The sequence below is a fragment of the Balaenoptera borealis genome, assembly GCF_965194805.1.
Source record: "Balaenoptera borealis genome assembly, chromosome: 6".
Lineage (NCBI taxonomy): Eukaryota > Metazoa > Chordata > Mammalia > Artiodactyla > Balaenopteridae > Balaenoptera > Balaenoptera borealis.
Window position 1 is genome coordinate 53,006,668 of NC_138863.1, and position 134,122 is coordinate 53,140,789.

Sequence of the window (134,122 nt, forward strand, 5' to 3'; positions counted from 1 at the left end):
TGTGGCCAGAATATGGGATGAGGGAATGGGGAGCAGAGGCTATACTTGATAACACTGAAGACTATTAAAGGCGTTTGGGTTTTATTCTAATACTGAGATCAAAACAGATGACTTGATTTAGCTGTCACACAGATTTGTAGAAAATTGAATTGGATGTAAATATTCAAAATTTATGAAATGTTGCATAAAATCCCAATATATTATGCATGTACCTATATGCACTATACATGAATTATTAAAAAACAGTTGTGCTCATTCACAATTTTCTTATCCCCTCTAGTTGAACATGAATATCCTGGGTGATGATTAGAATAAGAAAAGCAGTTTCCTTTGATACCATACTAAGCAGAAGCACCAGGAGAGTAAACTTTTGCCTTTTCCATACCAAAAATCTCCTCTACATAATGGTGTTGACCAGATGATAAACATGAAACATAGATTTCTGAGCCTGGAGCACCACGGAGATGTCAGGGCTGGTATTCTAGATTTGGGCATCATCATGCTATAGATGCTTGCAAATCAAGGGAATGAAATCATTTAAGGAGACAGTATACATGGAATAGGGCCCCAAAGGGAGCCCTGGGTCATTCCGACATTTAAAAGTAAGTTTAGGTAAAGGAACAGATATCATCAAAAGAGACTAATTAGGATCAGCAAGTAGCATAAAAAAATCAGAAGAGAAAAAACTATTTAAAGAAGGAGGACATGATAAACTGTGAGATGGAGTATAATGAAAACGGAAGCACTGTTGCTGGATTTGGCAACATGAAGGCAGTTGGAGACCTTGACAAGAACCATTTTGACAGAAAGGTGTAGATAAGTAAGTTAGAGTGGGCGAAGGAACGTGTGAGAAGCGAGGAGGTGGAGATGAGGGATGTAGTCAACCTGGAGAAATTTTTCTGTGAAGTTGGCTGTGAGGCAGCATAGAAAAATAGGTTGGTGGCTAGAAAAAGATAAGGGATTCAAGGATTGTTTAAAAGTTAATCATTAATGGATTAGTTATACATATTTGTTAAAAGTTTTGTATCTGTTTTCTCATCTGCCAAGGACGCAAAAGTAACAATAAAACTTCCAACGGTTGCTATGAGAATTAAGAGGTTTTCCAGGTGAAGGACTAGTACCATACTTGGTGCTTCATATAGTCTCAGTAAATGGTCACACTTATTATCACGTAGAATTCCCTTTACTTAGCACATTTACTCAAATCACTTTTCCTTTTCACTGTTCACTGCCCTGTGTTTAAGTAGTTATCTTTATATGATGTGCTATGGAAGTGAAGTTTAAGGAAGAGATTAGACAATAAATTGCTACTAGAATTAAATAATTCAACGATGTGTACTAAACTCTGTTAGTTGCTATGGTTATGTATGTGTATACATATGACACAGTCCAGTCCTGTCCCTTTACTAGCATATCCAGAGTCCCCATGACTATCCTTACTTCTCACACTAGTGGGAAGTTCAGGGTCCCCAAGACCACTCTCAAGTTGGATAATTTACTAGCAGAATTCACTGAACTCAGGTAGCAGTTAAACTCATGATTACAGTTTATTACTGCAATAAAACCAAACGATATAGATTAAAATCAGCAGAGGGAAGAGGTGCGTAGGGCTGAGCCCAGGAGACACCAAGGCTGTGGGACGTCTAGTTGTCTTCCCCCATAGAGTCACGTACCTATTTGTCCCAGCAGCAGCATGTGAAAATACACGTGGAATATTGCCAACCAGGGAAGCCTTGGTGTCTGCAGTTTTTACTGAGGTCTGGTCATCACCCACGTAGCTGAACTTAGTTTCCAGTCCCTCCAGAGGTTGAGCTGAAACCATGTGGCCCTAGGCCCCTCACCATACATCACACTATTAGCATAGATTATCAGGTTTAGCCCAAGGTCCCAGGTAAACGAAAACACTCTAATCAAGCAGGATATTCCAAAGGTTTAGAGGTTACCTCCCAGGAGCCAAGGGCAAAGGCCAAACTTCTCTTTGGCAAGGTTAATCTCTACTGCACAATTTATAAACTAATTGAGGAGATAATATTATAAAGGCATAACATCTAAATAACGATATTATGATTTAACTCATAGTTCAAGTCAACGAAGAGTGTCATAATGCTAAGACATGTTTACATAATTAATAGTTTGTTCAAATAGTGCTTACTATAGATATTCAGAGAAAATACCTGAAAAATCTGACTTTGAGCTGAGTGATGAGGCGGTTTTATAGAAAAAGTCCTATTTAAACTGGACCTTGAGGGATGACTTGGATGTGAACTGGCTGAAAGAAAGGGGAAGGCACTTCCAAGAGGGTGAACAGAGGAAGGCAAAATGTGGAGGCTGCTTCCTGAGGAGACAGTAAGGATAAGGGAGTAAAGTGAGGTAAGACTGGAAAGGTAGTATACTATTTTTCTAGGGCTACTGTAACAAGTTACCACAAACTAGGTAGCTTAAAACAACAGAAATTTATTCTTTCACAGTTCTAGAAGCCAGAAGTCCAAAGTCAAGGAGTCAGCATGGTTAGTTCCTGGTAGAGACTATGAGGGAGGATCCATCTCATGTCTCTTCCTAGCTTCAAAGGATGCCAGCAATTCTTAGTATTCCTTGTCTTGTAGATGCATCACGATATATCTACTTCCATCATCACACGGCTTTCTCCCTTTGTGTGTGCATCTCATCTCTATGCTTCGATTTTCTCTTCTTATAAGGACATTAGTCATTGGATTGGAGCCCACTCTGATATGGTAAGACCTGTGACCTCATTTTAACTAATTAAATCTGTAAATACCTTACTTCCAAATAAAGTCTCATTCTGAGGTTCTACGTAGACAGGAATTTGGGGGGAAACCATTCTATCCAGGTAGACTGGGGGAAATATTGATTAAGGCAGATTATAGCTTTCAAAAATCGTTACAAAGGCATGAACAATACCTCTCAGACACAATTCACTAAACAAGGTCTTTCACACCTTTTCAATTGTTTTTTTCCAAACACTAGAATACCTGCTTTCACTGCCAGATACAGTAGCCCTCAAGAGTAGAATATGCGTAAGTGGAGTAAGGGGGTCCTCCATCTGATTTCAAAGAGACTTAAAGAACAATTTGGTTAAAGCAAGGACAGCTAAAATTCACGGGGCAGAGTCCTTGGCTAGGAAGCTTTGGTGCCAAATCTTCAGAAGAAGGAGAACAGGGGTGAGGTGGAGAGGGCATGTGAGAAGACTTCTTCGTCTATTCTATCTGAATGTCTTATTTTATTTTATTTTCCTTCTACTGTCATTGATAAAAAGCGTTTTTCTCAACGTTTACTCTGCTGAACTACTACATCATGAGTATCTGTAGTCTGTGTTGAAAAGGTGAACTCTTGGACCCTCCTTCAGACCTACTGAATCACAATGTCTGTGGGGGAACCCTGGGAATCTGATTCTGGACAATTTCTCCAAGTGATTCTTAAACATAGTAACATTTAAGAACCAATACATTAGAGTTTGGTTTGGACTTAAGGTGCATATATTTTTTTAGGAAGATTAAAGGGATATTATGCCACAGATCAGTTTTATTAGAAGAATGAAGATTATGATTTTGGAGTGTGTGGCTACCTGAGCCCCAAATCACTGGGGTCCAAGACAAGTCCTGGCAGGATCCCATGTGAGGCAGAGTGTGGGCATAGAGTCTCTAGGTGTCTGGACAGAGGAGAACTAGGATGTAGTTAAGGCAATGAGAAAAAAAGAACTAGCAATGTCAAAGGAAATCTCTGCCTAAACAACAACTTTATATAAAGGTAGGTTTGTGCCTAAGAAGGAATCACTTGTCCTCTTCTCCCTCCTTCCAGCTTCTAGCATTTGCACACTGGATATTAATGACTAGGCTTCTGTAGGCTAGTAATCTTGCCTTTTAGAGGAATTCGGAAAATGTATATATATATATGTTTTATGTTGGGTACATACTCCTCAAAATCTGAGATTGAGCTGTGAAGAAAGAGCATAGCATTCACGTTGTTTGTACCATCCTATAATACCTTTGCTAAAATCTTGGAACTAATTTTTAGTCATTTTGAGAATGTGTAACTTACATCTAGCTACTCAACATTTTAAAATAATGGAAACATTTTTTGAATCAATATTTGAAATCCATTATTTGAAAAAGATGTTGATGTTGCTTTCAAGTACTTGGTGACAGTGGCTTCTATAGGTTGGAAAGAGAATTATTGTAATTTTCAGAGTATTGATGGCCAATGGAGAGAAGGAATAGAGCATCTGAACTTTAGGAAGTTTTAGAAAAACCCAAAGAATTCTCTTACTGAGTCTCAGAAAGAATAATGATAACTGACTTGGAAAGATAAAATGGATTGCATTAGATAATATATTCAGTTTCATAATATTGTTAGATAATTGATCAAGTTCTGGAACTGCAGTGAATTTTTTTCCTACTCAGTTGAATTTTTATGCCATTGTACTAAAGGAATTGAATGTAAAACAAATAAGAAAAGCAACTTTACAAAGTCCTATCTTCATCATAAATTTATTACACTTACCTAATAAGAACCTCCTCTAACTCAACTGAGGATTTCAAAAGATTTTTTTCTTCTCAGGGAAAAGAAAAGAGAAAAACTTGATATGTATGCAAAACCATGGTGTTTTCTTTATTAGAGAACATATTTACATTAGCATTTGACTAGTTTCAACTTCTAATTTCTACCCTAGAGTAAAAAAAGGTAAGCTAAGACTGTATTTAAAAGATGGTATGTTTATTATTGTCATAATCAATACGTCTCCAGTACTGTAAAACTCATCAGTAAAACTGTCAGTGTTCCTTCTTCACATTTGATGATTCCTTTCCATTCTGCTTTTGAGCATTAATATGCCAAGAAAACTGAAGTTTTCACTAATAAAGTCTACTCAAGTAGAGTCAGCACCAGATGAATAGTTTACATCCATGATGAGGGCTTCACTTTCACAGGGAAGTAACACATGCAGAAAAGCCCACAGGTTATGGAGTCACTAGGATGAGGTGTGGGTTCAAATTCTGACTCCCCCACTTGCCTGGGGGAGTGACCCTGGGCAAATAACTTCTCCAAGCTTCAGTGTCCTCATCTACACAATGTAGCATTGTTGTTAAAACTTAGCAAGGTAGTTCAACATCTGCAAATCAATCAATGTGATATACCTACCACACTAACGTGATGAAGGACAAAAATCATATGATCATCTCAATAGATGCAGAAAAGGCATTTGACAAAATTCAATATCTATTTATGACAAAAACTCTCAACAAAGTGGGTATAGAGGGAACATATCTCAACATAATAAAGGCCATATATAACAAGCTCACAGCTAACATCATACTCAATGGTTATAAGATCAGGAACAAGACAAGAATGCCCACTCTCACCACTTTTATTCAACATAGTATTGGAAGTCCGGGACACAGTAATCAGGCAAGAAAAAGAAATAAAAGGAGTCCAAATCAGAAAGGAAGAAGTAAGACTGTCACTATTTGCAGATGACATGATATTATATATACAAAACCCTAAAGATGCCACCAGAAAACTATTAGAACTAATCAATGAAATCAGTAAAGTTGCAGTATACAAAGCCAAAATACAAAAATCTGTTGCATTTCTGTACACTAAAAATGAACTATCAGAAAGAGAAATTAAGAAAATAATCCTATTTACAACTGCATAACAAAGGCATAAAATACCTAGGAATAAATTTAATCAAGGAGGTAAAAGACCTGTACACTGAAAACTATGACACTGATGAAAGAAACTGAAGAAAACACAAATAAATGGAAAGATATTTCATGTTTGCAGATGAGAAGAATATTATTAAAATGCCCATACTACCCAAAGCAATCTACAGATTCAGTGCAATCCCTATCAAAATTCCAAAGGTACTTTTCACAGAAACAGAACAAACAATCATAAAATTTGTATGGAACCACAAAATACCTCAGATAGCCAAAGCAATCTTGAGAAAGAAGAACAATGCTGGAAGCATCATGTGCCCTTATTTCAAACTATGGTACAAAGCTATACTAATTAAAACAGTATGGTATCAGCATAAAAACAGACATAGATGAATGGAACAGAATAGAAAACCCAGGGAAAAAACCCCACACATATATGGTCAATTTATGACAAAGGAGCCAAGAATATACAATGGGGGAAGGGACAGTCTGTTCAATAAACAAGTGTTGGGAAAACTGGATATCCACATGCAAAAGAATGAAACTGAACCACTATCTTACAACATACACAAAAATTAACTCAAAATGGATTAAAGAGTTAAACATAACACCTGAAACCATAAAACTCCTAAGAGAAAACATAGGTGGTAAACTCCTTGATATTGGTATTGGTAATGATTTTTTGGATTTGACACCAAAAGCAAAAATAAACAAGTGGGATTACATGAAACTAAACAGCTTCTGCACAGCAAAGGAAACCTCAACACAGTGAGAAGGTAACCTATAGAAATAGCTGTAGAAAATATTTGCAAATCATATATCTGAGGAAGATATCTGCAAATCATATATCTGATGAGGGGTTAATATCCAAAATATATAAAGAATTCACACAACTCAGTAGCAGAAAGCAAACAATCCCATTAAGAAATGGGCAGAGGATCTGCATAGAATTTTTTCAGAGAAGATATTCAAATGGCCAACAGGTACTGAAAAGGTACTCAACATCACTAATCATCAAGGAAGTGCAAATCAAAACCACAATGAGATATCACCTCATACCTGTTAGAATGGCTATTATCAAAAAGACAAGAGATGACAAGTGTTGGCAAGGATGTGGAGAAAAGGGAACATTTGTGCACTGTTAGTGGGAATGTTAATTGGTGCAGCCACTATGGAAAACAGCATGGAGGTTCCTCAAAACATTAAAAATTGACTACCATATGATCCAGCAATTCCATCTCTGGGTATTTGTCTGAAAAAAATGAAAACACTAACTGGAAAAGATTTATGTGCCCACATGTTCATTGCAGCATTAGTTACAATAGCCAAGATATGGAAACAACCTAAGTGTCCATCAGTGGATAAATGGATAAAAACAATGTGTGCGTGCGTGTGTGTGTGTGTGTGTGTGTGTGTGAATACTATTTAACCATAAAAAAGAAGAAAATCTTGCCATTTGCTACAGCATATATGGATCCTAACGGCATTATGCTAAGTGAAATAAGTCATATAGAGAAAGACAAATACTATGCGGTATTACATGGTATCACTTATATATGGATTCTAAAACAAAAACCAAAACCAAGTTCACAGACACAGAAAAAAGATTGGTGGTTGCCAGAGGGGGCGGGTAAAATGGGTGAAGGTGGTCAAATGGTACAAACTTCCAGTTATAAGATAAATGAGTCCTGGGGATGTAAGGTACAGCATGGTGACTACAGTTAATAGTACTGTATTGCATATTTGCAAGTTGCTAAGAGAGTAGATCTTAAAAGTTCTTATCACAAGAAAAAAATTCGTAACTATTTATGGTGACAGACATTAACGAGTCTTACTGTGGTGATCATTTTGAAAAATATACAAATATCAAATCATTATATTGCCCACCTGAAATTAACACAATGTTATATGTCAGTTATACCTCAACAATAATATAAAAACTTAACAAACTATTTTCTGAAATATGCCTGCTATATAATAGGCACTTAATAATTATTTGTTCCTTCCTCTCTTTCCAATCCCTGAGCACCTCTCTCAAACTGACATACCAGCTGCCATGGGCATCACAAACATCTGAAGATTACAAATTGGCCAGAATTGGTTGGCGTCTATGCTAAGGGTAATGAGGAGCCTACAGTGAAAGTTCTCAATGAATCAGCAGCCAAAACAAAGTGATAGGAAAAGAAATTATCATCTGGTCATTTGTGATTAAACCCACAGATGGAAAAAAAATACCCAGTATTTACTGAGGATAGGTATGGTCTTGGCACTTTTACTTATTCATTTAATTCCTATGTCAACCTTATGAAATGATATCAATAATCCTTTATAGAAAGGGAAACTGAGGTTCAGAAAGCGGACGTAACTTTCCTAAGGCCACATACAGTATACTGCAGTGTAGGAACAACACACTGATGTTTGATATAACTTTGTCTAACTCAGTGACTCACTCTGGTGACTGTCAGTAAGTTGTTCTTCATGTCAAAGAATGGCAAGATCAGACACTCTTGACTCATGAATCATCCTTCAATCTATGGCAAGCACAGATATCTAAAGGAATATAGATATTATAACAAAGTAGTAACAACATTAACTTTACAGTCAGGTAGCTGTGGGTTTGAATCCTGGCTCTGTCACTTATTATTATCTAGGCGTCATCTGGAAAATTATGAAACTTCTTAAGCTTCACTTCCTCATCCAAAAATGAAGATAATAATGGTCCTACTTCATAGAGTTGTTTAAGGATTATCTGAAATAATGGCTGTAAAATACTTAATACGGTTCCTGGCATGTAATTATGAATTTATTTTTAGTTTTAATAAGACACTGCAGTCTCAAAGTGTTTCTCAAAGTTTGAATTAATAACTTCTTGCATCAGAATCCCTCGGGATCTTATTAAAGAAGAAGGTTTCTGGGCCTCATGAATCAGAATACCTGAGCAGTGGGAATTTGTTTTTTAACAAGTGGCCCAGACATAGTTGAAATCAGCTACTGATGCTATCCATCATTCATTCATTTCTCTCCTGGTAACCACAGATGGATTTCCATTTGGGGGATTATACCTGCCCCCCATGCCACTTTTGCTTCTCTGGTGGAGCACCTGACCTGTCCCTGGTGCCTGACTGACATTCATTCCCCTGGCTACAGAGACTGGGACCAATCTGTCCCAATCGGAATTGATGTGAAGTATTTAGGCTTTTCCTGGAATGCGAGGACAAAGATCTCTCCTGTTAGATATGGACCTGTAAGGATGTAGCTCTGGCAATGCTGGCAGCCATTTAGTGATGGTGATGCAAGTTGGCTGTCTGAGAGGGGAGCCAGGGGAAGCAGAGCCAAAAGATGGAGACAGAAGTCTCATGCCCATGGTGTCATTTGAGCCTCTGGTCTAGCTACACCAGATAGCTAGCTAAAGCCAGACTCACTCCTATACTTTTCAGTTATGGAACCAACAGAACCTCTTTTTGGTTAGACCATTTTGGATTATGTGTGTTTTTGTTACATGCCACTAAAGGCTATAACAAATCAGATAATACATGTGCAATTCTTTTGTCAAATGCACACTAGCTAGGTCTTAATTCCACCCCTTTCATTTGACACATTGGATTAGACCACATGTGGCTCTTCAGGATTCTTTTTGTCCAAGGTTGAGGCAAGGTAAGCAGCCTCCTAGATTTCTTTCCTCTAAACTGATACCTGGATCTTGGCCTTCTAGGGCATGCAAAATATGTCCAAGAATACCCTATCTAACTTTGATGATGCTTTGACTAAAACTTGATTCTACTAGCCAGAGGCTACAAATTAAAATATCTAAAGCGGCCAGGCAGGAAAAAATGATTAAGTAAAACAGGCTGGGAGTCCAAGGAAAACATCAAGGCTAACCTGATATTAAATGCCCGGCCTCATTGTTAACAAGACAATGGGGAGGAGAGAGACTAGAGAATTCTTATGCTCTTGCCTCCTTTAAAGGGAGCAGCTGCTACTCAGCTCCAGCCAAAAGTTGCCATGGGGGAAACGCAGACCCAGGATTACCAGAGCAGTCAGGCATCCTGAATTCTATATGAAGTCTCCTGAATTTTAAACATTAGCAACCGATTCAAATTTTTGAAACAGGCTGCGCAGGCTGACACGCTGAGGACCAAACTATGTGTACACTTGAGACACCTTGTCATCTCCATGGTAGACCTCCCAAGAGGTGGCAGAGGGGAGAGTTATTGGGGAGACTTGCACAAACAGGAGATTGCCCCAGGCCCATCTACAGACACATGGAAGAGAAGAAAGAGAAAAGATCCATAACCAAAAATGACAAGCAGAAGAGAAATATCTTCACTTTATCCATAGACTAGCTTGGTGACTGGCATTTGGGCTCCTTATGAGTGCGTTATGATCTTTTTTTTTTTTTTTTTAAAGATCGATTGATTGATTGATTGATTGCTATATTGGGTCTTCGTTTCTGTGCTAGGGCTTTCTCCAGTTGTGGCAAGCGGGGGCCACTCTTCATCGCGGTGCGCGGGCCTCTCACTATCACGGCCTCTCTTGTTGCGGAGCACAGGCTCCAGACGTGCAGGCTCAGTAGTTGTGGCTCACGGGCCCAGTTGCTCCGCGGCATGTGGGATCTTCCCAGACCAGGGCTCGAACCCGTGTCCCCTGCATTAGCAGGCAGACTCTCAACCACTGCGCCACCACGGAAGCCCTATGATCTTAACTCACATGAGATCTTCCTCCTCTCAGGGGACAGGAAGCCTTTATTTTGTTTTGTTTTGGTATTTATTTATTTTTCTCTCTCTCTTTTTTTGGTGAAACAGAAATATTTATTCTTATTAGTCCCTCAATTCTAAAGCACCATTGCTAGTAAAAAATGATTAATAAAACTTTTAGAGAATGCATTTATTATAATATGGTTCCCAATTAGAGAAAAAAATTTAAATATGAAAATAAAGTGCTGCTTCGAGTTGAGGAGATGAATTATTGATTTTGTCTTGTTTTGTTGTGTTTTTCTTCCAGTTTTTATTGAGATATAATTGACACAGAGCAGTATATAAGTTTAAAGTGTATAGCATAATAATTTGACTTACATATATCATGAAATGATTATCACAATAAGTTTAGTGAACATGAATCATCTCATAGAGACAGAAAATAAAAGAGTAAGAAAAAAATATTCTTTCCTTGTGATGAGAACTCTTAGGATTTCCTCTCTTAACAACTTTCATACGTAACATACAGCAGTGTTCATTATATTAATCATGTTGTACACTACATCCCTAGTACTTATTTACCTTATAACTGGAAGTTTACCTTTTGACCAAAGGAAGCCTTTATTTTTTTTTTCCAGAAATTAGGTTGTGTTGCTAACAGTCTCCACGCACCCATTTCCTTACATTTCTCTTTTTAAAGCTGGTAGGGTCTTCTGGTTTCTTTCTCTTCAGGAGACGTGATTAGCCAGACATCTGGCCTCAAGCAAGTACTGAATTAACCTTAAAATCCCAAGAAGGGATGACTAAGAGTGACTAAGTCACTAAGACAATAACTAAGAGTCCATTTGATTCGCGAATTATGTTTATATATGCTTGCAACATGGGCTCATCTGAACTGTATTAATCTCTTATCCAACACATATTCATTCTTCTTTAGATTTTTCAGATATCTGAACAGGGTACAGAGGATCATTGATACGTGGCCTTCTTCTCAACATTTGCGGGTAGGAGCTTGCTAAAATGAATCTCCGAGGCAGCCGAGAAAGGAAAAGGAAGACTCTAAGATGGTTTAACATAAAACCTTCGGGCTGTGAATTGGTGGTTCCCTCTTTTGTGTTCATAGTAGTCAGGAAGGCTAGCGATCTAGCTCATGTATGCCTGGCCCCCAATAATCCATTCCCACCCTATCTCCTACCCCAGTCTTGTATATATGGTGAAGACTATCTCAGTCTTCACCATATACACAAAGTATTCAGGGTCTGAGCTATTGCCCAGATTTCTAATTTGTGGACTATTGTTCTGGTTCCATTCATCCTAGGGAAATCAGGAGAATTGGGGAACTATTAGAGAGCTATTGTTTGGATGATCAGAGAAGGTACTTATTCCAGGAGTAAATATTCTGCTCTATTTTCTTGACTGGCTAATGAGGTACTGAGGGGGAAAAAAAAAAATCTCCGTATAAACTGAAGATGTAAGGAAGATGGGATGGAACCATAACCGGAGTTCTCTGGATTGCTGGCCAAATGTGTATGACATCAATAATCCCTGAGAAGGACACCTTCCAAACTAAATAAACAGAAGTTCGAATTCTGTGCTACAAAGTGGATAGTTTTGTCTTACTAAAGATAACTAGTTCATCTGAAAGGGTGTGGTAGACCTTTCTAGTGTTCCACTATCTGATTCTTCTTTCATTCCTACTACAAGAGAGACTGTACCTGCCTTGCAGTTAGGTAGGGTCATGTGACTAGCTCTGAGCAATGGAATGAAGATAGAAGGTCTTTATGTACTTTCTTCTCTTAAAAGAAGATCACATATCCCAAATTATACAGTTCTGGTCAATGGAGCTGCCGTCAGCCAGGGATCCTGAGTGACCACGTGGAGGAGAGCCCATGTTCTCATATGGGCTTAAAAATGAAAATGTAACATAAGCAAAGAATAAGCTTTAGCTATGTTAAGGCCATGGGATTTCAGAGTGAGTTTTTATTGCAGCATAGCATTGTCTACCCCGACTAATAAAAAAGGATGCTGAGAAGGCAAGGAGATTGCCTTCTTTCTGGAGCTAGGGGAAAGAAGTTAGAAGCAGGGAAGCAGCTAATGGTAAGCTCTTCTATCTTCCTTCTGTTTTCCTGCCTTCCTCCAATCCTTATTCTCCACACATACACAATGCACCCATTCTGTCAATTTTCAGTTCTATATTCACACATATGCCCACTTTATAAAACAAAAATAACTGGAAAAACATGTAAAGTACACATCTTAGTGTTGTGCATAATTTAAACATTTAAAAATTTTATATATTCAAATGCATTCACGAAAGGAAACATTAGCATGAAAGGCAGATGAGAAGTTGGTTTTTTCAGTTCTCCTAGTTTTACTATTTTTTTGCCAAACGTTCTCTTGGTGGCACATACCTATCCTCTTCTCTTCCAAAGATACCCAGAACCCTAGGAACTTTTTCTACACTCAAAAAACACTGAATTAAACTCATTCATTCACTTAGTCTTTGACACACATCTTCTTCATGGCAGATGTTATATCCGTATCTACCCTGACGGGAGCTCCTAGCTTAAAGGGAAAGCAAATCTGCAAATAAATGCTTGATGTGAAGTGTGTTGCATGGACATCTGAACAAATGCAGGGAAGTAAAAGCAAGCTGTAATATGTACGTTGTAGTGGTGGTGGGATGTCAAGAAAAGATTTACTGAGAAGGACATGGTGATTTCTATTCTTTAAAAGATTATTCAGGTGACATTATAGTGGATGATTGGAAAAGGGTGAGATTGGAGGCAGAGAACCACATTAGCCAAGAGGCAATGGAGTCATAATCTAGGACAGTTAGCAAGGGGAATGGAGAAAGAGCACTTGTGGCAGAGATATTAGGGGGCAGACACTAAATTAGATTTGAGGAATGAAGAAGAGAGAGGAGTCTAGGAATATTCTAGACCAGGGGTCAGTGAGTTTTTTCTATAATGGGCTAGCTAGTAAATATTTTAGACTCTGTGAGTCACATACAGTCTCTGTTGTATAGTCTTTGCTTTTTATAATCTTTTAAAAATGTAAAAGCCATTCTTAGTTAGAGGCATGGATTTGGCTCACAGGCCACCGTTTGTGCCAAGCCATGTTCTAGATTAAGACACCTCCCTTGGGTTAGATAAGAGGAGAGAAGCTTCAGCCTGCAAAGAAAACTGAAAAGTCCTGGCTGATGCTATTAATCAGTTCACTGTTTTATCACAAACAGAAAAGCTCTATTTCAATAAGATTGAAATTTTGGCACATTGATCAAATTGCCCTTTATTGTAAAATCTGTTTTTATAGCATGCTGTTTTAGAAAATAAACCTTTGATTCATTACCCGGCATTGTTTTTATCCTAAATGCTACAAGCCTAGTATGTTTTGTGTTGCACTTGTCAGTTTTTGGTTATAATGTCCTAAATACTTGGCATTAAGAATATAGATTTCTTATTGCAAAGCCATAACCCATTATATAGTAGATGGTTTTTGGCTTGATGTATAACAGGCGCTAAATACATGTTATTTGAGTCAATTAACGATAATGATAAAATACCCATTGAAAAGTAAATTTTTGCTCACTTAGAAAATAATCACCAGGTTCAGAAGGCTTAAAAATGTCAACTTTGGGAGTATAGAAAGCAGTTAGTAGGGATACTTTTCAATACACTTTGTATTTTCACATGTGGATTAAAAGATGAGGATCAAGAAATGTTTCTGTTATATCCTAAATAGAATTTCTGGGCCTTCAAGTGTGGAAAATTGCTCCTTTTGTTTCTAATTATGATGCATTAAAATGCACACACACGTGCATATACAATTAATTCCTGATTATCTGAGGGTGGATAAACTGGTCTATGGAGGAATGGGTTTGTGGATTAGCACGTTTTCAGATGGAGGTGTTTAAGGTGCAGCAGAGATTTGGGATTAGGTCACTTTGCTCACAGGGCATGTAATCAAGCCCTGGGGCATAAACCCTGATTATCAGCTGTGCAGTGGCGGGGGACAGGATTCCAGGTCTGGAGTCCTGAAGTCTGGCACACTTGATCCACTCTATTAACAGCCCTACCCAGAGTCTGGCTCCTCAGTTCCTGCATCTGGGAGAGCTGCCCTTCAACTCCAATTTCGTCATTACCTAATTGTTCAGCCTCGCTAAGAAATGAAATCTTCCTAGATCCCGACTCTAGTTTATTCAGTGTTTGATCGATCTGCAAACTGGGTTACCTGCTTTGAGGTCATGAAGCATTGATTGGTTTTATTTGAACTGTGTGTGGTTTTGGGTTACCTGTAACCTACTTTATTTCCACCCATTCTCCAAAATTATTTCTGATAATCAAGTATGGACTGTAATTCTGTATTATTCCCCAAATTTCTCTAAAAATTTAAATTTCATAGCATTCTAACAAATGCGTTTACCTAGTTAGTTGTCACAGGTATCAGTTTGCATGTACCGTGTTATATCTGGTACCATGTTACTAAATCTAAATCAGATGTCTCAGTGAGTCTAGTTTACCTCTGGGATACCTCTAGCTCCTTGTTCACTGCTAACATTTTGTTTTCCTCCTCAATCCCTTAAATTTAAATGTTTAAACAATATAATGAAATGAAAATGACTGAAACAGGGTAGATAATCAATAACTGCAATTCTTCTTCCTCTGCTCCTTTATCCCCTTTTCCAGCACTTTTATCTTTCAGGCTTCATCTCGGATGCCCAGAGCTCCAAAGATGTTATTCTGTGGGACCTAGGATACTCGCCACACTGAAGGCCCCTACCTATCTTCCCCTCAACTTCAGAACTTGCATGTCCCTGGAAGTCATTAAAGCTCTTCAGATATTCCAGTTCTCTGCCTCCCAGCCGTGTCTGTCTCCTTGCACTTGAATAAGTTCCCATGACAAATTCTGATCATCAAGTTGGGGGTAGAAGAAACAATATCTCTTCTAGATCAAGGCATTAAATGAATAGTGTAAGACCCTCTAGAATGTTTTTTTCCCTGGGAGATAGTGGCTTCTCTATTAGCCTAATCCCAGAATGAAGAGATGTGGAGCAAAGCCCGGACTCACTTGCAAAGGGCATGAAGTGACAGAGAGATAAAGCGTTGTTTTCCGAAGCCAGTAAGTTTGGGGGATATATTTTTCCATAGCATACCTAGCCTATACCCTGGCTAATACACCATCTAATACTTCTCCCCCCTCATCAGTATACCTGAAAATACAGACTCATTAAGAGTAGAGACTTAATCCATGTTGTGATGTTCTCTTATGTACCTTCAGGGCCTTCACAGTGCCTAGCGCATGGGCAATAATCACTCAGTAAGTATTTGTTTATTCTAAAAATAAATGAAAAACTATACTTTTTGTTATGGTGACAATAGGTTGTACTCAGGGTAAACAAGTGCAGTTATTCATGCAAATGGATCGCAGCTCTACTGGATAAGTAAGTCATTGATTTTTATTCCCAACATTACTTAATGATGACTGTAGATACATTGTAAGGCTGGCATATGAGAGGATTTTAGTAAGACCTGGGCTTCTTCAGAAAATGTCAACTGGGCAGCTACCTGACCAGCTTCATGAATAGAAAGGCTCCAAACCTGCCTAAGATTAGATGTGAGTTATTGAGGAGGCTAATTGGCACAGCTGAGAGGAAGAAAAAAAAAAAGACTGAGTCTTGACAGTTGTGTTAAATAAGGCCTAGCTGATGAATTTATCATTCTATATACAGTTATCAGTCTTGTAACAACTTAATTGTAACCTAGTTAGTTGAATTTTAGGAGAGAGTCTAGCTGTAGAATTATTAAGGATATTTCAGTTTCTTTAACCAAAAAAGAAATCATTTTGCTTTATGAGTTTTAAGCAGATAGAAAAGGTTCATTTATTTTGTCATCTAGAATTTACTTCTTTAAAACACTTTCTGAAATGCCTGCAAATAGTAAGATTTTCTAGAACAGACATGCTACTGTGTGATTATACTCCCTGTACACTAAAAGCAATTACAATAAAAGTATAAACACCTTTTGCCAAGAGCCATGTTGGGCACTCCATGGCAGGCTGGTACCGAAAGAGGGAAGCTAGAAATACATGATAACATTTCTCAGAGACCTAATCAGGCTGTAAGAGCTAGACTTTGAGAGTCACCCAATTATAACATTCAAAGGTCATATCAAACGGGCTGTAGCCAGGCCACCTTCAGTGGGCGAGGGTAGCGTTAGTGTAAGGGGGTGATCATTAATGCTCAGGCGAGTGGGTGACAGTGTTGGGGTCCTAAGTGGTGTCTTGATTTGTATACAAACAGCAACTATCTAACAGTATCTAAATAGACTCTTGGTACAGAAAACAGAAATGGAGGCCATGAGGAGGAGTGGGGACCTTGGGCCCTATAAAGCGTTGGGTTTTGGAACCCATGTTCAAGTGGGGCACCAAGCAAAAAGCTCTGGTGATGACAGTAACACAATAAAAATAAATAGACATAGATAATCATCCTATGGGAAAGTTTCATTAAATGATTTTTAACATAATCATTTATTTTCTTACCACTGAAAAGATAAAAATGGCGGGATGTAGGATGGGGAAATTGGTGGCAGACAGTGGGCAGAAGAGGTTTCTTTCCAGACAGTGATAGTTTTGTGTGACCACTTAACACTATGGAAGTTATCAGGTCTTAAAATTGTCTTAAGTTTAAATTTTTAGTATTATTAGTTTCCTTTCTTCTTAAAATTTGGCTTCTTCATAAATTGGCAAAAACAAAGAGAACCTAGATAGTGTAAGTATTGAACCATTTGTTACAAACTAATATAAAATATTTAAAATCAAATTATTGTAATTAGTTATACCTTACTTCATAACTAAAAACTGTTAGAAGGGCAACATTTCATTTATAAAGTTATAATTTATTAACAATCTATTCTTTCAAGCTTTCAAACCAAACATGCTAAATTTGTAAGCAAATAAGTTATTTATCATATATTTAAATGTGAAAAGCAATGCACTTTCAAGTTTATTATAAGTGATAAAATGTTTAGTCCTTGACCCACTGATCTCTTTTCATCCTCATCTTGGGCGATATCATCGCCACTCATGAGTTTTAGCCTATGGTATTATGACTAGGATAAAATTTTGAGTACAATTGGAGGCTATGGGTTCAGACTGCCTGGAGTTTTAATCTTGGCTCCTGTGTGATCCAATTAACTTACTAACTGTGACACTTATGCCTGATCTTCTACATCTGTAAAATTGATCGTAATAATTTATGCCTCATAAGGTCACTGTGGCCATTAAATGGAGTTACAAATGTTAAGTCCTTGACCTCATTGAATGATCTGTAAATAGTAGGTATTATTTACTATCTACGTGAGTTAGCATCAGACCTGTATGTAACTGCCTATTGGTGAAGTCCATGGCGATGTTGCAGATGCACATTCAGGCTTTTCAAAAATAAAAGTAACCATCTTCACTTCTACGCTGACTTTCTTCCTGAAATCTCTGCCTAGTTGCTTTGAATCTTATCTCCTGGATCTAACCAATTACCCAGACCTACTGATTTTACTTCCTGTGTATCTACGATGGCCTTAGGCTGGTCCCTCGCCCTTGGTCAGTCACTGCACTTTTGTATCAGCCCCCTACTTTGTCTCCTTTCCTCTATTCTGCTCCTATGCCCCCTCTCCCACCCCTTGTATCCACCCTCCATAAAGTAGTCAGAGTAATCCATCTAAAACACAAACCTAACTTGGTAACTCCCTTAGAAAGTCCCAATGGCTTCCCATCACTTACAGAAAAAAAGTCAGCTCATAGCATGATGTACATGCTTTAGGTTTCAGGTGGTGCTCTACTTCTAGTTATTCTCATCTGGGGCATCCAAGCTTTCACTATTGTTATTCCCATTTCCTCCAAGAAGGTGTCTTTGTATCCCAGGTTAGGTTAAATACCACACAGTTTGCTCAAATAAAACTTGTGCTTACCTCTCATTAACCTTCTATAGCATATCAAATCATTCTTGGGACAGTCTTCTCCGCTAAACTACAATCTTCTCAATTGCTATAATTATGGCTTTTTTCATCTTTGTGCCATAAGGGCCTGGCTCATAGTGGATTCTTTTTTTTTTTTTTTTTTTTTTTTAAACATCTTTATTGAAGTATAATTGCCTTACAATAGTGTGTTAGCTTCTGCTTTATAACAAAGTGAATCAGTTATACATATACAATATGTTCCCATTTCTCTTCCCTCTTGCATCTCCCTCCCTCCCACCCTCCCCATCCCACCCCTCTAGGTGGTCACAAAGCACCGAGTTGATCTCCCTGTGCTATGCGGCTGCTTCCCACTAGCTATCTATTTTACATTTGGTAGTGTATATATGTCCATGACACTCTCTTACCCTGTCACATCTCACCCCACCCCCTCCCCATATCCTCAAGTCCATTCTCTAGTAGGTCTGTGTCTTTATTCCCGTCTTGCCACTAGGTTCTTCATGGCCTTTTTTTCTTTTTATTTTTTCCTTAGATTCCGTATATATGTGTTAGCATACTGTATTTGTTTTTCTCTTTCTGACTTACTTCACTCTGTATGACAGACTCTAACTCCATCCACCTCATTACAAATACCTCCATTTCATTTCTTTTTATGGCTGAGTAATATTCCATTGTATATATGTGCCACATCTTCTTTATCCATTCGTCTGTCGATGGACATTTAGGTTGCTTCCAGGTCCTGGCTATTGTAAATAGAGCTGCAATGAACATTGTGGTACATGACACTTTTTGACCTATGGTTTTCTCAGGGTATATGCCCAGTAGTGGGATTGCTGGGTCGTATGGTAGTTCTATTTGTAGTTTTTTAAGGAACCTCCATACTGTTCTCCATAGTGGCTGTATCAATTTACATTCCCACCAACAGTGCAAGAGTGTTCCCTTTCCTCCACACCCTCTCCAGCATTTATTGTTTCTAGATTTTTTGATGATGGCCATTCTGACCGGTGTGAGATGATATCTCATTGTAGTTTTGATTTGCATTTCTCTAATGATTAATGATGTTGAGCATTCTTTCATGTGTCTGTAGGCCATCTGTATATCTTCTTTGGAGAAATGTCTATTTAGGTCTTCTGCCCATTTTTGGATTGGGTTGTTCGTTTTTTTGTTATTGAGCTGCATGAGCTGCTTGTAAATCTTGGAGATTAATCCTTTGTCAGTTGCTTCATTTGCAAATATTTTCTCCCATTCTAAGGGTTGTCTTTTGGTCTTGTTTATGGTTTCCTTTGCTGTGCAAAAGCTTTTAAGTTTCATTAGGTCCCATTTGTTTATTTGTGTTCTTATTTCCATTTCTCTGGGAGCTGGGTCAAAAAGAATCTTGCTGTGATGTATGTCATAGAGTGTTCTGCCTATGTTTTCCTCTAAGAGTTTGATAGTGTCTGGTCTTACACTTAGGTCTTTAATCCATTTGGAGTTTATTTTTGTGCATGGTGTCAGGGAGTGTTCTAATTTCATACTTTTACATGTACCTGTCCAATTTTCCCAGCACCACTTATTGAAGAGGCTGTCTTTTCTCCACTGTATATGCTTGCCTCCTTTATCAAAGATAAGGTGACCATATGTGTGTGGGTTTATCTCTGGGCTTTCTATCCTGTTCCATTGATCTATATTTCTGTTTTTGTGCCAGTACCAAACTGTCTTGATTACTGAAGCTTTGTAGTATAGTCTGAAGTCAGGGAGCCTGATTCCCCCAGCTCCATTTTTCGTTCTCAAGATTGCTTTGGCTATTCGGGGTCTTTTGTGTTTCCATACAAATTGTGAAATTTTTTGTTCTAGTTCTGTGAAAAATGCCAGTGGTAGTTTGACAGGGATTGCATTGAATCTGTAGATTGCTTTGGGTAGTAGAGTCATTTTCACAATGTTGATTCTTCCAATCCAGGAACATGGTATATCTCTCCATCTATTTGTATCATCTTTAATTTCTTTCATCAGTGTCTTATAATTTTCTGCATACAGGTCTTTTGTCTCCTTAGGTAGGTTTATTCCTAGATATCTTATTCTTTTATAGTGGATTCTTAATGTTTCATGAAACTGTTGAACTCCATTTTAATTTTCCTAATATTTCTCACCTCCCCTCTATCTCAAGGAAAAAGAAGGAAAAACAGATTATTTTCCTCTTAGTTTCCACATGTCTGGAAATGCTATAGCTCTACTTTCATCATATTCCAGCCTGGCTTTTATGCCAGGAATTGAGATAAAAAGCATACAAGTGTCCCACAGTGCAAACATTTATGAAAACTGGTCAAGTCTGTAGAACATTCTGAAGATGCAGGACCAAACTTACAAAGAATTGAGCAAGCTCAGGTGATTTGGATTTTCCTGGCCAAAAAAAAAAAAAAAGAAACAGGTAGGGAAGAGAGCAAAATGTGGTCCTTTCCAAGACTATACCAATTCAGACCACCTTTAGAGCTGTGCTGCCAATATGGCAGCCATCACCACATGTGACTATGGACCACTTGAAAGGTGACTGGTACTGAAATGAGATGTGCTTTAACTATAAAATACACACCATATTTCAAGGACTTTGTACAAACAAAAGAATGGAAAATATCTCATTAATAATATGTATTTCATGTTGAAATGACAATATTGTGGGTATAAATAAAAGATATGATTAAAATTAATTTTACCTATTTATTTTCAATTTTCTTAATATAGTACTAGAAAATTTTAAATTATATATGTGGTTTACATTATATTTCTATTGAATAGTGCTAGAGGATGGAATAACACCCCATAATTACTTATTTTTTCCTTCAGTTGGAACCCCTGAGATGCTCCTTTGTGGAATATGATATCCTATCTGGGCAGGGCCATTGCAGAACCAATGTGTATACTCAGGAGTCCCGAGGGCTGGTTGTAAACAAAAACAGAGCCCTCCTCATCCCTCAGAAGTCAGATGTAAATCTAAATAGGTGTTCTTAGGCAGAACTACTTCTCACCTCTACACCTAGGGTGACCTGGGACTCAGTTGAACCAGTCACATGTTCTCCATGGTTGAGTCACTTCCAATGGGGCATAAACAATGGTTGGGTACCTACCTACTGAATGTCTGCTGAGCCAGCATGTGGCTAATTGGCCATATGCCTGGATTGTTACCGCTCCCTTTGGGTCAGTCACAGTCATGGTTCTTGAGTGAATAACTGCTCACCTATCCGAGGTGAATTAACTCTTTCAGGGCACCAGGGTACCATTTAGCACACTGAAAAAACTAATTTATTTGATGGCTCCCTAAGGATGTACTGGAGTGCAGAGAAGAAGCACAGAAATTCCAAGCTCACACAAAAAGCCTGCAAAGCCACTTAGGAGAGCAAGACAAATTAGATGGAAGTGTGCTCTGTCCAAATGAGATATAAAGACAGTTTATATGAACAGGATGTAATTGCCTAAGTGGGAATCTGGCTAAGAACATGGAAAGGATTTTGGAAGAAAAAAGTAAAGCTTGGCTAAGACTTCAGTTCTATACAAAAGCAGACTGTACGCTTGCGCACTGTAAAAATGATAGGACTATCTTGTTTTATTGTGCTTTGCATATATTGTGTTTTTTACACATTGAAGGTTTGTGACAAGCCTGTGTAGACCAAGTCTATCTGTGCCATTTTTCCAACAGAATTTCCTCGCTTCGTATCTCCATGTCACACGTTGGTAATTCTCCCAACTTCAAACTTTTTCATTATTATCATATTTGTTTTGGTGATCTGTGATCAGTGATCTTTGATGTTACTATTGTAAATGTTTTGGGGTACCACAAACAGTGCCCATGTAAGATGGCAAACTTCATTTATAAGTGTTGTTTGTATTCTGTCTGCTTCACCGAACAGCCATTCCCCTCTCTCTCTCCCTTTCCTCAGGGCTCCCTATTCTCTGAGACAAAACAAAAATGAAATTAAGCCAATTAATAACCCCACAATGGGCTCTGAGTGTTCAAGCGAAAGGAAGAGTCATACGTCTCTCACTTTAAATCAAAAGCAAGAAATGTTTAAGCTTTGAGAAATATCTGAGGAAGGCATATTGAAAACCTAGATAGGCTGAAAGTTAGGCCTCTTCAGCCAAACAGTTAGCAAAGTTGTGAATGCAAAGAAAAGGTTCTGGAAGGAAATTAAAAGTGCTACTCCAGTGAACACATGAATGATAAGAAAGTGAAACAGCCTTATAGCTGATATGGAGAAAGTTCTAGTAGTCTGGATAGAAGGTCAAACCAGCTGCAACATTCCCTTAAGCCAAAGCCTAAGCCAGGGCAAGGCCCCAACTCTCTTCAATTCTATTAAGACTAAGAGAGGTTAGGAAGGAGCAGAAGAAAAGTTTGAAGCTAGCAGAGATTGGTTCATGACATTTAAGAAAAGAAGCTGTCTCTATAACTTCAAAGTGCAAGGTGAAGCAGCAAGTGCTGATGTGTAAGCTGCAGCCAGTTATCCAGAAGATCTAGCTACGATAATCAATGAAGGTGGCTACAATAAGCAACAGGTTTTTGATGTCTATGAAACAGCCTTCCACTTGAAGAAGATGCCATCTAGGCCTTTCATAGCTAGAGAGGAGAAGTCAATGTCTGGCTGCAAAGGACAGGCTGGCTGTCTTTTTAGGGGTAACTTAAAGTTGAAGCCAATGCTCCTTTACCACTTGGAATATCCTAGGGCCCTTCAGAATGATGCTAAATCTACTCTGCCTTGCCCTATAAATAGAACAGCAAAGCCTGGATGATAGGACGTTTGTTTATAACATGGTTTACTGGATATTTTAAGCCCACTGTTGAGACCCACTGCTCAAAAAGATTTCTTTCAAAATATTACTGCTCACTGGCAATGCACCTGGTCACCCGAGAGCTCTGATGGAGATGTACAAGATTAATGTTATGTTCGTGCCTGCTAACACAACATCCAACCCACAACCCATGGATTAAAGAGTAATTCTGACTTTCAAGTTTTATTCTTTAAGAAATGCATTTTGTAAGGATATAGCTGCCAAAGATAGTGATTCCTCTAATGCACCTGGGCAAACTAAATTGAAAATCTTCTGGAAAGGATTCACCTTTCTAGATGTCATGTAGAACATTTATGATTCATGGGAAGAAGTCAAAAGATCAACATTAACAGGAGTTTTGAAGAAGGTGATTCCAAACCTTATGGATGACTGAGGGGTTGAAGGTTTCAGTGGAAGGAAGTAACTGCAGATGTGGTGGAAACAGCAAGAGAACTAGAATTAGAAGTGGAGCCTGAAGATGTGACTGAATTGTTGCAATCTCATGATAAAACTTGAACAAACAAGGAGTTTCTACTTACGGATGAGTAAAGAAAGTGGTTTCTTAAGATGGAATCTACTCCTGGTGAAGATGCTGTGAAGATTGTTAAAATGACAACAAAGGATTTAGAATACTGCATAACCTTAGTTGATAAAGCAGTGGCAGTGTCTGAGAAGATCTACTCCAGTTTTGAAGGAAGTTTTATTGTGGGTAAAATGCTATCAAAAAGCATTACTTGTTACAGAAAAGTTATCTGTAAAAGGAAGGGTCGATAGATGTGTCAAACTTCATTGCTGTCCCATTTTAAGAAATGGCCACAGCCAGTCCAACCCTCAGGAAACACCACCCTGAGCAGTCAGCAGGCATAAAACTCGAGGCAAAACCCTTCACCAGCAAAAAGATTACAACTCACTGAAGGCTCAGATGATGCTTACCATTTTGTAGTAATAAAGTATTTTGAATGAAGGGATGCACATTTGGCTTTTTACACATAATGCTATTATACACTTAACAGACTACAGCAGAGTGTAAGCATAACTTTTATATGTACTAGAAAACCGAAAATTTGTGTGAGTCCCTTTATTGCAATATTTGCTTTATTGCCATGGTCTGGAACTGAACTCACAATATCTCTGAACTCACAATATCTTTCAAGTTGTTGGAAGTTTTCTGTATTTTGTCCATCTTATTATAACTATTTAATCAAATTTTTGAACACTTAAATGGGAATCAGGAAACCTGACTTCAAGCCACAGGGCTACCACCAACTACCATGTAACCTTGGGCAGGTTACTTTTTCTCAATGGACCTATTTCTTAACATCATTAGGTGATGTTAGGGATTGTGTTGGGATTGGGGTGTTTTTAGATGGGATTTGTGAAAGGATTTAGGAGTGTCCAAATCCTACTCCAGACCACAACCAAATGGAAGATATAGCTACAAGCAAGGAATGATAGTCCAAGTAAGCAGATTATCACTTTACTGTTAGCTGGGCTCCTATCCTGAAGTCCAAGCAATGCTCTGGTAAACTGGACTGTAGCACATAGTCCAAGGGCCTTTATTCTCGCTATGCCTAAAGCCCTGAAGCAGGATTTCACCATACTTTGGTTGGCTGCAGAAAGGACAGAAGAATCTCTAGATCCATCCATGTTGCTGCAAATGGCGTCATTTCATTCTTTCTTATGGTTGAGTAATACTCCACTGTATATGTATACATATGATATATGTATATATCATATGTATATGGACCTAGAGATTATTATATGGACCTAGAGATTATCATACTAAGTGAAGTAAGTCAAAGACAAATATCATATGATATCACTTACATGTGGAATCTAAAAAATATTATACAAAAGAACTTATTTACAAAACAGAAACAGACTCACAGACATAGAAAACAGACTTATGGTTACCAAAGGGGAAAGGAGCAGGGGAGGGATAAATCTGGAATTTGGGATTAACAGATACTGACTACTATATATAAAATAGATAAACAACAAGGACCTACTGTATAGCACAGGGGACTATGTTCAATATCTTGTAATAACCAATAATGGAAAAGAATCTGAAAAAGAATAGTATATTAAAAAAATATATATATATATATCTGAATCACTTTGCTGTACGCCTGAAAGATTGTAAATCAACTATACTTCAAAAAACATAAAATAAAATAAAAATAAGCAGAAAAAAATGCAGGGACTGAAGAAGAGAATGCAAATGATGGTTTTGCTTCAAGAAAATAGGTTCTGGACCAGCCCCTTCCTCGTGCTACAAGAGGAAGCCAATGAGCAGTGGTCCCATTTCCCTTTCCCCCACTGGTAAAGATGGCCTCAGTAAATTCCTCAACTCTGAGCCCTTAGATTTCTTTCTAGAAGAGGAGTGAGGAAGGGGTGGAAGACTTCCTCAGGGAGGAGAGGGATGAAGAGCTTTCCTTCTTTGGCAGACTCCTGCTTCTTTCACTCCTACCATTGTTTCATTATGCTATCTGAATGGGAGTCAGGCCTTTAGCACTGACCTGCCATAACTGTTTCAGCACGCTGCTGCTACTTTGCATCGTTAAGGGAAAAAAATTTTTTTCTGTTGATTACTTGCCTTGCCTACCTAGAGTTCTTTGGGATCTTTGGAGAAAGCTTATTAAAGACCCTAATCCTGATGATTTAGATTAGTAGCTCCTCTGACAATCAAGCAATAATAGTGGTATTAATCACCATCATTCATGCCGTGCTTATTATGTGTCAGGTGCTGTTCTAAGTGGCATGATCTATCAATGCATTTCATTTGTACAATAAGCCTAGAAAGTGTTTTCATTATAGTTGGCGCTCCTATTTTATTGATATGAAAACTGAGGGACAGACAAGTGAAGCAACTTGTTCCTGGTGTCATGGCTAATAGGTGGCAGGGCAAGGAGTTGAACCCAGGTCAAGGCACTTAGAGCCACCAGGTTATACTGCGGTGCAATGTCAGTTTTATCCCTTTTTCTGTCCATATAATAATTTCCGTTCGTAGAAAAAGCAAACTTAAAAGTTTGAAATCCCACTTTTAATTTAATTCATATGAAGTGCTTCTAGTTGTATGTAAACTATTTATACACAACTGAACAGTGATTATGAAAGTGCTCTAATCAAGAACACATAGAAATATTTATGTTTGTTGTAGCTAATGTTGTAATTGCATAATAAAATTTTGCTAATACACTGTAGTAATTATGAGACATCAGAAAGTTTCATTCCATTTTACGCAAAAATGTAATATAATTGTGGAGTTCTAATAACGTTTGGTGCCTCCACTCTCATCGCCTTTTTATTCAGATAGGTGGAGGTGTAACATGCAAATCAAACTCTTAATCAGTATTAAGCATAATTCTGAAACATAAGCATGTACCATTGACCTATGCCATCATCTTGTCATTCATTAATTTGTAAAATTTAGCAACTTACTATGAGCATTACTGTTATTGTGGTAGTGAGTTAATATGATTTGTGAAAAAGATCATCCCTTAGATGTCTAGCAGGGGGAGGACACACCTCAGGGACTAGTCTTCGTAAAGGATTTTCATTGATTATACCTCCTAAGGGAGAAATTCTGAAGCTCTTACATCAGTCAGCGGCAGTTTGGCACACAAAAGGGCAGAAGTTGGAATCCCAAGTGTTCTAAATAATGCAGCAGGTAACTACCTCATCAGGGGTTTAAAATCCCCTAATGCTTATTTGATTTTTTCTCTATGAACACCTACCTAATAAAACCCCTCCATTTTTGTCACAATTAAATGCAAAGAGCTTGTGATTTGGATTCTGAAATCAGAACCTAGCTTTCTTCAACCACAGTTTTACAAACACTAAACATTGTTTCCACCTTCTCTGACTTGTAAGATTATTCTGAATAGGAGTAGAAATGTAAGGCCTCTGCTTTACATAATGGCTTTGGAAAAATATCTGCATAAATTTTTTTTTTTTCATAATGGCTTTGGAAAAATATCTGCAACTTCCTTTCCCCCATGTGACTAGATTACATGCTATTTTGTCATCTAGGTTGAATGTGTGCTTTAGGTGTAGAAATAAGCATCCTGACATAAGCAAAGAGCTCATTTTCAAACACCATCTTTTTCTTATTTTCTATATAATGTTTTTGTCACTCCTGGGTCTCCATTTTTATTTTTACTTTTTCTTTTCTTGTCTCACATTTTTTCTCTCTTTAAAATCTTATTTCAGCGTTTCTCCTCTGTTTTCCCTTATTTCTACAATTCATCACCTTAGAGGCATACAATATGTGATGAGGGGCTGAGAGGACTTCAGGGTGGAATGGGAGATTGTCACAGCTAGATAGAGGAAGGTAGCAATATCCTCTAATTGTCACTGCCTTGAGGAAGCAGTGGAGCTTTACCTTCTCTTCCTGACTGCTGAAATGCTGCATGACCAAAAGAAATCCAGACCGCAAAACTGCAGCTAAAACTGCGACACCTGCACTGTTTCCTACCTGAAAACATTTCATAAATGCAACAATGTAAGTGAAGCTCCCAGCATGTGACAGGTGCAAAATAAATGCTTGATGAATCATCATTTCACTGCAGCTCACCAAGGCAGCACACAGGGCTTATTTCATAGGCTTGAATTTATAATCTACTGGTAGGGACTAAATTCTCCCCTTTATTCCCATGTCTGTGTTCAAATTTCTCTAATGGAGTATTTAAGGAATCACTGCACATAATTGGTTTTGCAATACTAGGAACTTGGTACATATTTGCTTGTAATTACAGACTATTACTCTCAAGGCACAGGAAGTTACATCAGCCTAGGAATGATTATTATGTACAATAGAACCAAGAGAAGACTCAGGTTAATGAACATGCTCTGTTTTTCTTCCTTTAGGTTATCACTGCTTGTCCTGGTTAAACCCGCAGACACCCATCTGTCAATGTATATTACAACTGTAATAGAGAAGAACAAACCTGACTCCATATTGAAAATATTCCTTTAACCCTAACCTTTGTGCTCTGTTGCCTGTGCTTAGTCTTGTTGGCTCTGCGCCTTTGTCTCCAACAGCAAAAGAATGTTGCCTATAGCCTGAAATATACATAATAGCCCTTTCTCAAGGCTCTGCCTTCCAGGCTTGACCTTTAAAGGTATAACACTTTTCATTCATACAGAGATAAAAAGTTGCAGAACAGAGAATAACCTTTGTTTTGCTGGAGGTTTACAGGAACATCTTGACCAGGCCTAGGTGGATAGCTGCAAGGATAATCATATCCCCTCTGGGGTCTGGCCCGCACCAGGAACCATCCACACCCTCTCCCTTTCAGTATAAAAGAAGTGCGAATTCTAAGTTGAGTAAGATGGTTCTTTGGGACACTAGCCCACCATCTTCTCAGTCTGCTGGCTTTCCAAATAAAGTCACTATTCCTTGCCCCAGCACCCTGTTTCTTAATTTATTGGCCTGTTGTGAAGGAAGCAGTATATGGGCTTGGATTCAGTAACGCTATGTCTGACTAATGGGCTCAGCTTCCAAACTCCAGCTCCTTCTGTCAACTGCTAGCTCCATTAGGTTTAGAGTCTCAGCCTGGGATAGAGTGAAGCAACTTTATGTGGTACCACGGGGTCAGTTCATCCCACTCTGCCTCATTTCAGTCATCCTTGATCACCCATCCCGAATGAAAACCTCTACTTATCTCTCTATATCTTCCTCTGCTCACATGTACATTCTCTGCTCTTTCCCTACTGACCTCCCAAATGTGCCCACAGCAGCCTAAAAAAGCCTTGTTTCATGTGGAACTACCTTTCATTCCTCAACCACTCTATGAATACTGCCTCCATCTCTCTGCCTGGCTCTTTCTGGTGGCATCTGCTTCTCTTGATTCATCCCAGGTAGAAGCTGGTTATTCTCCTAAACTCTACATGGCACAGATCCTAGAAACTAAATAGCCTTTCCCAGTTGCCAACAACATGGCTACTTAGGGAGCACATTCTATGTGCCAGGAACTAACTAAGCACCTTATATAGACAATATAATTTATTCCCCTTATTATCCCTTATGATTTACATATAAAAAATTTATTGAGTGCTTATTATTTGCCAGGCATTATTTTATGCGCCTTATTTGTTTTAGTTTGAGCTTCCCCAGAAACCACACCTGCAAAAAGGATTTGAATAAAAATTGTTTATTTGGAATGTGATTCCAGGAAACATTAGTGGGGAGTGGGGAAGTGACACAGGAAAGGGGACACATGCATTAAAGCATGTGTTATCAAACAAGTTACCACTGTAGGTAAAATCTGGGTAAAATGCAAAAATCTAAGAGTCAGTGCAGAATATTATCCTCAGAGTTATTCCACTCAGGGGTTAAGGGACCTCACAAAAGACACACAAGTGGATTTTCAGGCAGTGCTGAGATCTGGCTGGAGTTAGAGACCATTCACTTGCAATAACACCAATCTATTCACTACTGTGTGATTTGCCCCAGCCCACCCCCACGCAATGCCTCAATCCTCCTAACTTTTTTTTTTTTTTTTAAAGCGTAGTTTTTTTTTTTTTAATAGTTACTTTATTTATTTATTTATTTATTTTTGACTGTGTTGGGTCTTCGGTTCGTGCGAGGGCTTTCTCTAGTTGCGGCAAGTGGGGGCCACTCTTCATCGCGGTGCATGGGCCTTTCACCATCGCGGCCCCTCCCGTTGCGGGGCACAGGCTCCAGACGCGCAGGCTCAGCAGTTGTGGCTCACGGGCCCAGCTGCTCCGTGGCATGTGGGATCTTCCCAGACCAGGGCTCGAACCCGTGTCCCCTGCACTAGCAGGCAGATTCTCAACCACTGCGCCACCAGGGAAGCCCAATCCTCCTAACTTTTAAACTTGTCTGCATCCAAATCTCTTCTTCCCCCTTTGTTCCTTGCAGTGGTAGCTCTGCCTCTTCCTTCCCTGGGTAGCACCATTACCTGCCTACTCAGAGACTGAGCCATCACCATCTTCTCTTTTGGTTCTGCCTTCAACCTCTGTCATGTTTTCATTTCATTTCATTTTCATTCTCAAAATATAAACTTGTTCACCTCTCTCTTCTTAAAAATAGAAACATCCCTTGGTCCTACCTCCTTCTGTAACTGCTACACTTTCCCGCTCTTGCTTGCTTACACTTACTGGTATAATTTTCTCTTCTCCTTTTCCTTCTCCAACCCATTGCCATCAGGTCTCCCCAACCCCATCCTCTCTTGAAACTTCTTCTTTATTCCAATGAACTTTCTTCAATCCTTATGTTAATTTACTTCACTGCAAACCTTAAATAATTAAATGACTTTGACTTTCTTGAAATTCTTTCTTCTTGTCTTCTTTAAAGCATTTTTCCTTTTCCTGGGCTTTTCTGGATGTCTCTTTTAAAGTCTGCTCTATAGATTTGCATTTCTTCAATAGTACTTATGTTTTTATTTTCCCCTAATAGTCCTGCCTTGAGCTGTTTTTCTTCTCTGTGTATTTTCCCTAAATATCTTACACACACGTAAGTTTAATGATCTTCTTTATTCCAATGACTTAAAAATCTATATCCCAGCCCAAATCTCTCCAATGAGCTCCAGATTTGCATTAAACACAATATAAGTATCATCTTTCTCCCCCAAACTTGCCCCTCCTCTTTCTTATCTTTTGGTTACTGTCAATGTTACCCTCTAGTTATCTCTCACACACATACACAGCCCAAACTGGACTTTGTACTTAAGTCCTACCTCTCACTCATCTGTCACATAGAACCTACCTTGAGTTGAACTTGATTCTACCACTTCAATATTTGTCAAATCTCTCTCTTCTACTGTGAATGACTTAGTTTACATCTTCACTTTTACTACAACCCCTTGTAATGTATCTCCCTGCCTCGATTTTTTTTTTTTTTTTTTTTTTTTTTACCCATCTCAATTCTTCACTTCTCTTCCTAAAAGACAAATATAATCATGTTGCTGCCTTGCTTAAGAGCCTTCTATAGTTCCTCAGGACCCTCAGGATTAGTCCTGGGTTCTTTGGCAAAGCCTGTGAGTCCTTCATGCTGTGACATCTGCTTACCCACTCCCACCCTGCTCTGTCTCACCTCTCCCCATCTGCTCTCTACTCTCCCACCGCACTAGGTCCTACCCTATCTGGAGAACATGCTCATATACCCATGCTTCTTTCTAAGCCATATTTCCTGCCTGGAATACCCTCTAGACACATTGTCCATTGGCCCTAAACAGATACACACTACTATTAAACTGAAAAACAACTAACTATTTGTTCTTCCAGCTCAACTCAGGCTTTGGGAGATCTCTCTAAACTGCCAGATCTGGTTTGGATGCCCTCTTAGATGATTCAGTAATGCCAAGTTATCTCCAATAATAAATATGAATTTGTTAAATTAAAGGACCATGTTGTATGCAATTTTGCATTTCAAGCACCTAGCAGTGTGCTTGGCACATAGCAAGTGCTCAGTACCCGTGTGTGGGACATAAACTTTATAAAATTTCTGCCCTCACACACACACACCCAGTCCATCTTTTTAAGAAAAACATTTAATGGCATCATTTCTTAGATAATATTTTCTTTCCTTTTAGAACTTGTATTTGGCTGGACTTTCTCATTCTACCCTCCATGTTGCTTATATATTTAAAAATATTTTTGATGTGAAGTTAAATAAAATTAGAAGGATGAACTTTTAATTTCTTAAAGTAAACTTACAAGATGGATGATTACAAAGACGTATCTTTAGAGACAACTAACCTTCATCAATTTAATGTAAGTGTGAAATGTCTGCTAGCTTCCATCATGACAAAATATCTCGAATAGCTATTTTCTTAAGTAAGTTTTTAAAAAATGTGTACTTCATTTACGTGTCAGGAAAATGCACCATTTCATTTGATTAGTGTAAATCAAATTGCTACAAACTGCTCTCTGAACCAACACTACGCTGTTTCAGATGTGCATTAAGTAGTAAATCAACTTTATTGGAAAACGCTGGGTCATCTTTTCAGTGCAAATGCTGTGTACTTATTTCAGAGGTACAATAATTCTTTTACATTTCTGGAGTCTCTTTAGTAAATTGCTCCTATTTAGTAAATTATCACTGCACTAAGTAGCCCAAAGTAATGATAGTATTAAAAAATGTCCAAAAGTTACATCCTTGTGGTATTCCTGAGCTTTTAGCTGAATGCATTTAGCCTTCTCTCCTTGTCCTTTCAGGAATTTCTCAATACTTCTGGCAAACTTTTGACAAAGATTTGCAGCACCCATTGGCGGGGCACAATATTTTATGACCTACTTCTAGGGATCTTTGGGACTAAAAGACATTCAATAATTAGAGCACAGTGAGGTGCTTAACAAAAGAATGTAATGCTGCCTATGAGAGATGAAAGCTATTGTTTGTGGCCAACATCACACTTATGTCCATCTGTTAAATTAATTCATCTTCTATGGATTTTTGATAGAGAATTTGTCAGCAGCTTAAAAGAGTAAGACTGGTTCAGTTTCACATTTAAATGTGTTGCATTCGAGTGCTGTGAAGTGTGATTTTAAGTACTGCTCAGAAAACAGTATCTATAATATTAAAAAAAAAGCTTTGCCCAGCAAAAAAAGGTGCATTTTGGATATGAAGAGGTTCCTTGCTGGGCAGTATAAAATATGCGAGAGGGAAGCCTTCCTCTTTTATTAAAGCAATTTAACCTGGCCCTTTCAACATAATATGATTTCTTACTTCTCTTTTACTGAAAATGCACATGCATTGAATCTGCTCAGATATGACAGCCAGTGTTTTCTAATCTCTGGTCATACACATATTAAGTTAACACATTTTAACTGCCTTGTAGGATGACATTTTAGCCCACATGGTTTTAGAAACAGTCCTTGCTACATGCTTCATCAGTTGCAACTGTGGATTGAACGGTCCTTTGAAGGCACTGCCATAAATATTTCTGCAAATGAGTGATCTGTTCCCATTACATCTGCTAATGCTATCTTATGGCAGAGCACACAAATAGTTCAGACATCACATCACTGCACACAGGAACACTCAGGGGCACTCTGGCGGGGTGTAGCACATCACTGAGAATTGCATCACTGATTGTCTCTAAAAGCTAACCTGTCTTTTCAGAGACACGTTTTTTGACAGCCTGTCACAGGGAGAGCTGTGGATGTTCAGTGAACAAAGAATAATGCTAACACTGTACATGCTTAATAGCTGCAAACTTTAATCTCAATAGTTTCTGACAAAATGTAAACATCTTTTTAGGGCCAATAAAATTTTGGAGAAAAGTCATAAAAGATGAACACATTGTAAACAACAAAAAAATTTGCATCTAACTGAAAATATTACTTAACAATACATTTTGAAAAAGAAGTCTTAAAATAATGTTTTGCCAATTTATTTTATTTCTTGAGTTCAAACATGTGTCATCAGTTTTACCCTGATAATTTTACACTTATTCCTGTGAAAAAATTATCAGAAATTGTTTATACCTTTTCTTAGTCCCAAAATTATTATTTTTATTTGTGAAATAAAGGCAAGTTGAATTATTTTCCATTTTGATAGCAATTGAAATGTTCTTCTGCATGAATGGTTAAAACTGCCTGAGCTTTTAAGATCTGTTTTTGCCTAAAAAGATTACTTATTGCAATTCTCAAAGAAAAGAAACTTAAACGGGGAAAACATCTATATATATGTCTTTCAAGGCAGCTCAACAAAGTATGGGCGATCAACCAGATAATATTTTTTATGATCAGTTATATCATGTTACATCATCTTCAGAATGAGGTGATCACAGCAGCAGATACAATATCTGTAAGAATCAAGTCTCTCATCTCTATATCACAGCCCGTAATCTGCCAATGACAAGGTCATTTAGTACCCTTTTATTTGTCTAGGACACTAACGCTTCTGCTTGGCAGCTTGCAATAAAAAGTTTCATTTAAAAAATCCAATAATGAGCTTTAACATTCACACAAGTCAACAAATTCTAGAAGTTTTACAATGTGCTAGCGTTTGCTTGCCATCTTCCCCATGAGCTAAATAACCTGTTTATTTCTCAGCTTTATTTTTCTGCCTTCTGTCTTTGAGGTTTCTGAGATGTGTTATCATAAATGAATACAACAAGAAATTAAAGAGATTACTCTATGAACAGAACTTTCTTGTTCCAAGATGTGCACAGAGAATGGCTTAACTAGTTTACTTTTTAGTGCTTTGTGAAGAAAAAATGTATTCAAGAAACTGGTTGTGTTGTAACTAAGAAAGTCTTAAAAAGTGTTTTAGGAGGAGAACACTAAGGCATAGAGAAGCTCTGTAATTTCTCCAAATTGCACAGCTCAGTGAGACTAGGACAGAGATCTTTTGATTCCCAAACTCATGCTTTTACCTATTCCTGTATCTCCCTTAGCAGTTATATAGACTGTGGCAAAACTAGCTCCCACTGTGTTGCAATGAACAAATCATCTTGGGTGGCCTCTGCTAAACTTTTGGTCATTTTCCTTTTTTTTTTCCTTTTCTCCTCAACATAGTACAAATATATTACAGAATAACTGACAGTCTTAGAGCACAAAGTACAGCTATTATTAAATCATTATTCTGTTTTGAGAATTTACTGTGGTATAAAATAAAAATGGTTGGATAACAAATATTCATAGGAATTTACTGTATGCAAGAGAAATACTACCAACATTGCCCAATGGACTTAAGATAAACATTTACATGTCATAAACCAAATATAAACAACAACAACAAAAACAACTACAATGAAACAGCAATGAGGTGGTGACTTCCCAAGCCTCTAATGTGCATTGAGAGATTCTCACCAGCAGCTACACAGTCAGCCCTGTTTCCTAGACTTCTATTCAGACTTTTTACTAGGTCAGAGTTTCATTAGTGAATATTCTTTGGGGAGAAAAAAAAATACAGAAAGGCACAAGTCACAAAGTCCTGGTAACCATCTTTTGAAAAGCTACCACAGTTATCATTACAGGTACATTTCATAGGCCCTTACTGTATGCAGAACACCGTTGTAGTAGTTAAGGAATAACAGAATTGGGGAAAGACGTATCCTCTTTCTTCCTCAAGGAGCTTTCAATCACCTAATCAGGAGTTTTTGCCACACAGCCTGCGTGGGGTTCCCGCAGAAGAAACTAGTCCAACCGGTGGTGATTCGGGGCACTCCTGTGACTAATTTATATCCTCACGCAGTTGAGGGGAAGCCCACCCTGAGGACTCTAAATGATCCACTGTAAAGCAATATCTTTGCCGTCGATTTGCTTCCCCTCAGAGTCAGCGAGAAACAAGGGGCTGAAATCCAATAGAACTCCATCTAAATGTACTGCCCATAGCCCATGTGTTTTGACTTAGTCCCAGTGCCACCCAGGGATTCAGAGACTGTTAGTGGTTTACTGTTAAGCAGTAATATCATAACAGGGAATACCTTCCTTAGCTATTGGCCCACATTTTGAAATATTATATAAAATACCTACAAGCACTATACCTGATGACTTGAAACACAGAAGCAAACTATCCTTTTTATAAATAATACAGACACACACACACACAATAATAGAGGAGAAAACAATGTCTGTCTCATATCAACATCTTATGTTGTATCACTTCCCAAGGGCCTAATGATTAAAGCTAAATAAGTACAAGCTGTGTGAATACCCACAAACAATCTATGATCCAGGGACTATGTACATTTACAAATAATTCATGGCCAGAATGCCCTTCTATATATACTTAGGAAGGAAGGAAGGAAGGGAGGGAGGGAAGGAGGGAGGGAAGAAAAGAGATTGTATTTTCTTACCAAGTTAAACTTCATTCATAAAAGCAAAGAACCCAGAGATAACATTTTGGTTAATTTCATAAATCATAATGAACAATGTTCAATTACATTTTGGCATCAAATAAAAAGTGTTGAATGTAACTTGAAGGTTGACTGAGCCCCAACGTCCCCTTTCCTGTGGCTGGTGAGTCATACTGCAACCCCCCTTGATCAATTTTCTATTTGTTCAGTAGTTAGCCATGCACAATCACTTAGCTATCTGTATCACACAATTGGTATATTTCACTAACTTTGATGTCCTTTTACACCCTTGTGCTCTGAGTCTTCCTATATGACTCTGAGGCAACTGAGAGAAGAGACCATCTTTTGCTGTCTCCACCGCGGGGGTCAGACTGTATCTACTACCTCCATCAAAGCCAGGTATGTAGACAGCTGTTCAGAATAGAACTTACTACAGAAAGACTTTTAAATACAGAACACAGTTTAACAAAAGCATGTTATATCCTAGTTATGACATTACCAATAGAGGGGGTTTTAGGACAATTTTAGGTTCTCTTGGGCTGTTGATTATTTCTGATTTGAAAATTTTCTAGGTAATAATCATCCTGTCTACAAAAAACTTCAAGACCTCTTTCACAAGCTGAAGGTGGGTAGTGCCATTTTCTGAGAAACTTACAGATGCTTTAGAGACATTCTTGTGGCCTCTCCTTCTAGACATTATTCTGAAACCGTCTCTGAGGTAGACTTGACACGATCTGGGGGCCAGTTAGAGAAGGAACAGAAGGTGGCAGACTGGAATGAAATAGCTTTACCAATGCTATATGGCAGGACAATATGCTTAAAAAAAAAAAAAAAAGCCCACAGACCCATAACAAGAAATAGAGTTCAGTGAGGTATTTGACAAAAAAATGAATATTGCATTAGAGGGACGAAAATTGTTTTTGTGATAAAATTAGACTTACATCCACCTATTTAATTCTTTCATCAACTCTAAGTATTCCTTTGGCACAAATTGATATTGGTTAGCGATGTAAAAATTAAGATTTAATGTGTTGCAACAAGGCTGCTATATGTTCTTTTCACTATTACTCAGAAACAAAATGTTTAAAAGACTCTGTGTGTGTTTGGGGGGTGGCTTTGTGTAAGGACTCTTGTATTGAAAACTCTTATTACTTGATTTGGATGAGTTTTAACCCTTCATACAAAAGTTCCTGTATTGTTTCTGGACATAAGTCTATTGTTTTAGCTAGAAATGATTTTTTAAAAGAAATGAAAATTATATAGACCATTTATATGTATGAACAAAACGGGAAAAGTAGGCAAAAGCACAGGTATCCTTAGGAAGCCCTGATCCCATAATATTTTATGCTACCATCTCAGTTACTCCTAATGTAATCATTTCAATCGTCTCATGGTCCTAATCCCAATCCTTCCCCAAACTACCATTACTAACGTTCATGCTACTCAAGACTGAAAGAGAATATTTGGGAGGCCCAGAGTACTCATACCGGGAACATCTTCTGAAAGGTTAAGGAAGGGCAAGATTGTGGCTGGTCATAAGACCTGGCAAGGAATTTGACTTTAAATGGGGCAACTACTGAAAGAATCCACAAAGAGAGGTAAGATGGTAAGAGCAGTGGTTTAGGTAGATGAGCTGAACAGTGGTATGCAAGATGGGCTCCAAACCAGGAGTGAAAGGTAGTTTCCTAGAGGAACAGAGACATAGAAACAGTAAAAATGGCAAGGGATTCACCCCTCCAATGTTGCAAAGAAGGAATAGCAGGACTTAGGGAATATTTAAAGGTGGGGAAGATTCTAAGATAACCCTAAGTTTTATCATACCTAGGTAAGACAATAATGGAAAACTACTAGTATATGTAGTACAAGGAAAAATAACCAGTTCTGGGTGGTAAGCTATTAACTGTGCTTTCAGACTTATGAAATTGTAGGTAACAATGAAACACCCACATTAAATAAAAAATAAGTTAAAACCTTTACCTTTGCATAAAGATTTGTATTTTCAAGGTATTTTCTCATGTTATTTTGTTAGATCCTAACAACTTTAGGCACTATTATTAGGCCTATTTTACAAATAATAAACTGAAGTTCAAATAATTTGAATGAAATATCTGTAGACGAGCAGCTTATAAGTTGCAGAACTAAAATTCCAACACAAATCTCCTGATTTCTAAATCCAGAATAATTATGTTTATATTTGAGACTTAGAGACAGAGGATTAGAATTTGTCCCTGGGATTTTGGAAGTTACTAGGTAAGAGAAAATAATGAAAGCCAAGACTAGGGAGTCCAGGAGAAATCTCAAGACAGCAGATAGATACATGGCTTACCATAATTTATTCATCCATTTTTCTTGGGTTAAACCATTATCTATCTTGATTTCTCTTTTCTGTCTAGCAAAACAACCTTTAAGACAATGTGAAATCTATTCTTTTCCTTGGTCGGTTCCCATACCATTGTTTCCTCCCTCTGTCTACCCTTTCCCATGGTAATTTTCTTTCCTTTTGTTTCTTTTTAAAGGCCATGGCAGAGCCTCTATGATTTACCCTGCTTTCCTTGCCTCCATTGCCACATTCTTACTTCCGACTTTTCTCTTTTGCTGTGGGCATATCATGCTCAACAGAAAATCTATAAGTTGCAATCTGGTTTCAAGTCTCCTCAACTTTGCTTTAAGAGTAAAACCACAAACTCAAGCAAATAATCCTAAAGTAAAGGTACCCTTCAAATGAGGGAAGGAGAGGGATTAGTCAAATGAGCAGCACCCTGTCTAATTAAGTAACCTCCCTGGACATGCCTGTCATCTCTCTATTTTCAAACATATTTCTTATTTGGAAATTCCAAATGAAAACTCAAGTTATCTGGAAAGTCTATTTATTTTGAACCCATTATTCCACAAATATGGGAAAAATAATGTATTGTTTTAAGGGGTATTTTTAGGAATGTAAAGTAAATCAAAGAATGGCTCCCTTTTTCAAGAAGTATTCCGTATTTTGGGGTGTAAATTATCTGCACGTGTATTGTGTGTGTGTGCCATATAAGATGGTCTAGGTGAAATAATATAAATTAAATAGCTATTGAAGTTAAAAATAATAGCATGGTGATATTTGAGAAGATTCTCTGGAGGTTTGAAGGGTGGGTTAGGCACTAAAGGAAGGTCTAGGTCTGGACAGTGGAAATAAGCTGGGTGCTTTTCAGATTTTCAATAGTTTCCCTGGCTTTGGAATAGACTGATGAGTTGGTGAGAGTTTCGGTTGCAGATATGCCTCAGAGTTCTTAAAAGGTATCTGAACAGATACCTTTTTCGGTTGTTCTTGGTCCTCAGCAATAACAATGGCTCTTAGGAGATTATTACTTTTCCTTCCTGCTGGTGCTAGATCAGAAAAAAAAAAAAAAAAAAAAGTAAAAAAAAAAAATCGCTGTGTAACAGCAATCCTAGTTCCCCTTCTCTGGTCTTAGTATCATTAATATTACTTTTCTGTGGTTAGAAAAGTAACTCCAAGGAGTGGTGGACTCAGGCCACCCTTCCACAGCTCCACTCTCCAACTAGAGGATATTGGAAAGATTTCTTTTTCCTGAATTACTTCCACTTTCCCCTATTGTCTTCTCCTTTCTTGCATTGCTCTGTCAAGAATTGATTTCATCCTGTAATTTGATCTAAATTGTATTATGCAATGGGATGAATACATTTATATTACTAGAATCACACTCCAAAAAGTTGTTGAGGGGGCTTGGAAGAAACATTTGATGAGCAATTTGGGATAAGGAGGTGAGATGGCAATGGGCAGGCACAAGTAAAAATAGATGACCGTAGACGGCCTTCCAACAGGGGTGGTTTCTGTTAGTGGTGGGACCGTTACCAGAACCTGTGGGGTATGCAAGTTTGGTGGATAGTAGAGAAGAATTTCTATACTTGAGAGCCAGCATGGCTGAGCCTCTAACAGTCAGCCAGCTCTCAGCCCTTACAGAGACTCCCATTTTCCTGGGGATCTCAGAAACACTCAGCTGCACTTCCTATACCATTCTGGGGTCTTTGGGTTCTGCAATCTGAGTGGCTCTCAGAAGGTCCATCTGCCTGGTTACCTGCCTCAGTCATTCCTCATCTACTGCCCAGGATTCCCTAGGGAGCCTGCAGTCTCCAGGCTGACACCTTGAGAAGCCCAACACTGAGAACATTTGAATGAGCCACAAGAGGGAGAAAATGCATTGAGGCAGTAGATTCTGGTGACTGTGGATATGCAATGTTCTAGAATTTGGTGGCTTTAAAGAATTTCTCTTAGGCTTTCCTCCTTTACGCTTTCAAAAATGAAAAAAAAAAAAAGAAACCTGAAAGGTCTCAAAGTTTAACTTGGGCCAGTTTCTCCCACTGAACTCAGGAAAGTAAATCTCAGATGATTACTATATAACACAAAACCTTTGCATTGTAGATGAACACAAATACAAAGTGTGAGAAGACAGACATCAAGTGTGAGAAGAAGGGCTGTTGTGTGCTGTACTTCACTGGTGACTAAACTGTGACTATGCCCACATGCCATGGTAGAAACCTATGACGGTGCTTCTTACGCACCTTGTTATCCTGAGCAACAGCATTTTCGTAAATAACTAAAAAGGAAGTTTTATTTTTCATGAGTGTAATGCAAATTAAGGTAACCACCCAAAATGACTATTTTATGCTTTATCAAGGTCACTCACAAGGGAAAATAATTATTGCAAACTCACAGTTAAGGAAAGTTCTCTAGGCATAAGGCATAAGGTGAAGAGGGTGCAGCATGTCCTTTCAGTGTCACACTGGGGCATTTTTAGTGGGACCAAATGTCCCAGGTTGCCCAGGACTTTCCTGGTTTTAGCTCTAAAAGTCCCATGTCTGGGGAACACCTCAGTTCTTAGAAAACCAGGACAGGTGGTCACCCTGTATACCTCAAGATTCTTTAACTGCCTAGGAGATATACCTGTTTGGTACTGCTTGTGACCTAAGAATAGTTTTACATTTTTAAATGAGAGGAAATAAACAAAAAAGATTATGCAGCAGAGACCATCTGTGGCCCCGAAGTCTAAACTGTTTACTATCCTGCCCTTTACAGAAAATGTTTAGCCAACCCCTGCTTTAGATCTATGATCACAAGCCCAATTATAAGAGCCTTCTAGAACAGGTGTCAAGAGATGTTTTCTGTAAAAGGTCAAAGAGTAAATATTTTAGGTGTTCTGGGCCATATGGTCTTTATTACAACTAACTACTCAATTCTACTGTTATGATGTGAAAGCAGCCATAGACAATAAGTAAATGAATAAGTGTTACTGTGTTCCTTTAAAATTTTATTTGCAGGGGCTTCCCTGGTGGCGCAGTGGTTAAGAATCTGCCTGCCAATGCAGGGGACACGGGTTCGAGCCCTGGTCTGGGAAGATCCCACATGCCGCGGAGCAGCTGGGCCCATGAGCCACAATTACTGAGCCTGCGCGTCTGGAGCCTGTGCTCTGCAACAAGATAGTGAGAGGCCCGCGCACCGTGATGAAGAGTGGCCCCCGCTTGCCACAACTGGAGAAAGCCCTCGCACAGAAACGAAGACCCAACACAGCCATAAATAAATAAATAAATAAAAATTAAAAAAAAAAAAGCAAACTAGTTGTCATCATCTACACCAGCTTGTCTCCATCCATCATCCACTAATTTAAAAAAAAAAAATTTTATTTGCAACAACAGACAGCAGGCCAGATTTGGCCTATGGTCACAATTTGCCCACCCCTGTTCTAGAAGACTGCTCTTACATCTGAACTTGGCCTCTGAACTTGACTCCTTATTATATTATTGTTTGGGTCTCTCTGGACTCAGTTCATTTATGGCATTTTTTTAACCCATCTGTTGCCTTCTCCAAGTACCATGATTTAGCTCCCTATATGGACTTTTTTCTAGATTTCCAGACTTCTTCACCTCTTGTTTACCTGTATTCATATTACCTGTCAGATCATGCCTTATATTTCTTTACCTATCTGTTTTGGAGTCCAAGCCCCAGAGCAATGATCACCTGCCACACACATACACACATTTTTTTTTTTTTTAACTTAGACGAAGTTATTGCGAACAATGTTAGTCTTAAAAGAATCCCTATTCCCACATAGGAGGCAGTTTGAGAAAGTTGAACTTGAACTTGACCTAGAACAAAGTTTCTTTCGAGCCTTTCTTCCCCCAATCTTAATACATATACTTTAGGCTTTTTCTGAGGATTAAACATGTAAATGTATGTTAAATGTCTGGCATGTTATAGGCATCAGCCAGTATCTCTTTGATGGTGATAACCCAAAATAACTGTTGCTGTAAATGTCTCCTACAATGATTTAGCTTTCAGTCTTCTCCCTTTCATCTGTTATGCACACAAATGTTAATCTTTCTATGATATCTTTTTCAAAATCTGTCTCCTGAATTAAAATGATTACTAAATGATTTCCAGTTGTGCAGATGGGATATAATATTCTAATGACCTGAATCTATAGATGGCGTTGGGACAAAGTTTTCTCTGTTGGAGTCATCCAGAAATAGGGGTAAAGTTTACCTTGAACCATAATAAATTTAACTCTTTCACATAAACGTTCTACTAATTTCTACACAGCATTCATTCATGCACTTGCACACACACAACCCAGGTAACAAAAATGATTCAAATGTGGCATCTCCAGCAAACTCTGTACGTATATTTATGCTTCTTTTGTATCTAAGTTATATTGAAAATTTACCTGATTGTTTATTATTTAACTCTTGTATGATAGATATTTAAAATGCAATGGTAAAGACATGACCTTACCTCTAAAGTATCTTGAAGACTCATAGGGGAGTATCAGTAGGGCCCCTTTGGAAGCAGATGCCAAGACAGAGTTAGGAACAGAAAAGGGTTATTGGAAGTAAGGGCTGTAGGTGATAAAAAGAGCAGGAGGAAGAGGACTGACCAGGGAGAGCTTTCAAGTCACGACCCAGATGTGACAAAATCTTGGTCCGTGCACTGGGGAGCTCCAGAGCAAACGCTGTCTGTGAGAGGAATCCTGCACTGGCAGACAGCCAGGCCCCGGTACTAGAGCTAGATTGCTAGGTGCTGCCCAGGAAAGGCCTGGCCTTCCTTGAAAGCTCAGGCAGATCCTGAAGTTGTAACAGCTGGAGGCTGTCAGCTCACTACACTCCTCACAGCTGAGTAAGTTTTTCTTGCAGGAACAACTGAGCAGCAGACTTCCATAGCATCCATTGGGAGACAAAGGCAAAAAAAAAAGAAAAAAGTACAATTCCTGTGCCATATAAAATAATAGAACTATATATAAGTTAAATTAATGAATCAATGCTAAGAAATATAGCACTGAGTACAAGTCAATTTGCATCTCATTAGAACTTCCAAGAGTGAAAAATCAAGTAGTTCAAGAGGATGGTTCAATGATCCACATTTTTTTAGAGGCAGTTTTTAACATTTTTAAAGTATTGTTCTTAAACCTTAAACTTCTGATTCCATAAATGCAATTTTTTGACTGAGTGGCTGGATGATTGACTTAACATGTTGTTGTTGGGTTATACAAAAAAATATAAATTCATTCATAATCTCTCAAAAGGGAATTCCATGGATGGTAGTAACACAGAATATTAACCTATATGCATTAAAATTATTTTCCATTTTCAAACTCATTAGGGAAAAATGGGATAAACAAGATAGACACAGATCTTTACTGCAAAATTTCTCAAGGACTTTGATGTGCAAATATACACTATAATCTCAAATGGTAGAAGGGGCAGGGTAAATAGTGTATATGGAATTTCTCACACTTAACGGAATGTAGGAGAAAAACTAGTTTGTGAATTGCTGTACTAATGAACTTGAAGTTTATCCATATGAAGTAATTTAGTTCATCATTCCAATTTTTTAAAATATCCAAAAAATAGACTAGTTATTTTATCTGCATATGTGACATTAGATAAAGTCCAATTTTCTGTTTCATTGTTAAAGGAAAATGTTCTTTCTGAAATAAATCACATATTTTGAAACCATTAGTTAATAACACTAACTAGAGGCTAAAGGCAGCTATAATTATTTATATCATCATCTGGAATTGGCTTTCCTTTTAATAGAGCCCATTTGCACTATAATAAAAAGCATGATAGGAACTGATTAAAGCTGGCTGGAGCAGTTTTCATTTAAGAATTTCTCTTCCTGTGTTAGCCAATGTTTCTCTCTTAATGTTATTTTAATGCAGTCATTTTATGTTTGAAAATGAAGGCAATCATGTCAGTCCACAAGCTGGCAAAAGACAGTTATTGATTTTTACACATCAGTCACCTTTAAAAACCCATATGAGATGAATATTTATTATTTTGCAAGTATAACTCAGTTTCTCTAGAAATAAGAATAGATGCACAATAAAGCAATGCATTTTGAAAGGATGGAAATGTGAGAAATAGCTTGCTTTAATGTGTTCCCTGCATTGTGTCATTGTAATAAACATTCCTCATTGGTTATTTCTCCCACAGTATCAGCAATTTTCATTAGCTTGCAATGGTGCCAAATGCAAAAACTGACAAACTCTAAAAATGACACACTCCGGAACCACCTTTTGCTCATTGAATTACTGCAACTCACATGTAACAAATTTGTCTAACTTCACCAACAGAAGTGTTCCTGTAACCCTATGCAGAAATGATTTGGGGAAATTGAATCATAATATACTTATGTGGGGCAATGGTTTTCCAACGTGTGTTCTACAGAGCCTCTGAGGAAGGATGCAGAGAAGAATTGCCTTAGAGGTTGCCCCAGGAGTGGGGAGCAAGGAGAGGAATATTGGATGGGTGCCGAACTTCTCCCAAACCCCTCTTTCTACCAGGGAAGTTACATATTAGAGTTCTATGTTATAATTCATTTATGGCTAACATAAAACAAAACAAAATATAATGCCAAATGAACAAATTTTACTAGGCATGCTTTCATTTTTAAATATGTATCATCACAAACCCTTTAAAAATGAGCAACAAATTATATAAAAAACATAAGCTTTTTACATAAAACAAATGTTCACCCAAAATTTCTTGACTAATGTAAACTTGTGTATAGCATAAAGATGAGAAAATATCCTTGGATAACCAAAGGCCCTTACTAAGATTTGAAAGCTTTTTTCTTCCTTTCATTTCCTTTCATATCCTTAATGTCAGAAGGGAGCTAGGAGTCGAAAACGGTTCAGCAAATCTATGCTAAAGGCTAAAGTTTGATGAAAAGGATTATTTATTTTTTTTTTACCAAGCTCAAGATAGCCAACCTAAGGCAGAAGGGCAAACTATTATTCAATCAGTGGTGTTGACTGCCATGTTAGAAATATGTATGAAGTTTCCTCCAGATTCTACCCTTGCACTACATTTCATCCCTAGAGGAAAGCAATTCTTTTTTATTTTTTTTTATTTTTATTTATGGCTGTGTTGGGTCTTCGTTTCTGTGCGAGGGCTTTCTCCAGTTGCGGCAAGCGGGGGCCACTCTTCATCGCGGTGCGCGGGCCTCTCACTATCGCGGCCTCTCTTGTTGCGGAGCACAGGCTCCAGACGCGCAGGCTCAGTAGTTGTGGCTCACGGGCCCACTTGCTCCGCGGCATGTGGGATCTTCCCTGACCAGGGCTCGAACCCGTGTTCCCTGCATTGGCAGGCAGATTCTCAACCACCGCGCCACCAGGGAAGCCCCGAGGAAAGCAATTCTTTTACTTCTCACTAGCTCCAGGTCATGTCCTCCTAGAACCTCTGCCAGTCTTGGCATTTAGCTCCCCAGAAATAACTTGACAGAACAAATAAAAGTTAAAAGATCTTCAAAATGTGACCAGACATCCAAACAGGTAGCATGCACTCTGACAGCAGGTTATGGACGTGTTAAGGCAAATCACATCCAATTTAGTAGGGCCCTGAGTCCCAACTAGAGGAAACAGATTCCTATTATCGGAGCTGAGGAACTTGGAGCAGGTTTCCTTAAGGCTGACAGAAAAAGGTGTGGCCCACTCACTCATTTCTCAGCCAAAATGTCTTGTTGTTAGGGCTACAACAAGAACAAGAAGTCTGTAACCTTGAACGTGAGGAAATGAATTTTCAGAACGTAGATCTCTTCCAGACATGTTAAAAAGGCTCATTCACCCAACATGTTGAATTTTTAGCTTAATGATCTCAACCTCCCATATTTTAGGGAAGCTTCTCAATCATTCAGAAATAAAACAATATAGTCAAAGTATTGTGTGTGTGTGTGTGTGTGCGTATGTGTGTATGTCCTTGGCATTGGTAAAAAGCCCTGCTTCCGGTTATGTAGCTCGTCCCCTGAATCACCTAATCATTTCAGCCATCCCCAAGTAAGGAATGCCCCATCATTTTCTAGGAGCAGGGGAGCCTGTTGGCTTCCAGCATTAAGCCTACTGCCAGGGAGTAGAGCTTATTATTAAATTCGAGGGTGGAATAAGAATAATTGTGGACCATCCTAGGGTAACTGGAGTTGGACCATGGCCAAAGGAACTCCATGATCAAAGGCAATGCTGCTTCTATGGGGTGGAAGATGAGAGCAGATGGATTGGGGCAGGTCCTTTTGGATCAGGGAGAACACTAGAAAAGTTTGGAATCAACATCGTGGACTCAGTCTGCAAGTCAGTTAAGTTGTGCTAGAGTGATTTTAATAGCCTTGCTTCTCTTTTGAAGAGATAGAAAACCTCAGCTTTGGTTGCTGCCCTGTGTACTTAGATTTTTTTTTCAGGTAGACAGAGAGAGACCAAAATCAACTTATCATTATTATTTTTTTAATGGAGTGGAGTTAGTAGGTGGGGAGGTTAGGCTCTTATAGTGCTATAAGTCCTATAACTCTACACAATAAGGATCCTGGCAAATGAGGAAAAAACTCAGAAAAGCCATTACCTGAGGTCATCTCTGAAAATCCTTTAAAATTGGTAATGTTTGTTAAATGTTTGGAGGAGTACTGGGAGATAAGACAGAGTGGTAAGAGGACTTAATCTTAGGGTGTTCTGAATCTTTTTTAAATAAAGATTGATTGATTGATTGATTGCTGCGTTGGGTCTTCGTTGCCGTGCGTGGGCTTTCTCTAGTTGCAGCGAGTGGGGGCTGCTCTTCCTTGCGGTGCGCGCGCTTCTCACTGCGGTGGCTTCTCTTGTTGCGGAGCACGGGCTCTAGGCTCACGGGCTTCAGTAGTTGTGGCTCGCAGGCTCTAGAGCGCAGGCTCAGCAGTTGTGGTGCACGGGCTTAGTTGCTCCGCGGCATGTGGGATCGCCCAGGACCAGGGCTCGAACCCATGTTCCCTGCATTGGCAGGTGGATTTTTAACCACTGCGCCACCAGGGAAGCCCCAGGGTATTCTGAATCTTGATGTATGTGAATATACTATCTCCCCCCCCCCAAAAATAAAGATTAAATTAAAAGTAAACTTCTTTGGGGAGGAATGAGTTTTAGCCATAAAGAAATAGCGAACAACGTTCTCTTCCTGAATTGCTTTACATTTTCTAGCCAACTTAATTTTCACAGCACCCCTATGATGTATATATGATCGCCATAACCCCATTTTACAGAACAGGAAACCAAGGCACACAGAGGTTAAGTACCTTGCCCAGGGACACAGATCTAATAAACAGCAGGCTGGAATTCTGATCCAGCTCCAACTGTCTGACTCCCATATCTGTGTTCTAAACCTTTCAGCTTTGGCTTCACCTGGGAGAAATGCAGATTCTCGGGCCCCACCCAGACCCAGAATCAGAATCTTCAGGGTAGCAAGGTCCCCAGATGTTTCCTGTACACATGAAAGGCTGGGAAGACTGAAGACTGAACCACCAGGCACACAACATCACCTCATGACACCACACTGAGAACAGCACATCTGTTCTCTGTCAGAAGAGAACTCTTGAATTCACTGCTCCACATTATGGATCAAAACTCAGTTATTGGGAAGAATATTTAGGAAAAAATTTACTGAAAAATTGTAGTTTATTCACTGGGTGGCACTAGGATTTTGTCAAACCTTCCAAGGTCCTTTTTCATGTATCCAGGGTTTCTAAACATGAGTCTAGAAACCAGATATTCTAAATTTTGTTTTTGATTAAAGCTCTGTGAACTATATTTCTTCCTGAAAATTCATTTCATGAAGACTGACTCGCTTTGGGATTGAAAATGTCCAATCTATACCAATAATCAGAGCTCCAAACTTCATTCAAATAAAAGTTTCTACCTTCACCCCCACCCCCTACCCACCCCTTGGGATGCAAGGTTTAATGTCTGGAAGGCTGTTGATCCTTTTTGCCAACAGACTCTTAGATCATTTCCTACATGGATGGTCCAGTAGCTCACTTTAAAATGTGGAGGTACTCAGTCTTGGCCTTTGGACCTTAGAGGAAACTGACTTAGAAAGAGTTCCATTTTAACACCTTGATATACACCAGACCATCTAAATATTCATCTCCTGCGAGACCATGAGAGGCACCATATCATCTAAATATCTCTCACCAAGACAAGACCATGTCTTTAGTCATCATTGTGTTTCTAGTGCCTGAATATGTTTTGAATGTATAAGACCTGATCCTTTTCTTCACCTTCGTTATTCTGTCAAATTTCTATTTATCCTTAAAGTTTTAACTCAAACATCATTTCCTTTGCAAGTCCTCCCTGACGCCATTCAACAGAATCAAATGTGTTCCCTATCTTTGTACCTCCTATAGAACTTTACTTGTCCTCTATTTTATTGCTTATCCCCAGTCATGCTTTTATAGATAATCAGCATGTCACCTGTCTCTTTTAATGCCAGATGCAGAGAAGAGTACTTTGTCCCCGATGCCCTCCTCTGTCCCTGAATCTAGCATTAGTGCCTTGTATATACTAGGTGATCAAAACCAATTTCTCCCCCCTTATGTTTGTTTCTTTTTAATTTAACTTTGCTAGCTAAGGATCACCAACAGGTATCACGCTGAACGTTAATGAGGGGAGTTTTCTGTGTCATGGGATGGAAAGTGGACTTATCTTCCAAAATGGGACTTAAGGGTCTAAAACTCTTCCATTAGGGATAAAAAAAGCTCCTATTCCACCTGAACAGGCTGACCACTGGATGCTATGTGTTACTGCGTATCTTAGAGGAATTTCTACCATGCAACCAAGACCATGGGAATCAGAATGACGTGGCTTAGACTTAGCTGGCTGTCAGTTAATTTCTCTGAAACTCAATCTACTCATCTATAAACAGGGATTTAAAGTGTGTGTCAGGAGGTTTACAGAAAACACATTTGTGTGTATCACCTGGCTCATTACAGGTACTTCTTTAGTAGCTATTACTATTAAAATTTATACTGCCCATTCATTTGGTGCCACCTACATGCCAGACCTGCTCATGGGGACCTATGTACCTTCTTACTTCATATAATTAGGAGTCACTACCCTTCCTTGAAATATATCAGAAATATAAGTGTGGACTTTAAATAGTGAGCTTCATGGTGTTTGAAGCTTATATTATCTGGGGCAAGGAATATTAAACTTGAGTCAAAGACCATTTTTAAAAAACTGCATGATTAACACTAAGCAAGTGATAGAACCCCAGCCCCTTTGTGACTTTTTTTATGAAGAACACAGGCAGATGCTTTGAGAAATCTATGTATGTGAAAAAGATTATTCATTCTGAAAACAAAAATTGCTACCCTTATTGAGACCTCTATACCTTATTTGCCCGGCTATTTTGTAGACCCAAGAACACTTCCTGGGTGATCTGTATCTTCTAAAGTAATGGAGTCGTGTATTCCAACACCTGGTACCACCTGCTCCCACCTGCTCCTGGTAAGCAAAATGGCTTTTCAGCCTCCTTGACTTTCAATGAGAAGATGAAATGATCATGTGCAGCTAGGAGAGCATCTTATGGGGACGCAGTAGCAGGAAGAGGAATAAATTAAAGCAGTCCTTCTCTATGCCCTTAGGTAAAAACAGATTTAAGAGATTTAAAATGTTGAACTTTGGGTCAGCTGGGCAATCAAGTAAGCAGCTGAAAGGATCTAGAGGGAATCTGATGACAGATATTTGAGGCTCAACTGTCAAGAGGGTTTAGATACTTTACCATAAGGCCAGGGTCAGAATGGTTTACAGTGAATATTCCTGATAACCCAAAGGATTCTTTTAATTTATCAGTAAAAAGTAAATATAATTTTAAAATTAGGCATATTTCCTTCTTCACTTGGTTTTTATTTAAATACATATCTTAGAAGATGAAAAACAGACTTTAACGTTGAAATGCCCTCTTACAGAATATGTCTTGTTTCTTTGGCTAAAATATTAATTTCACAGTGGACAAGGCAGAGAGGTCAAAGGAAAATATCTAGTATATAGTAGAAAAAGTAGACATGAACTTTATGAGTATTCTCAACTTTGGGGCATTCTGTTCAGATAGAAGACACTTTCAAGTACTGATATCTGCAACTTAAGCTCTTTTCACTGTGTCACTACATATTTTTATGCCCTCAAAGAGACAGAGATGCTTGAAAGGTAGCAAGTTGTTGTTAAACATGAAGGACTGGAGTGGCTACCTGAGATCAAATACTGATTCTATCACTTTTTAGCTGTGTGAATTCTCTGCCTCATTTTTCCCATCTGTAAAATGGAAATAATAATAGTACCTTGTTCATAAGGTTCTTGATAACACTGAAATAGCTAATTCATGTAAAGCACTCAGAACAATGCATGGCACATAGTAGGTGTTCAGCATACATTTGTTGACAACTTTAAAAAGTATACACATCTATTTCTATTTTGATTCTTTTTTTTTTTGGAAATTTTGTGTTGATGTTACTCCCTTTAGTTGTTTCTTCCTTTAAAATCCTTTCAGGTTTTTTTGCCTGGCGCTTAGCATTCATCATAACAACTACATCGATGACGACAATAGCTCTATTTATTGGGCTCGTATATCTCACAGCCTTTGCATCCGTCATCTCATTTATTGTTTGGCTATAAGAGTCCAGAATTCTTAACATACCTTGTAGCACCTTCATGATTTTCCCTTCCTTCTCATCTCTCATTGATGTAAGACATGTCTGACTTGTGTTGTCTGAACAACTCAGGTGATTTCCAACTGCATACAGTAGGCTCCTTTTTTAAATTAATTTTTATTGGATATAGTTGATTTACAATGTTGTGTTAGTTTCTGCTGTACACCAAAGTGAATCAGTTATACATATACATATATCCACTTTTTTAGATTCTATTCCCATATAGGTCATTACAGATTACTGAGTAGAGTTCCCTGTGCTATATAGTAGGTTCTTATTAGTTATCTATTTTATATATAGTAGTGTGTATATGTCAATCCCAATCTCCCAATTTATCCCTCCTCCCGTTTCCCCCTTGGTAACCATAAATTTGTTTTCTACATCTGTGACTCCATTTCTGTTTTGTAAATAGGTTCATTTGTACCCTTTTTTTTTTTTAGATTCCACATATAGGCAATATCATATGATATTTATCTTTCTCTGTTTGACTTACTTCACTCAGTATGACAATCTCTAGGTCCATGTGTGTTGCTGCAAATGGCATTATGTCATTCTTTATCATGGCTGAGTAATATTGCATTGTATGTATGACCACAACTTCTTTATGCATTCCTCCGTTGATGGGCATTTAAGTTGCTTCCATGTCTTCGCCATTGTAAATAGTGCTGCAATGAACATTGGGGTACATGTATCTTTTCAAATTATGGTTTTCTCCAGATATATGCCCAGGAGTGGGATTGCCAGATCATATGGTAGCTCTATTTTTAAGGAACCTCCATACTGTTCTCCATAGTAGCTATACCAATTTACATTCCCACCAAAAGTGTAGGAGGGTTCCCTTTTCTCCACACCCTTTCCAGCGTTTGTTGTTTGTAGATTTTTTGATGATGGTCATTCTGACCGCTGTGAGGTGATACCTCATTGTAGTTTTGATTTGCATTTCTCTAATAATTAGTGATGTTGAGCAGCTTTTCATGTGCCTCTTGGCCATGTGTACTGTTTTCTTTGGAGAAATGTCTATTTAGATCATCTGCCCATTTTTTGATTGGGTTGTTTGTTTTTTGATATTGAGCTGCATGAGTTGTTTGTATATTTTGGAAAGTAACCCTTTGTTGGTTGCTTCATTTGCAAATATTTTCTCCCATTCTGTGGGTTGTCTTTTCATTTTGTTTATGGTTTCCTTTGCTGTGCAAAAGCTTTTAAGTTTAATTAGGCCCCATTTGTTTATTTTTGTTTTTATTTTCATTACTCTAGGAGGTGGATCAAAAAAGATCTTGCTGCGATTTATGTCAGAGAGTGTTCCACCTATGTTTTCCTCTAGGAGTTTGATAGTATCCGGCCTTACATTTAGGTCTTTAATTCATTTTGAGTTTATTTTTGTGTATGGTGTTAGGGAGTGCTCTAATTTCATTCTTTTACATGTAGCTGTCCAGTTTTCCCCGCACCACTTATTGAAGAGACTGTCTTTTCTCCATTGTATATTCTTGCCTCCTTTGTTATAGATTTGGTGATCATAGGTGCGTGGGTTTATCTCTGGACTTTCTACCCTGTTCCATTGATCTATTAGAATGCAGAAACTGCCACTGTCTATTGACAAACACATATTTGTACTTTAAGATTCAGGTCAATTATCTGTTATTTCAAAATCCTGTACTCTATGCACTAGCAGGTTGTTTTTCAGAGCAGTTATTACGGTGCTGTGCAAAAATCAAGCACCAATGTAATCATCTCAGAGTTTTATTGTGCTCCCCAACTTGCCTCTTTTATGACTCCCTGGTCTTCTTCTATAAACCTGTCGTAATTATGATACAAACTCTTCTAAATTTGTTGTGCCATTATTATCATTAAATAAGCCCTCTCGTGAAGCACTGTCTCGTGGTGATGAAGACCCTGGGCTCTGGAGTCAGTATGTCTGGATATAGATGCTAGCGCCAGCATGGTGTCACCCTGGGCAACTTGCTTACTTTTTCTAAGCCTCAGTTTTCTCATCTTAAAAACAGGATAATTATATAAACTCTTTTATAGCATTTTCTGGAGGATTAGATGAGACAGTGTTTTTAAAATGCTTACTCTGGTCCCTGCCCTAGTGGGAAGCAGCTGCATAGCACAGCGAGATCAGCTGGGTGCTTTGTGACAACCAAGAGGGGTGGGATAGGGAGGGTGGGAGGGAGACGCAAGAGGGAGGAGATATGGGGATATATGTATACATATAGCTGATTCACTTTGTTACACAGCAGAAACTAACACACCATTGTAAAGCAATTATGCTCCAATAAAGATGTTAAAAAAATATATTATCTATGGTTAATCATGAAATAAAACAGGCCAAACTCCTCTCTCTCTCTATGCGTGTACACCCACGGAAGTAAAAGACATAATTGTCAAAGGGATTACCACACACACTATCTAAATGCATATATTATGACATTTAATAAACATTTGTTGAAGGAATAACTCTTATGCACAATATATTTTAAAAACACAAAAGCATGTCTCAAACATGACATGACCGAGTAAAGGGATTATTTCCACAAATTCCCCATTAATGAAACAGAGAAAGATGAGAATACGAAGAAAACCACAATTCCTTGGGAATCCCTAACATATTTTTGCTCTGTTCCTTCATTCATTACAAAATTATTGAACGTCTGTTGCACAACTAGCAACAAATCCTTTACTAGATGAGCTATACAATAGCCTTTGGATAAAAGCAATAGAATTCTAACCAATCAATTCAATTGTCTATGTGTAGTTGAATTTTACCTCTTTTTTTTTCCCTTTTGTGATTCTTACCTTTAGTGTAGGTGCATAGTCAGTATACTAAATTCAGTTATGCAGAAGCAGCAAATGGTTTGGCAGATTATTCATGGCTGCACATAGGCAAGTAGATGCTTGCCTAGCAAGAAATCTATGGTTTAAACTGACATCTCTTTTTCCCCACAAATGCTTAAAAAGGAACAGACACTAGATTTTTCAGTGTTAAGGTAAGCAAACTATCAGTTTATTCTATTTAGATATGTCTTAATAACTAAATTGCTAATATCTTTAGAAAATTATTTTAGTTTTCCTTTCCTTTCATTAACTTGTTTTCACAGTAGACATTTTTTTTTTTCTCTGAAGGATAAATCTGTGTACTATTATAGCCAGAGGGGCATTTAAGATACTGCTTTGCACCTGGGAAACCCATTTAATTACTCGAGCTGTCAAAATGTTTTATTGTCAACAGCTTTTCTGATGGATCCTGTTTCCCTCCTATGAACTATCTTCCCCAGAAGACGGTCCTCTTTTCAGAGGCGCTTAAAGTACAGGTGTCATAATTTAGAGGAATGAAGTTTTTATGTCTGAAAATACCCCATCCTTCTTCTCATGTCCGATTGAGAAATATTGCATGTTCGTTTTTTTCTAGTTTATGTGCATCATAAAACACTATCAAATTAAAAAGATTTTAAAAATTAAATAGAATAAACTGTCTAAACTGCAGGTAAAAGTAAGGTTTTATCTGAGATGAAAAATAAGATATTTGAAGTTGTATATATCTAATAAATCTATTTAGGATGCAATCTAACAACATAAAAAAAGAGGCCTAGATGTTATAAGATTTTACAATTCATTTAAATACACTGAATATCACATAAATAAACTCAGGAACCAAAGAAAGTTTCTGTGATACACAGATGTCTTTTCACACAACACAGCTGAGGTTAAGGAGCTTTTGTCTTGTCTGGCTCTGATTGGGAGTAACATTCCATATCTGTTAAATCCCTTCTTGTTTGGAAAACTTACTCTAATTCCAGGGCCTGCCTTGGCTTGGAGTATACACCAAGAACATTAACAACTAAGGAAAGTTTTTCCCCTTTATGCAGAGAGGCAGGACTTAAGTACCATTAAGTCTCAATTCTGGAGTTTCTCATACAAATGCAAGGGTGGTTGGTTAGATGGAGAAATCCAGTGAGGACTCTATTATGAATTTTTAAAGGCTATTAGCAACTAATGGCCATAATTAGAAAAGAATTATTAGCACATTCACTTAAATTAAGCTCCCAGTAACAGTCCTATTGTGATAGGTAATCTTCCTACACCCTTATGCATTGATAACTGTCATGTGAAAATATGGACTGAACCTAACGAGTCCTATGAAATACGTGTGAAATTCAAACACGTGATCTCTTATTATTGCACAGGATAATCCATAAACTAAGGAGACCCCAAATGCAGTTAGTATATTAAAATAGTTCCAGATAGAACTCTAAACTCAATCTTAAAGAATGGTGTTAATAGTCCTCCTCTACTAAATATTCAAATATTCACACACACTTTGTCACATGAATGTGGGCATTGAACCGTCTATGCTGTTAGTACAGTTCAAAATATACTATCATGTTGTTCAAAGATACTGCCTTGGAACTCTATCAAACAGCACATGGGCTTGCTCCCTACTCTAGGCTCTACTCAGCCCACACATCACACATACACACATTCCTCCTTGCTGTTTTAAGAATTAGGATTATGGTCTTTATAAGCAACAATCCAGGTTCTAACTAAAAAGAGCAAGGCCAGGGATGACAGGTCATGAAGAAGAGCAAGAAGATCCCTAGAGCTTTACCACTATGCCTGGGGAAGAGAAAAAAATGTCCCCCAGACATCTCTGGGCCAGGGGAACGTCACCCTGGGTTGACCTAGAGAGTTCCATGGGAGAAGGGACTGTTGCCTGATGTTCCCTTACTATTCTCTCTGGTTATCCCTACTTCTTTCTGTCCAGCTGAATTTTTTAAACTTGGCCTGCTTCTGAGGTTGGTTTCTTTTCTACTGTACGAAGGGTTAAAGCTGCTACTTTTTTTGCTCCCTTTTCTTACTTTTTCCCAAAATTCCTACTCTAACTGAACGATCAAAAACTGAATTTTAAGCAGATTTCACTCCTCACTGAGTTTGAGATTTTTCTTTCAAAGCCTCAACAATAGTTGTCAGTTCATATGACCAATTCAGAAGGCTTTTCACCTTTACTAAGCTACTCCCTTTCCTTTTGTGCAAACCTGGTGTTTGGAGTCAAATGTGTTCCAGGCATGGATCTTTTTATTTCCTCCTAAATCTTTGAGTACAGGGTAATTCCACTGAGACCTACTTCCATTTCCACCCAAGTTTATGATTCATACTCAGTATAATAAGGGCCTTATCCCCCTTATTTGTTCAATATTTAACTCTGCCACACTATAGGTTTCTGAAGTCCACAAATACAATAAAGAATTTAGCTAGTGGTCTCGAGGTCCCTGATCAGGAAGAAAGCGACATAAGAACCTGTCGTGTGTGTGTGTGTGTGTGTGTGTGTGTGTGTGTGTGTGTGTGTGTGTGTGTGTGTGCTCTTTTAGTTTCACTTCAACTCTCCTATATGCAACCTTCTGCAGACAATGATTTATATAATGAATAAATTGAGAACACATGGTTGGAGTGATTCAGATTGGCTGAAAAAAAATCCCTAAGAGTCCCCTGAGGAGAATCTGGCATGGTTGCCTCTGACCAAAAATGGTAAAAGAGCCCAGAGAAAGGTAAAGAATGACAGAATCTAGGGCAACCAACCAGGTAGTAACTTCCAGTGCTTGACACTAGAATTGCAAAAACAAAACAGAAAATAAACTTACACTAAACAGCTGTGCTTGTTTTGTGGCGAGCTTCACCAGGTTAGTGGGGGAATTTTGCATTTCTTAGTTTGCCTGGAATATCAGTTTCAGCTGTGCTGGCAACTGGAGGTTCACTCTAAAGCAGTGGTTCTAAGTGTATAGTCTAAAGACCAGCGGCATCACCTGGAAGCTTGTTAGACATAACAGATTCTTGAGCCCCTCCCAGACCTCCTGAATCAGAAGCTTTGCAGGTGGATCCCAGCAGACTGCTTAACAAGCCCTGCCACTGATTTCTGATGTATGAGAACCACCGCCCTAAATGCTAATGATCTCTTCTAACATAAGTGTCCTCTGAGCCTAGATTGTGGCATTAGGTCTCAGTTCTGGCATTCATGCCCATTGTATTTCTTCTGATCCCAGAGAGAGAAATACTGGCGCCAAGGACAATGCAGAACAAAGAGACACAGATAGCCATCACTAGCTGGGGCTTTCACTGCAAACCCAAGGCTATTTCCATTGTCCCTGCATTCCTGGAAGGAGTCACAGGGGAGTTGGAGGGATGGCCAAGACCTCCTCTGAGACAGCAGTCTGAGCCCTCTTTCCGCTCCCATCAGAGGGAAACACTTTAGAAACATTTACCTCCACTAGCTTATAACGCTACAGAGAACTCCATTACCTGCCCGGCAAAATGTCCTGGGGTTTGACTATTACGTGAGCAGCATTTCTAACCTTTGAGTGTCTAAGAAGAAAACCAAGAGCATGACTCCCCTCGGAGCAGTGATTCCCTGGCTTTGGGTTGCGCAGGGAACCACAGGGTCATGTAAAATACAGATATTCAAGCCTAAGGGGTTCTGACGCAGACGGTCTAAGCTATAGAGCCCAAGAGTCAATATTTTAATAAGAATCCCCAGATGATCCTGCCATTGCTTCCGTAAGAAATTTAAAGAACTACTACTGCCTTATACACAATTGATACAGCACTTTTATCCTGTACATTATATCCATTTCCCGAACTTCTCACGTGGAGATTTCAAGGCCTTCTCTCAGTTAAAAATATGAACAGATAGCTTTGTAATGATAATGTTCCCATATGTTCATATGGCACTTGTACACTTTTAAAAGTTCCTTCACGTGCACCATCTCAAAATAGCGAGGGCACAAAATGGTATTGCTTGGAGAATGCTGCTTCCTTGATCCAAGCAGTTATTTAGAGAGAAGAGAGGAGTTTATGAATATATATATTTGTGGCCGTATACAACGTGCAGGGATTAATGCCATGGATGAAATCAGGCACGGTGGAGAACGCGCATCCAAGGGAAATCCAAAAGAGGATATCTTTTTTCTTAGTGAGAATTAAATTAAGGTGATTTTTAGAGCAATTGCACTAGCGTCCCAGCTGTTTCCAAGGCTGTGGTCTAAAATATTGGATTATGTACTTTTTTCCATACTTGAAAAATTTTCAGTACAGCTTCCACAGAATACTGCCAAATAAATACTAAGGATGTCGATGTTTATTCTTCTGGAACAGAGACACAAAAATCAACCAAGAACTCTATTTACGAGTGGAGGGAGACCCCTGAAGGACACATTTTCATTATGTAAGAGTAAAGGCTCAGGACAGCTCTCAGGGATTTCCAACTGGGCTCTACGGCTTACTTTTGTTAAAGAAGAGCGCCAATGCAGCCAAGGTTGCAGGTTTGATACCCACATAAGAGGAAAACCATTCTCTGGTTACAGGCCGCACCTTGATCAGCTGCCCTTCAAGTGTATGCCATTGACCAGTAAAGAGCTCAAGAAAAATTGGGAAGCTGTTAATACCACACAAGACGCCAAAGCTCCTTTCAAACTGGTATATGCAGCTGGGGCTTCATCTCTGTTGTATCTATTATTTAATTGGATTTTAAAGCATCTACTACTTTAAGAACCTCATCATCTTCCTTTACACAACAGTTTTAACCATGCAACACATTAGGGGAATCCAAGACAGAATCTCTCAAATATTAAGTAGATAACAATATGCAGAACAATACCTGTGATTAATCCTGACAATTTCATCTGATTACCTCTACTTTATAGGCACGTTACTTACTTGCAGTTTTCTTACAAACTTTTTGTTTTAACAATTGCTACATTGGTCTCTGCTTTGATATCACTATAACTTCATTTGGTTCTGCTTAAGTTTTTTTCTCACATGATTTAAGTTTTAGGTAAGTATGAACTAATTCTAACTTGGAGAGTTCATTCTAATGAAAATGACTCCTGGAAGATTATATATAGTTTCACAGTGTATGGGATGTAGAGTGAGGGTGTGAAACGCACACACGGTAAACACACAGCATCACATCTGTGTCAAATTTCTGCAAAGAGAGAAGGACAAAACCAAACAGCTAAGGAAGGGTCTACCTGACTACTCTTAGTTCTCACGTATTTTCTGTTCTGACTTTTCTTCTTCCAAACAACAATAAGGAGGGTACAAAAAAGGTAAAAATCTTTGTTCCAAGGAGAACTTTGTTAAAGTAAGCTTTAAGGACTGGAGCCAAAGGCCTTTTCCCATGAGCTTCTGGAGCAAAACACAAATGGAAACACAGGTCCGCAGATAACAAGCAGTGCTGGTCCCTGGGGCCGAGCTTCTCAGCCTGCAGCTGAGTTCCGTTCCCCCACTGCTGGGGACTGTTAAAGCCTCTGGCCCAGGATCAAGGAATAGTTACAGGGACAGCACGGCTGTGTTCCAAACGTTATCTAGGCTGTAAGCATTACTAACTGAGTTTAAACTACAAACATCACTAAATGAATTTGTACTTGAACAGAAACACTCAATTAATTTTAGCTATAACTGTTATTCTACAGTTGGACAGGACCTCAGAAATTCTCTGATGAGATCCAAATCCCTCAGTTTCTAGGTAAGGGGACGACCAATTAAGGTAAAAAGACTTATCCAAGGACACACAGCTGGTTAGACACAGTATCCTTGGCTATTAAAGGAAATGATCACATTTTGACACCAATGACATTTTCACTGCCTTCATACTTAAAAAGATGAAGCAAGTGATGCCTGTCATAGTGTGCCCGACTCCCACCTGATCCCCTATCCTTATTTCCTCTTTGACTATCACACCTTCCTCTTTCTCCATGAGCTTCCCCTTCTCTGATTTTACCTCCTTTTTCTAAACCATCCCTGACTCTCCTCCTCGCACTGTATCCCTCTACTTCTCCCCATTCCTGAGCCATAAGATAGTACAGAGTCAGGAATAATGAAGGGGTGCTTGCTTCGGCAGCACATATCCTAAAACTGGAATGATACAGGGAAGATTAGCATGGCCCCTGCGCAAGGAATAATGAAGGGAATCAAGAATATCTATTGCTTATATCACTTTGTAAGCTTTGTCAAAGGTTTTACATCTTGACAGGACATTTCAATATCCCTACTAAAGTGTCTCCATCAAAATGTCCAGCTTTGCAGTAAAGATGAGCCATCAAAAAATCCAGGAAGACTAGAGAAGAAATTTCACATTTTAACTTCTGACTGCCCCGTTCGTTATCCGTCTGCTTGGTACCTCTCCATTCTCTTGGCCACCACTGTCTCTTGTTCTGGAACCACTGCAGGGCCCAGCTCTGAGTGGGCTCCAGCGAACCTCACACATGTGCAATCTGCTGACGGCAATGGGCAGGGTACCCGATGTTCTCTCTCTTTACTGGCTTCCCTACTGCTGTGGATGCGGAAGCCCTCAAAGAACCAAGCATGCACAACTCAGAAGTGGGAAATGGAAGTTACTACAAACTTACTTATCTGCCTCCCTCCCCAATCCACAGGGAAGGTCCTGAGATACAGTTGATACGGCTCTTTGGGGCTAGGTCTCCTGGATCAGGTGGTCTGCCCAGCCTGTTTAGATATCCTCTTATCCATTCTCTCTTCTCCCTGTTTCACCACCCTTGTATCTCTCACTTCTTTCCTCTGGATTTGCATTCTCTAACTAAGGCATTGAAGCCTGCTTTCTAGGTAACCCAGGCTAAGGGAATGTACTTCGGTATACAAACTTAACATTCCAATCAAAACTCAAAATGACATTGGCCAATATCTTACAATATAAGATTTAGCATTTACCAATTATGTGACTACATCTAATGTATTCAAAAAATTTTAAGACCAACACAATCAAGTATTGGGGTGTTAATGACTTCCCAAGACTCAGTCTTAAAAGGGATTCTACTTTATATTTAAACTTTACTTGCTTTTGTATAAGGAGGGTGTATGTGAATTAGAGTAGGGAAAGAAAGAAAAAGTAACATTAAAAATGCATTATAAATGTAGATTCCCTATGTTTTCCATGTAACTCAAAGAGTTGAGTTCATTTGTGATAAAAGCAAGACATTGATAGGTGCTAAATTAAAAAACAAATGGGTGTTTGACCAAATAGCTTTGGGAAATTCTGAGTTAAACAAAGTTAATCAATTTTTTTTCCTTATTGTACAACTTCTCACAGCCTTTGATATGTAAAACTATAAGATTAACTGATTGGTCTGTGTTAATTTATCAATTATTACATGCTGGATAAATTACATGGGGATCTGATGGTGGACAAAAATAAAAACAATGTTTGCCCTCATGTAGTTTTCAGCCCACTGAAGGGAGACCAACATCTATAGAAATGATTATGTAAATAAATGTAAACTTGCAAACAAGAGAAATGCATGAGAGTTTGTAATAAAATTCCAATGAGAATTGTGAATATCTAAGGAGGGTAAAGTATATACTGTTTACAAACATAATTTGATAACTGCTCATTTTTCAGGGGAAGTTTTTTTTGGGCAGGGAGGATGAAATGCTGTATTAAGTGTATAGCTGAGGTTGAGAAACAGTATTGAGACATCGTTGAGAAACAACGTTCAAAGAATTGTCTTTGAGGAAGATTCTTAACCTCTGTCTTCTCATCCAAAAATGAGAAGTTTTAACTCACTGACATTCAGTGACTTTTCTAGTTGTATATTGTATGATTAAATAACTCTAACTAAAATATTTAGAAATTTGAGAATATTGTTTGTGATTTCTCCAGGACCCACTGCTGTCCCTTCTCTCTTTGCTGCTCACCTAATTGGTAATTACTCCCTTCATTTGAGTGATAATATGGTAAATGGAAACCATAAAATCTACATTAGGAAATTTTGCTACTTATTGCCAGGAAGTAGATTAAAGCTATTGTACTCTTCAGCCTAAAGTTATGGCAAAATGTGACAAAAGCCACCCTCTTTACTCAAAGAATAAGGTTTAATGTCAATAAAACATTTGGGATGGAGAATTAGTCCACATTTTCTTTGGTGAGTACTATAGACAATAATTGTGTTGAATTTTATATATAAAAACTTCTATAATCTACTAGGAGTTCAAATAACCTCAAAATATTGAAATGATTTTTTAAAAAATCAATGAAAATTAACACAGATTTCTGTTTTAAATGCCATTTTCCAGTTAATCTCTATAAAAAACTGATGTCTGTTTCCCATTTGTCTCCTCCTTAAAATAGCTTTACTGTGTGCCATGTATGTCTTATCCTTCTCGGGTAATATGGATTTAATAAGACATATGTCCTTATGTGTAGTACTTGGAAAGCCCTTTTCATAATTTGCTGTTTTAGGTCACACACATCTGGTGCTATTTTGACCTGGCAATTACATATAGTTCCTTCCTTAATTTCTTGGGAAAAAATAATAACATGACAAATTGGGAGTATGTTCCAATTAGCTTTTAAGTTTCTCCCAGTTGGGTGGACTGAGCAAGAACTTCTATAAGCATTTCCTTCTTAGAGCTACATAAAACTTTCTCACCCATTTTTCATTGTCAAGAAATGTCTTTTTAAATATCCAAAAGTCAAGTTTAACGGTAGCATTCTAACATTAGTTCAATAAGCCACTCTACAAGTTGAGGCAAATATATTTCTCCCTGAATATTATGTGTCAGAAGGTCTATCATTTAGCCCTGGCTCTACCACATACAAACTTTGGAACTTTTGTCAATTCATCCCACTGCTATTAGTTTCTTTGTGTATTTTTATGTGGAAATTAAATTATGTGGTCTTCACACATCACAAGGTTACTTTAAGAAACAAATGAAACATATGTGGAAGTGTTCTTTTATGTGAAAGTGTTTTGAAATATAAAAATAATTTTACAAACAAGAGATACTATTTGTTGATCTCTCAAGATTCACCTTATTAAACTAAACGTCTATAAATCAACAGGACCTTATTAGATACTATGGAAGATATGAAACATGTATAATGCAGTGTTTTTCAGTTATAAAAGGTGACCTTAAAACACTTCAACCAATTGAGAATATACTACTACAAATTAAATACTATATACTATAAGCAAGAAGTAGAATAGCTGCTTAAAGAAGAAAATAATCAGTGTAAACTGGAATAATGACATACTAAATAGTAACTGAGTAATCAGAAAGGATTTGAATAAGTGCAAAGCAAAAGAGCAAGACAGAGAAAAACCTTCAGAGGGGCAAGAGTAGGCACAAAAAAGTGAAATGTCAGAATGAATGAACCACTTCTCAGGTGACATGGTCAGATCCTTTAAAAAGAAAAAAAAGATCTCATTCTGGTCTTTTGTACAAATTTGACTCTCTTCTACCCAAAAGGAATATATGCAGAAATTCAGGACCAACAAATCATTAAGAACACTTTGTTCTCATACACCTAACACCTCCTGTCTCTCATTATTCTTCTTCCACCAAAACAGTGTGGACCATTTTTGGCAGCCTGTCAACATGCAACCTGTCACCACACTAATTAATGTGTCTACAGCTAGAAAAGCAATGATAAAAAACGACAACCTGATGTTTCAAATTTAATGTCTGACAGCCACTTTCCCAAATACAACCTGTGGAATTTATAAATCAAGAGGAAAATCTGTTCATGTTTTCAAATCAAGGACAATATGGTGACTCTTTGCTTTGCCTGACGCATATAGCACCGTATCATTGGCTAGGGCAGCTCTGGTATTAGAGTAAGGGAAGCAAGGTCTCAGGGATAAGAGAAACATAAAGTGTATGTTTCGTCATGGTGATGTTTGGGATTATCATATAACTGGGGGCAATCATAAAATCACATTTTGTCCGTAAATTTTGTCACGGTTATCTCAGAAACCTAGAAAGAATATACATGGGGCATGTTGGAATCCCTTTATAACGTGCTCTTGGGCACGCTTTTCCCCAGTGGAGGAAAGCTCACACGTGCTGCTCTTCCTCACCCAAGGGAGCTCAATGATCCCTAGGAGGTAGTCTCATCACTGCAGGACAAATCACAGAGTAGTTTTGTGATGCTACTGAATCACTTTTGTGCTGCCTCTGTTTCCCTACTGGTTTCAAGCTACAACTAAGTTACTTATTAAGCAAAAACTTTATCTTGAACCAATTTCACCTTTATAATCCCTCCAACCCAGCACCCCTTGATATGTTTATTTAACAAAATTTATATAGTACCCTTGATGTTAGAGGTGCTTTCTGGGGACTGATGATCCAAAGACATATCATGCCTGGTCCTGAAAATTATTTATCAAGGTCACTGTGCACTTGCAATATTATTTTATTTACCACTATGTCAAGGCATCTTGTTTTGTTTGCCACCTCCTTACCTTCTAAAAGCACTAAATTTTGTTTAGAGACTCCCTTTCACCGATAGTACAGTCAGAAAGAGCTACCAAAGTCCCTCACCATGGACCTCATGCCATTTCAAGGTTTGGCATGGAATGGTGGGGATAGGTGTGGAGATGGAAGGATGCAGGACCTAGTAGCTGCTACCTACCATGCTGCCTAACTGAAGAGAAATGAGTGAAGACTGGTGTTATCCCTTCCAGGGACCCATAACAACTAAACATGACTAATGGATTAGCCATCGGCACCAGCTTCCTCATCAGCTGCAAACAGTATTTTACTCAATGAATGAGTAGAATAGTTCCTCACCACAAAGAGATTCTGCCTCTGAATGCAGTGGAGATTTTGCCTTTGAAGCCATGATAGTACAATATTGAATCTTCACTAAATGCAATTTACCTTATAATAAGTAACAGCCCCATGGAAGAGCACTGCTGTAAGAAGGGAATTATTATTCCAGCTTTATAAGGTATTTGTCTGAGCTGTAAAAAAATGGTTGAATCTTAGTCAAGCTATGAGCACGATAGCAATTTCACTCTTTCATGCCTTTGCACGTGATGTTTTCTTTGCCTCGAAATACCACTTCTCTCTGGTTGGAGAACCCAGCTTAAATGTAACCTTCTGGGTGAAGTTTCTTCTGACCTCTCTAAGGTAGAGAATACTCCCCCCTCTTCTGTTCTTTCATTACGTATCTTCACTGAACAGACTTATATTAGAACACTGATTGTTTGTTTTAATGGTCATCTCAACTCAGCGCTAAACTCCTTGAAAACAAAGACATGTTTATATTTGTTTCCTCCGTGCCAGGCTAATAGCAGAGACTCAGTACTTGTTTGTGAAATAAGCATTGTCATGGTCACATAAAGTAAGTGGCAAACATTAAATGGACAAGGGACAAGAGCCCATAACCATCTGTCCATGTCCCTCTTGACTGCCCCAGCTGTGAAAAGGTGGGGGTAACCACCACTATTTATATTATTCATGTTGATAATATCAATTCTGGAGAAAATGGATGTCAAGGGCAGCCTTAAAATGAAAAGGTATCCATTCATTCAGAGAGGCATTCAGTAGACATTTACCAATTAATCACTATGTGCTATGAAAGGCAAGATAAATGGCACGGTCCTTACTCTCAAGAAGACAAGAAAATAAATCTTCACAATACAGGGTATTAAGTGTTGAGCACTGCGATAAGAAAGGCACCTACTCTACACTAGGTGAGTCAGGGAGGGATTCTCCGGAGGGTTATGACCAATGCCCTTGAAAGACCAAGGGGACTTAAGTGTGACGAAAGTATAGAAAGCATTCTGAGTAAATGGAAAAGCCATGTGAATGTTCAGTGTTGGGAAAGAGGCTAGCATGTTTGGGGACTAGAAGTAGTGCGGCCTGGGAGATAAAGAAAGAAGAGGGAAAAGGGGACGTCTACCTGGTTACAAGCTAGTGAGGGGAAGGTATGAATGCCATGTCAACGAGTATCAGGTCTTTAAAGGTTCAGTTTCATGATTTCTAACAGCATACTCCAGCCAAGTTCCAATAGGGCAGTGTTGCCCAAATCACTCAGTCTGGGATACCCAGTGAAATTTGTCATACTTGGGGAAATTTTTTTGAAGGTTTAGGACAATTATACTAATCCTATTTATTATAATTTTAAAAAGTTGATTACCTCAAAAATCCACAGGACAGATATACCAAATTTTTTTTGACATAGATGTTTAAAAATAATATTTAAAAATTTTCTTTTAAGTCTAGAATAAAGGTAAATCATCAACTGATTCTAACATATCAGCATGGCTAGTTTGGTAAAATGGACTCTATACAGCAATTTTTGAACACTTTATATTGACCAGATGTGGATGAGTGACTTAGAACAAAATTAAAATGTCCGTAAGAATCTTCAATAGTAATTTCCTGGGCTGACCTTAGTTCAACTTCAACTTTCTATAAGAAATGCGACATTTCTGCTAACTCTAATTCCAATCTTTGTCTCTGAATCCCCAAATCAGCTTTACCTCCCTCTAGCATACAGCTGTCATTTTACTAAATCGATGGGCAGGAGACCTACTCCCCTCTTGGAGAAAATCAGGGGACACAGAAACAGTCTTATTTCCAAAACAATACCTAAAGAGCAGAATGTAGAACTTCCAAGGGACATTATAATTGTTTAAAAGGCAGAAAAGCCTCATATATCAGTTCCAGTGGTAGAACAATCAACTACATTGTACATACACAGTCAGATTCATTCATAATCTGTGCTAGTATTTCCAAAAGTCTCAGAACCATGTTTGAAAATTTTTAATGGATCATAAAATAAAGCAAATTGTGTACATTCATTTAAATCAAGCGAATCTGAACATTTGAGGCATGATCCTAGTGCAAAACTCAGTGCTTGGCCTCAAGTAGTATACGGAGATGACCCAAGTACAGGTCTCATTCCCAAGAACTTTCAGTGTATAAGAGCTGATAGAGCTCTCCCTCTCTGAATATCCCTTCATTTTAAATGTAAAATGCTTATTCATTGAATAGGTACTCCAAAACCCCATGTCAAGTTTTCAAGTTTGTAAATATTTTAAGGCTTCTGGAAAGACAACAAGTAAGAGTGGTGAACTAGGATTGAGATACGCTGACCACTTGCTTCTGAAGTTCATTAGAATGTCTTTCAGGAATTTTCTTGGCAGGCAAAAAAAAAAAAAAGCCAACACGTCTATCAGTACATTAAGACTATTGGGAGAAAATGCAGGAGAGGGAGAAGAAAGTACAAATAAAAGAATACATTTCTCAATTTAAAGATTTCTGACTGAAAGTCCTAGATTGATAAACATATAAAAATATCTTGCAGGGAAAAATGTTGTACATGTCTAGATCTCAAGATATTTCCGAAATATTAATTTTCTCCACACATTTGAGACCAGCAGGCATCATTTCTGCTACTGGTGAAGAAAAGAGCCAAGTTGCCTAGGGCTCTGCAGCTTGTTGCGGTGTGAACCAGAACTAAAATAGGATTCTTGGCTCTCTGGATTTCTGATATCCAATTCAGCAGACTTCAACTTTCCACTAGACACTCTTGCAAGTTAAGCAGTTCTCATGTCAGCTTGTAACCAGCTGCTTAAATATCCTGTCAACTCTTCAAGTGTTATAAGTGTTAAGTGCCTAGGAACCTAGTATGTCCTAAGGACTAGTACCTACCTACCTTGCTATATTGTTTGAATTTAGGTAGTAGTAAGAGTTCAAGAAGCCATCACTTCTATAAGTACTGCATATTAAAGTTCTAATGCTAATATCTTATGGAAAGAAGACGTAACTGGATAAAGGCTGAGAAGCCTTAAGTATTTCCTTAAATAGGAAACCAAATTTCTAATGTTGATACAGTGAGTTATTATTTACAAATATCAATACAGTTTATTTTAAAAAAGTGAAAGAAAAAAACAAATAATTGGAGGGGAGTAGGCATGTATGCATATGCGTGCTTAGGTTGAAGCAGAATTTTTCTACATATGTCACATAACCAGTTTATTTTCTATGAAACTGACTGGTTGTTTGACGTTGAATACATACAATATATAAAAGTGCCTCATATTTAGATTTTTTTGGTATTAAGTAAAAAAATCGCTTAGAAACATGTTTCTTATTGGCATAACTGAAAAATCTGGAAGTTAACAGAAGATGGAAAATTGAACACAAGGAAAGTAATGTAAGGAATGTAGAGGGATGGGAGGAAGAAAGTGACATAATGAGAAAGATGAGGTTAATGTGTGTTATTTTAAAAGTACCATTCACTTCACAACCACTTATTGAGAAATTACTATTCCTAGGCACTTAACAAAATATCATAGAGCTGAAATTCCAGTGGAGAAAGAAAATAGACATCAGATGTATAGTGTGTCAGGAGGGGATGAAAGTTAGCTATACTAACATTTTAAATAGAATTAGTTTAAAATTTTAAATAATAGATTAAAATTAAAAAGTTTTTTGGACAACTTAAAATAGAAACTGTTCATGCATAGTCACATATCTATACAGTATATACAGTTCATAATAGAAAGGATTTCCATTAGGTGTTCTTTTTAGTGTCATGTCTTTACATCCTAAGAAACAACCTAAAACAATGCTTCTTTTATAATGAACTGCTACCAAGATAACCCACTGATTTATAGGGAGACCTCTCTCTATATAATCTTTGAAGTAATAATGTGGCCTTCCTTCTCACCTCCAAACCCCAATTTTCAAAGCCTTGTGCTTTGGGTCTTAACTGCAGTGTTAAGCAGGGTCTACTTGGATAAGCTCAGACTCCAGAATTAGTTTGATAGCTTTATATTCACTCCATAGAGCCCTGGATCTCTGTGACAATTGATTAAAGAGTGAACAGGTAAAGGTAATGAAATGACACCACAAAGGGGACCTCACCAGGGGAAGATGACATACAACTCAGTGGACCATTAAATTACCTCTCTTGATTTGTTCCAACAAGATACATACAGTCTTAGTCTGCATGTTTTGTATTACTACCATGTATCTGAAGCTCATTCATGGTTATTGTATTTATTTCTTTTTAAAATCTCCAACTTTGCTTCAAACTCTCTTCAAGCAAAATAATGTGCATAGTGGAGTCTTTTGCATGATCACATCCTTTCGTACTTTAAACCAAAACTTCTTCCAAATTTACATAGATAGCATTTTGAATCCCCAATATCTGAATTGGCAGAACTGTTGCACATTCATTCATTTGTTTATATAATCATTCATTCAGTCATATAACAATATATATTGAGCCTTTATAACAATATTAAGGTACTGTGCTAATATATATAGATATAGAAATAAAAGACCCATTCTCTCTAAATCTTGAAGAAAGATAGATAAGGTTGAAGACATAATTAAGTGCTCTTATAGAAATATGCACAGAGTGAAGAGAGGTTGGCACCTAATTCACCCTTGGTGTAGGTTACTGGACAAGAGTTCCTAGAGGAGATGACACTTGTCTTGAGTCTTGAAGATTAAGTCATATGGAAACAGTAGGAAGAGCGGGGGGAGGAAAAAACATCTTAAGAAGCCTTCCTGGTTCCCAAAGGAATTAAAGATGTTTGGCAGGAATCTAGGCCTTGGACCCCAGGTCAATCTTATGGTTATTCCTGAGTGATAAATTCTGCCTTTCTGTTTCTATGTCTAGAATCATCTGTTAATGGGTATATTTATGTGGGCTCAGAAGTGGCAATTGGGGTACAGTCAGCTGTAGGGAGCAAGAATGAGTTTTCCAGAAGAGAGCTGGGTTATGGGCTTCCACTCAGGGAGCCAGGTCAGTAACTGTCATTAACAATTGCTTTCTGTTAACAAAAAGCCTTTTGATATATACTCATTGTGCTGCTTGATGATGTGGGAGGCCTCATGGGTTACAAGGCCTTCTAACTAGCACTCCTCTGTGAGCTAAGATAAGGCAAAAAGCTGGATTTGTCAGAATAGCTCCTGGTTCTTCAAAGCCATCTGAGGCCCCAGAGTGCACTATTACCTCCACGTAGTGTGAGAAACCCATGATCTGCCTTTCTAGGGGAATGAAGGACATCCTCCCACATTTATTCCTTCCATGCTGGAAGCCTAGGGTGTTGGCATGAGTGCAAGGTGGGATGGATACCCCTCTGTTGCGGAGCCAGGTGATTTGGGGTGGAGGCTATGTCTCCAAGTTCCAGTATCTGTAGACAAAGTGGATTACCCTGGTATAAGCCCAACTTTCAGGGGGGCATTGGGTGGTCCAGGGCAATAGTCTCCAGTGAAAAAAGTCCCTGTGCAATCCACTGAACTTCTCAGCACCTTTGCAGGCCATTACTGGAGCACTTCTGAATTTCTTGTGTGCAACATGCATCATGCAGAGCCAAAGGTGCTGCCTCAGGCTTGCTGCTCACTCAGCTCCTGCTGCCACTGCTGCACTGTCTCCCTGCACCATATCGTAAGTGGCCACTTGCAGAGTTTCTCTGGTAATACAAGAAAGTGTGCCGCTAGCTAATCCCCCTTCCTCCAGGGTGGTGTGGGGAGGGAAAAAGGAGGGTGTGTGGATTTCTTTTTTAACTTCTCACACAGTATATATAGACAGTTCTATTCAAAGAGAAGGGAAAAGCAATGGTTCTCGCTGCTGCTATCTTTAACTGTGCTGTCTCCCTTCTCCTTTCCATCAAGAAAGAAGGGGAAGTTTTCCACTTCTTCTTATATGGCTGGACCTTTGCTTAGACAAAACTTAATGACCGAGTCCTCCAGGTTCAGCACTTGTTATGTAGAAGGAAGAGCCTTGAAATTGAGAAATGTCTTTTCTAATTCCATAAAGCTTGGCTTTTTTCAAGACTACTGTCTTGCTACACTTGACAGTAAATTCTTCGTTCTGTAGGTACTCGGTGGTGCCCTCCCTGGGGAAATACACATCACGGCCCAGCATGAGAGGTAGAAGGCAACAAGAGAACATGATACACAGGAGAAATAAAAATATATTCATTTAATATTTGCAAAAGATCAGCCCTATATCACTGAGAAGGAATGAGGCCCAAAGATTCAAATGTATGATAAATCAACAGGAAAATGAGAAGAAACCTAGATATGTGGGTTTATAGGTATAGAGCCGCTATATCACCAGGCTTAATAGGTCAGGTGGTTTTCGATGGGGTCTTGAGCAAGTATATTTCAGGAATGTAGAGAAGAGCCAAGTATCACAAAGCTTTGGGAATTAATTATCTATAGGTAAGGAAGGGGTTCTCTGCAAGGTGTGTGTAATTAATTACCTGTTTTTGCAGGTGTGGAAGTCAGGCATCATCCTGGCAGGATGTTTATGAGAAGGTGTGTAAGTTCAGTTGGGCGCAGAGAAAACACTATTATAACCTCAAAAAGAGAAGCAGCTCACTACATAATGTGCTTTCTGACAGAAAAAGGTGAGCCTTCTTAGGTATTAATAAAGGAGTAATCTAAAATAAATGAAGGAAACAACTGTACGTATTAGGCCACACTAAATAACTGGAATAATTTCTACTACTCCATAATTTGGATTTTCTTTCAAATGCTTAATGGTTTATTCCTATATCTCAAACCATCTGGGAATATGTGAGTTCAATTAGGAATCAAAGAGTCAAATGCACACTGTTTTTAGTCAGATGCATGTTGGAACATTTGGAGGTCATGGGAAAAACGAGTATAATGAAGAAAAGGGAATGTTGCCATTCTAAAAACTAATGATTTGTTGCCATAAGTATAAGGACTTCTGAAATCAAAGGTACTGAATTAATTATAATACCTCATGGCTTGAAGAGCTCAGAACATTCATTGATAGTTCATGATGATTTTACTTCATGTTATTAGATTATAATTAAAGAAAAATAAATATTTCGAACTAAGAAAACTATGATTGGTCTGATTTTTGCTCCTACCCTCAGTATGGAAGAGATGTAGGCAAGGTAAAATGAACACAGAGAATTTCTCACAAATACTACTACTACTGATACTACTATAAAATTGTTACACATATGCTTTTTTTTGTAGCAAACCTGAAAGGGTCTTGTCTCTACCTTCAAATTTCTTCAAACTGAGAGGAAGTTTACCTTTTGGTCCTCACTCTTCTCTTATACATGAGATTTTAATTATCATTATTATTATTATTATTATTGAGGAGAAAGAATCACCTCTTACTCCTTTGCTCCTACTTCTAACCAAGATATTATTGCCTTATCCTTAAATCATCTTCCTCTGGACTTAGCCTGAGGAACTCCCTGGATGTCTGACTCGTGCTGGCCACAGTCTGCCCTGCAGGTAACTGATTCAAGACCAAACAGCTGTTTCTGTACAGGGAAGGGAAATGGGAAGACAGCAGGGACCACTATGGACTGAAAGTCTACATGTTGAAATCCTAATGCCCAATGTGATGGTATTTGGAGTTGGGGCCTTTGGGAGGTGATCTGGTCATGAGAGTGGAGCCCTTATGAATGGGATTAGTGCCCTTATTAAAGAGCTCCTAGAAAACTGTTCCTGATACAGTGAGAAGTCAGTAATCTATGAACCAGAAAGCAGGTCCTCACCAGACACCAAATCTGCCAGCGCCTTGATCTGGGACTTCCCAGCCTCTAGAACTGTGAGAGGGATCAAATAAAGGCATCAATATTCCAACACATTATTCTGCCGTGCTATGGTATATACAGTGTTTATAGGCACAATGTGGGGAGAAAGGCCTTTGAAAAAAGATACCACGTAGAGACTGAAGGAAAGGGAGAGAGTAAAATGGTAGCATAGAGAATGAGAACTGCAAGTTGTCAAGTGTTCCTCTCTCCTTTCCCTTTTTGCTGTGCCCTGCCCATTGTATCTGTAGTGGTTTGTGTAATTGGGGCTGACATCAATCGTCCTTTATAGCACTGCACTCTCCGGCACGCGTGCATTAAACAGAACATCAGATTAGGTCTATGTACATTGCCAAAAAAATGAGAAAAGAAACAGCTTAGAAAACATAGTGATACATGTTATTTTTTTCTCTCTTTTTCTTTTCAGTCAATAGATTTATTTGGGTCTGCCCATACTTTGGCAAGAAAGCTTATTTTGTGCCACATGAGTCAGTTAAGATGAGAATAGCAATTTGTTTGAGCAGACATGGGAATGCATTGCTTTGGAAGCAAGGTGCCTATCTATGTACTAGAGGACACCATTACAACAAGACGACATGAACATTTATAGACAGAAGGTATATATCTGGACTGATGAATTGAGACGGAAACTCTTTCAGATGTCTGTTCCAAATCCTACGTGAAAGAGATATAGAGATAGAGATGGAGATAGTGATAGAGAGAGGCAGAGGGAGGGAGAGAATAAATATAAAGAAGGACCTAACAGTCCTGTTGTGGAGAGTGTGTGATGAGAATGAAGGATGGGACCAACGTTAGCATCAGCACCAGTAGTGCTGATGGCTTAGGCTCAGAGCATGAGCTTAAGCTCCAGCATTAGTCAAGGAGCAGCTGAGTTCTCTGCCAGCAGTGGGAGTCAACGGTGTAACGTGGGATATAAGGTTCAGAAAGGCTGTGGGCCAAGCAGAAGGAGACAGAGACCTGAGACCTTCAAAAGACACAGAGAGATACTGACAATCTCAAAACTTACTGAGAAAGATCATAGATCTGAATAGAAAAATCTCATAAAGGTTCCATGTTAAAGAGGCAGCCCACCTCATCATAAAGCTTAAAAAGAGGTGATGGGGTAGAGATACCTGGAATTTATAAGAAAAACAATTCTTAAAGAACAAAACAAACAAAAAACTCCTTTACCACTGGAAGGCAGAGAAACAGGTTTTATTTTTGATGTCTTTAATCTTCTTTCTCTCTGTCCCTGTGCATATTTTTCTCTGTCAGCATCTGGCCTCACATAAAACAGCTGTTCACATGAGATGTCTGGATTGTAAATCTTTTTTTACTGAGGACCCTGCAGTTTGCTGCTCAGAACTAGGTAGCAAGGTTAAGTAATCTGATAGTAGGAAGGATCACCATAAACAAACAAATAAAGTAACACCTTGGTGAGGTGGTTACAGTGTTGCTCTAAGTACCCCCAAGATGCCCTTCTGTGGGCTTTCTGGTTTTCTGACTAATTCCCAAGTATCTTCCCCCAGTTTGGTTTAATACTAGGAAGTAAATGGGAAGACCACCTTTCGGAGTTGGCCTGTCTTAATCTTCAGAGTCTCATACATTCAGAGTGTCCCTGTTTTATTTTCCAGGGAAGAGTCACAGTTACAATTTAACACTTCAGCCTGACCATGATGGATATGGCCAGCCAGCCAGTGCTCTGAAGATGTTAAGGATATAAAATTCAAGCAGCAGATGTAGCCCTGAAATGCTACTCAAAATCCTCTTTCTGGTCATCTTCATATTTCCTGCTTCTAGCCCGTGTTTCCTGACCCCTTCTCTCTTTTCGGAGTTTTACCCTAGATTTTAATTTTTTTCCCCGGTAATCTCAGTTTGAGACATATGATCATATTACCAATATCTTGGGCTTCCTGCTCAAATCTTGGTACTACACGCTCTTGATTTTGGAATTCCATCAACTCTGGATTAAAGACACAGCATTAGCATCAGCACCAGTAGTCAGAGGAAGAACTGGTCAAGCCAGGCAGAACCTTCAGTTTTGCCAGGGATGACGGCTTGAGAAGGATATAATCTAAGTAGTACCAATTTCAAATCTGCACCCACGTGTGCCTCAGCCATGGAAGCACGCGATCAGCTTCCAGAGGCACCACTTTCCCCTTCGCGAGTAGAGCCTGAGTACAGAATGTCACCACCCTTTGCCTAACTTCATCAAACAAGCCTTCTGAAAGGTCTCCCATCCTCTAGCTTTCTTCTGGCTTTAGTCCATCTTCTCCAGGATGACCCAGCCGTGTGGCTGACAGGGTCTTGGTGCTCTGGCCAGGTGTCAGGCCTGAGCCTGTGAGGCGGGAGAGCCGCGTTCAGGACACTGGACCACCAGAGACCTCCTGGGCCCTCGTAATATCAATCGGTGAGAGCTCTCCCAGAGACCTCCATCTCAATGCTAAGACACAGCTCCACTCAACGACCAGCAAGCTACAGTGCTGGACACCCCATGCCAAACAACTAGCAAGACAGGAACACAACCCCACCCATGAGCAGAGAGGCCGCCTAAAATCATAATAAATTTACAGACACCCCCAAAACACACCACCGGCCACAGTCCTGCCCACCAGAAAGACAAGATGCAGCCTCATCCATCAGAACACAGGCACCAGTCCCCTCCACCAGGAAGTAAATAAATAGTCAGTCAAGTCCAGGAAGCACAGAGAGTCCCATACAGGATAAATCCAAGGAGAAACATGCCAAGACACATATTAATCAAACTATCAAAAATTAAATATAAAGAAAAAATATTAAAAGCAGCAAGGGTAAAGCAACAAATAACATACAAGGGAATCCCCATAAGGTTAACAGCGGATCTTTCAGCAGAAACTCTGCAAGCCAGAAGGGAGTGGCAGGACATATTTAAAGTGATGAAAGGGAAAAACCTACAACCAAGACTACTCCACCCAGCAAGGATTGCATTCAGATTCGATGGAGAAATTAAAACTTTTACAGACAAGCAAAATCTAAGAGAATTCAGCACCACCAAACCAGCTTTACAATGAATGCTAAAGGAACTTCTCTAGGCAGGAAACACAAGAGAAGGAAAAGACCTACAGTAACAAACCCAAAACAATTAAGAAATGGTAATAGGAACATACATATTGATAATTACCTTAAATGTAAATGGATTAAATGCTCCCACCAAAAGACATAGACTGGCTGAATGGATACAACAACAAGACCCATATATATGTTGCCTACAAGAGACCCATTTCAGACTGAGTGACACATACAGACTGAAAGTGAGGGGATGGAAAAAGATATTCCAGGCAAATGGAAATCAAAAGAAAGCTGGAGTAGCAATTCTCATATCAGACAAAATAGACTTTAAAACAAAGACTATTACAACAGACAAAGAAGGACCCTACATAATGATCAAGGGATCAATCCAAGAAGAAGTTATAACAATTGTAAATATTTATGCACCCAACATAGGAGCTCAATACATAAGGCAAATGTTAACAGCTATAAAAGGGGAAATCAACAGTAACACAATAATAGTAGGGGACTTTAATGCCCCACTTTCACCAATGGACAAATCATCCAAAATGAAAATAAATAAGGAAACACAAGCTTTAAATGACACATTAAACAAGATGGACTTAACTGATATTTATAGGAGATCCATCCAAAAACAACAGAATACACTTTCTTCTCAAGTGCTCATGGAACATTCTCCAGGAGAGATCATATCCTGGGTCACAAATCAAGCCTTGGTAAACTTAAGAAAATTGAAATCATATCAAGTATCTTTTCCAACCACAACACTATAAGACTAGATATAAATTACAGGAAAAAAACTGAAAAAAATACAAACACATGGAGGCTAAACAATACACTACTAAATAACGAAGAGATGGCTGAAGAAATCAAAGAGGAAATCAAAAAATACCTAGAAAAAAATGACAATGAAAACACGACGACCCAAAACCTATGGGATGCAGCAAAAGCACTTCTAAGAGGGAAGTTTATAGCAATACAATCCTACCTCAAGAAACAAGAAACATCTCAAATAATCAACCTAACCTTACACCTAAAGCAATTATAGAAAGAACAACAAAAAATGCCAAAGTTAGCAGAAGGAAAGAAATCATAAAGATCAGGTCAGAAATAAATGAAAAAGAAATGAAGGAAACGATAGCAAAGATCAATAAAACTAAAAGCTGGTTCTTTGAGAAGATAAACAAAATTGATAAACCATTAGCCAGACTCATCAAGGAAAAAAGGGAGAAGACTCAAATCAATAGAATTAGAAATGAAAAAGAAGTAACAACTGACACTGCAAAAATACAAAGCACTGTAAGAGACTACTACAAGCAACTATATGCCTTAAAATGGATAACCTGGAAGAAATGGACAAATTCTTAGAAAAGCACAACCTTCGGAGACTGAACCAGGAAGAAATAGAAAATATAAACAGACCAATCACAAGCACTGAAATTGAAACTGTGATTAAAAATCTTCCAACAAAGGAAAGCCCAGGACCAGATGGCTCCACAGGTGAATTCTATCAAACATTTAGAGAAGAGCTAACACCTACCCTTCTCAAACTCTTCTAAAATATAGCAGAGGGGGGAACTCTCCCAAACTCATTCTACGTGGCCACCATCACCCTGATACCAAAAACAGACAAAGACATCACAAAGAAAGAAAACTACAGGCCAATATCACTGATGAACATAGATGCAAAAATCCTCAACAAAATACTAGCAAACAGAATCCAACAACACATTAAAAGGATCATACACCATGATCAAATGGGGTTTATCCCAGGTATGCAAGGATTCTTCAATATATGCAAATCAATCAATGTGATACACCATATTAACAAATTGAAGGAGAAAAACCATATGATCATCTCAATAGATGCAGAAGCTTTCAACAAAATTCAACACCCATTTATGATAAAAACCTTCCAGAAAGTAGGCATAAAGGGAACTTACCTCAACATAATAAAGGCCATATATGACAAACCCATAGCCAAAATTGTCTTCAATGGTGAAAAACTGAAACCATTTCCACTAAGATCAGGAACAAGACAAGGTTGCCCACTCTCACCACCGTTATTCAACATAGTTTTGGAAGTTTTAGCCACAGCAATCAGAGAAGAAAAAGAAATTAAAGGAATCCAAATCGGAAAAGAAGAAGTAGAACTGTCACTGTTTGCAGATGACATGATACTATACATAGAGATTCTTAAAGATGCTACCAGAAAACTACTAGAGCTAACCAATGAATTTGGTAAAGTAGAAGGGTACAAAATTAATGCACAGAAATCTCTTGCATTCCTATACACTAATGATGAAAAATCTGAAAGAGAAATTAAGGAAACACTCCCAGTTACCATTGCAACAAAAAGAATAAAATACCTAGGAATAAATCTACCTAAGGAGACACAAGACCTGTATGCAGAAAACTATAAGACACTGATGAAAGAAATTAAAGATGATACAATCAGATGGAGAGATATACCATGTTCCTGGATTGGAAGAATCAATGTTGTGAAAATGACTATACTACCCAAAGCAATCTACAGATTCAATGCAATTCCTATCAAACTACCACTGGCATTTTTCACAGAACTAGAACAAAAAATTTCACAATTCGTATGGAAACACAAAAGACCCCGAATAGCCAAAGCAATCTTGAGAAAAAAAACTGAGCTGGAGGAATCAGACTCCCCGACTTCAGACTATACTACAAAGCTAGAGTAATCAAGACAGTATGGTACTGGCCCCAAAACAAAAATATAGATCAATGGAACAGGACAGAAAGCCCAGAGATAAACCCACACACATATATTCACCTTATCTTTGACACAGGAGGCAAGAATATACAATGGAGAAAAGACGGTCTCTTCAATAAGTGGTGCTGGGAAAACTGGACAGCTACATGTAAAAGAATGAAATTAGAACACTTCCTAACACCACACACAGAAATAAACTCAAAATGGATTAAAGACCTAAATGTAATGCCAGACACTATCAAACTCTTAGAGGAAAACATAGGCAGAACACTCTATGACATAAATCACAGCAAGATCCTTTTTGACCCACCTCCTAGAGAAATGGAAATAAAAACAAAAAAAAACAAATGGGACCTAATGAAACTTAAAAGCTTTTGCACAGCAAAGGAAACCTTAAACAAGACGGAAAAACAACCCTCAGGATGGGAGAAAATATTTGCAAAAGAAGCAACTGACAAAGGATTAATCTCCAAAATATACAAGCAGCTCATGCAGTTCAACATCAAAAAAACAAACAACCCAATCCAAAAATGGGCAGAAGACTTGAATAGACATTTCTCCAAAGAAGATATACAGATTGCCAACAAACACATGAAAGGATGCTCAACATTACTAATCATTAGAGAAATGCAAATCAAAACTATAATGAGGTATCACCTCATACCAGTCAGAATGGCCATCATCAAAAAGTCTACAAATGATAAATGCTGGAGAGGGTGTGGAGAAAGGGAATCCTATTGTACTGTTGGTGGGAATGCAAACTGATACAGCCACTATGGAGAACAGTATGGAGGTTCCTTCAAAAACTAAAAATAGAACTACCATATGACCCAGCAATCCCACTACTGGGCATATACCCTGAGAAAACCATAATTCAAAAACAGTCATGTACCACAGTGTTCATCGCAGCTCTATTTACAATAGCCAGGACATGGAAGCAACCTAAGTGTCCATCGACAGACAAATGGATAAAGAAGATGTGGCACATATATACATGTTATATATGTTATGGCTGTTACTCAGCCATAAAAAGAAATGAAATTGAGTTATTTGTAGTGAGGCGGACGGACCTATAGTCTGTCATACAGTGAAGTAAGTCAGAAAGAGAAAAACAAATATTGTATGCTAATACATATATATGGAATCTAAAAAGAAAAAAAAATGGTTCTGAAGAACCTAGGGGCAGGACAGGAATAAAGATGCAGATGTAGAGAAGGGACTTGAGGACACGGGAAGGGGGAAGGGTAAGCTGGGACGAAGTGAGAGAGTGGCATGGACAGATATACACTACCAAATGTAAAATAGATAGCTAGTGGGAAGCATCTGCATAGCACAGGGAGATCAGCTCGGTGTTTTGTGACCACCTAGAGGGGTGGGATAGGGAGAGTGGGAGGGAGATGCAAGAGGGAGGGGATATGGGGATATATGTATATGTATAGCTGATTCACTTTGTGATACAGCAGAAACTAACACACCATTGTAAAGCAATTATACTCCAATAAAGATGTTAAAAAAAACAACAAAAAAAGAAAGTAGTACCAATTTCGATAAATGCATCTATTCTTGATAAGAGCCCTAGGAGGCTAAAAAAAAAAAAAAGTTAAACAAAATACATTTAATCCAAAAACAAAGAGAGAATTTTACTTTCATGATTATGAAAATAATTTTCATAACGCCCTGCTAGTAATTAAATATGTATTCTTTTTTCCTCTGCAGCAAAAGAGACACCTTAGAATAAATGCAAGCAACTGTCATTTCCTTCCCTAGAGGGTTGGGTCTAGAGATCCTGAAACTTCCTGGGGACTTTGCCTCAGAAAGCAAATCACTTTAGATCCATTGAAAATATTCTCAGAGGGTTGATGGAAGTGCTGCCAGAATTACTGAAGGTCACTTACTTTAGGAGGAATTAAAGGGACTTTCACTAGAGCCTAAGTGTTTTGAGGGTTTAACAGGAAATTTGTCTTAGGTAGGTCCCATGGGAAGATAGACCGATGACAGTTTCAAGTCCCTGAGATGGAGGACACTAGAATTTCCTGCTTAGTGCTCCTGAAGACAACTGGTGTCCATGAGAGTGACTGTGTATGAGAACCAAAAGAAATGCAAGCTGAAGTTTGCAAATTTAGAAATCAGAGCACTGTCACAAGGTGAGTTGGCTCCTGATGGAAGAGGCCTATGCAGGTACCTGCACCATCAAGACATGACTGCACCAGTCCACCAGCAGGACCAGATTTTGTGTCAAGGTCAGGTGGCACCGAGCAGCAATGGTACACGGATCAGACTCCCCTTTTATAGCTTCACTTAGGTGTGGAAGCTAGATTGACCCACCGCCCCATAGACTATAAAAGCCTCCACTCTGATGAGTATGAAAAGTTTCTTTCTTAGTTTTTTACATTAAATATTTCAAACCTATAGAGAAGAAAAAATAGAATAAATGCCTGTTTACCCACCACTTAGATTTATCAAACTGTAACATTCACAGCGTTTTGATGCAATATTCCTTAAGTCATTACCCACATATTTCAAGCCTCCTTTGGAACCACCCCTAATTCCATTCCTTCCTCTTTTCCCCATGTTTGTCATTCCCCTATATTTTTACATTTTTTACTATGCATTTCTGTCTTCATAAATAATATACAATATTGTTTTTAATGCTTAAAAATGTGTTTTTTAAGCATTAAAAATATTTTGCTGGAAATACCACATTTATCTGTGTATATATCACTCCTCAATTAACTTTTTGTTACTCTCCCTTGTTTTGAGATTTATTCATGTTAATTTATGTAGAGTTCTAATAATTTGTTAACATTTGTAATAAACAGCCGCACTTCATTTTCCATGTTTTACCAAGAGTTTTCCAGCCCCACCACTCTCCCTTCCCCTTCTGTCCCACATCCGGGCAATCTTACGAGAAAGGCCAGCGCTCACTCCTTTGGCATTGCGGGGAAGTTCAGGTTATGCAAGCCCCAGCCTTAGTGTGTGCGTGAAAACACTGACCCCCCAAGGTGGGTTAAGGGTTAGGAGTTAACCGCCATGGAAACCCCAAGCCAGTATCCCTTCCCTATACTCTCAAGCCATTTTTTTGACCAGCTTGGGACTCTTTCCTGTTCCCTGCAGAGAGCCACATTATATAGTGACTAATAAACCTTTAGAGACCCTCCTGATGTGTCTGACACCATAGGTCTAGATACCTGAACCAGATTTTGAGTGAAGTCTATCTAAACCTCAACAAAACGTCTAGACATGTGCAGTAATAAGGCTAGTCACCTTTGAGTCATATAAAAACCCAAAAACTTTACAAAGAATCTCCAATTTTGTCTTAATGAAAGTATATTTGTCAATATATGAGAACAGAATATATTCTATTTAATAGCTTGTGTAATAAACATTTAGACATATGGTACAAGGGTCTGTTTTTGTACTTTTGTCCTGAGTCCTGCAAGATTAAGTGCAGGTCTAACCTTGTAGAGGTCAAGTTCTCTGTAAAAGGTCATTGTGGAGTTGCTCCTTCAGAGTATTTATCATGTTTTCAATTATTCATCTGTTGGTGTAATTTTGGCTGAATCCTCTATTGGACTCTAAGCTCCATGGTAGCAGGGACTGTGTCTATGGTTGTATCAATTCTCCAGAAGGTACATGGCTGAGAGTAGGCGCTTACTAGATATTTGTTGAGTGAATAACTGATGGGTGCTGGTCTACTCCTGTGGTGAGGTGATTGCTAGACTAGGTCCCTGCTGGCACCACAGTGGCACCCCATGCCTATGCTCCAAGGTCATGGCTCTCTTTTACCTTATATTCATATACTTGAGTATCCTTCCCACAGAAAGATTGCAAAGCTAAGGTGACTAAATTGGGAGGGAGTTCCAACCTCAGTCATTTGTCTTGTTAGAACCATTTCTTTCCCCAGACCCATCAAGTTAGTATTGAGCCCACCACCAACCTCGAATCCCCCTCTTGATACCAGAACTTAAGTGCTACTTCATCTCCCCTGGCAGCTTTCCTAACTTTGACTCTCACAGTGGGGTTTGTACTAAGCATTGTTAACGTTTACCAAGGTCCAATGCTCTCTTTGTGGGTACTTGGAGAATTAAGCCTTCCTACCTCCTAGACATCAGATAAAGCCATGTGACTACATGACTAGTCGCAGCTAATGAAACGTGGGCAAAAGTGACCTACATCACTTCAGGGTCAAAGCATTTAATTGCTGGTGCTCAACAGCCCTTTCTTCTCTTGCTAACAGGATTGTAGAAGCTTGTGGTGACATGGTCACATCTTAAGATGATAGAGCATCACCAAATAAAATTTAAATCTTAAAGGAAAATGCGTATGCTTAGCTTTCAAACTAGTGAAATACTTCTTATACTTCAGAGTAAGAGATAAATTGCACCAAGGATGTTTAAAATAAACATTAGATGGAAGTGGGCTTATTTATAAATTTGGAATAGTCATTAGGTAAGCTCAACTATGTGGATTGGAGAAAAAGATTAAGTAACTCTTAAAATGTAGGTAGAGTAGAAGTCTAGAAGATGTTTCACATATTTAGCCCACATATGCATTTATATACATAAAATTTTGCAGTCTTAAGCCTTAGGATGACATATGCACAATGCTTTGAAAACTAGTACGTATTTATATTATTTTGCTAGGGCTGCCATAACAAAATACCACAGACTGGGTGGCTTAAACGACAGAAACTGTCTCACGGTTCTGCAGTTTAGAAGTCCAAAATCAAGGTGTCAGCTGGGTTGGCTGCTTCTGAGGGCTCAAAGGTAAGGATCTGTTCCAGGCTTCTCTCCTTGGCTTGCAGATGGCCATCTTCTCCCTGTGTCCCTTCACATCATCTTCCTTCTATGCATGTCTCTCTGTGTCCACATTCTCCCTTTTTATGAGGATACTAGTTATATTGGATTAGGAGATATATATGTATATATATGGAGAACCCTGACCCCTAACTAATACAGGTGAATTTTATATCATCAGAAAGTTCAGGGGATGGTTTCCTTGAGAAAGTGGCTTGCATTGAGACAATATTCATGGGCATCTAAGTATTTTTCAGATTAAAGAAGAAGCATGTATAAATGCTTTGTGATGATCTGGAACACAGTGAGCACAGAAGCCTAACTAGAAGCCAGTGTAGGTGGGAGAGAATGAGGTTGATGATGGTGTGAGATAATGCTGGAGATGGGAAGGGAGGGGCGGGCAGACCACATAAAACCTTGCATGTTTTTCATCCTAATAAGGGATCTTAAACATGGTCATTTGTCACTTCAAAATGATTTCTCTGACTTCAGTAGGAACAGGTATAAGGGAGGACACAAGAAAACCTGAAGTAAGAGTATGGTATTCCAGTTCTGACACCAGTTCTAATGTGTGTGTGTGTGTGTGTGTGTGTGTGTGTGTGTGTGCGTTTCCACACCACCAGGCAATTAACTCCATCCTGATGCCACCTACCTGGAGAGAGCATCAGATCCCACAGGGTAAGGGCTCAGTTCTACTAGACTGAACCACCGCCCACCCCACCCCCGCCCTCGCCCCGCGCCCTGTGCTTCAGATGCCAAGTGAAAGTCCAGATTGTCACCTGTGCTACTGACTGACTGGCCACAGGTTGGAGGTTGCCGTGATTTCCTCCCCCAGTTTAATTTGCCGGAGCAGCTCACAGAACTCAGAGAAACATCTTACTTACTAGATTACTGGCTTATTATAAAAGGATAGAACTTAGGAACAGTCAAATGAAAGAGATGCATAGGGTAAGGTATATGGGAAGAGGCACAGAGCTTCCATGTCCTCTCTGAGAGAACCACTCTCCCCACATCTCCATGTGTTCACCAACCTGGAAGCGCTCTGAACCCTGGCCTTTTAGGTTTTTATGAGGCCTCATTACACAGCATGGCTAATTAAATCACTGGCCACTGGCGAGTGATTCAACCTCCAGCCCCCCTCCTCTTCCCAGATGTCAGAAGGGTGGGACTGAAAGTTTGGTTGGTTTCCCTGGCATCCAACCCCCATCCTTAGGTGCTTTACAGAAGTCACCTCATTAACATAAACTCAGGTGTGGCTGACAGGGGTGTATTATGATACCAAGACACCTGTCTTGCTTTTATCACCTAGAAAATCCCAAGTGTTGTAGGAGCTCTGTGTCAGAATATATATATTTCTTACTATAAATCACAATATTACAGATATTGATCCAGATGAGAGTCATTAAGCCAGGACTAGACTGATGGCAGTAGAGATGGGCAAAGAGAGACATTTAAGATATAAAAATGACAGGACTTGATATTGGATCAGAAAAGAAGATAACAAGATTGTATAAATAGATAAACGGTGGTGCCATTCTCTGAGCTAGGAAACTCTGATTTGAGAGGAAATATCAATTCAATTTGAGACTTGTTGAATATGAGGTAATTTTGACAGTCCAAGAGGAGATGTCAATTAGACAGCTGGATATATGGTTCCAGATTTCAGAGGAGAGAGTATCATAAAAGTGAGGAGACAGCCTAAGATTGAAAACTGAAGAATTTCACCTTTAATGATCCGTTCATATAGAATGAACTAGAGGAGAAATGCCCAGCAGTGTAGAAGAAAAACCGGCTGATTGCTTTTTCAAGGAAACAAAAGGAAGAAAGTGCTTCATGTAGGAGTGAGTGGTCAAGAACATTACTGCTGCTGGGACCTGTCTAAGAACACAAGTTTCACTGGGCAGGGATCTTTGTTTTCTTCTCTAATATGGCCCAAGTGTTCAGAACGTCCCTAGAACATAGTAGGCGCTCAATAAATAATTATCAAATGTTGAATAAAGTAAGATTAAGACCAAAAAGTCCCTTTTGGATTCAACTATGAGGTTATGAGTGAATTTTGCCATTACTCTTTTGATGGAGTGATAGATGAGGGAGTGGAATTGGAGTGGTTGAGGAGGGTGTGGGATAGGAGGAAATAAAGCGATATGAGCGTAGACAACTCTTCTGGGAAAGCTGGCTGTGATGGGGGAAAAGGGAATGTGGGGTCCAGGGAAGGTTTTAATTTTGCTTAGTTTTTTAATAGGAGAATGTCCAAAAACTTGAAAGGACTGGGTTGAGAGTGGGAGTTGAATGTTCCACAGAGGGAAGGGAAAACCAACAGTGTGGATTCTTGAAAAAGCAGAGTGGTAGAGGTCTAAGCACAGATGGAGTCATTGGTCTTAGGTAGCTGGAGGGAAATGTCCTTAACTGTAATAGGAGTAAGGGAAATAAAATAGGTGCTGATGTAGTTAGATTGTATGTTTGAAAATGAAGGAATGAATACACATCAAGTAGTTCAATATGGTCTTTGTAAAAGAGGTGGTGAGATTATTTGCTAAGATAATAGAGAAAGGTGAGACAGAGACAGGGGTTGGATGTTTGAGGAAAGGGCTATCAGTTCAAATAGCTGATATAAAAAGGGAATAAGTTGACTAGGACCTAAGAGTAATTGAATAGCACTGAAGGCCCATTTGAGATTGGTCATTATTAATTTATAGAAAAATACATCTACTTTGTCTTGTAAGGATGATGAGGGTACCATCCTAAAAATTTTTGCTTCACAGCTACAGAAACAAGATGAATTAGAAAACACCAGCTCTGCCATTTATGCTGGGCACAAATGAAATAGACTTGTTTACCTATGTGTCCCTAGAGACTTAGTACATTTCCCCAGGCAAAAACGGTAAGTCATTCAATTTGAAAATGAATTTTAAATGTCCAAAATCCTCTTAATGAATTCATTTACAGTACATTGATATAAATATATGTTTATCTTTGTAATATTGGTAAATTGATTTATTTGACCATGTGTTTATGTGAGTTTAAATTCACTGATGCTAACAGCAAACATGGATTTGAAGCAACAAAATGCTTTTGTTTTTGTCAATATGACCACTCTTTAAATGTATGTACTCCAACATGTTGGAGTTAATTTGACTTGGAAACTGACTTGTTAAAGATTAAATTACTAAATCCATCAAATCCATATCTAGACCTCTAACAAAATTTATAGCTCTTTTGGACATAAAATCACAGGGTAGAGCAAACTAAGAGAAACTAAACACAGTATTATGCAAATAAGTTAGGATGTTTTAACAACTGACATTCATTATTCATTTTTGATAGGTGATAATCAGCTAAATTGGCATGCCACTTTTAACTTTTAATCATGGTAAAATTATTTTTAATTCGATAATACTTTGATAATACTTTTAGTTTGATAATATTCAGCTCCATTTACAAAGTAAAGGTAGAATAATGTTAACATTTGGTCAATTCAGATTTTCATTATGTTAATTGTACACTGTATTCTTTACAGAAAACACATGCTTGAGTACATGCAATATTTTGATTATGCATCAAAATGAAAGAATAAAAAGTATAACCATATTGTAATCATTTTTCTTTTTTATAGTTGATCTTCACATTTTAAAATTAGGCAATTTGAATTCTTCACAGATACAGTGTTAAGAAACTGATTATGTTTGTGTTTGTAGAAAAGAAACTGCATACAAACTATGTTTACTATTCTTGAAGGAAATGTCTCTTCTAGGGGATTTATTTTCCAATGACAATTGAATTGAAGATAACTAACGAAGAACTGTTAACTAAATCAATTTTAGGGCTTTACATTTCACTAATAATTTAGGTCATTATTAGGTTTTTATGAGGATCTTCCAATTCCTATTTCTCTGTATTATAATTTAGAGGAATTATAAATAGCACAGACTATAGAATGCAAACTTTAGGAAATATCCTAGATAATTTAATCCAAAAAAAAATTGGAAAAAGCCATAATTTAGCTATGTTTGTGGAGGCCTCCAGTGGTTTTTTATCTATTGATAAATGCTTATGATTAGATCTCACAAAGAATTGTTTGGAAGTCAACCATGATGAAATTTCACTTTAGCAAACATTGTGTCAACAGAGAATGGTAATTTAATAGACTCCCTTGGATAATAACCAGTGACACAATCTGCTTCTCTGAGGTCCACTTATCAGATAGGATGAATCATTTTGAAACAAAATGAAAAGATGTTTCTATAATTGCCATTATTCTTGTTTTTCTAATGCAGCTTGTGTTTATATAGACACATTTAAAGTAAACACCCTAGTAATTGCTGTGATTGAAAGAATTACCTACTCTGCCAGGGATGTAGATTCCAGGTATATAGTAAGTGGCATAGTATTTGAGACAATTTTGAAAACAGGGCTGGAACTAAAGGTTTAAGGAGAGGAGAAATGGGTCAGCACTTGAAGAAATGTAATATGAGAAATAACAACTTAATGAACCTGAAGTCATGTCAGAACTTAATACTCATCAATTTAAGGCCTTTATGGTTCTGCCCATCACAGAAATAAGTTAGCACCCAGATCCTCCCGTTTTATCATCAGTGGTGTACAATATAGAATGCCCATACTCCTACATCCAGATTATGGAAATTTGCTTTGTTTCCTCATAGAGGGTATTTTAAAATCTATGCATGTTTTTCTTAATTTCCCTCCAAAACATCCCCAAACACATGGTATTTTGTAAGTTATTCTCTCTGCTTGAAATGTCTTTCCTTACTCCATTGCCTTGCCCCAAACTCCTTCCAACTTCTTGTCTGCTCAGTTTCTTCTTCCTTTACCTTTGGGAGATCACTGATGTTCTCCTTTCTGGGCAACATCATCCCTCACCTTTTGCTTTCTTCTCCACATCACATCTCACTGACCCCTATTCAGATTTGGCCCTCCCATTTCTAGGTAACCATAAAAATCTGTTCACAACTTCATTATAATAATTCACTTTATCTTTTAACTGTTTGCTTATTCGAACATTCCACTGTTGGATTATGGGCCTCTGGATGGCAGTAATTCGGCCCTATTTTTCTTTGTATTTCCAGTGCATAACACATTTCTTCTCTGTATATTGATACCTTGTCAACATAAGTCGTGTATGAAATAGAGAACTGAGAGTTTCCTTATTTATTCACTGGAACACTTTGTATATATTGCAAATATTTTCTCTTGATGTTTCATTTGTCTTTTATTTTGGGTGTTTCTTGCTGTACAGAAAATGTTAATATTCATGATGTCAAATCTGCCAATATTTTCCACGATGGCTTGTGTTTCATTTTTCATTTAGGAAGATTGTTCCTATATGAAAATTGTGAACATGTTTTTCTGTATTTTCTTTCAATACTTTTTATTAATTTTGTTTTTCAGTCTTCTTAAGAACAGTACATTGTTTAATGGCCATTTCGATTAAAGTAACATTGGAGAATTTTATAATCATCACTGTTTAGGGAAAAGAAGCTGAAACCTCTGACCTTTATAGGGGCAATTTCAGTTTTCCATGACTCAGAACTTCTGGAAAAATGAAGGCCTAGTGAATTAATGGCAATATGTAATATAGGACTGCTACTAGAACTATGAAATGCCCCCCAAAAAGCAGGATTCAAGGAAGTATTTTTTGGCTAATGGGATACAGTTCATACAGAGGAAATAATGGTTTAATTAATTTTTCCTAGGTTTTAATGAATTGGGGGGTTATTGAAATGTCATTGTTTGAAAATGTACACTTTTTATTCATTGCTGGCATACAGAATGTATTAGTTTGCTAGGGATGCCATAGCAAAGTTGCAAAGACTGGCTGGCTTAAACAACAAAAAAGTATTTTCTCACAATTCTGGAAGCTAGAAGTATGATACTGAGGTGTCACAGTGTTGGTCTATTCTGAGGTTTCTCTCCTTGACTTGTAGTTGGCTGGCTTCTCACTATGTCTTCACATGGTCTTCCCTGTGTGTGTCTCTGTGTCCTAATCTCCTCTTCTTATAAGGATACCAGTCATATTGGATTAGGACTGACCTTAATGACATAATTTCAACTCAATTACCTCTTTAAAGACTCCATCTCCAAATAAAGTCACATTCTGAGGTATTGGGGGGTTAGCACTACAACCCATGAATTTGGCGGGGGACACAATTCATCCCATAATCTAAGAATTCATTGATAAACCTTGTATCCCGCAAGTTGCTAATTTTATTGTTTCTAACTCCATTCTGCTTTTCAGTGGTTTTCTGCTTAGCTTCTTAGCCACTTTCTCTGAGAAGCTTAAAAATAGGATAAATGTCTAGAGGAGAAAAGCACTGAGAACTGGCGTTATTGCTCTGTGTCTCCCATCTCACATGGCTCTTGGTCCCTTTAATCACAGGGTCCTGGACTCCTGACATTTGTCTCTCTAGTCTTGTGAGATTGTGCTCCGCTGGCATCTCTACCTCTTCACCATGACCTTCTGCCTGGATTCAGTCTCTGAATCAAAGCCAAGATACACAAATGCTCATGGGGAAGAAGTAACTCACAGAATATTGGTTCACCTTTCTGTGGTTCTCCTCCTTCTGGGATCTCAGTTTTTCAAGACCTGGTTGCCTCAGCAGCCCTGCGATGCCTCAAATACATAAATTTATAGATAGATAAATCTGGCTATTCTGGTGATTTTGGTAGACATATTGTCTTCCCCAGCTAGTCTATTCCAGCTTGAAGCAGAAGTCTTCCATGAGAGAATCCATTTGTCTCTGGAAATCTGCCATCATTTAAAATACCAACTCTCAGTTAACCTAAAAACATCAACTTCCTAACGTAAATTGGACGTGAAGCTAAGATAATTTCCTTAATTGCCAAGTTAAATGTCAGTTCAATTATATTATTCTAAAGAGATTTAGTTGATAGCACCATTGTAGAACATATGAACATTTTATTCTATTTAAAAGGAAATCATAAGTTCCTGTGCTTTCTTCAAGCAATTAAGTTAGTTTTTAGTATGTATACTAAGAAAAAAAGGAAGTAAAAAATAATTTTTTTTCTACAAATAAGAAAAATGTCTAAAATGCAATTAAACAATTTCTCTTGAATAATGTTTTTAGAGCAGGATATTTACTATATCCAGAACATATTTAGTAATAAATATTAGCCCTTTTATCATTATATATTAGGGCTAACCGGATGAAAAACTGTGCATATAATGACTAAAATAGGTTTTGCAATTTAATGTTTAACATAATCTTTGTTCAGTAATAGAAAATACCAGTTTTGTTTACTTATTAATAGAAGTCACAATTTTATTCCACTTTCCATTGCTGACACTGATTAATGACCACTATTAACACATCTGAATTTATATGTAAAACTAATTTTCCATGGATCATTTAGGACCTAGACCAGTCATCTTGCATAACTCTGAGATTAACCAGTTATATTTATATTAGTAAATTACCATACATGAATAGTACTGTTTTTCTATTAAGAATGGCATATTCTACATTAAGAAAGAAGTTTTAAAAAATGTTTTTCTTTTAAAAAATGATTTTCCTTCGACTCCCTGTTCATTCTATCTACTCAAGTTGCTTCAGTTTGCCGTTGTTTTAAAGATGTGTTAGAAGTCAGAAAAAAGAATATTACCTTAAAGCTTTAACAATGATAATTCAAAAGTTATCAAAACTGACTGCTCATATCAGGGTTGATTAAGCATGCAAGTTCTAGAATTAGAATGCCTGTGTTTCAGTCCTGGTTCTACAACTTATTAGATGTCTGACTTGTGCAAGTTTCTTAACCTTTCTATCTTAGTACCTGATCTATGATTTAGAGATATGAATACTACCCAATATTTCTCAAGGGGTTATTTGAGTTAACACATTCTTGGTACTTAGAACAGTGTCTGGTACACAGTAAGCACTAAATAAGTGTTAGCTACTATCATTTTTATACAGGTGAAATTAAATTAAAATAGATTGAGACAGTCTAGAAAGGTAAATCCAGAGGGTAAATTAGAATTTGGGAGTTGGAGATAGAAGCGAGTCCCACATATTTTGATTTGGTGATAATTTGACCAAATACTTGCATTCCATAGCCAGCTTACTGAGCTACTATATTTTCAGCAACCTTTTCTGTGTTTTCTATTTCTCTCCTTCCCTCTTTCATACTGCTTCATTAAACATTCCAGCTTTCTGTCATCTTCTATCCCTACTCTGGCGCTTACCTTTACTTATTTGATAAAAATCCTAATTATATCTTATCTTAAAATTCACCAACCTAACAAAAAAGGCATTCCTGGTATCATCTTAGATTCTCTCCTCAATTATGTTTTTACCACCAAGCATCTCAAAAATGTTAGTTACACTGGCTGATTCTCTCTCTCTCTCTCTCTCTCATACACACACACACACACACACACACACACACATTTACTCACACATGCTAAAGAGGTTATGATGAAAAACTTTAAGCTAGAAAGGCAGAAAGTATGCAAAAATACAGAAGAGATAAGGTGCATATTTCTGGAGCATCCGTTTTGCTCGGTGGCATGTAATTACAACAGTGAGAGTGCTCTATTTAAAAAGGGCATATATTAAGAGTAGAATGTACTAATTATGTGAAAATTTTAAGATAAATAATAAGAGTTTAAAAAATTGAATTAAGATGTTGGCTTAAGTTTTCTCTCCAGACCTCCAGAGGTATATAATATCTGGATAAAATCTGGTCCTCCCACACTTAGTAGATGCTATGATTGAAAAGTGGATGCAGGGGATGACAGCCTGATCTTTCAACTGTAGAATTCAGTATTAAAACTTATTCTAATGGTTTCATGCAATGATGATTTTAGTCTGAATCATTTTCTTGAGGAATTATCAAATGGTGATTCAGTTATTTGCTTTGCATTTTTTAGTCATAACTGTTCTGTTAAATAATAATACTCTACCTTGATTTTTGTCATTTAACAATGCCTAGGAGATCTTCCTTATTCCTTTTCTGTGGCTGTATTATATTTTATTGTGATAATGTACCATAGTTTATTGAATGAGTTTTCTATGGAAGAACAATGGAATCATATCCATTTTTTTGCTATTATAAATAATATCAGAGTAAATAACCTTGAGTATGAGTAATTTTTAAAATTTTGCAATATATTTTTTGAGATAGATTCCTAGAATTGACAATGCAAGGTCAAAGGATAAATGCATATTTTATAAGATAAAAATCTGCCTTTCTTATACTTTACATCCTCTTGCCCAATTATCCCAATGTTTATAATATTATGACAATATCAATAATATGACAGCTTAGCAAAATAACATGATTACATTTCCTTTGTTGTATTTTGTTTTATTTTTTCTGAAACTAAAAATGTCTTTTCATTATTTTCAATTATATTATTTTCCACAAGGCCAAATTAGTTAATCAATCAGTCCTGTTTTAATCCTGGATCCCTCTGTCCTCATTCTTGAATCTATGAACAGCTCTTGCCCTAAGGTTGTCCCTTGTCATTTCCTGGAAAATCCCTTTGGTTTTTGTTGTGTAGGAACCTCTGTTACTTAGATCCTGAAACTTGTTCTTTCGTGGAGTAAATCGCCCAGCTTCCTGAGAAAGGGTTCACACAAGGTAAAATTTTTGAGGACTTACATGTCTGAAAATGTCTTTTTCTTCTACTCTCACACTTTATTGCCTGTCACACTGGATATAAAACTTAGGTCAGAAGGCAATGTCCCTCAGAACTTTGAAGATTTTATTTCAATTCCTTTCTCTTTCCAACATTGTTTTTGAGATGTATGATGCTATTTGAGTTCCTGTGTCTTCATTTGTTTGGAAGATCATGACCAGATCAGATGCTGGCTTAATGAGGAACAAGAAATAGAACACAGAAGTATGGGACTGTGGCACAGCAAGGCTTCCATCATGTGTTATTAGTTATTAATTATAAACCTTTGAGTGCTAATGTAGCCCTATTCTACCCAGTGTTGCAAAATCAATGAGTCTGTACTTTTTGACCTCCTCTCACCTGCTTACTCCTTACTCCTCATGAACTGCCTTGACCATGTAACTTCCAGTACACCTCTGTGAAGAGCCAAGAAGCCATATTTGTTTACTTGTATCCATGTATTTCTTTTTTTTTGGCCTATATTAATATTTTTCTTTTTTACTGAAGTATAGTTGATGTACAAAATTATATAACTTACAGGTGTACAACATAGTGATTCATAATTTTAAAAGATTATTATAGTTATTATAAAATATTGGCTATATTCCCTGTATTGTACAATACTTTCTTGAAGTTTATTTTTCATATAATAGTTTATACACCTTAATCCCCTACCCCTATCTTAACTCCTGCCTCTCTTCCCTTTCCCTACTGTTAATCACTAGTTTGTTTTCTATATCCATGAGTCTGTTTCTTTTTTCGTTATATTCATTAGTTAATTTTTTAGATTCCACATACCAGTGGTATCATACAGTACTTGTCTTTCTCTATATGACTTATTATATTTAGTATAATATCTTCCAAGTCCATCCATGTTGTGGTAAATGGCAAAATTTCATTCTTTTTATGGCTGAGTAGTATTCCATTATACACATGTATGTATGTATGTGTGTATATATATATGCCACAGCTTCTTGATTCATTCATCTGTTGATGGACACTTAGGTTAGTTCTGTATCTTGGCAATTGTAAATAATACTGCTATGAACATCAGGGTTACTATTTCTTTTCAAATTAGTGTTTTCATTTTTCTCGGATATATACCCAGGGGTGGAATTGCTGGATCATATGGTAGTTCTATTTTCAGTTTTTTGAGAACCCTTCATACTGTTTTCCACAGTGGCTGCACTAATTTACATTCCCACCAACAGTGTACATGGGTTCCCTTTTCTCCACAACCTCGCCCACATTTGTTGTTTGTGCTCTTTTTGATAATAGCCAAACTGACAGGTGTGAGATGATATCTCACTGTGGTTTTGATTTGCATTTTTCTGATGATTAATGATGTTGAGCATCTTTTCATGTGCCTGTTGGCCATCTGCATTTCCTCTTTGGAAAAATGTCTAGTATTCAGTTCTGCCAATTTTTAAAATCAGGTTGTTCGGTTTGTTTTGATGTTGAGTTGTATGAGCTGTTTATATATTTTGGATATTAACCCCTTATTGGTCATATCATTTGCAAATATTTTCTCCCATTTAATAGATTTTCTGGTTTTTTTTGTAGATGGTTTCCTTTGCTGTGCAAAAGCTTTTAAGCTTAATTAGGCCCCATTTGTTTATTTTTGCTTGTATTTTCTTTGCTTTAGGAGACAGATACAAAAAAATATTGCTACAACGTATGTCAAAGAGTGCTCTGCCTACATTTTTCTATAGGAGTTTTATGGTTTCCGGTCTTACATATAGGTCTTTAATCCTCTGTGAGTTTATTTTTGTATATGGTGTTAGAGAATGTTCTAATTTCATTCTTTTACACAATCTGGCTGTCCAATTTTCTCAGCACCACTTACCGAAGAGATTGTCTTTTCTCCATCATATATCCTTGCCTACTTTGTTGTAGACTAATTGACCATAAGTTCATGGGTTTATTTCTGGGCTCTCTATTCTGTTTCACTGGTCTATGTGTCTGTTTTTGTGCCAGTACCATACTATTTTGATTACTGTAGGTTTGTAGTATAGTATGAAGTCAGGGAGCATGATTCCTCCAGCTCTGTTCTCCTTTCTCATGAGTGTTTCAGCTACTCAGGGTCTTTTGTGTTTCCACACAAAATTTTAAAATTATCTGTTCTGGTTCTGTGAAAAAGGTCATTGATATTTTCATAGAGATTGCATTGAATGTGTAGATTGCCTTGGGTAGTAGGACCATTTTAACAATATTGAGTCTTCCAATCCAAGAAAATGGTATATTTTTCCATCTGTTTGTATTGTCTTCAATTTCTTTCATCAGTGTATTATAGTTTTCTGAGTACAGGTCTTTTACTGCCTTAGGTGGGTTTATTCCTAGGTGTTTCATTCTTTTTGACTGTTTCCTTAATTTCTCTTTCTGCTGCTTTGTTGTTAGTGTAAAGAAATGCAACAGATTTCTGTATGTTAATTTTGTATCCTGCAACTTTACCAAGTTCATTGATGAGCTCTAGCAGTTTCCAGGTGGTATCATTAGGATTTTCTATGTATAGTATCATGCCATCTGCAAACAGTGACAGTTTTACTTCTTTCTTTCCAATTTGGATTCCTTTTATTCCTTTTTCTTCTCTGATTGCTGTGGCTAGGACTTCCAAAACTATGTTGAATGAAAGTGGTGAGAGTGGGCATCCTGTCCTGTTCCTGATCTTAGAGGAAATGCTTTCAGCTTTTCACCACTGAAAATGATGTTAGCTGTGGGTTTGTCATTTATGTCCTTTATTATGTTATGTTCCCTCTATGCCCATTTTCTGGAGTTTTTTTTAAATCATAAATGGATGTTGAATTTTATGAAAAGTTTTTCTTCATCTATTGAGATGATCATATGGTTTTTTATTCTTTAATTTGTTAATGTGGTATATCACATTGATTGACTTGCGAATACTGAAAAATCCTTGCATCCCGAGGATAAACCCCACTTGATCATGGTGTATCATCCCTTTAATGTATTGCTGGATTCGGTGTGTTACTACTTTGTTGATGACTTTTGCATGTATGTTCATCAGTGATATTGGCCTGTAATTTTCTTTGTTTGTGATGTCTTTGCCTGCTTTTGGTTTCAAAGTAATGCTGGCCTCATAGAATGAGTTCAGAAGTGTTCCTTCCTCTGCAATAGTTTGGAATAGTTTCAGATGAATAGGTGTTAACTCTTCTCTAAATGTTTGGTAGAAATCACGTGTAAAGCCATCTGGTCCTGGACTTCTCTATCTTGTGAGATTTTTAAATTACTGATTCAATTTAATTATTGGCAATAGGTCTGTTCACATTTTAAAAATTTCTTCTGGTCTGGTATTGGGAGGTTGTACATTTCTAAACATTTTTTCATTTCTTCTAGCCTGTCCATTTTATTGGCACATTGCTGTCTGTAGTAGTCTCTTATGATCTTTTGTATTTCTGTGGTGTCTCTGTTTTCCATAATCTGATTTTATATATTTGGACCCTCTCTTTTTTTTCTTGATGACTCTGGCTAAATGTTTATCAATTTTGTTTATCTTTTTAAAGAACTAGGTTTTAGTTTCATTGATCTTTTCTGTTTCTATTTAGTCTCCATTTGATTTATTTCTACACTGATCTTTAGGATTTCTTTCCTTCTACTAACTTTGGGTTTTGTTTGTTCTTTCTCTAGTTCCTTTAGGTCTAAGTTTAGGTTGTTTGAGATTTTTCTTGTTTCCTGAGGTAAGCTTGTATTGCTATAAACTTCCCTCTTATAACTGCATTTGCTGCATCCCATAGGTTTTGGATCATCATGTTTTCATTTTTTCATTTGTCTCTAAGTATTCTTTGATTTGCTCTTTGATGTCTTCAGTGACTCACTGGTTGTTCTGTAGCATACTGTTTAGCCTCCATATGTTTGTGTTTTTTACAGTTTTTTTCTTGGAGTTGATGGCTAGTCTCACAGTGTTGTGGTCGGAAAAGATGCTTGATAGCATTTCAATTTTCTTAAATTTACTGAGGCTTGTTTTGTGACCTAGCATGTGAATGTTCCATGCACACTTTAAAAGAATGTATTCTGAAGCTTTCAGACGTGATGCTCTACATATTTCAATTAAGTCATTTAAGGCCAGTGTTTCTTTATTGATTTTCTCTCCGGATGATCTGTCCAGTGATGTAAGTGGGGTGTTAAAGTCTCCTACTACTACTGTGTTACTGTCAATTTCTCCCTTCAGGCCTCTTAATATTTGCTTCATGTTTTTAGATGCTCCTATGTTGGGTGCACATATATTTGCAATTGTTATGTCTTCTTCTTGGATTGATCCCTTGATCATTACGAAGTGTTCTTCTTTGTCTCTTGTAGTAGTTTTTACTTTAAAGTCACTTTTGTTTTATGTAAATATCTCACCCAGCTTTCTTTTGATTTCCATTTGCATGGAATACCTTTTTCCATCCTCTCACTTTCAGTCTGTGTGTGTCTATATATCTGAAGTGAGTCTCTTGTAGGCAGCATACCTACATGTATTGTTTTTGCATCCATTCAGTCACTCTTTGCCTTTTGATTGGAGCATTTATTCCATATACTCTTGAGGTAATTACTGAGATGTACGTTCTTATTGCTGTTTTAATTGTTTTGGGATTGCTTTTGTAGGTCTTTTCTTGTTCCCCTTTTTCTTTTGTTCTCTTTTTGTGTGTGTGTGATTTGATGACTATCTTTAGTGTTATTTTTGGATTCCTTTTTCTTTTTTTGTGTGTATATCTATTAAAGATTTTTGGTTTGTGGTTACCATGAGGTTTTTATATAGCTATATATACACACACACACATACATATATACATATATACTCTATTATTTTAAGTTGTTGATCTCTTAATTTCACATGCCTTTTTACAACCCTGCATTTGTAGTCTCTTCCCCTCACAATTACTGTTTTTAATATCATATTTTACACCTAATTGTTTTATTTATCCCTTAACTGCTTGTTGTGGATATAGATGATTTTACTACTTTTGTCTTTTAAACTTCCTCCTAGTTTTCTGTGTGGATGATTTCCTATATTTATTGCATGTTATCCTTTACTGATGAGATTTTTCATGCTGTAATTTTCTTGTTTCTAGTTGTGGCCTTTTCTATTTCACCTGCAGAAGTTCCTTTAACATTTGTTGTAAAGCTGGTTTGGTGGTGCTGAATTATTTTAGCTTTTGCTTGTCTGTAAAGCTTTTGATTTCTCTGTAAAATCTGAACAAGAGCCTTGCTGGATATTCTTGGGTGTAGGTTTTTCCCTTCCATCACTTTACATATATGGTGCCACTCCCTGCTGGTCTGCAGAGTTTTTGCTGAAAAATCAGCTGATAGCCCTATGAGAGTTCCCTTGCATGTTATTTGTTGCTTTTCCCTTGCTGTTTCTAATATTCTCTCTTTATCTTTATTTTTTGTCATTTTAATTACAGTGTGTGTTGGTGTGTACCTTTTGAGTTCACCCTGTATGGGACTCTCTGTGCTTCCTGGACTTGCACAACTGTTTCCTTTCCCAGGTTAGGGATGTTTTCAGCTATTAGGTCTTCAAATATATTCTCAGCCCCTTTCTCTCTCTCTCTTCTCCTTCTGGGACCCCTATAGTGCAAATATTAGTGCACTTGATGTTGTCCCAGAGGTCTCTTAACCTGTCTTCATTTTTTTCATTCTTTTTCTTTCTTCTGTTCACCATCAGTGATTTCCACTACTCTGTCTTCCAGCTCACTGATCCATTCCTCTATATTATTTAGTCTACCGTTGATTCCTTCTAGTGTATTTTTAATTTCAGTCATTGTATTCTTCATCTCCGTTTGGTTGTTCTTTATATTTTCTAAATCTATGTTAAAAACCTCTAACTTCTTGCTCTGTGCATCCATTCTTCTCCTGAGTTCTTGGATCATCTTTATAATCACTATCCTGAACTCCTTCTTAGGTAGATTGCCTATCTCCACTTGACTTAGTTCTTCTTCTGGAGTTTTATCTTGTTCCTTCATCTGGAACATGTTCCTCTGTTGTGTCATTTTGCCCAAGTTGCCGTTCGTATTTTTATTTCACTAGTAGGTTGGTTATGTTTCTCCACCTTGGAGAAGTGGCCTTCTGTAGGAGACGTCCTATGCATCCCAGCAGTGCACTTTCCTCTCATTACCCAGGCTATATGCTCTCCCTATGAGGGCTGCATACTTTCTTTGGTATTCCTCTCATAGATCTTAGGTGATAGAAATCCCTGCTCCATTAATACAGATTCTACTCATTCAGTTTACTTTTGATCCCCAAATGCTTGGTTTAACTCTCTAGACTACTGTTGATTTATGTCCTATTCTCTTTGTTCCTGTGTGTTTATACATTTTGAATGAGAATTTTGGGAGCTGGAGAAGAGATACATGCATATGCTTTTCACTGCGTTAAACTATGAATCCATCTTCATGTTATTTAACTTGATTTTTCACCATTGAATTGTACGTGAGTAGGTAAAAAAGATCACAGAGGAAAAATACTGGCGGTGATAGACAGTGTTCTTAATGGAGTGGTATTTGAGCTGAGATCTGATAAATAAGTAGAAGTAAATCAATTGAAAGTAAGGCAGTGGACATGGCAGAAAGCACTCCATCCAGGCCAGGGAGAAGCATATGCAGAGAATCTATGAAGCTAGAGGGAGAATGAAGCTTGAATGAAAGCTTCACCCAAGGCGGAGAGGAAAGTCCACTTCGAGACCAGGTTGCAGAACTAGGCAGAGGTGGTATTATGAAAGACTTTGGACACTTATTTAGAAATGTGGACTTAATTCTGATGGCCTTTGGAAGGTTTACGCAAGGAAGTTACATGATAAGATTCAGTTTAGAGAAATCATTCCCATTGAAGTATGGGGAATAAATTGGAAAGAGACAAAAACTGACACACACAACAATAATGTATTGCAGTGGTCCATATGAAAGAAATGGTAATGAGGGTTGGTGATCAGGCAACATGAGGAGAAATGGATAAATATATATCAGAGATTTTTAATAGTAAAGTTGGATTATTGGAATTGTTGGTAAATTTATTATGGCATGTAATGAGAGGTAGGTATTCAAGATGATTCCTAGGTTTCAGATTTGCAAGACTAGATGGATATTGGTGCCATCTATTGAGATAGGAAGTACAGGAGGAAGGCCAGGTTTGGGGGGAAAGATTACAAATTCTGTTTTAGATAGTTTTCATTTGGTGCATGAGATATCAAGTAGGCAGCTGAAATATGGCCTGGACCTCTGAAGAGAGTTCTAGGTTGGAGAAACAAATTTACAAGCTATGTGGATGATAATAAACGTCATGGGTATGGTTTGAATCACCTCAGAAGAGAGGAGAGAGTGAAGAGAGAAAATGCCTACACTCTTCAAGAAGAAAGGCTCACCAATACAAAACTTGTAATTCAATAAAGGTTAACTCTATACAAGGATAAGAGTATAAACTTCTCGCCTCTACTATAGAGCCTGGCAATAATTCAGCATATGTGATTGAACTGAACAACAAAAACAACAAAGACAACAATTACTAATCGTAAAGCTCTTTAAAATTCATCTTTCTAGGTCAGATAGCTAGTGGGAAGCAGCCGCATAGCACAGGGAGATCAGCTCAGTGCTTTGTGACCACCTAGAGGGGTGGGATAGGGAGGGTGGGAGGGAGACGCAAGAGGGAGGAGATATGGGGATATATGTATATGTATAGCTGATTCACTTTGTTATACAGCAGAAACTAATGCACCATTGTAAAGCAATTATACTCCAGTAAAGATGTTAAAAACAAAAAATTCATCATTCTCACTTGGTTTGCAGAGAATTACCGCCAACAACCTCTTTTCCTATCCAAGTCCTAGCTACTGTTCATGATTATTAAATAGCATAATTGTTATGAAATCTCATGATATATCACTTCCAAGAAATGGTTACTTAGTCCTTAAAATCACAGTACCTTGTTGGTATCTGTTGTGATACTTCTATTTTCTTTTTAATTTAGTAATTTACGTACAAGTCTTACCTTTCCTTCTATTTCATAACTTCCTTGAGGCCAAGAGTTAAGTCTTTTTTTATATTTTATATTCTACACATCTGTCTAGCACAAAGGCCGACACACAGTAGATAAGTAGATAAGTGCTTATTTAATAAATACATGAATATGTCATTAAGCTCAGACATCAGCTGTTGTAACAAATCAGTTGTGAAATCCCAGGTCCCGGGATAACAGCCTTGTCATATCCTAGGAGCAGTGATGCACAAATTTTGAGAATCTCACATTCTTTTATATTTCTATGATTACATTATATATAGCTTATCACATTTCTTACCTAGAAGAAGATAGGTTCATGCACTTATATTTCACATTGGATTTATATCTAAATAAATATACCATAAGCCAAAATTAGATTTTTATTTTCTTTAAATTATCAAGCAACACTAGAGGGAAAGAGACATTTAGAGCTGTTATTCATGCTTGGGGGCTCCAGATGTTTCATGCCAATGTTTTATTTACATATATATTATTTTTAAAGATATCTAGAGATAAAAATTTCATAGTTTTCTGCAGGAGATTATGTACTATTAACCACCTTTATGATTAGTAAGCTCCTTGTGCTAAACTAATGTTTTTAATGTAATTTTGCTCAAATCCATGGTAAATATTCAAAACTACATGTCAGCACTTTCCTTATTTCCATTTTTCGATTATTTGGAAACAGTTATTAATTTGTCCCTAGTTAACTTACGTGGAGATTACACAGCTTCAAATTTTCTCATTATGTGCACCTTATTTTCCACCTTATTATTTAATAAGTCCACCCACTGTTGACCATTTCCAGTTTTTACTTATCCTTCTTAATCTATTTCAAGAATATTTTATTATAGTTCATTAAATAATTATTCAGCACCAGTATTAGCTCATATTTTCCTTTCAAATTTTCTAGGAATGTTTAACAATTAACATAATTATGTTATAAATTTTAAAGGCAAAATTTTATTAAAATAATTTTTGATTTTTGATTTGTCTATTCCTAAACCAAAATGTTAGATAGAAGAGAGCTATAGTATTTACCTTATAAAAAGATTTTTAATAAAAAAACATTCAAACAGTGATTCATAATAGCGGTTAATTAAAACTTATTATTTTTCCCTTAGCTATCAACAACTAGTTTTGGCATAGATTATTGGATTTATAATTAGATGTAATTTGACTTAATTAGTTGGCTATAGCTCTTGATTATGGTATACCTTTTCCCATTATGGACACTGTAATAGTAGCTTAGGATAAACATTGATGATCCCTCTTGCCAGTGGGACTAGCTCTATCCCTTGGGTTATTTGTGTGATAATGAGAATGAGATTTCAGGAGCATGACAGACGGTCTAGGCATGTAATACTGTACTGGCACAGCTCCCTTGGTTGCCTTTCAAAAATGGCAGCTTATTCCACCAAAAAAAGAAGTTTCATGTGGATTGTTATTGTTTTGGTGGGTTTTCTACTGGGGGGAGTCAAAAGGAGACTTAGGCAAACATTACAAAAATTGAGAAAGCTAAGTTTTCATTAGAAATTTCCTGAAATCTAAAATATTAATATGAGTTACCTAAATTTGCTTTGATGAATAAAATAAGTTACACATATCCTTTGAATTCCTTTGTTTGGAAATTCCATGCTTTTCCAGCCTCACCCACAAAATCTATTCTTAAAAGGGTGACTATGAAAGAATGTAGTATATCTTGGAGCTAAAAGAAAGCACTTTTGTATGTTTACTATGAATAAAGGTAAAGTGATACCAGTGTCAAAGAAAAGACACTGACAAGAATGGTCCTTAGCTGTTGAATACTCAAACATGTCATATATGGGGCACAGATCCTACATGCCACAAAAATAGTTTTGTGTTGAAAATAAAAAAAATATTCACACAGATTATATGGTAATTTTGTACTACTTCTCTTATTTGCAGACCAAATCATTCTGAGTCCCTTTCATAATAGCCAATTACAGGTTACTCAAGGGACATGGATCATGCAAATCAGCTCATATTTCACTGAGTGACTGTTTCTCGTGTGTTTTGAGCTATTATCTTCATTACAGTGCGGCCCATGAATCCAACTCATCTGTACTGTAATTGCTATAAATCAAGCATTCATTTGCCATTATTTATTGCCTACTATAAAGAGTTTTAATAATATTTAGAGGGCACTGCAATAAAAGCAATCATTTATTGTGTCTGTTAAAGGGTCACTCAAGGTTTTCAACAAAAGCCAATGTCATTTCCTAATCTTTTAATATTCATAAGGTAACATCACTTGCAAATGGTACATTACGATTTATAAACATTTCCTGGCCAGGAACATAAAAGCATCATTATAATTCCTTCCCAGGAAAAGCAGTCAGATTCCGTGGGGCAAAGAGCATCATGGGATACCAGAGCCCTGCGTTCTTAACCGGATCCTGTTTCTCATTGTCCATGTGCTCTTGATCAAACCACTTAAATTTGTTCTCAGGTATAAATTAGAGAGGGCTTGGCAGCATTCTTCTGCAAGGGAGGGTCTGCATTAGTATTTTAAAAGAAGGTTGTGTTCTTCCCCTCTCATCTCAGTAATACAGAAGTAGCATGGTGCAGTAGACAGCTCTGGAGAAAGAGGCACAGAGACCTGGGTTCAAGATCTATTTACATCAATTAGTACATGTGTGACCTTTGGCAAATGAGTAAACCTCTGTAAGCATCTGTCTTCTTTCATGTAAAGCAGTAATAATAATACTTGGTCTGCCTATTCAAAGGATCTCTGCAAGGATTATGTAAAAACAACTTGTAAGGTATAAAGCAATCCAACTCTTAGTTGAAAACACAACCTCCTTGTGAGAAAGGTAGAGTTAATTTTCCTACAGAAAACTCTTTGTAAAATTATAAGGGACTGAAGACATATATTTCTTTGCACTTATCTAGAAAACTCATAGAATCTCAGTTCTCAGGCACTCATATCAACCATACATATTATTGTTAAATTTTGTCTCCTACAGCCCCAGACTTTGCTTGGGCACCTCCAATGATGGGCAGCTCACTGCTCCTGACAGTAACATACTAAATCTGATAGTTCTCTCTAATTCAGTGCTAAAATCTTTTTTTTTTTTTTTTTTCAGGACAGACACATCAAGCCCAGTGTCTCTTTTCTTTATCAGTCTCTATGATATTTGAAGACAAGTCCTCCCCAAGTCTTGCCTTTTTCATATAAAATGTTTCCAATTCTTTCACCAATTCTTTACGAGACCTGATTTCAAGTTACTGGTATATCTGGGTCACTATACCAAACAATAATTCAGTTTGAGTAAACTGAATTCAATTCTATTAAGAAGTATTACATATCTACTAGTGTCAGAGATGTGCTAGTACCAGAGATACAATGAGTGCCCTCAAGGAGCTCCTATACTAGTCAAGCCAACCTTTATTTTTATGACTATAGTACCACACTGTCAACTGAAATGTTGAACATATATTGAACATACTCTATGGCACACTCCTTGCCATGGGCTGGGAATTCAGCAGTGAGCCAGGCAGGAAGAGTTTTTGCCTTCACTGAGCTTTCATTTTTGTGGGGAATAAAGACAGGTTAAAGAGCCATTTGTATTCAAGCACATTCGGTGAGAAAGAAAAGAAAGAAGGGAGAGTGTTATGCTCCTGAAGGCAGAGACCATTTTTATCTTGTTCCCTTGTGAGTCCCCAGTACCTAGCGAAGTGCTTAGCATACAGTTTGTATTCTGCAAATACTCTGAATAATGAGAGGAACAGCAATCAGGTAAGAATTCCTAGAGCATGTGGCATAGAAAAAAGTGAGGCTAGGGCATAAGAAGGGACCTGCAGCAGATACTGTGAGAACCACCCACGTCCCTTTAGGATAACCCCTTTAGATCTTTCTCAGGCAAATAGTACCGAAGCCACTTTGCCTGTTTCTGAAGCAGATCAGAAGTGCTGGGAAATTAACCTCCCTTCTCCCACAAGAGAAGCCCTCAACCAAAGACCGATGAGAGTTGGTATATAAGTACCTCAGCTCCCTTGCCCCTCTAGTAGGATAGTTCTGTAGCACATGTTCTAAAATGGCCCCCAGATTTTTCCTCAGTGGACTAAGCTTTAGTTGCCTTCAGTGGTAACTGCCTTGATGAGATAGCCCTTACTGACTTCTCTTCTATGTCTTATTTGCCCACTTCTCCTTCAGTGCTGTCTTCACTCACCAAATGAACTGCTCAGATCCTTATTTCAGTGTCTACTTCTGGGGAACCCACTCTAAGACAGGGCCATGCAATAAAAATCCTAATAAGCCATATTAAATACTCTAAAGTCTATCAAAATACAATTTAAAGTGCTATGTTAGCAGTATAATTAAAGTATTGGGAGGACATTTTTCCATAGCATTTTCAGGACTTTAGCAGAGGCCAGGCTCTGGGTAGAACCTCACTCCCTGCTCACCTACTAGAAACATGAAAGGGGAGATGAATCCATTTCTAGTATCCTCCCTTGGACAACAGTTGCATTCCCAACTAGAGAAATCAGTTTCTGCATACACCAGAAAGGATGTTTGGGAGTAAAAGAAAGATGTGGGTGACACCCTTACTTCCTGGAGAGTTCTCCTAACTCGACAGCCAAGATATACTGAGTACTCTAGAGACAGTTAGAGCTTGTCCTGGGACTCCTGAACAGTCCCAGGCACATGAACAGAGACTGACATACTGGCCACAGGACTTGCAAGCTACTATGGACACTGATGGCTCAGAGGAGGATCGGTCTGGACACTAATGCAGGAACTACTCTAGACACATGGGCAGACACAACCTGACTGCTTTGGAGTTTCCTAACATGCTGGTCACAATCACAACTCTCAACATACCAGCTCTCTTAGAGAGATAAACCATTCTAGAGCTTCCACCATGGATGGCCAACAGACCGCTGTAAACTGTGCATCACCCAGTCTGACTGACCACTCCCAGTACTCCAGGCATCCTAGGGAGGTCAGGATGAAGTCAAATGCAGGGCCCAGAGCACTACCTTCTATCTAGATATATAATATGCTTCCATCTTATATAACACTGGCTCTCTAAGGATCAACAGAATATTATTTGCAAGTTATAACTTGCCAATAAATGTGCCATCATCTAATGATTATGCAGCCATCACCTACTCTTAATTTCTAGTTAATGGCAATAACCCAAGACCTTTTGATTGTGACTAATGAGAATGTATGTGTTTCTTAGTATTTCTTTATTTATTCTTTCTAAAACTGATCTCAGCATGAAAACAAGGTGTAACATTTTAAAAATTCCTCTATTTTTAACTTAATATCACACATGAGTATGTATAAGAATTCTAATTGAATTCTTCTGAAACTGTCACAAAGACAGACTTTTTAATAAAATCAGTTTTTACTTTCGGGTATCTGTAGTTGTGGTCAGCTATAAGTTGTTCTCTCAAGAGTGTGATCGGGCTTCCCTGGTGGCGCAGTGGTTGAGAGTCTGCCTGCCAATGCAGGGGACACGGGTTCGAGCCCTGGTCTGGGAAGATCCCACATGCCGTGGAGCAACTGGGCCCGTGAGCCACAATTACTGAGCCTGCGCGTCTGGAGCCTGTGCTCCGCAATGAGAGGCCACGATAATGAGAGGCCGCGCACCGCGATGAAGAGTGGCCCCCACTTGCCACAACTAGAGAAAGCCCTCGCACAGAAACGAAGACCCAACACAGCCATAAGTAAATAAATAAATAAACTCAAAAGTTAAAAAAAGAGTGTGATCACTGGACTTCTTTTTAAAATTTTTTTAAATTGGAGTATAACTGATGTACAATTTATGTAAGTTACAGGTGTACAATATAGTGATCCACAATTTTTAAAGGTTATACTCCATTTCTTGTCATTATAAAATATTGGCTGCATTCATTCATTGGACTTCTTACGTGTTATATATAAGAAGAATATTTTCATTGCCTTAAAGTGAAATATTTAACTATATGTAATAATTTAAATATTTAATAGTTTTAAATATGATAACTACCCAAATATGCTAAGTGCTAGAAAAAGTTATGCAACATTAGGTATAGCCGTAAAATATAATTTTCACCAAAAATTGACAAATATGTACCATTTGATAACATATAGTCCTACCCAAGGTTTGAGTGAAACACAATTTTTACAGCAATATACTGATCCACCAATCCCGCATTTGTAAACTTATACTGAAAATTATAAAGAGATATGCAATGCTTTGGCTACAAAGACATTTATAACATTCTTGCTCATAATTTCAAAAATTGGGAAAAGCCTAAATATTTAGGTATATTATTAATAAAATTAATATTGGGGGCTTCTGTCAACATTCTCTTCAGCCATTAAGAACAATATTATAGATGACTTTATTGATATTGGAAAACAATGTATTGCTCATTTCTTAAAAACAGGTTATAAGAAAGAATACAAAGTGAGTTTAAATTTTTATAAAATGTAGTTATAAGATGTAGATACGTATGATGTAGTATAAGATACATAAGATGTAGTTGTAAGATAGACATTAAAAGAGTAATGTCATCTTTTGGTGGTGGATATTATAAGTGTTTTTTAAAATTTTTTTCTTTACTTATTTTTTTACTTTTTTATGATAATGGAGGTCACACTAGAAAAATAGCTAAAGTACAGATTGAAAAGAGTCTTTAATGCCATATGAAAGAGTTAAAATTTTATCCTCGGGGTAACAGGAAAATATCCCAGGTTTTTAAAGCAGGGAAGCAAAACAGTCAGATGAATAGCTGGGAACATACCTTAACAGTTGGTACCAAAGTTTCTTTTACGTAAGAAATGTGCTGAAAAAGGATAAGTAAGCAAAGTAGAAGCAAAACCACTCTGCATAAGAAGTTATCAAGAATGTAAATGTGGGGGAGATCACAAAAGAGAGGAGGGATATTTAAGATAGAGGAGAAAGAGAGAGAAAAGAAAGAGGTAAAGACAGAAATATCAGAGTATATGGCAGAAAGCCAGGATTGTAGAAAATCATGCCCAGTGGGAAGTTTCCAGGGGTGGGGAGGCCAAATCAATTTTAAGCACAGAAATACCAAATACTGCATTCTTAGTTGGTTGCAATGCTATGATACACACCTGCTCCATCACCTCATACCTTCAGCAGAGTCCAATAGTCCATACAGCACAGTATGGAGGTGTTTAAAGAATAAAGTTTTGGAGCCAGAAAGGGCAGTGGGTCTGATTCACTGCTCCACTTTTTCCATTCCTCTGGCACCTAGAGCAAATTTCTTAATGAGCTGCAGTTTTCTGAGTTAACGTTTAATAATTGCTTTTTAAAAAACTGCTAGCAATTATTATTTATTAACTGCTAACCAAGTGCCAGGTAGTATTCTATGGGGTTTTACAGGTATTTATTTATTTAATCCTCAGGATAACTCTATGAAGGTATAAACTATTCTATTTACAACCTTAATGTGCCTCAGGTGAAAAAACTAAGCCACACTGAAGTTAAATAGCTTCTTTGAGGTCACACAGCTTGAAAGTGAAGGAGTTGGAATTTAAAGCAAGTATGCTAGTTCCAGAGCATGTACTTTCATCCACCCATGTTATACTGCTCCCCAGAGGTTGGTTACAAGGTTGGGAGAACTAAACAAGATAAAGTACGTTAACACCAAGCACGGTGACTGACACAGAGAGATGCTCAGAAAATTTTAGTTATTTTTTTTTTCTTGAATTCACTCTGTATTTATAAAACTTGCCCACAAAGAGGTCAAAAGAGATTCTACTAAATGCCTCTAAGCTTAGACCCAATATTATCTTTTATATTTTCCTGACCAAGAAATAAAAGAATTCTCTGAAACAAGGAAAAGAGATCAGATACCTCTTATGCTAAGCAGACTGTACTGTCTATTTCATTCTAGGATTTTATTTAAGATGGAGACCAAGCTCATTTGTCTGTAGCCTGTTGAGTTTTTAATTCACATGCTTATCAAAGTAGAGTAACATACCTTATTTGACTTGCTTCCCACAGCAAGATTAACAAGAAAGATATTCCTCATTTCTGTGAATGAGGAAACTGAGACTCAGAGAAGTACATGCCTTGTTCAAGACCATGTGTGTAATAAGACAAGGAGTTATATGAAAAGCTGGGATACCTGTTTCTAGTTCAGGGCTTATCTGTCAGGGTCAACATGGTGTTTTACAATTTTCATGGTGAGCTATATATGTAGAGAGAGAGATGGCAACAAAACACAATGTGCAACCAAATATTTTTGCTATAGAGACGCAGTATATGTGTACCCAAAAAACCAGGAAAATTTTCTAAAAATACCACATAATATATGTCAAAATCAAATATTTCTGGATTATTTTTATCCAGTTACATCACTGTCACTACTTCCATTCATTAGAAATAATAAAATAATTAAGGAAGATAGCATCTAGAATTTCCCACATGTAATCATTTCCACAGATAAAAGAACTGAATCCTAAAGCAGAAAGAAAATCAAAACCGTGGAAATAAAAAAAGAAATCAAAGGCCTAGACAATCCATTAAATTTAACGATAGTAATTTTTTTCTTCTAACCTCTAATAATTCTGCTGAGCTGAAATCAGAATATATTTAAAATTCTTACTTAAATATAGTTAAAACCATGAACAAATCTCCATAGCAAATAGACTTTCCATGTCTGCAGAGTCAAGAGCTGACAAATAGTTTCTATTAGGCCCTATTTTAATTGGTACTTGAACTTTTTGCTTTAAGCTGACTTGGCTTCTATAATCTTTCCTGTCTTACCAACTGAAATGGCCAACTCTCTTGAAGCTTACTATATCTGCACATGCTTCTCATGTTTATATTTCAGTTTTTTTGACATTTTCCTCCTGTTCTTGACTGAGGTATTGACTGTGATTTGTCACAAATGAATTAGCTTTGAAATTTCCATGTACTAAGATGTTTAGTTTCTTCAATCTTAAAGTCCACTTAATTTCGTACAACCCAGCCCAAGAAGACATACAGATGGCCAACAGGCACATGAAAAGATGCTCAACATCGTTAATCATCAGAGACATGTAAATTAAAACCACAATTAGTCATCACCTCACACCTATCAGAATGGCTATCATCAAAAAAACACAAATAAGAAATGTTGGCGAGGATGTGGAGAAAAGGAAACACTGGTACACTGTTGGTGGGAATGTAAATTGGTGCAGCCACTGTGGCAAACAATACAGAGGTTTCTCAAAAAACTAAAAATAGAACTACCATATGACCCAGCAATCCCACTCCTGGGTACATATCCGAAAAAAAGAGGAAAACACTAATTTGAAAAGATACATGCACCCTAATGTTCATAGTAGCATTACTTACAATTGCCAAGATATGGGAGCTACCTAAGTGTCCATCAACAGATGAAAGGATAAAGAAGATGTGGTAAATACACATACAATGGAATACTACTCAGCCATAAGAAGAACGAAATTTTGCCATTTGCAACAACATGGATGGACTTGGAGGATATTATGTTAAGCGAAATGAGTCAGACAGAGAAAGACAAATACCGTATGATATCACTTATACGTGGAATCTAATGACTGCAACAAACCAGTGAATAAAACAGAACAGAAACTGACTAACAGATATAGAGAACAATCTAGTGGTTACCAGTGGGAAGAGAGAAGACGGGAAGGGCAAGATAGGGGTAGGAGATTAAGAAGTACAAACTACTATGTACAAAATAAATAAACCACAGGGATATATTGTACAACACTGGGAATATAGCCAATATTTTATAACAACTATAAATGGAATATAACCTTTGAAAATTGTGACTCACTATGTGTATACCTGAAACTTATATACTACTCTATATCAACTATACCTCAAAAAAAAAACCAAGAACAAAAACTCAACCCACATATTCCACAACCTGACAGCCAACCAACAAACCAACCAAACTATAGAGTATGATACTTACATATAAAATCATTTTATTATAGCAGATGCTGGTAGTTAGAGAATAGTCTTCTACTGGCTCTCTAAATTAAACATTCATTTTACCCAGGTTGCAATGAAAGTATGGTGAGTTTATTCCTTTGCCTTCTCAAGCATCTCCAGCTGGTGAATTGCTTAGATTTATGTCCTAGAGCAGCCGGCCATTAAGTACCTCCAGGGCTGTTACCCCGGCCTCCTTGCTTCAGCTAGTCCACCTCTGTCTTCCCTGCTCAGTGCTGTCAGCCTGCTGCTTTCCATCCCTTCCTTGCAGCAGGCTGAATGACAGTCTCTGCTTTTCCTGCTGGGGAGGCATCCATCAATGCATCCATTTTCTCTTCCGGCGTATTTACACACTGTGTGTGCTCAGCTGATTGAGACCTTGCCAATAGTTCACAAGGCACTAGGCCCCCAACCTACAGTTGGGTATTGTGGTAAAATACCAAGCTCAGTAAGTGCAAAGCACAAGGTAGAACTGTTAAAAAGGCTGGATACAACTGGTACACATGACATCAAGCCAGATGCCAGGGAAACTTTAGACTCCTTGGTTGTAACTTCATGAACCACCTGCTTCCCCAGAATTGGTCAGTTCAGCCAGTTCACCTCAGCCTGGAAGAAAAGCTATGGACTATTGACTTTTTTCTTTTATGGGAGGAAAATGTTTAGCTGATTGGATGAATTAGTTAAAAATATACTTAATTTAGTTAAATAGCATGTTTTAAGTCATTTAAAAAGAATCATCACTGGAAAATACAGTTACATATGTGTACATATATACACACATACATATATGTATATATACATATGTATTTATATACTGATACTTATATATACTTTGTGAGAATCTTTGTTTAAAAAAAGTTTAATTTTTCTGGTTATGGGAATTCTAATGTTCAAAAAATTACAATAAGGTTATAAAAACCTAGGCATTCTCTCTCTAAATGCAGGTTCAGGGCTTCCCTGGTGGCGCAGTGGTTGAGAATCTGCCTGTCGATGCAGGGGACATGGGTTGAGGCCCTGGTCTGGGAGGATCCCACATGCCGCGGAGCAGCTGGGCCTGTGAGCCACAATTACTAAGCCTGCGCGTCTGGAGCCTGTGCTCCGCAACGGGAGAGGCCGCAATAGTGAGAGGCCCGCGCACCGCGATGAAGAGTGGCCCCCCGCTTGCCACAACTAGGGAGAGCCCTCGCACAGAAACGAAGACCCAACACAGCCATAAATAAATAAATAAATAAATAAATGCAGGTTCAACAAAAATTAAACTTTGATATACTTTATCAAATGAACATTATTTTTTAAATGTTCAAAACAATAACAACACATCCCATTTAGTACTAAAGCAGAATCAGGTAACTTTTCCAAAATATGCCTTTTAATGCTTTATTTTATGCATTTATATATATTTTCAATCAGTAAATTTAAAATAATAAAAATAACTAAAAAGAGTTACCAAGTAATTCTAGCCTATCAGGTAGAAGCACATTTGAGTGAGTTAAATAATCCAGTGAAACCTGTAGTGAGTCTCCTGTGTGAAGGGTATTTATTTTTCTTGAGTCCATTTTATATTCTGTACTCAATAACATTTGTAATACATGACTTCCCTGTGCAACAATAATTTAATGATACCTTATTCTCTGCTTGAAAAGCAAAAGAAATATTATCAGGCAGTATTACAATAAGCTAAACCAATTACCTCCTAAAATGATTTTAATGCAGGCAAAATACAAGAGTCATCATTTTAGCAGAGTGAGATTTATTAAGACCACAATTCAAAGCAGTAAACTAGACTTCTTTTATGCTACTTCACTTCCTATTGAGTTTCAACTAATATTTGGAAAGTTTGTATTTAATACTGTAAAATTTTAACTGTCATATCTTAGCAGATACAGTATAAAGAAATGAGTAATATCTTATAGGCCATTTGGTTGTAGCTGTCATATATACACATTCAAATTCAAGGCATACACTGCCAATGCTACTGCTAAAAGTGACAGACCCACCAAATAGTTTAAAAAATTGCTCCCATGTCCATAATTCAAAAGAGGTGAGAAAAAAGTTAAAGAAAAACTAATATGAATCTCAGACCTTTTGATAAATCCTCACTCAATTTATTAATGTTACATGAAGTCTTGCTAATGTTATGCTAGACATTCTTCTAAGGAGATAAGTAGGTATTGTAAATCAAATACTCCTCCCCCCCACCAAGAATAAGAACAGGTCCTGTCCTTAAATTTTGTACACAAAGATCCACTGCAATAAAATGATTATTTTCTCTTGTCATTGCCTGGCTTATATATTAGCATTAGGCGAATTATTTTATCTGAGGAATAGAAGGGAGTTAAAAGCATATATTTCTTCTTCAACCACTTTTATCTCTTCTCCTTCAGTGGAGTTAGCATCTTTTTGTTTCTTATTGTAATTGTGAGATTAAGTACTTCTTTTTCAGAAAAATCCCAGAGAACTAAAAAAAGATCTTTTTTAAAATAAATAAACTAAAACAATATTTGTTTTAAATGACGTTTCTTTTCTACCCCTATGTTTATTTAACTATGCACTCCAAGTGCTACAGACAACATACAACATGATAGGTTGGTTGAAAAAGAAAAATGCATAAATATGCTACCACACAGAGTAAAGTATAATAAAATACTAAGAAATGCCTACAATTTAACATTCGCAGGAGACTCAATATTTGGTTTTAAAGTTATAAGGCCTTTTTTTGGCCTGTTGCATATTCTCTCTACAGTGCATGATTGCTATTTTCTGTATTTTCACAACTGTTACTGGGTAGCTTCAGACTGGCTAGAAATCATTGCTCTCAGGAAAAATAATGTTGTAGCACCAAACACAAAAGGGCAGATGCCAATGATATCACTCCCAGATGGAAGGTTAACATGGTGATCTAGAAGGAGATAATGTGAATTACACACCTTAGGAATTCCCTCCCCATCAACACAAAAGTTTATTTTCACTATGTGCATTTTATGTACATTGTCTCATTTAATCACCACAAAAATTTCATAAAATACATACTGCTATTAATCCACTTTATGTGAGGAAACTGAGAAGTTGACTTATGTCTTGTACAAAGTCATATATCCGTAATTAGAAAGGCAGTGCTCTAAACTTTATTTTCCTCCTTTCTCCTCTTTACTGTATATGGTAAGCAAATTGGGACATGTACTATAGTACCTGGAAGGGGCAATATACCTGCAAGGGGCAATATATAGTATCTGGAAGGGGGTAACTAAGACCGTAAGCTCTGGAGCTAGGCTTCCTGGGTTCATGTCCCAGCTCTGTTACTTAAGTAGCCAGTAAGTCCTTACCCTCACCTTCTCTTAGGCAAAAGTACAGTCTCTGTCTCAGGTTGTGGCAAAGATTAGATGAAGTATCATGTGTAAAGTGCTTAGAACACTGCCTGGCGTATAGGATGTCCTCAGCAAACTAGGTGATGACACACACATTCATTCCCCAACCATTTGTCAACCCTTCGCTATGTGTAAGGTACCTGCAGCTTGGGAAAATGAGCAACATTCTGTGTTCTCAAAGATATTACACTCTAACAAGGAGACTTGCACATCACTAACTAGATGCCAATAATGGTCATAAATGTATTGCTAAGGGAATTTAAAGAATTGAAAACATATGAGTGTAGACAAGAGGAAGCTTAATGGATGAGGTGTGTTTAGACATAATTTGGATGGATGGATGGATGGATTTTGGAGAGGCAGAGGAAAGGTGGTGGGAAGTAATTTGTTGACCTGGGTAGATAAAACAGTGGGACAGTCTTAAAATCACTTCCGAGAAACGTAGGGTCTTTCTCTATTCTAGAGTCGGTACACTGCCCATTCTCTGGACAAACACCCAGAGCGTCTCTTTCTAGTCACTAATGAAAATTCTCTCTTAAAGAAGAAAATTGAGGCCAAGCATTTCAATGTCCAAATCTTCCACAAACATCAGATTGTACATTTAATTTTTCATGAAGCAATAAAACTATGATTTCATTTTTTAATAAGGAATGCCTATTGGTGTTCTGAGACCAATCCCAAAGTGTGTGTGTGTGTTGTGTGTGTGTGTTGGTGGGGGCGCTTCTCCACATACTACCAAGCAATTCTCAGACACCAGCAGGGTGTCCAAGAACTCAACTCCATAACCAGGGGTAGTAACAATCAGATTCTACCAGTTAAGGGTTCAGTCCGACGAGAATGTTTCCCCAACCTTCAGATGCCAGTCAAAAGTGCTTCTGACTGACTGCCTATCGATTGCGGGTTCCAACGACCGCCTCCTTGGACTTAGATACAAGGCACAAGTCCAGGTTCTTACCTGTACTTCTGACTGACTTATATATCAGAGGTTTCTACAGTCCCTTCCTAGGGTTTGATTAATTTGCTAGAGAGGCTCACAGAACTCAGAGAAACAATTTACTTACTAGATTACTGGTTTATAATAAAAGGATATAACTTAGGAACAGCCAGAAAGAAGGGGCACATAGAGCAAGGCATGGGGAAAGGGCATGGCACTTCTATGCTCTCTGAGTGCGCCACTCTCCCTAAATCTCCACCTGTTTACCAACCCAGAAATTCTCTGAACCCTGTCCTTTTGGGTTTTTATGGAAGCCTCATCACATAGGCATGGCTGATTAAATCACTGACCATCGGTGCCTGAATTCCATCTCCAGCTCTTCTTCCCTCCCCAAGGTCAGGGTGGGAATGAAAACTCCAACCCCTTAAGCAGGGTTGGCTCCAGTCAACAACCCCTATCCTCAGCTGCTTTCCCAAAGTCATTAACATAACAAAAGGCACCTTGATCACTCTCAACAGTTAGGAAATTCCAAGGGTTTGGGGAGTCTCTGTGCCAGAAACAAAGACCAAATATATATTTCTTATTATAAGTCACAATATCACAAGAAAGAAGAAAACCAATAGCTACAATCTGAACTTGGCCTGTATGGAATTTTGTTAGAACCAGCTTAGTCTTATGTAGAGAGAAAGAGCTTGAATGTCATGGATCTTTACATTTTACCTTTAGAATGTCCTGTCGCTATCCCGCCTCCTGGTTCCATTTTTCACGTCAGCTTGGTTTTTAGTTCAGCCATCTAGAGAGGAAAATGGATAGAATGCTTAATTTAATTTGTCCAAAACACACCATCCTCCCCACAAACCAGCTGCTCTCTCACCCTCCTATTCCTCACACCGGTCAGATTAAAAATTTAAGTGTCATCAACATTTTCCACTTGCTTGTCTCAAAGATCTGGGCCTTGAGATTAAAATTCCACAATGTCACTAAGATTGGTGGCTTCAACCCCTATTACTTTACTACTGGACTGTTGCAATTACTTTGCAATTGGTCTCCCTATTTCCTGTCCACTTCCCTTACAATTCATCCTAAATGTTTTGCCAGGAAAAAAGAAGTCTAAAGAATAATGGTTTCTCTGCTGAAAAAATTTCTAAGTCTTCTTATTTTCCACAGAATGAGGTTTATACTCAGACTGCCACTAAAAGCTTTCTTGCACCGGACCCCAGTTTGCCTTGTCTCCCATTCTTACCCTCTTCTTGCTCTTTTTTGAAGACTGACTTAAGAACAGAATAACGTGACCATTCTTTTGAACAGGTTCCCTCTCTCAAATGCTTACGCCCTCAAAGATCTTCCTGTTGAAATTCTACACATTTTTGAGAACCAACCTCAATAACTAACTACATCTCTGAATCTCACCCATAGTTCCTCCTTTCTCTAAATTCCCATATCATTTTGTATATACCTTTTGGTATATTCAGCACATTCTAAATCATGTTATAATCACATACGTAACATTTTCAATGAGGAGCCACTTACATTAAAAAGAAATCCACTCCACAGCACCTAGCTTAGTGTCCTTAAAAAGCTCAATAAATGTATATCAGATAAATGAACAAATGAATGAACGAACCATGGAGAATGCAAGGATGAGGATAAGAAAGACAGAAACTTTTCAATTTGCAAAAACTAGATTTCCAAATAGTTTCACTTACTGAATACAGACTTGAACTCGGTGTTCTGATAATTACATACAAAGCCTTCTGTTCTGTGTAATAGGAGTGGAGCATGTAGGCAGGATTTTATTAAAGCAGGGAAATCCAAGAATCAGCATATTCAGAGAAGAGAATAGGTCTTTGGGTATTGTTGATATATAATGCAACATCATTAAACTTATCTACCAAGATCAAAATAGTATTTCCATGTGGAAATGCTTCCAAATTTATAACGTAAGATAACTTGGTAGTAGATTGTGAAGGATACAAAGTTTTAACAAGACAGACGTAAGGATCTTTTAAAATTTATACAGCTTATAAAGACTCCTTCTTGCCTGTCTCTGGAGAGGTACCTGTAATTGTGTCTAGCAGTTAGTTAAGGCTTACTATTAGAGTTAAAAGATTGTGTGGACTCTAGTGTTTCCAGATTCTTCAGCTTATAAAATTTCAGTCACTCTTCAACTTGAACATGCTGTGTAAATTCGAAAGAAAAACCATACATGAATCATGCCATTCTTGTACCAACACTCACGCTTTGTATGACCCAATGCCACACACTGGATTCTAAGGTTACTGAAGGGAAGGGATTATGATTTGGAATTAGATAATTTCATTCCATTTTAACTGTTGCGTGAGCTAAAAGCATTACTCGGAATTTAAATCAAAGCCAGTATTAAATGAACTAAACCAACCTTGGATGAAAATTCTTCATTTTACTTCAACTCTCAAAGCTGATTATGCATGTACGCTGTTTGCAAAGGTGAAATTCAATTGGCTCACACACTGAAAGCTGTGTGAAGTCAGTATTACAGCCACTTGTATTTCAGATGACAAGAGGCATTAGTTTGCTCTGATAAAGTAAATAAGCCGCACTGAAAAGATCACTAACACAAGCAATTTTTTCCTAACAAGATTTGGGGGTGACTTAGTTACTCATTATACACTCATTGAATTAGGACTTAGACTTTGAAAGATAAAGGGAGCTGTGCTTTAAAGTAACAGGGCAAAGAAATCCCTGTCTTTTCCCAGATGACTCACCTACAATCATGGACTACAAGGTCCTACATGACCTGGGCCCTGCCTTCCCATCAAACTTCATCTTGACCACTCTACTTCTTCCTGACTCTGCTCCAGGCAGAGTACCAAGCCCTTCTCCACTCAGAGCCTTCACACTGGGCTCTTCTCAAGGGCACATGCTTATCCTGGAGAAGTGCTCTGTGCAGTATGGTAGCCACTAGCACATGTGCTATCAAACACTTAAAATGTGGCTAGTGTGAATTAAGCAGTGCTATGTTAAAGACACATTGGATTTTGAAAATTTAGTATATAAAAAAAAGAATGTCTTCGTTAATAATTTTTATTGGCCATATGCTGAAGTGATAATATTTTAGGTATGTGGGTTAAATAAAATATATTATTAAAATTCATTTTACTTGTTTCTTTTCATAATGTGGCTACCAGAAAATTTGAAATTGTACCTGTGGTTTGCATCTGTGGCTTGAGTTATATTTCAGATGGACCATACTGTTCTCTATATTAATTCACATGTTATCACAGAGAGTTAAATTTGTCAGGAGGCATTTGTTTGTTTTCTCTATTTTATACATTGCTGTATCCAAACCACCTAGACAGATGTGAAGCATGAAATAAATATCTGTGGAATGAATGAATGCATTATACATGCAGTAATGAAGAGCTTGGGCTTTGGAATCAAGCTAGTTTGGCTATTCATTAGCTGTATGAACTGGGACAAGGACTTATTCCTCACAGGGTGGCTGTTAAGACAAAATGAATTCTTACATCAGAAGTGTTTAAATCAGTGCCTGATATGTAGCAAGTATCAGCTTACCGATACTATGGATAAATATTAGCTACGAATAAGTATTATTATTCCATTCTGTAGACAAGAACATGAGACACAATGATGCTAATCCTTTGTTTACTGAGATGGTAAATGGCAGAGCCATGATTTAACTCTTGAACTACAAGGCTCCAAGACGCATTTTCTGTCTATTACACGTATGTAAGTCCATAGTTGATGTAAATAAAAACCTGAAGTGATTTTAAGTTGCTTCAATAATGTTAAAGGTAGATATATAATTCATATCTGGCCATTCTGAGTGATATTAGACTTTGGACTCTATACTGAATGTTGTCTGTAAAATGTGATGTGATTACAAATTATATTAGCTAATATTTATTTCGTTTTATTAGCAGCAGGCACTCTTCTTACATATTACAGGTATTAAAATATTCAACCCTTACACCAACTCTGAATGTGAACATTGTTCATCATCATCCTTATTTTAAGGATGAGGAAATTGAGGTCCAGAGAGGTCAAGTACCTTGCCCAAGTCACAGAGCTAAGAAGTGAAGGAGGTGACCTCAGAGCCTGTGCTCTCCCCTTTTCTCTGTACCACATTCTCCTCTCACATGTACGCCTGTGGAACAGAAAAAGATGGGTGAGCATTCAGCCTTATAGTTGCTGTGACTAACTCAAAGATAGGCACTGGCTTCTGATATTTATCAGTAACAGTACATTTTCTAAGAAAAATAGTTTTTCCAATTCAAACAGTGGACTAGACCGTCGAACAGTAAATTTCCCTTCCAAAAGTCATCTTTGTAATCCATATAAACACAGACCATCAAAATCTCTGCTGTCCTGGGGATTGTTTCGCCTTAACTGGACTTAAAGAAAGAATAAATTATCCTGCATGTCATAGCACATCAAGCCTAATCAAGCTCAGTAAGTGACTATTTGCTTCTCTCTTCAGAAGCCCAGCATAATAGATCCTATGCTGATGACACTTACAATATTTGAATAAAACCAGACTAAGTTTATGATTGAAGAAGCCATCATCTTTCATTAGAATGAGAAAATAAATTTTCAGTAGTAGGATACTAACACATTTGAATGGCTCAATTCATTTTCCAGCAGGTCATGGCCAGTACCCACTACAGAGCAGCCCTGTTGAAAACAATTCTCTTAAAGAATCTACTTTGTCTTGATGACCAAGAGGTGTGTTCTTCCCTTGACAAGAAATGAAAAAAAAAAAAAAAAAAAAAAATCTAAACCCTCTAAATGTTTTTACATTTCAGTGATTCGGTTCTGTGACATTCCATCCTCTGTGAGGGGGAAAAAAGGGAGAAAGGAATAAGAAAAAGGACAGATGATTATCAGTGAGCACTCTGGGGCAGAAGCAACCAAAACCTGGAAAACCCAGCAGCCAGAGGCAGCAAATGAGAGTCTGAAAGGCCAGGCTGTGTTTCAACCCTGTCACTCACTACCTCTGGGTATGTGAGCATCTCACAGGGCTTTTCCAAGCAATAATTTATAAAATGAGAGGGTTCAGTTAAGATCACAAGATCATTTTTCAGGGCTGTACAAGATCTTTTTCAACCTACACATATGTCAGAGAATTCCAGTGCCTAGAGTCTTATTAGAATGCGTGAGTCACAGGAAGGCGCTCCCTTCCACGAAACTTGGAGGGGAGGGACATCATGCTCCCTGGTAGATAAAGAAGTAAAATTCACACAGTATGGTTGGGCCCAGTCATTAGGGGGAATTAACTGGGAAGATGCATGTGACTCTGTGATCAAAGGGCTTGGGAACACTCACAACTCAGGAGCCCAGAAACGCAATGTGAAGATGTCTAACTATGATGAGATCTAAACACGTGTGTTTACTTTTTTTGGAGAAGGATAATGTAAATGGAGGATGCAGTCACCCTGGAAAATAGAAAAGGAAAGCCCAAATCGATGTATTTTTATGTATGATTTCCTTACCTATCCAGTTCTGAGTCTGAGAGTGTGCGCGAGAGGCATTCCCTCTGTGGAGATGGGAAAACCAGAGCTCCAGAGCTTGATGCACCTGAGTGTTCCAATGAGCTAATACTCACTTGCCTTGATCTGATTCTGCACTTCACAGGCGGCCTTTGGCTCACAGGGAGGGAACGCACTGGGAAGACTGACATCGATATCCAATTTGCCTGTGGTGATATGTTTCTTGTTGGAAATAAATAAATCTGCATTCTGATGGGATTTCTATGAGAAACGGACCTCAGGGGGTATATGTATCAACTGGACCATTCAAATGTTCTAGTTTACCTAATAATTGTACTTCTCATTCTAAATTAATTGATTAATTGACATTGTGGTGGAAATATACCAATCTCACTGAGATTTATGAATGGGAATCTGTCCCTGGGAGATGAATCTTTTCTAAAGATTCTGACAAGATGAGATTTAAAACCACATATCCCCAGGTATTCTGGACTCTGGAGTCACTCTTTTTTTCTTTTTTTAGATTGAACCATATGAAATTGCCAACTTTTATAGTTTGTTTATTCCTATTGAAGTATAGTTGGTTTACAGTGTTAGATTAGTTTCAGGTGTACAACATAGTGATTTGATATTTTTATAGATTATACTCCATTTAAAGTTATTATAAAATACCAGCTATATTTCTTTCTCTGTACAATATATCCTTGTAGTTTATTTGTTTTACACCTAGTAGTTTGTTACTCTTAATCCTCCTTCCCCTATCTTGCCCCTACCCCCCACCCCTCTCCCCACTGATAACCACTAGTTTTTTCTCTGTATCTTTTGAGTCTATTTCTGTTTTGTTATACCTATTCGTTTGTTTTGAGATTCACTCTTTGCAAAATGTAAGTAACAAAAGTTCCAGGCTCTCTCCTGCTTGATTAGTAGGGAATCTTGTCTTTTCACCTCTCTGAGTATTTCTCAGTTTCTTAGGAATATCTACAAGTCCTAAAACCCATCCTGGTTGTCATTTAACATCTCTGTCAACTGTCTTCCTCCCCACCAGCAGATTTCTTTGCCAGTTGCTTTTTGCATGTCCTAACCAGTGTTACCATACTTCAGTAGTTTTCCTATATAGCGTCACCACAGACCTGGCATAGGCTTGAAAACAAACCTAGTTTACTTCACTAAAGATGTGGGCTTATAAAAAAGAGTAACTACCAAAAGAAAACATTCTTAAAATTGGACAAAGGCATTGCTATTAGATGAAAGTATTGTTATAAATTGTTGAAGATCTAGTCCCCAGTAAAGCAGAATGTGACCTTATTTGGAAATAGGGTTGTTGCAGATGTAATTAGTTAAGTTAAAATGAAGTTACATATGAGTAGGGTGGGCCCCTAATCCGATATGATTGGTGTCCTTATACAAAGGGGAACTTTGGACAGAAAGGCACACACACAGGGAGAATGCCACCTGAAGACTGGAGTTCCTCAAGCCAGGGAACTATAAGAAGCTAGGGTACAGGCCTGGAACAGATCTTCCCCTAGCGCTTTCAGAGGGTGCATGGCCCTGTTGGCACCTTGATCTTGGACTTCTAGCTTACAGAACTGTGAGACAGTAAACTTCTCTTGTTTAAACCACTTAGTTTATGGTACTTTGTTACAGCAGCTCCTTCAAACTTCAGACTAGGCCCCTGCGTGGGTCCTGCTTCATCTTAGGCCCCCACCTGCTGCCACACTGCAGACCCAGATCACCTACAGATAAACATGTAACTCTCTGTAGAAGAGAGCTGGGCTCTCCTTACCTACTGCCTACCCGACAACCAACCTTCTTGTGTCCCCTCTGAAAGATTAAAAGAAAGTAAATATTCTTTCTCTACAGTTTGCATAAGGTCTGTTTCACAGTCAAGATCAAAATGAGTTCTGCTGAGACGTAATTCTAATCACAATGAGAGAAGTTGTCTCAAACCTCACCATTATAGTATAATGTTTGGCTTTACCTTTGTACAACCAAAGAGGCCTATGAAGCATTTACCCAAAATTTAAAAAAAGAAAGTTTTCTTTCTAAGGTTGAATTCTGCTTATCACTTCAGAAAAGAGGTGTGAAATAGTAGCTTGTCTTCTCTCCAGTCACTTGGGCTTCAGGGTATAAGGCACTCTGTACCCCTGTTTAGTTATTGTGAGACTGATAAACTTTCTGGGGACACAGCGTGAATTCTTAGGTAAATGTCACCTCTGGATGTCCCCTGGCTAGTGCTGTGCAGTGAATTGTGTCCACACCCCACCCACATCCCCGTAACCCCTCCACACTCGCTGTTCTCACACATGCTATGGTTTTTCTCAGCAAGCTCTGCTTGAGGGTTTTGTCTGGCCTCAGTGTTCTTGGCCCACTCTCAAGCCAGGTTGAATTTCCAGAGAGTTAACAGCCCTTGGAGCAGCCCTCAACTGATGCGAAACAGGAGATGGTGCATAAACGCCTGTTATGGTCAGTGTTATGGGTTGAATTGTGTCTCCTGCAAAAGATACACTTAAGTCGTAACCCCCAGTACCTGTGAATGTGCCCTTATTTTTGAAATGGGGTCTTTGCAGGTGTAATCAGGTTAAAATTTAATCACACTGGATTAGGGTGGGCTCTAATGCAACGTGACTGGTGTCCTCATAAGAAGAAATTTTGGATACCAACAGACGAAGGGGGTAGATGGCCATGCAGAGACAGAGGCAGAGAATGGAGTAATGTTATCATAAGCCAAAGAATAGCTGAGGCTGCCAGAAACTGGAAAATGCAAGGAAGAATCCTCCCCTAGAATCTTTGGAGGGAATATGGCCCTGCCAACACCTTGATTTCAACCTTATAGCTTCCAGAACTGTGAAATTTCAGTTGTTTTAAGCCATCCAGTTTGTGATGCTTTATTACAACAGCCCTAGGAAACTAGTACAGTCAGTTTGGTGGGACTATAGTACCAGTTATTAGTCACACACTAATCTAGGTGTTGCTGTGAAGGTATTTTGTAGATGTGGTTAACTTTAAGCAAAGGAGATTTCCTTTAATAATAGGAGTGAATTCACCTAATTAGTTGAATGCCTTAAGAACAAAAACTGAAGTTTCCGAGAGAGGAAGAGTTTCTGCCTCAAAACTACACCATCTTATACTTTGAAACAAACAAATATACAAACAAACTCATAGAAAAAGACATCACCACCCAGAGGCCATGGGGAGGGGAAGGGGGAGGGGAAATTGGATAAAGGCAGTCAAAAGGTACTACAAATTTCTAGTTATCAGGTAAATAAGTACTAGGGATGTAATGTACTACGTGATAAATATAATTAACACTGCTGTACGTTATATATAGAGGTTGTTAAGGGGATAAATCCTAAAACTTCTCATCACAAACTTTTTTTCTCTTTCTTTAATTTTGTAGATATAAAATATGAGGTGATGAATGTTCACTAAACTTATTGTGATAATCATTCCATAATGTATAGAAGTCATTTTGCTGTACACCTTAAACTTACACAGTGCTGTAGGTTAATTATATCTCAATAAAACTGGAAGCAAAAAAAAAAAAAAAACTACACCCACCATCAACTCCTGCCTGAGTTGCCAGCCTGTCAGTCAGCCTACCCTGTTGCCAACCCCACCCACTGCATGAGCCAATTCCTTAAAATAAATCATATATGTGTGTGTGTATATACACACATACATATATATATGATATTCATATATATATATGTATATATATATACAGTATATGTAGATGGTATTCTCACCCTTTTGTGATCCTGCCCCCTTGAGTGTGAGCAGGATCTGACACTTGTAACTAACAGAGGTGATGGGATATATGTCATTGCATACATATTATATGTATATACTATATATACATATAATTATATTACATAAGATTACAGTCTTATTGAGAGAGTCTCTCTCTTGCTGGCTTTGAGGAAGCAAATGGCTGTGATGGGAAAGCCCACCTAGCAAGGAACTGAGAGCAACCTCTGACGGACGGCCAATAAGAAACTGAGGCCCTCAGTCTGCCAATCTACAAGGAACTGAGTGTTGCCAACAACCATGTTAGCTTCGAAGTGGAGACTTCCCCGTTGAACCTCACATGAAGAAGACTGCAGCTCCACATGACACTTTGCAGCCTTTGAGACCCAGAAGCATATTACTTAGAAACTTCAAAAAATTATGGTGACATGCTAAATGAAAAAAAAAGAAACTAGAACTTGGTCCATCAGACTCCTAGTTCAAAGCCCTTTTTGTTCTATCCCTCTGATGCTCACAAGAACACAAATGCTGCATACAAATCTCTGGTGCCAAGGAAAGGCTCTAATATCCTTCGTACAAGAGTGAGCACGTAGGTGTGAGTGTGGGTGTGTGTCTGTCTTTTGTGATTTGTAAGAATTTGATTTATATATCAGCACCTCCATTCATCCACACAGACCCCTATTTCCAATTCAGAGCAACTTGACAGTAACGAGCATTAAAGGTAATCATTTCATATGAGGAAATAGACGGTGATTCAACGATTAGCACTCAGGAAAATTTGCCCTCTTGGCCTCCCGCTTCCTGACTGACATTGATTCAATTGGAAAACTGCAGAGATATGGCTGTTTCACCTCCATTTAAAGTAATTAGAATTAGTGAGAGAATGTCTTATTGTGATACCCATTGCTAGTTTTCACAATTATCATGAATTTCTGGGAAGGGATAAAGGAGAAACCCATATTGACCTCCAGCAGGCCAGAATAGATGGATGTGCTCACATTGTTTGTGCCTTGTACCCAGGTATGAAATTATCTTCTTTTTGCTTGCTTTTATTCTATGAATTTTCTAAAATTAATATGTGTTACTTGATTAGTTTTAAAGTTATTTAAAGGCAGCTTTAAAACAATGTGGATAGACTGTACAACAACTATACTTCAACTAAAAAAAAAAACAAACCAACCAACCAATGTGGATAGAAGGACCCCAAGTTTGATTTGGTATCTATATGTACCATGTATAAACCAGTTTAGTTGTCTTTGGTTGGTGAGATGATTTTTTGCTTACATGTATTTTAAATTTATAATCAGAATAATGCCAATACTTAAAATTTTAAGAGTATCCTCATACTTGGAAATATTAGGAATCACAGTGTAGGCGCCGGTCACCCAAAGTATACATCACAGACCAGCAGTGTTGACATCACCTGGGCAGTGCAGAAACTCAGGCTCCACCCCAGGTCACTCATTCAGTATCTGCCTTTCTGTAAGATCTCAGGGGATTTGTATGAACATTAAAGTTTTACAGGTACTTGTGTGGTTGACAATTCACTACGCAGAGATTTTTTTTCATCCATATTATCAAGACTTTTTAGTTCCTCTCTTAAGTATTCTGAATGGCAATAAATTATGCTATAACTAGAAGGGACTGAAGTCCAATGACAGACATTTGGTTACTCCAGGGAATTTTGAATAGGATTTATTCTCTGTGACATTTTGATTAAAAATACATATACATTAGAAGAACATAAATAACTTATTTGGAGGATGGAGTAGACAGAGGGAAGTCTGAGACAGGTGTGAGGAAGAAGAAACGTGGGCTACAATTAACCCTCAGTGGTAGTGGAAAAAGGAAGTACGCAGAGATAGAAAAGTCGCGATGGGGGTTAAGAGGTAGACATGTTTTTCTTAATCAATTTTGTTCACCACTAATTATCTGATTATGAAATGATTTATTCATAACTTACACCTACATGTAGCTTTTGATTTTATAAAGAATTTTACAAATATCTAATTTTATCTTTACCACCACCCAGTATGATAAGGATTTTCATTAAAAGCACTGTGATTCAGAGAAGTTAACGTCTGGCTAAATCTTGGAGAGCTAATCAGTGATCAGACTACGGGTCAAAGCTTCCTTCTGCACTAACAGCCAAGATGAAGCCAGGAAGAACCATTCTTATGACTTCCCTCCTCGCAGGGTCTCCATCTCTGGTTCCAATCCCATTCACCTACCCATGTGTCCATCTCACCTACCTCAGCCTGGGACTGTGCGGGGCTCCAGGCAGAAAACAGAAACGTAACACGCGTCCTCACCAACAAGGAGCTCACAATCTAGACAGACTGTTCTTTCCATATTTTATATTTATTTATTTCAATATGTCACGTTATCACTCTTATGAACATGACATACCCCACACAGGGTGAGGGCTCATTTCTGAGAATCACTTTTCCTTAACCTCTGCTCAATAACTTATTCTGTGATGGGCCCAGGGACTTGCTCTGTATATAAGCCAGTATGTTTATATTAAAATAAGTGAGTCTGTTTTCATCAGAACACTTCTTCCCTTTTCATTGTGATATCAACACTTATCCACAGAAAGCAGGAATAATATTTCCCAGACTAACAACCCCAGGCCATTTCACTGTTTCAAATGGAAATCCCTCCTGATTATGTGCCATGTCTCTGTTCAGAAGGGCTGCACCCCAGAGAGCAAGAGAATGGCGTTAGCCTGCCAGCGCTGCTGTTACCAGTGAGAAATGACTGCTCAGTACTGCCACCAAAGGAGCAGGTTTTACTCTTATGCTTACTTGCTACTTGGTTGCTGGACTCATTAAGATCACTGAAAGGTTTTAGTTAAAAAACAACAACAACAAAAACAGTGCCTTTAATAATGAATGCTTTAATGAAAATAACAGTTTGGGTTTTCAAAAATGCTAATTAGAAAATATTATTAAAATCTTGCCTTAGAACTAAGCACTCTACACACACAGAAGTTTTTCCAACATCATCTGCATGCATTTACTCATCCTGGTTGGTGGCCCCAGATAAGAGGCTTATAGGTAGAAAAGCAGTGTGGTTAGAATGTGGAGTCTGGAACTGTATTTCCTGACTCTGAACTGAGTTTCTGCCAAGTGTTAGCTGTGTGCTCTCAGGCAAGTTACTTAACCTCACTGTGATTCAGCTCACTCATCTGTAAAATGGGAATAATGATAGGATCTCAGAGTGTTGCCATGAGGACTAAATGAGATCATAGATCACTGGGGCTCAGGACAGTGCCTAGCATATATTACACTTAGTGCCATATATGCATTAGCTATTGTTAAGTTGTACCTTTTCTGGAACTGGAGTCCAAGCATCTTCCCTCAGTAGGAGGAAAAGATTTTCATACTATCATGTGACAGTACACATCTTTACTCCTACAGAAAAGGATGACACAGTAGAAATAGTACCAAACACGGAATTAGGATATATGTGTTGGCAGTACTAATACCCTTAATTAGCTTGGGGATCTTGGGTAATTTTCTTAGCCTTTCTGAGACACAGTTCCTCGTATGGAAAAAAAAAGAGGTTAGAGTAGGTAATCTCACAATTCCCTTTCAGCTCTCAGTTTCAATGATTTTGATTTTTTGTTTAGGGTTCTATTCAGTATGAGAGAGGGAGGGTTAGTATGACTCCTAATAGTTAATAACTGCATGTATAATAATTCATATCTGAAGCTGAAAGAAAAACCACTTTAAACTGACTTAGCTAACAGCTAAGAGCTATTCTTTACCAAAGTCTATTCTGATTATTTGGTACTTAGATCACCGGGCAGAGTTCACTTGATTCGAGCTAACTGGATCTCTTATAAAACTCACTCCAGGGAATGGATATCTATGTTGTGAACCACACACTTCTAGGAAAATGTCTAAAATAACTCTAGGAATCTAACCCTGGAATGCCAGGCCAGAACTGTAACAATTTCACGGCTCTGGGGTCCAGCTGCAGGCCAGAGCAGTCCATCTATGGGAGACTGAATCATGGCCAACATCACATTCTCCTGCTGGAGAAAGGGGACTGGAACTGAGAAAACTTGCTGCTCGGGCGTCTCTGAAGACCCACTGAGCCCCGACATGGTGTATTCAGCACATGCTTTAGTTTGCGGGACAATGGGTTGTGTACGTAAATCTAATAAAGTCACTCCTGACTTGTATCAGGGCAGAAAGTCTTAAAAATCTGCCATCCATGAGTTACAATAATAATGGAGGGTAAAGTCATAACCCAGCTAAATATGAAATATGAAATACAAGAGGTCATATCTGTGATGTTGATATGGTTCCTGGCCCTCCTGGTGCATTCATCCAGGGATACCGGTTCATCTGAAACCCCTTGTGATATTTGCATGGGAGATAGCCTATTAACATTTGAGGAAAGACTATCATGGTTTATAATTCACGGACCACCCTCCCTCCAACCCACATAACCCCATATAAAACAGTGGGAAAATAACAAATCCTTATTGAGATGTGATGCTAAGTGACCAGCACTGCAAAATTACACATTGAACATTCGGGTGTTCTTGAAACACGCCTAACTATGAATGCTAAATTCTGTCATTTAATTACTTTAACAGGGAAGATTTTGCTAATGGTAAGAAACAGAAATTATGAGAAGAGTTGGGAAAAGTTCTCAGATCAGCACTGCCCAATAGAATTTTCTGCAAAGATGGCAAGACTCTGATCTGTGTGCTGTCCAATACTGTAGCCACTATGGCTACTAAACACTTGAGATATGACCAGGATGACTGAGAAACTAAATTTTAAATTTTATTTAATTTTAATTAATTTAAATAATGTGACTAGTGGTTACCATTTTGGACAGTGCAGCTACAGATCCTACAAGTTAGGAACCTTGAATTGTTATCATTTAGTAAATAACTCTAACCCAAGCCCTCTGCCGTTATTTCCACTGACTTTTCTCAAAACCACTTGAGAAAGAAACTTACATTCTAATTTTCAAATTTGGTATTGAGCAGTCTTGTGTAAATCTAGCTCCAAGGAAAGTTATAAGGTAGATGATGTCTGCTGTAGTTCTGTGGCTTTTCTTACCATCAATCTTCTCCTTTGATACCATTTACCTTTTTCTAACCATCAAGCACTATCTCCAGTCACATTCCCTCTATATTTTGCTCTACTGATTATAAACTGTTCGTTTATAATGTCCCCTAGAGGAATTCTCAATGCAATGTATGACTACTGAAGACCAACTATTTCTTTGAATCCCAAAGTCAATGCTTTTCATAGTATTATCTGAGAACCTCCAGCACTAGCGCCATCTGGGAACTGGGGGAATTGCATGTTGAAAATTAGGATTCATGGGCCCCACCCCAGACTCTCTGATTCCAAAATCTCAGGGAAAGGGAAAAAAGAATCTTCTAGGGACCAGCAGAATGGGTAAAAGCACAGACCCTGGAACCAGGCTGCCTTCATCTGAATTCTAGTTCCAGGCTTTTTACTAAGTGTTAAACTTTGAACGACTGACAAAGCCTCTTTGTAGTTCCACATTCTTTCCTGTGAAATGGCATAACCATAATATTTAATTTAGAGTTGTTCTGAGGAAAAAATCAGTTGATACATGTGAGGTGCTTAAAAGAATACCTGGTACATATTAAGTACTACATTAACTATCATTCCTATTATTTCTAGCAAGCAACCTGAATGAGTCTTACATACACTGACGTTTGAGAATTCTAGTCCAAGAAAAGAGTGAAAACAGTAGAAATATAGGGAGCCCAGATTGCGTAGGAGTTGTTCCTATCTTGTGTCTCTGAGTTTTCAGCTGTAAAATAAGATGGTGATATTTGCTCAGAGTTAAATGGATACAGAAAACAAACGTGAAAGCCTTTTACAGTTTATGTACAGCTGCACTATGGTTTACACATGAGAATACCAGACTGGGGTTTTAAATGGAATGAGATGTTTAGGGACTATCAAATAGAGTATCATATTGGGGAACTGCAAGAAGGAAGAATCAAAACCCCACATACAGGAGGGAGATGTGGTATCCCCACGTGAGTGCAACTGACAAATAGTTGTGCTTGTAACATCCAAAGACTCTCAGTGGAACCATCATGCATGCCCAGTTATACAGCCTTCCATTTCACAAGTCACATACACCTCGCAACTGGGACGGGCCTTTCCCCTTGTAGCAAGCTGGAGGGAAAGCTTTGCTGATCAACATCCTACCAGCTAAAAAAACGGATCTCACCATTAATTTATTCTGGAAGTGAGAAGCTCCTTGCCGCTAGGAGATACTGCAAGATGGAGTCATTTTACTCCTGACATCTTCAGAGTCAGTTACTCATTTTGGGGCAACTCAAGATCCACGTTCTGTGTCTTTGGCAAGAAAACATTTTCTACAAGCTACCGGCTAACACCTCACTCACAGAGGAGTTTTATTTAAGGTCCATGTGAGACCAGAAACCCAAAGCCAGTAAATTGACACTTTCTAGAGAACACAAAACATCTCAAGGCTGAAACTGGCAGACTTTTTAAAAATTTCAGTATTATAAATCACTATTGTTTTAAGTGAATGACTGAATTATGAAAGTAGCATATGGCACATGTTGACATTTTCTAACCTCTCATTTTCTGAAATAGATACAGAAACTAGATCGTCTCTCATTTTACTTAGACAGCACTGTACTCTAACTTTGATAGGACATACATTTTTAAAAGTCTTACATGTCTATCATATAAGTATTTTTCTATGAAATATGTTCATGCTTTAGAGCTTACTTCACAAGAGCAAAGGTTGATCTAATTCCCCAATTTATTTATCTGTTTCCAAAGCCCAATTCAGCTCAGGCTTCCTTTGAGCATGGACGATCTGGCTGCTGTGAAAAGGGCTTTGGGAACCAGGGGCACCCCTGGTACAAAGGGGCCCTGAGAGGCCGGGTCAGGTCTGAAGTTGAGCCAAGTTGAGCCGCTGACATCTTGGAGAGGTTGCTATCTAAGCTTCATCACAGAGTATTCTATTTGCCGGAAAGAAGTGTCAGAAGTTTTTTCAACAGCCCTCATCCTCCTGAGAGCCTATGAATGGAAAATCCACCAGATTCTGACCAGAGTGAATAGGGTCACTGGGGCACTCAGCTCCTGGGGCTGGTACATGACTGCACAGCTTTAGGGCATGGACAGCCTGCCATTGAACATATGGCTATTTATCTCCTCTTCTTCATACCAGGTTGACATTGTCTTACATTTTTTTTTTTCAATTTGCAGTTAACTTCCATTGTTTGAGCACTGAAATAAATGAACTCAATTATATAAGCTATTGAGATAAAATCCTTTATTTAACCCTCCTTCCTCTACCCCTATCATATTTTCAAACTAACTTGTTCTCCACTGCTCCAGGAAAAGAAATACCCGCACCGAAAGTGAAGAGAAATAAAAAATGTTAATTCTTGGCTTTTGAGCTTCTATTGGCTCAGTCTAAACATGAGGGTCATTTAAGAAAATTTCAGAGGTAAATCACTATACACCATTGTTTTGCATTACTGGCTACCTTTAGCACCTAAGCCCTCAGGTAACTTTTGACTCTTAAAGTGGTTCTTCACCTCGTGGGAACTCATAGACACCTTTGAGACTCTAATGAAAGCAATGGACTCAATACAAGGTAAAATCCTGTATGTACAAACACAAAATTTTGGACACATTTTCAGAAGGTTCTTGAACACCATGAAGTCCATCCACCCAGAACAAACATAATTTAAACCAAAACACTAAATTACAATATAGTCTAAAAGGAAAGGACTTTGGAATCTGACAGCCTAAGTTTGCACCTTAGTTCTGTTACTACCTATGTGAAGTAGTTTATCTAGACTTCAATTCTCTCATCAGTAAAATGAAAATAATAAAAGCACCTATTTCTTAGAATGTTTGTGAGGATGAGATGATGCAATGCATGGAAAAACACTTAGCACAGGCCTGGCACATAGAGAGCATTCAATTAAATTTGGTACTATTTTGATATCCATCATTTGAAAACAAATATGGATGGGATTCAACAAAACTGAGCATTAGCCTAGATGTTGGCATTCTCCTCTCCTTTTATCACAGAAGTTGTCCTAGAGGAAAAACAAAGTGAATACGAAGGAAAAAAACAGACAAAGATGGAGAGAAGTGCTTGAAAATTGGGCGGATGTGGCCGAGGAACAAGGTACCACGGGGTGGGGGAATAAGATGGGGAGGGCTTTTAAGCTGTATTTTTAAAATTTATTTATTTATTTTTATTCTTTTTTTAAATTAAATGATTCTTTAAATTTTACAGTGCTTTACAATTTTCAAAAATTTCACACACATTATTTTATATAATGCCATAATAACCCCCCCTTTTTCCCCCTTACCCCTATATTGCCTCTCCTCCCTTCCCTTGCTCCACTGGTAACCATTAGTTTGTGTTCTCTATATCTATGCGTCTGTAAAGCTCTATTTTTTTTTTTTTTTTAATTATACTGGCCACAGGATAACTCATGGGACAGAAAAACAGCACTGCCTACCCAGTGTCACTGGATCAGCAGATAACACCCAGGCTGCACAGGAGCCTCACAAAGGCTAAGATGGATAACAAAAGGGCTGGTGGTTACAGCAAACCCCGCAGCATCACCAAACCCATCCCCAGCATTAACCTACTACAACCAAGCAGTGAAGATCATCTGGTGAGGAGAGAGCAAAGAAGCATGGCCAAGCCCAGTGTGTAGCGTGGTGGGCTCTCTGCCCCAGATCATCATCCCGCCACCCACCTTCAGCCCTCAGGAGCAGCACAAGCTAGAACCTGGGCCTTCCTGTTGACAAAACCAGCCAGAGGGAAACAAGCTCAAAGGCAAAAATAACTAGACATCCGAGGAGGAGCGTTAATAACCGCTACAAAACAAAGACAACAAACCCAACTGCAAATACTGGGTGAAGCAGTTCTTATCATTTATTTACTTACTATCTTATTTGTAACTCAAAATAAAACTAATAAAACTAATTTTCAACAAATTAAGAGAGAATAACTTGGAATATGAAGCAGAACAAGCACTTTTTTTTGTTAAACATATTTTATTAATCTACTCATTTAAAAAATATATTTGTGCAATTCTTGGAAATGCTGAGTTTCAGTCTTCCTTGGTCTCGATAAGGCATACTACATCTCCCCTGAGGCTGGTCCTGACAAATCCCGAGACACATTTAGCCTTTAAAGTCGATTCCACCTCATTCATTTCTCATTGTATCAGAGCAAACAAGAGACACAGAAGTGTTGTGCATCTTTGGGATTACAGATTATGATTTAAAATGTGCTGATAAACCCAGAAGTCTTAAATTTAAATTAGTCACCACACATGAGAGCAATTTCCTGGCATTCTGTGTTCTTCAACTCAAGGGTTAGAACAAGCACTTCTAAACAAGAACCAGGCAGGCATACTTGGTGTGAAAAATATGTGAGTTTAAATAAATTATGAATGCAATGGATAAATAACTAAAAGGGTCCAGGAAAAGAATGAAATAGGGTACTGGAAACTAGCCTACAATATTTTCCCAAAAAGCAATTGGAAAGAAGAAAGAGAAACGGTAAACAGGTCAAGAGATATGGAATCAGCAATAGAAATATCAATATATATAAAAAAGAAGTCCCATTTGGAGAGGAAATATGTATGTAGGCACAGAAGAGGAACTAGTTCAAGAAATGATGTCCAAGAATTCCCCTAACTGAAAGAGGATGGAAAACTTCAGATTGAAAGGGCTTCAGAGTGATAAAGCATGGAGAATAAGAAAGCCAAGCCTAGAAACATTATGGTAAAATGCATGAATATTAAAGACAAAGAGAAAAAATTTGAAAGTTTCTAGAGAGAAGAGTGGACCACCATAGAGGGGAAAAAGTCAGACTTTATAAAAGTACACTTGAGTGTAGAAAAGAGTAGAATAACATTTTCAAAAGGTTTAAGGAAATAGCTTCCTGATTTTAAATAACTATCAAAATGTACCAATATGTTGCCATATATGGTCCTTAAGAGACATATTTACAAGTAGATCTTTGAAGAGGAACTTGGAAAACTCATATTAAAATTTATATGGAAGAATAAAGGTCCATAAATAGCTAAGTCAAATTTGAAAGAGAAAATAAAGGGTGCCTAAAAGGGTGGGAGGGGAGGGA

The 134,122-nt window shown here is 37.9% G+C and overlaps 1 long non-coding RNA gene across 1 annotated transcript; it reads left to right on the plus strand.

The window, feature by feature from the left end:
• The first annotated feature begins 60,891 nt into the window (after nt 1-60,891).
• LOC309631331 lies at nt 60,892-121,412 on the plus strand. Its single transcript, XR_014246200.1, has 2 exons — nt 60,892-111,358; nt 111,657-121,412. It is a non-coding gene; the product is annotated as an uncharacterized lncRNA (long non-coding RNA).
• Nucleotides 121,413-134,122: the final 12,710 nt, after the last annotated feature.